The 144,179-nt window shown below is 40.7% G+C and overlaps 2 protein-coding genes and 1 long non-coding RNA gene across 6 annotated transcripts in view; 2 read left to right on the top strand and 1 right to left on the bottom strand.

The window, feature by feature from the left end:
- Positions 1-29,971: 29,971 nt before the first annotated feature.
- On the bottom strand, positions 29,972-117,342 carry LOC113913482. The gene is made up of 6 exons (XR_003517231.2): positions 116,545-117,342; positions 101,058-101,143; positions 54,286-54,572; positions 51,327-51,574; positions 48,376-48,464; positions 29,972-30,200 (listed from the first exon to the last, which is right to left on the bottom strand). It is a non-coding gene; the product is annotated as an uncharacterized LOC113913482 (long non-coding RNA).
- LOC113913479 (caspase-1) lies at positions 105,741-123,493 on the top strand. Of its 4 annotated transcripts, XM_027577710.2 has the most exons (11): positions 105,741-105,878; positions 106,451-106,717; positions 109,104-109,163; positions 110,832-111,086; positions 114,907-115,013; positions 116,054-116,227; positions 117,364-117,598; positions 118,487-118,630; positions 120,046-120,155; positions 121,582-121,685; positions 123,390-123,493. In XM_027577710.2, exons 1-10 carry the CDS (start codon positions 105,872-105,874, stop codon positions 121,678-121,680), a joined length of 1,458 nt encoding a protein of 485 aa, XP_027433511.2. In that variant the 5' UTR covers positions 105,741-105,871; the 3' UTR covers positions 121,681-121,685; positions 123,390-123,493. The 4 variants fall into 4 exon arrangements, with proteins under 4 accessions (XP_027433511.2, XP_027433507.1, XP_027433509.1 ...); XM_027577706.2 differs by lacking the exon at positions 110,832-111,086; XM_027577708.2 differs by lacking the exons at positions 109,104-109,163; positions 110,832-111,086.
- Positions 123,494-140,782: 17,289 nt separating this feature from the next.
- LOC118355935 (caspase-12-like) overlaps positions 140,783-144,179 on the top strand; it is a 16,728-nt gene continuing 13,331 nt past the window's right edge. The window contains exons 1-3 of the mRNA XM_027577707.2: positions 140,783-140,947; positions 141,904-142,152; positions 143,473-143,535. Coding sequence (XP_027433508.2) covers positions 140,941-140,947; positions 141,904-142,152; positions 143,473-143,535 — 319 coding nt within the window. The 5' untranslated portion in view covers positions 140,783-140,940. The remainder of the gene's footprint in view (positions 140,948-141,903; positions 142,153-143,472; positions 143,536-144,179) is intronic.

The following is a 144,179-nucleotide window of genomic DNA, read 5'->3' as shown; positions in this document are numbered from 1 at the left end:
GACTGCTGACACTGCCCAACAACAAGTTCCTGGTAGCCTCAGATAGGCACCTTACCAGAATAGGGGCTAAACCACACCTAGTGCACCCACAACAGGCAAAGTGGGCCACTGCAGCCGACTAGACTGAAGACAAACACAGCTCAGCCACAATGGGACACATGCAACACTCACAGAAAACCACATTGTAGCACACGGTTCTAATGAACAGGGGACATTGCACTACAGGGCACTACAGAACCTCTTCTTCTATGGCCACTACTTTCAAGATCAGGAGACCTAGATGACTTTCCTAATAGATGGAAAGAAACACAGAGAGTTAGACAAAATGAGGTGACAGAGGTATATGCCCCAAATGAAAGAACAGAACAAAATCACAGCAAAAGAGCTAAATGAAATGAAAAGTAATATGCCTGATGAAGAATTCAAAGTAATGGTCAATGAGATACTCACTAGACTGGAGAAAAGAGAAGAGGACCTCCGTGAGACATGCAACAAAGAGATAGAAAATACAAAAACAAACTACTCAGAGATGAAAAATTCAATAACTGAAATAAGAAATACACTAGAGGGAATCAATAGCAGATTAGAAGAGGCAGAACAATGTATCAGTGATCTGAAAGACAGGGTAATGGAAAGCAACCAAGCTAAATGGCAAAAAGAAAAAAAAAAGAATAAAAGAAATGAGAATAAGTTAAGGGAACTTAGTGACATCATTAAGTGTAATAATACTGACAATATAGGGGTCCCAGAGGGAGGAGAGAGAGAAAGGGGAAGAAAATTTATTTGAAGAAATGACAGCTGAAAGCTTCCCTAATCTGAGGAAGGAAACAGACTTCCAGATCCAAGAGGCACAGAGAGCCCCAACACAATCAAACCAAGGAGGTTCACACCACATAATTAAAAGGGCATAAAAACTAGTAAGAAAGACAGAATTTTTAGAGTAGCAAGAGAAAAGCAAGCAGTTACATACAAGGGAAACTACATAAGGTTGTAGGCTGATTTGTCAGCAGATATTTGCAGGCAAAGGATTGGCATGATATATTCAAAATGCGAAGAGGAGAAAAACCTGCAACCAAGAATATTCAAGGTTATCATTAAGAATAGAAATGAGGTAAAGAGTGCCCCTGAGAAATAAAAGTTAAAGGATTTCATCACCACTAAATCAGTCTTACAAGGAATGTTAATGGGAATTCTTTGAGTGGAAAAAAAAGGGCTACAACTAGAAGTAAGAAAATTATGACAGAAAAAATTTTCATAGGTAAGTGAAAACATAGAAGAGGTAGTAGATTAATCACTTATAAAATCATATAAAGGTTTAAAGCAGAGAAGCAGTAAAATCAATTATATCTACAAAACTCAATCAAGGGATTAAAAAAATGAAAAAGTGTAAATTATGACATTAGATCCATAAAAAATGGAGGGAGTAAAAATGTAAAGCTTTTAGAATGTGTTCAAACTTAAACAGCCATCAACTTAAATATAAACTTCTATATGCATAAGAAGTTATATATAAACTTAATGGTAACCACAAATCAAAAATGTATAATAGATACATACACAAAAACAGATACAGGAATCCAAGCTTAATAATTAAAAAAAAAAAAATCAATCCACAAAGGAAGAGGGCAAGAGAAGAAGTACCAATACAACCACGAACAAGTAACAAAATGGCAATAAGTACACACTTATCAATAACTGATTTAAAAATACATGGACTAAATGCTCCAGTTGAAAGACATAGGGTGCCTAAAGCAAGACCCATCTATATGCTGCCTACAAAAGACTCTCTTCAGACCTAAAGACTCCTGCAGATTGAAAGTGAAGGGATGGAAAATATTTACCCTGCAAATAAAAGCAAAAAGAAAAAAGAAAAAAAAAAAAAAAGCAAAAGAAAGCTAAGATAGCTGTATTATATCAGACAGAATAGACTTTAAAACAGAGTGTTACAAGAGACACAAAAGGGCACTACATAATGATAAAGGGCACAATCCAATAAAAGAATATAATAATTGTAAATATCTATGTATCCAATATGAGGGCATGTAATACATAAAGCAACTATTAACAGTAATAAAGGGAGAAATGGACAGTGATACAATAATAGTAGGAGGGGCGCCTGGGTGGCACAGATGGTTAAGCGTCCAATGCTTGGTTTCAGCTCATGTTGTGATCTTGGGGTCATGAGACTGAGCCCACATTGGGCTCTGTGCTCAGCATAGAGTCTGTTTGAGATTCTCTCTCCTTCTCCCTCTGCCCCTCCCACTCATGCTCTCTCTCTCTAAAATAAATAAACAAATCTTTAAAAAAAATAATAGTAGGAGACTTTAATACCCCACTTAAATCACTGGATAAATAATCCAGACAGAAAATCTATAAGAAAACATAGGCTTTGGATGACATATTAGACCAGATGGACCTAACAGATATGTTCTAAACATTCTATACAAAAACAGCAGAATACACATTATTTTCAAGTGCACACTGAATATTCTCCAGGATAGATCATATGTTAGGCCTTAAGACAAGTTTCAATAAATTAAAAAATACTGAAACCATACCATGCATCTTCTCTGACCATAACAGTCTGAAACTAGAAATCAATCACAAGAAAAAAATTGGAAAAGAACACAAACACATGCAGACTAAATACCACACTACTAAACATTAAGTAGGTCAACCAAGAAATCAAAGAGGAAATTAAAAAAGGACATGGAAAAAAATGGAAATGAAAACACAATGTTCCAAAATCTTTGGGATGCAATAAAAAGGTGCAATAAAAACTTCTAAGAGAGAAGTTTAAAGTAATAAGTCCTACCTTAAGACACAAACAGACAAAAATCTCAAACAATCTAAGAACAAACAAATCCCAAACCCAGTAGATGGAAGGAAATGATAAAGATTAGAGCAGAAATAAATTAAATAGAATAGATCAATGAAAGCAGAGGCTGATTCTTTGAAAAGATAAACAAAATTGATAAAGCTTTACCCAGACTCACCAATAAAAAAAGAGTGAGAACTCAAAAAACTAAAACAAAAAAAGGAGGAGAAATAATAGCTGAACCCATAGAAATACAAAGGATTATAAAAGAATATTATGAAAAATTATGGCAAACAAATTGCACAATCTAGAAGAAATGGATAAATACCTAAAAACACATACCCTTCCAAAACTGAATCAGGAAGAAATGGAAAATTTGAACAGACCAATTATTCACAATAAAATTGAATCAGTAATCAAAAACTCCCAGCATACAAAAGCACAGGACCAGATGGCTTCACATGTGAATTGTACCAAACATTTCAAGAAGAGTTAATACCTATTCTTCTCAAACTATTCCAAAAAATAGAAGAGGAAAAAAGCTTGCAAATTCATTCTATGAATTTGAGGGCCAGTATTACCCTGATGCCAAAACCAAAAAAAGATACTACAAAAAATATAACTACCAATATCTCTGATGAGCATGGATGCAAAAATCCTCAACAAAATATTAGCAATCCAAAATCAACAATACATTAAAAAGTAATTCACATGATCAAGTGAGATTTATTCCACAGATGCAAGGATGATTAAATATTCAAAAATCAATCAACACGATATATCACATTAACAAGAGTAAAAATAAAATCATATTATCATCTCAATAGGTGTAGAAAAAGCATTTTACAAAGTACAACATCATTTCATCATAAAAACTCTCAACTAACTATGTTTAGAGGGCACATACCTCAACATAATAAAGGTCATATATGAAAAACACACAGCTAACATCATACTCAATGGGGAAAAATCGAGAGCTTTTCCTCTAATATCAGGAACAAGACAAGGGTGTCTGCTCTCACCACTTTTATTCAATATAACACTAGAAGTCCTAGCTGCATCAATCAGATAAGAAAAAGAAATGAAAGGCATCTAAATTGGTAGGAAAGAAGTAAAACTGTCACTATTTGTAGATGATATGACACTATATAGAGAAAACCCTAAAGTCTCCACCAAAAAACTACTAGAAATGATAAGTGAATTCAGTAAGGCCACGGGATATGAAATTAATATAGAGCAATCTTTTGCATTCCTATACACTGATAATGAAGGAGCAGAAAGAGAAATTAAGAAAATATTCCTGTTTACAACCGTACCAAAAATAACAAAATATCTAGTAATAAACTTAACCAAGGAGGTGAAAAACATGTACTCTGAAAACTATAAAACACTGATGAAAGAAATTGAAGATGACAAAAACAAATGGAAAGATAGTCCATGCTCATGAACTGGAAAAACCAATACTGTTAAAATGTTCACACTACCCAAAGCAATATATGGATTTAACACAATCCCCTCAAAACACTAACAGCATCTTTCACAGAACTCGAATGAACAATACTAAAATTTGTATGGAACCACAAAAGACCTTGAATATCCAAAGCAATCTTGAGAAAGAACAAGGCTGGAGGTATCAGAATCCCAGATTTTAAAATACACTACAAAGCTATAGTAGTAAAAACAGCATGGTACGGGCACAAAAGTAGATGCATTAGTCAATGGAATAGAATAGAGAATTCAAAAATAAAAAGGTCAGTTAATTTCTGACAAAGGAGGCAAGAAAATACAATGGGGAAAAAGAGTATCTCTTCAACAAATGGTGCTGAGAAAATGGGACAGATACATGCAGAAGAATGAAACTGGGCCACTTTCTTACACCACACACAAAAATAAAATGGATTAAAGACACAAACATGAGACCTGAAAGCATAAAGATCCTAGAAGAGAACACAGACAGTAATTTCTCTGACATTACTTATAAGAACAATCTTCTAGGTATGTCTCCTCAGGCAAGAGAAACCAAAGAAAAATAAACTATTGGAACTACACCAAAATAATAAGCTTCTGCACAGTGAAAGAAACAAAACAAGGCAACATATTGAATGGGAGAAATTATTTACAAATGATATATCCAATAAGGGGTTAATATTCAAAATATATAAAGAATTTATACAACTCAACACCAACCCCACCCCCCAAGTAATCTAATTAAAAATGAGCAGAGGACCTGAGTGGACATTTTTCCCAAGAAGACGCACAGATGGCCAACAGACACATGAAAGGATGCTCAACATCACTCATCATCAAGGAAATGCCAATCAAAACCACGTGAGGTATCACCTCATACGCGTCAGAATGGCCAGAATCGAAAAGACAACAAAGAACACGTGTTGGCAAAGATGTGTAGAGAAAGAAAGCTTCATGCACTGTGGCTGGGAATGCGAGTTGGTATAGTCACTAAGGAAAACGGTTTGGAGGTTGCTCAAAAACTTAAAAATAGAAACACCATATAATATAATAATTCCACTACTGCGTATTTACCCAAAGAAAACAAAAGCAATAACTTGAAAGGACATATTCACCCCTGTATTTATTGCAGCATTATTTATAATAGCCAAGATATAGAAGCAGCCCAAGTGTCCACTGATAGACGAGTGGATAAAGAAGATACGGTGTGTCTATATGTGTGTGTGTATGCACACACGTGTACTTACAATGTAATGTTATTCAGACATGAAAGAAATGAGATCTTACATTTGCAACAACATGGATGTACCTAGAGAGTATAATGCCGAGTGAAATAAGTCGGACAGAGAAAGACAAATACCATATTATATCACTCATATTTGGAATTTAAGAAACAAAAGAAATGAAGAAACCAAGAAAAACGAGGCAAACATAAAAACAGACTCTTAGACACAAAGAACAAACTAGATACGAGAGTGGAGGTGGTGAGAGGGTAGGTAAAGTAAAGGGGATAGAGACACAAACTTCCAGTTATGAAATAAATAAGTCACGGAGATAAAAAGTACAGCAAAAGGCAAATAGTCAATAAGATGGAAATAGTGTTGTTTGGGACCACACCTACTATGATGAGCACTTAGTTACCACATAGAGAATTGTTGAATCATTATATTATACACATAAAACGAACACAGCACTGCATGTTAATTATACTTAAAAAATAAAAGAAAAAAGAATAGAAAAAAGAACGTCCACCCTTACTAGAAATGAATGATAGATATATGAAAGTTACATATAAATCATTTTTGCTTTTGAAATCCAAAGTGATAATACTAATAATTAGTGTCTAAGAGAGGGTGGTAAGACAAATTTTTATAATACTGGTGGGAGTGTCATTTCACAGCCTTACTAGAAAATTCTTTGCCAATACTTTTAAAATATTAAACAAGAACAGACATCTTCTCCCAAAAATTTATCCTAAGGAAATAGTCATACAAGAAAGCAAAGATTTATATATTAATGTATTCGGTGAAGAGTTGTTTATAACCGTAAAAACCCAGTAAATACTGTTAGCATTGTGCTATAGAACATTCTCAATTCCATTGTGGTTCATCCACATAATGCACTATACTCAGTCACTAAAATTTATGTGATAGGTGGCGATGGAAGCCTGACATTAAGCTTCTGATTGTTGAGACATCCATCTCAGAGACCTCCATCCGGAACAAACCCGTGACGGGCTCTGGGACATGGCGACCAGCAAAACAACTAGATAAGAAACCAGGCCACAACCACCTAGTATTTCCCCCTCTGCAACATGGAAGGGAACTGAGACCACTGACCACTTGAGTGATCTCAGTTTTCCCCTCCTGCACCCTAATTCCCATTCTCATGTTTTTAATGAGCCAGTCAACACCCCTAGACACCCCACTCTGGACCCTAATAAAGGCGGAGCCCCAGGAGTGCCCTGTCCGCCTCTCTCCCTCCACCTGCAGCAGGCTTGCGGTGTGGCCGCTGAGCATGCTGTGCACCCGCCAAGACAGGTGAGGAATGAATCCGGATTTTTCAAAGCTACCTGTGATGGTTGTGTGCAGTCAGAGGAAGCACAGGGCCAGCCAGCAACAAGGCGGTCGGGCTGGGGAAGTCCCTGTGGGGCTCGCCACAAGTAGTATGAGTGTGGGTGAGTCATCAATAGTGCTCCCATGAGGGGAAGACCGATACAACACACGTCTCTTAACTTCTGTGGACAATGTCATAAAGGAAGAAGCAGTTTACAGATAAACACGCATAATACAAGTACATTCTCTTAAAACCAGAGCGAGAGAGAAAGTATATGAATATGTACGTGTATGTGTGTGTGTGTGTGTGTGTGTGTGTGTACGCTTTATTATCAAAACAGCAGCAGTGATTACCTACAGGTGAAAGAACTAAAAGTGACTTCTTTGCTGAACAGTATTCCTTTTTTTCCAACATGGGCATGAATACGTTATATATTTCAAATTGTTAAAAAAAACATAAATGAATTAGACATACCTCTTCAGACAATTTGCTCTAATTCCATTCTATATAAACACTGTCTGACTTTGAGTTTCCATAGCATTTACACTTAAAATATCTCGCGGTTGGTTCATGTTGTGTATTTTGCTTTCTTGTTTAAATTGTAAATACCAAGGAAAGCCCTAATTCTTGAGTATCACTCATGTTACCAGGAAGGAATACTAGAAATATCTACTAGATCATCCCAATTTAACTGTAAAATAAACAAATATTCTGATTTATGCATCAGCCTCTTGTAAAGTTGGTGTGAGTGACCTTCCAAGGTCCGGTGGCCCTGTGGATGAAGTCATGTTTGTAGACTGGCAAACATGAGGACAAGGTCCCAGGTACTACCTAGACAATACCATCCTGTTAGGCTCAGGCTAATTATTAACATTCTTTGTTTTTGTAATGCTTTTTTTTTAATTTTATGTTTAAATAATTATAAATTTGGGATGCCTGAGTGGCTCAGTCAGTTAAGCATCTGCCTTCAGCTCAGGTCATGATCTCAGGGTCCTGGGATTGAGTCCCATGGGTGGGCTCTCTGCTCAGCAGGGAGTCTGCTTCTCCCTCTCCCTCTGGCTGCTTCCCCAGCTCGTGCTCTCTCTCTCTCTCAAATAAATATATAAAATCTTTAAAAGTAATAATAATAAACAAATAATTATAATTTTAAAGGGTATATTTCTTTCTTATTCCTGAACTCCGGCTGTGTAGGTAGAACATTTGAACAGTGGTCATGACATGCACATTCCATGAATAGAAGTAGAAAAACATCCTGTGAACATTAAATGGAAAAATGATTTACCTATACATTTTTTAGTATTATAGAATTGGAAGGAGGGGGTGGAGCAAGATGGCGGAGGAGTAGGAGACCTAGATTTCGTCTGGTCTCAGGAATTCAGCTGAATAGGGATCAAACCATTCTGAACACCTACGAACTCAACAGGAGATCGAAGAGGAGAGTAGCAACAACTCTCTTAACAGAGAAGCGACCACTTACTGGAAGGTAGGATGTGCGGAGAAGTGAATCCGAGGCGATATTCGGGAGGATAGACGGCGGGGGAGGGGCCTCCGTTGGCCGCTTCTGGCAAGTGCTAGAGCCGCGGAGCACAAAATCGGACCTTTTAGAAGTCGGCTCCGCGGAGGGACGTCACTCCAGTGGCTAAGCGGGGGGTGGAACCCTCGCGGGACAGTGTGGTCTCAGGACCCTCGGGGTCACAGAGAGACCGGGGGTGCCTGAGTGCGGCAGAGCTCCCGGGTATCGGAGCGGGGAAGCCGGCTGCAGAGATGGAGCCGAGGCGCGGGCTCTCAGCTCGGGGTGGCCATAAACTGTGATCCGCGGCCCAGTCGGGCCACTGCTCCTCCAGCAGGGACCCCACAAGCAGCAGATCCGGGGAGACTCCCCTTCCTTCCCGGGGAGGAGCGGCGTGGGAGCGCACCGCAGGGATCTGCTGGGTTTGGAGACTCCACACGGGGTCGGGGGCCAGACATAGAAACGCTCGGTCACAGGCCGGGTGAGCGCGGAGTGTGGCCGGAGACCGGGGACACGGGAGTGACTGCTTTTCTCTGGGGGCACACTGAGGAGCAGGGCCCCGAGTTCTCAGCTCCTCCGGGTGGAGATTGGGAGGCCACCATTTCTGCCCTGGTCCTCCAAGGCTATACCGAGAGCTTGCAGGGAACAAAAGCTCCTGAGAGCAAACTGGAACAACTTGCTTAGCCCGGACCGACAAGGGCGGGGCAGTTCCGCCTCCGGCAAAGACATTTGGAAACCACAGCAACAGGCCCCTCCCCAGAAGATCAGCACAAACAGCCAGCAAGCCAAGACCAAGTTGATCCATCAAGGAGAATGGGAGAACTCCAGCGCTAGGGGAATACTGCACATAGATTCATGGCTTTTTTTTTTTTTTTTTACCATGATTCATTATTTCATCAAAGTTAATTTTTGTTGACTGTTATTTTTTATTTTTCTTTTTCCCTTTTTCAACCAACATCTTATCAATCCCTTTAAAAAAAAAAAAAACATTTTTTATTTTTCATTTTTAGAGTCATATTTTATCCCTTCATAGTAGTTACCCTTATTTTTGGCATATATATATAAGTTGTTCTCTAAAATTTTGAGGTACAGTTTCTTCTAACAGATCAAAATATACCTTAAATCACTAGTGTATGGCTTTGTTCTAGTCTCCTGCCTGATCACATTCTTTCCCTTTTTCCTTTTTTTTTCTTTTTTTTCTTAAATCTTCTTTCTTTTTTCAAACAACTTATCTTCCCAAGTCCTTTTATAAAATCTTTTATAATTTTCATCTTTACAGTCATCTTCCATCACTTCATTGTATCAACCCTTATTTTGTACATATATGTCTTTCTTCCTTTAAAATTTTAGGAGGCACTTTTTTCTAACAGACCAAAATACGCCCAAAATCTAGTGTGTGGCACTGATCTATGCACTAGCCTGATCATATTTGATCATATTCTGCTTTTTTTGTATTGTTTGGTTTTTGTTTTTCTTTTTTTTTCTTTTTTTTTCTTTTTCTCTTTCTTTTTTCTTTCTTTCCCTTTCTTTTCCCCTGGTTTCAGGTCTTTTCTGATTTGTATACAGTATATTTGCTGGGGACGTTGTAAACCTGTTAGCATTTTGTTCTCTCATTCATCTATTCTCCTCTGGACAAAATGACAAGACGAAAGAAATCACCTCAGCAAAAAGAACAAGAGGTAGTACCGTCAGCCAGGGACCTACTCAATACGGACATTAGTATGATGTCGGACCTAGAGTTCAGAATCATGACTTTAAAGATACTAGCTGGGCTTGAAAAAAGCGTGGAAGTTATTAGAGAAACCCTTTCTGGAGAAATAAAAGAACTAAAATCTAACCAAATCGAAATCAAAAAGGCTATTGATGAGGTGCAATCAAAAATGGGGGCACTAAATGCTAGGATAAATGAGGCAGAAGAGAGAATCAGCGATATAGAAGACCAAATGATGGAAAATAAAGAGGCTGAGAAAAAGAGAGAGAAACAACTACAGGATCACGAGGGCAGAATTCGAGAGATAAGCGATATGATAAGATGAAACAACATTAGAATAATTGGGATCCCAGAAGAAGAAGAGAGAGAGAGAGGGGCAGAAGGTATATTGGAGCAAATTATAGCAGAGAACTTCCCTAATGTGAGGAAGGAAACAGGCATTAAAATCCAGGAGGCACAGAGAACCCCTCTCAAAATCAATAATAATAGGTCAACACCCCGACATCTAATAGTAAAACTTACGAGTCTCAGAGACAAAGAGAAAATCCTGAAAGCAGCTCGGGAGAAGAGATATGTAACCTACAATGGTAGAAACATTAGATTGGCAACAGACCTATCCACAGAGACCTGGCAGGCCAGAAAGGACTGGCAAGATATCTTCAGAGCACTAAACGAGAAAAATATGCAGCCAAGAATTCTATATCCAGCTAGGCTATCATTGAAAATAGAAGGAGAGATAAAAAGCTTCCAGAACAAACAAAAACTAAAGGAATTTGCAAACACGAAACCAGCCCTCCAAGAAATATTGAGAGGGGTCCTCTAAGCAAAGAGAGAACCTAAAAGCAGCAAAGAGCAGAAACGAACACAGACAACAGACAGTTAACAGTCACCTTACAGGTAATACAATGGCACTAAATTCATACCTTTCAATAGTTACCCTGAATGTAAATGGGCTCAATGCCCCAATCAAAAGACACAGGCTATCAGATTGGATTAAAAAACAAGACCCATCAATAAGCTGTCTGCAAGAGACTCATTTTAGACCCAAAGACACCTCCAGATTGAAAGTGAGGGGGTGGAAAACAATTTACCATGCTAATGGACACCAAAAGAAAGCTGGGGTGGCAATCCTTATATCAGACAAACTAGATTTTAAAACAAAGACTGTAATAAGAGATGAGGAAGGACACTATATCCTACGTAAAGGGTCTATCCAACAAGAATATCTAACAATTGTAAATATCTCTGCCCCGAACATGGGAGCAGCCAATTATATAAGGCAATTAATAACAAAAGCAAAGAAACACATTGACAACAATACAATAATAGTGGGGGACTTTAACACCCCCCTGACTGAAATGGACAGATCATCTAAGCAAAAGATCAACAAGGAAATAAAGACTTTAAATGACACACTGGACCAAATGGACTTCACAGACATATTCAGAACATTCCATCCCAAAGCAACGGAATACACATTCTTCTCTAGTGCCCATGGAACATTCTCCAGAATTGATCACATCCTAGGTCACAAATCAGGTCTCAACCGGTACCAAAAGATTGGGATCATTCCCTGCATATTTTCAGACCACAATGCTTTGAAACTAGAACTCAACCACAAGAGGAAAGTCGGAAAGAACTCAAATACATGGAGGCTAAAGAGCATCCTACTAAAGAATGAATGGGTCAACCAAGAAATTAAAGAAGAATTAAAAAAATTCATGGAAACCAATGAAAATGAAAACACAACTGTTCAAAATCTTTGGGATACAGCAAAGGCAGTCCTGAGAGGAAAGTATATAGCAATACAAGCCTTTCTCAAGAAACAAGAAAGGTCTCAAATACACAACCTAACCCTACACCTAAAGGAGCTGGAGAAAGAACAGCAAATAAAGCCTAAACCCAGCAGGAGAAGAGAAGTAAAGATCAGAGCAGAAATCAATGAACTAGAAACCAAAAGAACAGTAGAACAGATCAACGAAACTAGGAGCTGGTTCTTTGAAAGAATTAACAAGATTGATAAACCCCTGGCCAGACTGATCAAAAAGAAAAGAGAAATGACCCAAATCAACAAAATCATGAATGAAAGAGGAGAGATCACAACCAACACCAAAGAAATAAAAACAATTATAAGAACATATTATGAGCAACTCTATGCCAGCAAATTAGATAACCTGGAAGAAATGGGTGCATTCCTAGAGATGTATCAACTACCAAAACTGAACCAGAAAGAAATAGAAAACCTGAACAGACCTATAACCACTAAGGAAATTGAAACAGTCATCAAAAATCTCCCAAGAAACAAAAGCCCAGGGCCAGATGGCTTCCCAGGGGAATTCTATCAGACATTTCAAGAAGAATTAATACCTATTCTCCTGAAACTGTTCCAAAAAATAGAAATGGAAGGGAAACTTCCAAACTCATTTTATGAGGCCAGCATTACCTTGATCCCAAAACCAGACAAAGACCCCATCAAAAAAGAGAATTACAGACCAATATCCTTGATGAACATGGATGCAAAAATTCTCACCAAAATACTAGCCAATAGGATCCAACAGTACATTAAAAGGATTATTCACCATGACCAAGTGGGATTTATTCCTGGGCTGCAAGGCTGGTTCAACATCCGCAAATCAATCAACGTGATACAATACATTAACAAAAGAAAGAGCAAGAATCATATGATCCTCTCAATAGATGCAGAAACAGCATTTGACAAAGTACAACATCCTTTCTTGATCAAAACTCTTCAGAGTATAGGGATAGAGGGTACATACCTCAATATCATAAAAGCCATCTATGAAAAACCTACAGCGAATATCATTCTCAATGGGAAAGGCTGAGAGCTTTTCCCCTAAGGTCAGGAACGCGGCAGGGATGTCCACTCTCACCACTGCTATTCAACATAGTATTAGAAGTCCTAGCCACAGCAATCAGACAACAAAAAGAAATCAAAGGCATCCAAATCGGCAAAGAGGAAGTCAAACTCTCACTCTTTGCAGATGATATGATACTGTATGTGGAAAACCCAAAAGACTCCACCCCAAAACTGCTAGAACTCATACAGGGATTCAGTAAAGTAGCAGGATATAGAATCAATGCACAGAAATCAGTGGCATTCCTATACACCAACAACAAGACAGAAGAGAGACAAATCAAGGAGTCGATCCCATTTACAATTGCACCCAAAACCATTAGATACCTAGGGATAAATCTAACCAAAGAGGCAAAGGATCTGTACTCAGAAAACTATAAAATACTCATGAAAGAAATTGAAGAAGACACAAAGAAATGGAAAAACGTTCCATGCTCATGGATTGGGAGAATCAACATTGTGAAGATGTCAATGCTACCTAGAGCAATCTACACATTCAATGCAATCCCCATCAAAATACCATCCACTTTTTTCAAAGAAATGGAACAAATAATCCTAAAATTTGTATGGAACCAGAAGAGACCCCGAATAGCCAGAGGAATACTGAAAAAGAAAAGCAAAGCTGGCGGCATCACAATTCCGGACTTCCAGCTCTATTACAAAGCTGTCATCATCAAGACAGTATGGTACTGGCACAAAAACAGACACATAGATCAATGGAACAGAATCGAGAGCCCAGAAATGGACCCTCAACTCTATGGTCAACTTATCTTTGACAAAGCAGGAAAGAATGTCCAATGGAAAAAAGACAGTCTCTTCAACAAATGGTGTTGGGAAAATTGGACAGCCACATGCAGAAGAATGAAACTGGACCATTTCCTTACACCACACACAAAAATAGACTCCAAATGGTTGAAAGACCTAAACGTGAGACAGGAGTCCATCCAAATCCTAAAGGAGAACACAGGTAGCAACCTCTTCGACTTCAGCCGCAGCAACTTCTTCCTAGAAACATCGCCAAAGGCACAGGAAGCCAGGGCAAAAATGAACTATTGGGATTTCATCAAGATAAAAATCTTCTGCACATCAAAAGAAATAGTCCACAAAACCAAAAGACAACCGACAGAATGGGAGAAAATATTTGCAAACGACATATCAGATAAAGGGCTAGTATCCAAAATCTATAAAGAACTTATCAAACTCAACACCCAAAGAACAAATAATCCCATCAAGAAATGGGCAGAAGACATGAACAGACATTTCTCCAAAGAAGACATCCAAATGGCCAACAGGCACATGAAAAAGTGCTCAACATCGCTTGGCATCAGGGAAATCCAAATCAAAACCTCAATGAGATACCATCTCACACCCGTCAGAATTGCTAAAATTAACAAGTCAGGGAACGACAGATGTTGGCGGGGATGTGCGGAAAGGGGAACCCTCCTACACTGTTGGTGGGAATGCAAGCTGGTGCAACCACTCTGGAAAACAGTATGGAGGTTCCTCAAACAGTTGAAATTAGAGCTACCGTTCGATCCAGCAATTGCACTACTGGGTATTTACCACAAAGATACAAATGTAGGGACCCGAAGGGGTACGTGTACCCCAATGTTTATAGCAGCAATGTCCACAATAGCCAAACTGTGGAAAGAGCCAAGATGCCCATCGACAGATGAATGGCTAAAGAAGAGGTGGTATATATACACAATGGAATATTATGCAGCCATCAAAAGGAATGAGATCTTGCCATTTGCAACGACGTGGATGGAACTGGAGGGTGTTATGCTGAGTGAAATAAGTCAATCAGAGTAAGACATGTATCACATGACCTCACTGATATGAGGAATTCTTAATATCAGGAAACAAACTGAGTGTTACTGGAGTGGTTGGGGGTGGGAGGGATGGGGTGGCTGGGTGATAGACATTGGGGAGGGTATGTGCTACGGTGAGCGCTGTGAATTGTGCAAGACTGTTGAATCACAGATCTGTACTTCTGAAACAAGTAACGCAACATATTTTTAGAAAAAAGAAAAAGAAGAAGATAACAGGAGAGGAAGAAAAGGGGAGTATGTCAGAGGAGGAGACGAATCATGAGAGATGATGGACTCTGAAAAACAAACTGAGGGTTCTAGAGGGGAGGGGGGTAGGGGGATGGGTTAGCCTGGTGATGGGTATTGAGGAGGGCACGTTCTGCATGGAGCACTGGGTGTTATGAACAAACAATGAATCATGGAATACTGCACCAAAATCTAATGATGTAATATATGGTGATTAACATAACAATAAAAAAATAAAAAAATATATAGAATTGGAAGCAGAAATGGCCTCAAAGCAAAATTCACCTTTGTGACTACTGCAAGAGAGGCTTGTGTTTAGAGAAAAACTTATCTCACATAAACGGTATACGAGAAAAAATATGAATGGTTTAGGGGATAAGAATTTCTTTAAAAAAAAAGACATATTTTAGGATATACCTATACTTTTTACTGAAAAAAATATTCTAGTCAATTAGAGTAAATCCAGAAGGATTTTTCTTCCCAGTTACAAGGCAAGAAACCCCAATAAAGTGACATTAAACCCATATAAGCGCTATTAAGATTTTGTTTTTACCATTTAATTCATTTTTATTTTATAAAAGCACCATTGGTATTGGCTTATTGTGTTAATTTAATGGCATTCCCAAATTTATAATAGAGTAATCGACTACTACACTAATGAAAAAAATAGACTTGTTTGAGATTTGTTTATACCTAAAATGCTTATTTAATAATGAACAGCCACAAAACCTAGGTTTTTATAAAATTGTCTGAAAGTTACTTTAAATCTCTAGCTTTATAGTTTTCAATCTCTCAACTAAACAGATCTAAATAGGCACTCTGAAAAGGAAGTCAGGGACATTTTTGACATATGGTCCTATTTTCCCAAGGTATTGCTAATGCAATCATCATAAGCACAATACACCCGACGCTGTCCAATAGTTAAGTCTCAGATAAGGGCTATATTAAAAACATATGTTTTTCTCTCTCACCAATTCTGCACAAAATGGTTCTCTGTGGTGGTAAAATTTTACCAGCTTTGCTTCTCAGCTTGAAAAATAATATTAAACAATGGACCTAACATTGAATTTTAAACTAGTAAATGTCTTTTTCAGATTTAATAAAGGTATACTGTCAAAGCTCATCCAAGAGACTGACAAACTTTATTTTAAATTCCTAAGACTTAGAATATAAGACGAACAGCATATCAAATATTCTTAAAACTATGATGTAAAAGAGGTTATTTGCCACCGAATTCGGGAAGACCAATTATAACTCACAATTCTCAGCATTTGCATTTGTATCCTTATCCAGTGGTCATTGTATTACCCAATCCCAACCATTCTCTTAGAAATGTATAAGGACACTCTCCCATATAAAGGAGAAAGTTACAGGCAACCTGAAGACATGCCAGAAATGGCTGGCAATGTTATGTTTTGTTTTAGAACACAGTGTAAGGCTAGGAAAAAAAAAAAACGCCACCCTCTATGGATTTGTGATTTCCAATAAGACATTTTCAATCACTACTTTTTATGTAATTGGGATCTATCATGCGCATCTATATTCTGTTCCTCTCACCCTCTGGCTCTGAAAGAATTACAATTCCTAGTCCCCTTGCTGGTAGACAAAGACATGTGATGAACTGGACCAGTGGGTTGTGAGTTGAAGCGGCATGGTCATTGTGGCCTGAAGCATTCAAGGGCTGGTATACACCCTCCAACCATCTCTTCTCCTAACGTGGTGATGACGAAAGGGTGTGTTGCTATGTAGATAGCAGGTGGTCAAAGCCTCATGGATTGCTGAGCCACTGCATGGAGGACAGATCCCTTAGACAGTCCCTTGCCCCTATGGTGACCATAGCCTGAGCAATAAGAAACTTCCATTGTGCCAAACTACTGAAATTCTTGTGTTTGCTACTTCAAGATAGCCTCAAAACTCCAATTTATGCAAAAATTTCCCTTCTTTAAAACACCAAGGATAAGCTGAGAACCTAGAGAATTATTCAGTAAGGAAAGGGAGACCCCGAATATTCTAAAGCTCACTTAGGAACTAAACACAGAGTTTGTACAGTTGAAAAGATTAGTCTGTACTGTCCTTGGGGGGTGGAAAAAAGGAGCCTTGTTTTTCCACATTTGTTCTATATTGACACTTAAAATTGCCCTCAGCATTCTGGGATCATTCATAAAGGGTATGAAAGTGGTTTGTGCTATTTATGATAACTCGGAACTGAGGGGGGTTTGTGCCATAAAGTGTGATAATCCTGCTGTGAACGATGTATGTAGTGGGAGCAAATGCAGAGTAGGTTTTCCTCTTCATATAGGAGATCTGGCTTTTATGAAATACTGGAATCATTTCAGAATGTGCATACATATGGAGAACAGGTTGGTTTGATACAGAACATAGGTTAGAAGAGTTCCTTTTATCATGGTTGGGGCTTTTATTGTATTGATTTTACTTGGACTAAAGTAGATTGGAAGAGTGGGCAAAGTTCAGAATGATCGAGAGTAAAAGAAATAGAGCTTCTCTTTGTGTCAAGCTCAGGCAAGGCAAGCAGGGTAGATCAAAGAACCACTTTCATGGTTCACTGCAGCCAAAGTTCAAATAAAATCACAGCAGCAGCCAAAATACCGGAGCAGGCTACAGTTGCTCGTGAGGACATGGCCTTCTGAGATAAGGTGCAGGAAGAACATGATTGAATCTAAGGGAGGGGTATGATCCAATAGCGCACGTCAGCAAGTAGCAGCTCTGAAGGAGACCAAGCGAGGTCAGGGTTTAAACAAAGGCATTGCTCGTTCAACAACCACAGCAGATGTTTTCGCCAAGTTGTAGCTCTGCTGCGCTCTTGGGCTGAATCATGATTTTGAGGGGCATTGGAAAGAAGAATTGCCTTTACAATCTCTTCCAGCACAAATGCTCCACTCTTTTGTCTACCTGTAGCTGTGTCCTTCATGCAGGCTTCACTTCTATTAAACGTAATGCAGGTAATCCAAGATGTGCTGAGAGGAAGCATGGGTCTGACTCAAAGCTGAGAGAGAGAGTCCCTGCCTTCGAGCAGCTCACGTGTCTAGAGCTCAGCACCCACTGTCATGGGGAGGAATTTAAATGTGATATTGCATTTGTGGACTGAAATACTCATTGATGGGAAAAGTGTAGGAAGCACCCTTTTCGAGGGTGAAAGTCTTCTTCTAGTAGCTCAAGATCTAAAGAGCAGATGGGCTCTTAACGGACTTAATGCTCACATAACCATTAAATTACAGATAAATTGCAACCAAGTAAGCCCCTGACCCTCACAAAACTCTTGTACTGTTGTGCTTGTTCAGGGAGAGGAACAGAACCTAAATCCTGCAATAACCTCACTGGAGGCAGAACTCTTTATTTCTAGACTCTAGTTACTAATCATTACTCAATCTAAAGACTAGCTGTGTGTCCTTGGGCACTCCAGTCCCTGAGAACTTGATGGTTCTCATCAAGGGTAAAACCAAATGATGTGGTCATGGGGCAAGACGACCATTAAGACCCTACTAAGTTTAAAGATTTCATGGTCTCTAAAGCGGCTTTATGCACTAAGCAAGAAATAACATGGCAACCTCCGGAACGGGAAAGTGAGGGAAAGAACCTTTCTGTGTTAAAAGAACTGCCTACCAGAATGCATCAGGCAAAATCTTTCAAGAGAAATGCAAAATAGGGGTAAGATCCAAGCTTTTCTTAAGTGATGTGTAGAGAGCAAAGAAATGAGGAAAACAGTGATATATACTCATGAGAATGTAAACGTATCATCATGATAAAATTTTATTTAACACTAGGAATGATGAAGTCCAATTTAGCCTTGATATGTACATGACCTCTCAGTTGATATGTATGTAGCACTGTACATGACTCAGACAAATCACAGGAAATTATATGCTTCTCAAAATGTTTTTACTCCATCACAAAATAAATATAAGAAGACATTTTCTTCTTCAGGGGCAAGCGTTCATAAAGAGAAAGAACTTTTCCACTGTTGTGAAAGAGAAACAACTGAACAAGAAGTGCAGATCTTTTCTGTGAGGTGTATGGCAAATGGTAGGGGTGTGCAGAGACGCCTTCCTCACAGGTGAATTCCTCACTGCCTGGTTCATTCACAGACATCAAACAACTTAACGTTCTTCTTAGAAATTCAACCCCAAATCTCTGGGCTCATTTTCAGATGACGCAAAAGTGAATAAATATAATAACTCTAGCAAATTAAGTCAACAAAGATACCAAAACATAGTACGGACACACTTGAGGAAAAGAAAATACCTCTCAAATATATAAAATGACATAGAAGATGCAAGTCACCTTTTCCTTCCTATACTGTTTTCCCTGAAGGTAACTACCATAACTTTGGTGCTATAACAATAAATCTGAAAATAAAAGTTACTTCCTTTTCAATAAAATACTTAATTCATCTACAGATGACATAAAATGGTTTATATTTAAGCTTGGGGAGATGCCCTTGTTTCTGTTGCTCCAACAAAGAACTGATATTATTGATAAGCATCTTGTATATTGCTTATACTATTATAGCTCTATAACCAGGAAGAACTGGCTTGCAAATGGCTACACAGACTGATAGGATCCTGACCAGTTTCTGGATTCTCTCTTACTCTTTTGTTTTCTGGATTGAGTCCCGTTTCCCGAATTGCTCCACCACCCTCTGCTCCCTTTATGGTTATAATGGGAGTCATCTGCAAGTGTGGCTGATTTTCCAGAGAACAAAGATTAGCCTATTTTGCAGATTTTACTGTATAGATATCACTTTGGGGTTTGGGATTATGAGAATCACTGTGGCCATATTTACAGGGAATTTTAAGACCCTTTAAAACAAAATGTAGTAAAATAAAATAGAAGTCTTCTCTATCCTCTAAGAGAAGTCAGTAATGCACACCACTCACCCTTTTCCCTGGAGAGAAAACTGTCATCCCCTTGGGCACTCTGAGCAGCTGGGCGTATTGGTTCATACAGCTTTCACTCCACTAACTACTGTCAGCATGCCATACCTGGGTTTTCAACGAGGCTTTCCCTAAAGACTCAGGAAAGAGGAAATGGCATTGCCTTTTAAAGATAAACTGAGAGGGGCACCTGCGTGGCTCAGTTGGTTAAGCAGCCGACTCTTGATTTCAACTCAGGTCATGATCTCAGGGTGGTGAGATTGAGCCCCACGTTGAGCTTTGTGCTCAGCGCAGAGTCTGCTTAAGATTCTCTCTCTGCCCTTCCCCCCCAACTTGTGTGTGCTCTCTCTCTAAAAAAAAAAAAAAGAGAGAGAGAGAGAGAGAGAAAGAAAAGAAAAACTGAGAAAGCAGGACTTAGTGGATCAAAGATAGATGCAAAGTAACTTGAAGAGGGTCAGAATTGGTTCAAGAACTGCAGTGAATTATTTGTAATTGAACTTATTATTATAATCATACAATAGATACTTTTTTAAAATTATAGTCGACTACATAGTAAACATGAACACATATAACGTGTGTACGTGTGTATGTGTGTGTATATACACACACACACACACACACACACATTATATATATATATATATATATATATATATATATATATACATTTCTCTCTCTTTTTGCTACACAGTTCAAAGAGCAGTTCCTGAGTGACAGAACCAGGTCTCAAACTCAAGTCAAAGTCAGCCAGCTGTGTTATTTATCCAGATAAACAAGATGCCAATGAGAAGGAACACGTGTTGCTCCCTGGAGCACGTATGTACACAGCTCTTGAAAACACACTGGATCTTAGCCACATAGTGCCTGCAGTATTGTACAGGGGGGAGGCAGGGTACCAAATACTTGGCGCATTGCCATTTCTGAGTACGAATGGAGAATAAAATAGTCAAGCCCCTCCAAATACTCACAAGGGGAAAACAAACAAACAAAAAGCATTAGCTTATGAAATATGATCATCCCCCCAAACTGACAAAACTACCAGATTGTAAAAGTAATGTCATATTGTCTCAATACCCCCAATATGTGAATCCATTCTAAATCTCCTGACTCCCCAAACAAGCTCCTAAATTTGATTGGCCACCTTTATAAGTCTACCAGTAGGAAAAAATTATGGCGTTCACACTTGTAGAAGTCTACAGGCCCATGTGACAGTTTCCATCATAAACTAGTCAGTTAAACCGGCATTTACATGTCGCTTATGTGGTTTGGTTAATTGGGAGGAGGGGGTGTCTCCGAGGAGCTGAGCTCTCCTTAGTGTGTTGTCCAGAGTGAGATTCTCAGCTTTACCATGGCAAGGGGTCCATCCAGGTCCATTTAAGAAGGAGCTTACCAGGGCGCCTGGATGACTCAGTTGGTTAAGTGTCTGGCTCTTGGTTTTGGCTCAGGTCATTATCTCTGGGTTGGGAGATGAGCCCAGCAGCAGGCTCCCTGCTCAGCGGGGAGTTTGCATCCCCTCTCTCTTCCTCTGCTCCTCCCCCGCTCACACACTTTCTCTTTCTCTGAAATAAATACATAAATCTTAAAAAAACAAAGAAGGATCCCACCAACCTTCTTTTGCACAGACATCCCCTCTGCAGCCTCACCCTCAGCACCCTACACCAGCCGATCCAGGGCGCTGTGGTGTGGCACAGGGCCGTCCCCCACCCCGGCCCTGGCGCCCACATGGGCCACGCCTACTCACAGTGGTCTTCCATCGACCTTCCAATTCTGTATGTCTTATTTAGCTTTTGAACACATCCCAGGCATTTCCTCCTCCATGACAATGTCTTTGACCTCCTATTTACATTAAAACTTCCCCATGTGTTTTCAGTCACTCTGTACGATGGTGTTATCAGACACAACTCTATGTTGTCATTTAGTGGGTAACCAAAACATTTTTGTTGAATACACTATTAATTGGGAACCTTTGGATCCTGGCATAAGATTATAAACAGTATCTTGCTCACGGCAGAATCCCCAGAGCCTAACGATTTATTGAATTCTTAATAAATATTTATTAAATAAATAATCAGAGATGCCTTATTCATGTTGAATCAAAAGCAAATAATAAAGGATTTTTGTTATCTATAAGCCTTGGGTCAGCATGGTCAGCATTCTTGGTCTCCAGTTATTATTAGAACAAAACACTATTTGAATTGTTGCTTCTTACTGTCTGTCCCTAGAGAAAAATGACATATTATTTTCTAAAACAATGAAACATACGCAGGTTTGTTCCAGAGTTATAACAAAATCAACATCATTGCATGATTGAAATGGAAAACCAGAACTGAATATAGAGACAGAAGATTGAATAAAAATATGGCAAGATGCCCAGACAAATCTCAATTTACAGCAGCAGAGATGGACTGACAATTAGATTCCTGAATCACATCTTTGAGTTGATCTGTTTTTCTTTCTCATGTGTGTCTCGATGGCATGTGGGAGCATGTGTAAATAGGTTGCTTTGCACTCTCTGGAGTGAGATCGTTCAATTATTTAGGTGGTCTGATGCGAAGTAATTGTTTATAAATGCCAACAACACAAATGAGTGCCTTGTAAGCATATGTCGATGCAGATGTAGATAAAAGGCATTGCTAATATCTAAAGAAAGGAAAATAATTAGCAAATTCTTAAGGGTTACTCTTATAATTCTAATGTTAAGACTAATCCTTTGTTCACTTTAAGATTTCCCCTAATGGGTTTACCATGTGTTTTCAATGGTACAGGATGATATGCTTCGATTTATCAAGCAGGAAAGGAAAGAAGTGGGAGCCTATGCACAGCAAGGGAGGGTGTCTGGTGGTGCCCTTACTGTTCGCGTGCTGTTGAACGGTGCCCTGGTACCCACGTCCCGCACCACTGCTGTTCAGGTCTTCCCCGAACCTTCATTCAAATCTTGTAGAGGCCGGTTCTGTGAAGGTTTTACTCTTATGCTGACTCATATTGAGCTCTTCAGCCTAATTCTGAAACTCCTATTAAACCCTTCTCGAGCTCTTCTGGGTGATGCTCATGTGACCAGATTACTGCTCCATGTTCCGCGGCCACATCCTTGATAGGAAAGTGATCCGGTTCCAAAAGGTAATCTTCAAATTGCATTTTTACTGCCTCTCCCCTGCCTCTGTTGGCCCCTAAGAGGCTTTTTCTTCTTACAATTGACCCTTGAGAAGATGACAGAATTTGGTAGGAACATGTCATGCAGGTTTCTGGGATTTTGTGAGGCTCAGAATCTCAGATACTAACATTTATGGGCTTTAGCTACATATTTCTAAAAGTATTAGCCCTCACTGCGGATCTTTCTAGTCCAGAGCACTAAGCGTCTGCATAAATGTCTGCTGCGTACAGCACCATCACTACTAACTACTGTTAACAGTGATTAGCTGCTCATCATATTCCAGGCACTGTGCTAACCTACTGACATGAGTTACCTCTTCTAATCCAGACAACCAAGCTTGTAGTAAGTACCATTATTACCCCCATTTTACACACTTGAAAACAGGCTTACAGAGGTTAAGAGAGTAGTAGGTCAGAGCTAACCAGCATCGCTGTGATTTGAATCCAGAATACTTGACATAAGATCCCAACGTCTGAACCCCTAGGATACAGGGTTCCTTTTTTTTTGGTTCAGTCACCACTGTGAATCCTTTTCCTATGATGTTTGTTACATAAATTGCACAACGGGGACCAGGTTCAATCATTAATGTAATTGACCCATATATAATATTGGTGATTTCTTAAAAACAAACAAAAAATATACAATTAGTCTTATATAGAAAAATAGAAATGTGACTTTTTTCCTCTTCCTTTCATGCTGTGATGATGGGCCACTTCACATAAATATATGTGTGTACACACACACACACACACACACACACACAGAATATGAGTTCTTTTATGGGGAAAAACTACTTTTAAATCATCATTGATTTATGCCTACATCTTTATGCTTACATATTGTTTGTAAGCATAAAAAATAGTTCATTAGCATGAAGGAAGAGTCTATGTTCTCAAAGAATGCTACAGCTTCGTAACCGTTTCTCCTATATAGGAAAACAGCTCTGCCTCCAGGAGACTTCCTGAAAAGAACCTATTAGGGAAGGTACAGCACTGGAGAATCTGACTATAGTTAATCCTATTTGAACTAAGTATTAAAGACACTAGTTTTATGAGATTAGTTTTGGGGAATATATATCAGAATGAGGCTTATTTATGAGTAGCAAAAAATAAAAATAAAAAATAACATTGGCGTAAATAACATAAATAAGATAAAAGTTTTTCTTTCACGTAAAAGAAGTCCAAAGGTAGGAGTCCAGCTGAAATGCCACAATGTGCCAAATTCCTATAATTTGTATTGGCATTTGGCTTTCCCAAAATTGATCGAGATGGCTACTTGAGCTCTATCCATCATGCCCATCTTAGTACACAGAAAGCCAATCAAATTAAAGTCCAAATTAAGAAGTAGGCCTTAAAATTGTGATGGGAAGACTGCTGTCTGTCTGTCTGACTGTCTATCTATCTAAATGGCTTCTAGAATCATGAGCCTCACGTTAGTTTATTTGGGGTGGTATACAAGTTCTTTTAAATGACGTGAGTGGTTTTCTATTCTTCTTCAGGGCAGTTTCCCCAGAGAGTAATCCCCCAAACATCTGCCCAAAGAGTAAGAGCAGAGGGGACCAGAGCTGCGGGAGGCAGGCAGCATGAAGGCAGGACCCTCAGCGTGCAGTGTGCCAGCAGTCACCTTATCCCAGCGTTCAGGAGCATGCCTCATCCTTGACCTCAGCTGCTCAGTGTCTCTGTGATTCAACATCTCCTGAGAATCAACCTCTTTTCTACTGCAGAGCTCAAGGAAGGGCAACTGCCTATACGCGTGGGCTGACGGAAAACATCTGGGAAGCTACCTACCAGTAAAGACAAACTTTTAACAAATCTTTTGCTTCTTTTAGTGCCACTTTTAGTACCACTTCACACTCAGAGTTACTTGCACTCTCAGAGGTTGCTTGAACCGCGAATTCTTGAAACTTTTCATGGTTCTTCAGCACAAATGAGTGTGCTTTTTATTAGCATCCTCTATTGGCTGTCGTGTTCGGGGTTTTTCACATAGAGTCACTTACTGTCCATGTATGTGCTTTCCATGTTCCAAAATTAACCATGTAGTGTACTGTCATCTCACTGTTCCTTTGTCTTTTTGGTCTTCTATTTTAAAAGTTACTTAATGTCTTTTTTTACTTGGATTTTCTGCAGGACCAGAAATGCGTGGTGTCAGCTCACCATTTATAAATAAAAGTCCTCACTTATTTTCCAACAATGTTTTCTATCTGTTTTATTATAGTGAAAGTTCTCTTCAGAAGTCAACAATAATGGTTCTTTTGTCAGAGCCAATGAATTCTACGCAGTGACACTACCTTGATGACACACCCCACTTTCCAAAAATTTTGCCTTGATTGATTTTTCTGAGCCTTCTCTCTCTTTAAAAACCTCTCATTGTCCAGCTCTTTCTTACCTTCAGTTTTTTGTCTCCTGTCTGTGTCCTAGGTTCTTCATCTTCCCACCTCTTTAATGTGCACTGAAATTCTGACTTCAATCAGTCCTAATCTCACTACATCTTAAGTCATCCCATCTCTCTATTTTCACTGCCACTGCATACTGGGGACTACCAAGTCTGAATCTTCATCCCTGACTGAATTCCCAAGCTTTGGATGCATATCCACCCCCCACCCCAGGTGACAGACACTTCAGTCCTGCTACCCACTCAATATGGATATCCTCTGAGCAAGTCGAATTCCGCGTCTACTAATGAGCTCACCGTCTCCTCTATCATGCATGTTCCCTCGCACGGGGATTGCGGTTCAGTTGATGGCCCCACTCATTGTTCCAGTTAAAAAATAAAAGGAGGATAATAGCATTTCTCACAGAACTAGAACAAATAATACTAAAATTTGTATGGAACCACAAAAAACCCCAAATAGCCAAAGCAATCTTGAGAAAGAAGAAGGCTGGAGGTGTCGTAATCCCAAACTTCAGGACATACTATCTAAAGCTGCAATAATCAGAACAGTATGGTACTAGCCAAAAAATAGATACATAGATCAATGAAACAGAATAGAGAGCCCAGAAAGAAACACACGCTTTTATGGTCAATTAGTCTATGGCAAAGGACACAGGGATAGTCAATGGGGAAAAGATGATGTCTTCAACACAGTGCTGGGACAGCTGGACAGCTACAGGCAAAAGAATGAAACTGGACCATTTTCTTACACCATACACAAAAATAAACTCAAAATGGATTAAGGATCTAAATCTGACAGTGGAAATCATAAAACTTCTAGAAGAAAACATTAGGCACTAATCTCTTGAAGGTCTCCCTTAGCAAGATTTTTTCTGGATACATCTCCTGAGACAAGAGAAACAAAGGAAAAATAAACTATTGGGACTACCCCAAAATAAAAACTTTACAGAGTGAATGAAACCATTAACAAAATGAAAAGGCAACTCAGTGAAGGGGAGAAGATATTTGTAAATGATATATATGATAAGGAATTAATATCCAAAATATATAAAGAGGTCATACAACTGAACACCACCCCCCCCAACAAATAATCCGATTAAAATGGCAGAGGACCTGAACAGACATTTTTTCCAAGGAAGACATCCAAATGGCCAACAGACACATGAAAAGATGCTCAACATCACTCATCATCAGGGAAATACTAAATAAAACTACAGTGAGATATCCCCTTATACTCGTCAGAATGGCCAGAATCAAAAAGACAAGAAATAATAAGCGTTGGTGAGGATGTGGAGAAAAAGGAAACCTCATGCGCTGCTGTGGGAACGCAGGCTGGTGCAGCCACTGTGGAGAACAGTATGGAGGGTCCTCAAAAAGTTAAAAATAGAGCTACCATATGATCCAGTAATTCCACTACTAGGTATTTACTCAAAGAAAATGAAAACACTAATTCCAAGTGATACATGCATCCCTATGTTTACTGCAGCTTTATCTACAAAAGCCAAAATATGGAAGCAACTGAGTGTCCATCGATAGGTGGATAAAGAAGATGTGATACACACACACACACCTATGTATGCACACAAAATGGAATATTATTCATCCACAAATGGATGAGATCTTGCCATCTGTGACAACATGTATGGACCTAGAGGGCATTATGCTAAGTGAGAGAAGTCAGACAAAAAAAGACAAATATCACAGAATTTCACTTATATGTGAAATCTAAAAAAAAAAAAATGAATAAATAAATAAGCAAACAAAAAGCAGAAACAGACCCTAAAACACAGAGATCAAACTGATGATTGCCAGAGAAGAGGGGCACAGGAGGATGGGTAAAGTGGGTGAAGGGGAGTGGGAGATACAGGTTTCCAGTTACGGAATGAATAGTTCACTGGAATAAAATGCATAGCATGAGTAATATGGCCAATGAAACGGTAATAGTGTTGGATGGTGACAGATGGCAGCTACACTTGGGGTGAGCACAGCATGATGTACAGACTTGTGGAATCACTGTGTTGTGCGCCTGAAACTAGTGTAACAGTGTCTGTCAAGTATACTTCAATAAAACAAAACAAAACAAAACAAAAAGCATGCTATGGAATAATATTTTTTCTGAATAAAAATATTTGGATTTGCATCACAAAAAGGCAATTAATCCAGATTTTCCCCTTTCCCTCTTACTATCTTGTCCATTAAATTATTTGCAACTTAGTATTTGACTTATTTCTGGTTTTCCTCCTTGCTTTAAGCCCATTCCTTCTGATCTAGAGTTTTAGGTTTATCTGACACTGTCTCTTTCCCTTTGAGGTCATCTTGATTACTATTGTTAGAACGAACTATCTAAAATTTAAACTGTCAATTTTACTACCTTATTCTAAATATCAGTGCTACCCATCACTTGCACTCCAAAGACCACATTTCCTAGAATAGTATCAAAGAACCATGATTACTAGCCACCACCTCTGCAGGGTCATCTTCCGTAATTCTTCCCTGATTTAACTCCAGTAGATACAAATTTACTTGTGTTTTTCTGTAAATTTGATACTGTTTCATAATTCAGTGGATTTTTAAAATATATTTGCCAAGAATGTCCTCCTGCTTTTCTTTGGCTAACTCCTATTCATCTGGATTCAAAACAGCTTTCACCTCTAGACTGACTTCCCGACTCTCCCCGGGATGGAATGACTGGGTCTTTCATTCTGCACTCAGAGCACCTTCTATCTCTGTCTGCTTACAGAATAGCTTGCTCATCACTGTACACTGTATCATATGATGTTTTATGTTTTTTAAAGACAGAACAGTCTTATTATTGGGAGAGCCTCAGAATCTAATATGGTACCAGGAAAATAGTTGGCAAAAAATAAAGCTACGTTGCATTACCAAGAAATTTTTCGACAACTTTGCATTAGTTTGCTTATGTGTTCTTTCTCTTCTTTCAAATATTTTGCTCTCATGTATATTTCAAGTAGAGAATTTCTTTTTTGCAAATACACGTTTTCACAGTCATGGAAAATGCTACGATACTCTAACTCATGATGAAGTTATAACTTAATGCTAATTTAAATAAGGTAGATTCTATTTTAGAACTTGAATTTGGAGATATTAACTCAGCCCTCCAGCTCTCCAGTTTATTTATTTGTTAAATGAAGAAATTGTACTAGATGAGAATTAAAGTTCTTCTAAGAAGTTCCAAGGATTTGTTAGCTGCTATTTGAAAAAAAAAAAAAAAGTCTTCTAGAAGCTTATAAGCAAATAGGCAGACCTGGGTATCAGTAGCAAAAGAGGATTCCTCTTTTTCCTGAAGAGCTAAGAGACAGGCATCTGGTCCCCAGAGACAGAAGAGAGCTAGGCTGAACTTTTGACTGATTTCCCATTTTCTATGAATGTGCTTTTAATTATGACCCAATAATAAGAAGGCATACATGAGATAATTTGCTTTCCTTTTATCTTCTGTTTTGAGTTATGACCAAAATAATATAAAATAAGAATAATGTCATATTTTTATTGAAAGAAATGGTATCAAGGGCTTCCCTTTAGTATAAGCAATACTATTTGGTTACTTGGGAAAATCACAAGGTAAAATCTAGAACTAATGAGGCTTATTTCCCAAACTAAAGCAGTTTCAGTAATTTATGAGTCACCATGACACGTTTTCTCTTGTGACCAATTCACAATTTAGCTCTGCTGCAATCTATCAGAGATAAAAACAATTTCCTAGGGTTTTAATTCTTCCTGCATATTCTAATTGCTTCCAGCTGTAGCCAGGCTGATTCTGGATGAACCTGCACACAGCATTAAATGGAAAAATAAGAGCTACAATTGTATCCCATTTAAAAATATAATCTGGATGCTACAATGTTTTATCAGGCTCACATAAAACTTAGCAGCAACCCTCTCAACTATCTTGAAAGTAGCTGGTGAACCAAAGAAAATACAAGAACCTATTCTTATTCCCACCTTTACAGTTTCAAGTATCATTTATCATCACGGAGTTTTGTATAGCATTAGAGATGTTCTTACTCCTTTCCAAGCAGAAATGTACAAAGCGACTTACGTTACAGCAGAGAATGCATGCATCATTCATAGATGAGCTTTCGGACTTAACAGAGCACAGAGGTCTTCAATAAGTTGCCATTTTAAGGGGATAACTATCAAATGGTTCAAAGATGATGCAATGATGTCCACATTTAGATTACAGATGGCTTCTCAATCTCTCTTCCATTGTCTTGGGATTTTATTTACTTCTGGTGTGTGTTCACAGGTGTGTGTGTGTGTGTGTGTGTGTGTGTGTGTGTGTGTGTGTGTATTAGGAATGGGACCTCCAGAAATAGGGAATCCTTTTGATGGGAATGTGGACAGGAATAAAAAAGGTATTAACATCAGCATACAGCAGTTTCCATATAATCTTGCTTTTTTGCCTTTTGCTTTATAACTCATCACTACAGAGGTGGTGTAATGTATCGGTTTTTCCCAGGACTGCTGTAACAAATAATCACAAACTTGATGACTGAAGACAAAATAAATTTATTCTATCACGGTTCTGAAAATCAGAAGTAGAAAATCCAGGTGTTGGTGGAGTCATGCTCCCTCTGAAGGCTCTAGGGTAGACTCCTTTCTTGCCTCCTCCAGTTTCTGGGGGCTCCCAGTGTCCCTTAGCTTGTGACTGAAAATTTCCAGTCTCTGCTTCCAGCTTCTCATGACCTTCTCCTCCTCTATTCTGTATCTTCTCCTCTTCTCTTAGAAGGATATTTGCCATTGGATTTAAAGACCTACCAGAGGAAACCAGGATAATTTCATCTCAAAATCATTAACTTATTTATAAAGACCCCCCTTTTTTGTTTTACAAATAAGGTCACATTTACAGTTTCCAGGGATTAGGATGTGGACATGTGTTTTTTGAGTATGGCAGCCATTCAGTCCATTACTAAATTGTCCGAGTCACCAAGGTTATAGCTACAGGGAAATATGATCTACTTCTTTGGATCTGGCAACCAAGTTCCTTCTGAGTGTCCTTATATGGAGAGGACTTGGAGAATTTCCTGATTGCTCAGGAAAATCTTAATTAAAAAAATGTGATTGGCTGCTGCGTATCTCCAAACTATAGAATGAGGAGAAAAGATGTGCAAAGGAAAGCAAAAGGCAGAATCATCCTGCAAACCTCTTCCACGTGATCTGAAGAATTCCATGAGGGACGGGCAAGGTCATAAATTAATGCATTTCGATCTTTAGTGTCAAGTTTATATAGAGATTTTTTTCCCATTCCTACAAAAATTTACTGAGTACCTACTATATACTAACTACTCTTTAGTATGCTAAATCTGTTACAGACACAGAGAAGCCACCGTGTTGTAAGCCAGACAAGAATGCGCTAACACTCAGGTCTGCAAACTCCCGGTTCCCCATTTACACACAGAGAGGATATGGCACATGCTGGAAAAAACAAAATAAAAAGTAAAAAAAAAAAAATCCAAAAAACTAGGCAAATGTAAAATTCTAGACAGATTTGTAAATGTCAAGTTGTACTAAATGGAAAATCCTTTATACTTGAATGGTTCTGGATGTTTGAAAATCACTTCAATGTCCAACTGTGCCTATATTCTCTTTAGAACAGTTCTTTGTTCAGTGTGCTTTTAATAAAGATGGGGTAACAGCAATAATGCTGTTGGGGATCAGTAAACAGAACTTAGGATCAGAATATAATATTGTTGCGTTCTCATGACTGCAATATGGGAAAAGAAAGAATGATATGATTAATACATATGCTTTCTTTTGCCATGGCTGTGAGGTAAAGATGATTGTCAGCATTTATGGAAGCTGTAACAAGATAAAATGCTTCTCAACAGTACTCACTCCCATTCCAAATATGCGCTAGCATGACAGGTAGCTTGAGCGTAACTCTTCATGTTTTTGTTTTTATATTTTAGCTCAAATGATATGCACGTAAATGTTGACATTTTTCTAGAGAGGAGCAAATTTTCAGAACAAGGGTGGGTGTACACATTTTTTCATTGTTGCCTTTTCTCTGTTCCTTGGACCCTTGTTCTGGTTTAAAGTCATGGCAATCTCCCACCTTGCTGACATGTCAAACAAAAGAACACAGGAATTTTCCAGTAAATGCTTTTGTGCTGTCTCTTAAATTCTTCTTTCAACACCAGGCTCTTCCCTTCTGCACATTTAATTAAGTTTGTAAGGCAATTAACTCCCCTAATCTCTACAGCCATAACTGTAAGTGTTCTGATTTTAAATCATAGTTCTTTGGAAACTTACTAGCTATTTCTTCATAATCCTGTACACGAGCGTCAGATGGGTCGTCATCAAAAGCCAGTTTTATTTCAAAAGTAATTTCAAAGTCAACCAGCATCACAACAACACAATTTGGTTCCCCTTCCTTTTCTGCTCAAAAGAGTCAGAAAACCACAACTGGTAACATTGGTACGCTTAAATCAAGTGATCTCCAGGAAGCGTAATGAATGAGTTCCTATAATGCCAGGATCCTGACAAGAGTTTCTTGCTCATCAGCCTCTGTTTCTCTTGCTTAGAAGCTGCAGAAGTATGTTTCTATAATGCGTACTTCCCTAATGACCTTGTCGGGTTGCCTTCAAATCATTCCCCTGCACTAGGGAGACATCTTTTCTGCTGGAAAGGCCTTCTTTTTTACATGAAAAATAAGTCCGAGTGTTTTGACTCTGTGAAGAGCTTTAGGCAGATTACCGAATCATGATAAGCGAATAAAGAGAAACATAATTTGTATTTTTGGAAACATGTTTATTTCTTAAAATAAGCTAAAAATATTGCATCATTTTCTATTTCCATATGGCTCACTGGAATCTCAATATTTTCCATTGTCTGCTGGAGAATGAACTTCTTTAGCTCTTTTTAAGTTTCCAAGCTATTTCTGGATCTCAGTTAAAATGCACAGGCTGAATCATTCACATTCTTTCTGAGACTCAAGTTGGCTCAAGGCCAAGGAATTCAGAGGAATTTCCATGAATCTTATTTTAGTCCTATCTTTGTAAAAGGCCATGAATTATCTTAATAGAATATCTGTTAAGCAATAGTTAAGTAAGATCATAGCTCTTACTTCAATAACTCATCTGAAGGAAAATACAAAAATGTCAAAAAAAAAAATCTTTGTGAGTAGTTAAGATGACAGGCTCTGGACTCATTCAGTCCTGAGTTTGAATTCTGTCCATTGGCAGTTGTGTGACTTTAATAAACCTTTCTTACTTTGCCCACAGCTTAATCTTTTCATCTCTAACATTAAGATCTGGGAGCTCAAAATCTCCCATGATTATTTCAGTAATTAAAAAAGATAACATCTATGGAGCCCTTAAGTAAAATGCCTAATACAGTATATACATAAATATTATTTTTAAAATCTACATACAATAAGTCATACAAGCATAATATTTTGAGAACATAAATCTTTAGTCCTTCACAAAAAAAGCTATCTGTATACCTACAGGCAACTAATAATAATAGACTAAGAAATGAAAGTACAGTTGTCAGACAAGGATAAACACAGAACTTCTGTTCAATCAGAAGGATTCTGCCAGTAACTTCTTTAGAAGAACACTTTGGCTCAGCTATTATCTTATATTTTTATTATAAATATTGCTTATTTGACTTTTAAAACAAGCACACTTTCAAGACATTTTAGAAGAGAACAAAACTAGCAGATCCAGGTGAAGTGAAAGTGACTTTAATAACTAATTGTTTTAAAACCTATAAGGAAATGAGTATCATTTTGCTAATATCTCTCTGAACGTGTTCTTGACCTACCTTTTCTGCCCATTTTCTTCTAACAAGGTTACTCCGGGCAGACAGCATATGATAAATGTGTACTGTGAGTAATTTACTGTTTGTAGGACTCACTGAACAAAGACAAAGGACTTAAAAAAAAAAAAGTAATCAGCTGCTTCTGGGGTGTTTCATTGCCCTAAACTTGAAATATTAATTAATGCTTTAAAGAGCTACAGTTTAGTTTTACTTTTACGTAAGTACAGAAGCAATACAACTCTGGGACTACAGAAACTGCTTTTCAGCAATGGTTTCATTTTGTTCATGTACTCGTGTCTGTCACACTTTATGGAATTTGCTAGTGAATGCATTATCATCTGTTTTATTAGGTCCCTTGCAGGGCATCATTCTAGAGGTGCACAGGTGAGCTGCGGTTTCCCAAAGAATAAAAGGAAGGCATGTGCCCACTGGCCGAAAATTAGTTATGTGAATGTCAGTAAGCAGGTTTAACTATGTAACGTTTATAAAATGGACTAGGAGATTCATTACCTAGACCATTAGAATAATTTTGAAAGTCACAAAGTGTCATAGTCCTCCCTTTAAACATGTCATGCCATCCCATGTGGTATATATTTACATAATTGCCTTGCAGGTTTTTTGGCTTGATCTGAGCAGAAAGATCCTGAGATGTACTTGGGTCCACACATGGTTGAAATGAGAGAACCATGTCCGAGGCAAAGTTTAAAAGTAGGTTCTCATAAGTTCTCGTAAACCTATGCATCCAGGTAGAAGGTTTTGTGGCCAAGAACTTAAAAGCATGTTTTATATAGATGAATAGATTGATAGAGAAAATACTGACCAGATAATCAGATTATACTAGAAAATTTTACTCACATTCAGACGTAATTCCCTGGGGTAAATTAATGTTTCAGATGTATATGGAAATACATAAACATTATTTAATCAATCAACCAGTCAGTTAATTAATTAATGTATTTTATGCTTGACTAGAGAGATCAATAAATAAATCACTTCCATTAAAATACATATCTCCAGTTTAGAAGGACTAAGAGAGGGCTAAGACAACATTTAAGGCATTGAAAGGAATTCACCCTTTCTCCTATTTTAACGTTTGGGCTGTGTATTGAATCCAAAATATATCTATGGAATCATCAGGCTGATTTCAAAACTTAACCAGTCCCTAAGAAGTTGATTCATTATCTCCTTTAATCCTTGAATCTGAAAGTAATTGCTACAGTTTATTGGGTTATATGTTATTTAATAATAAGATAGAATGAAGCAAATTCCCCATTCATCTCAGCCCTGCCATCAGCCCAGAGCATTCTCCTAAAGGCAGAATGGCTGTGGTGTCCAGACCTCAGCACAGAGACTCTTCCTTTGTTCTTTAGTCTAGCTTCACTCAGTGGTTTGCCAGTCTTCCAATGCACAGGAATCACCAGGGAGGTGCACACTGTGCCACGCACACCTAACTTAATAGTCAATTTACAGGAGATTCAAAGAGAATTAGGACTACTAGCATGCTTTTTTTTTTTTTTTCTTTTGCACCTTTGCAAGGAAAATCTAAGACCAAATCCCTGCAGAATGGTAACTCTTCTAATTGTAGCATGACATGGACACTAGTTATACCATTTCCATAGTGATTTCCAATTGCTACATTCAGTCCAATTTATTCAAGTCATTGAGAACAATTAATAAGAGCTTCATGAGACACCTGTAAAAAAAATAGGAGTCGCCAAGTCTTAAGAAAGATAAAAATTAGAACTTATATCTCTATTTAGGTTTCCAGTTCTAAGATTTAGTTTAGCAAAATATTTTTTGCTCAAATGCTAACTACAATTCAGTCATTTAAAAGACAATATAGATGTGCCTCTCTGCCAGGAAAATATTCCTCAGAAGACAGCAAGGGGCGAAAAAGTTATACACTTGATTTCTATAAAGTTTCCTCAAAAGCTACTTAATATAATAGTAAAGACTATTCCAGATGGCTCTGTTTGGCTGACATGGTAATTCTTCCAATAACTATAAACGTGAGATGATAATTCATTACTACAGCAATTGGGAGACTTATTTTTCTTAAAATGGAATCCCATTCAAAAACAAATTAAACCAACTGAATGTTGAAATTCTCTCAAATCCAGGACCACTCTAGGGACTTATAGGAAGGAAAATCAAGGTTTTATAGTTACCTTTTGATGGAATGTCAGCTTATATAATAAGTATAACCTCTGCCCCCTCAGTACTAAGACTTTATTTTTTCAGCAGTTTTAGGTTCACAGGAAAACCAAGTAGATGATACAAAGCTTCCCCTTATACCCCTGCCCCAACGTGTGCATAGCCTCCCCAATTGTATAAATATATTATATATATATATGTATACACACACACACACACACACACACACACACACACGTTTAGGCCGTATGTATTCCAGACTGAGAATGGGAGAAGCTAGCAACCAAAAAACATCCGTAGACACAGACCAAAAATGTCCCAAGAAAAGCTTGCTCTCTCTAGCCAAAGAATCAAGAAAAGGGGCGACCTGACAAAAAGAATACATTTGGACAACTCTCTACTTCAGACATGCACTGCAGAACCCCACCCCTCCAGCCCCCACAGTCCTCCAGCAAAGGTCAAGTGGAAAGCCTAGATTTTCACCCTGGCAGGGTTGTGACAGGCATCTCCATCCCCAGAACACTAAGGAAGGCAGGAGGAAGAGCCAGACCTTTTATACCTGCTGAGCTTCATGCCACAATGGAGTTCGTGGCGCGCATGTGGGAAGTCTGGACTTGAACCTCTGCCTGATTCATCACTTTCCACTTGCTGGTGTCTTAGCAAACTTAGTGTAAAATTGGGCCTCTCACCACCAATAAACCATCAAGACTGCCACGTTATGGCCATGGAAGTGAAAGCCATGTTGGGTGCAGGACCAAGGTGTCCCTCTCTCTCCTGGCCAGTTGGCATCAGCCAGAGACCTACACTCCCACCTGCAGTAAGGAGAAGCACCCCTTACCCCCGTGTCAGCAGAGACTGATCCGGGAACCTGGACTTGAACTCCCACCCGGCAAAAACCGGACAACACACCTCCCCCACTGAGGCTTCAGAGGAAGCCTGCAAAAACACAAGATTTAAATAAGATCCAGAGTCTCATAACATAATACTCAAAATCTCCATGTGTCTTTTTTTGTTTAAGATTTTATTTAATTTGAGAGAGAGAGAGAGAGAAAAGATAAAAAACTAGAATAGCTTAAATGATTTTGAAGAAAGAGACAAAAGTGGAAGGAATAACTCGGAGACATTTCAAGTCTCGGTATGGACCTATAGTAACCTGTCTGTGAAGTACCAGCAAAGGGATCGACACACAGATGGAGGACATCGAGGAGAGAGCTCACAGAGCCCTCATATGAGTACGACCAGCTGACTGTTTTCTTCACAGAGGTGGAAAAGCAATTTGATGCAGAAAGGATAAGCTTTGAACTAAATGGTGCTGGAGCACTGGATATCCATAGGCAAATAATAATAGTAATAATAACATATAAATAAATATACAAACAGACAAATAATAAACCTTTACCAAAATTCACAACTTATACAAAATTTCACTCAAAATTAATTGTAGGCTTAACTGTAATATATAGAACAGTATAATATTCAGATAACAACATAGGAAAAATCTTTGAGATGTAGAGCAGGGTGAAGATTTCTTGGACAAAAACCCAGAAACATGATCCATAGGGGGGAAAAATGGTAAACTGAACTACATCAAAATTAAAACAAAAATTTACTCTGAAAAAGATGGTTCAAGAGGATAAAAATACAAGTTACAAACTCTGAGGAAATATTTGTGAACCATGCATCTGTCAAAGGACTCATATCTAGAATAAATGAAGAGTTCTAAAAATTCTATAGCAAAAAAAAATTAAACAATCCAGTTAGAAAAATGGCAAAAAGTAATAAAGAGACATTTCTATAAAGAGCATATTCAGATGGAAAATAAGCACATAAAACAGATATTCAACATCACTGGCCATTAGGGAAATGCAGTTAAAGGTCACCCTGAGATATCATTCCATACCTATAAGTCTTGCTAAAATTCAAAATACGGACAACACAAAAACTACCAAGGATGTGGAAAAACTGAATCTGTCATACATAGCTGGTATATAAATGGAATATAAATGGAAAAAAACATCCTGGAAAATATTTGACATTTTCTTTAAAAAGTAAGCATACACTTATCACAGAACCCAGTAGCTGCACCCTTGGGAATTTATCCCAGAAAAATGAAAATTTATGTCTACACAAAAACCTGTACATGGATGTTCATAGGAGTTTTATTTGTAATAGCCAAAAAATGAAAACACATAAATATTCCTCAAAAGGTAAAGTGTTGAACACAGTTGTATTTCCATGCCAGGGAATAATACTATAGTAACCTCCAATAATGATAAAAAGGAACAGACTACTGATAACATGCACCACCTTGAATGAATCTCAAAAGCATTATGAGGAGTAAAAAGGGACAGTCTCAAAAATATCAAATACTGTGTGTTTCCACTTATATAACATTCTTGAAATGACAAATTTATAAAGATGAACAGGTTAGGGTTTGTCAGGGTTCAGGAGCCGTGGGGGTAAGGTGGTAAAGGTATAACTTGAAAAGGGTATCTTGGGGGAGCTCTTTGGGGTAACAACAGACTCATTCTATACCTTGGATTCTGGGAGGGTGGGAAGCCACGTATGTAATGAACTGACACGGAACTATGAATAAACACTGTACTAATGTCAATTTCCCGGCTTTCATATTGTACTGTAATTACATAAGATGAAACCAGTGAGAGAAACTAGGTAAAGAGAACAGGGGAACTCTCCATGCTGTCTTTGCAACTTCATGTGAATCTATAATTATTTCAAAATGAAAAGTTTAAAAAAAATTTAAAACTTGTTCTGTAAAATAAAAGTGGTGAGGAAGCATTGCATATAGCAGTTTAGCTGTAAGAATCACAAAATATATTAACACACGAAAGCTCCCAATGTGCTTAATGAAGAAAACATATTTGATTAACTTCACCATTCCCAAATTTTAAATCAAAGAACACAACTTGGGCATCTCTTCTGTAAGGAGAAAATGGTGGCTAGCATATAAAAATATGAAGGGGAACAAAATCTGGCTAGCCAAAACTTTCTTTATCTGGTTCTGGAATTATCTACACAGAAATTGTACAAACATAAGAAATGCTACTATTTGCTCATTTAGTTAACAGACTTGAATGGAGAAGGATGAAAAAGAAAGTTTTTAAACTACTTTCCTTAAATTTAGAACAGACACTGGGTACAAAAAAAGGCACTTAAAAGGATTTTTGAACCCAGACTTAAAAAGAAAATGGCAGAATCTTTTGAAGGACATGAAAAGATAAATAAATGTGCTGAAGTTACCCATGGAACAGTCAATTATGTTATCCTGTTTTCAGGAAGTGAGGGTTAGCAGTATTTTTGATAATACACAGTGCTTCCTAAACAAATTGGTTTTCTACCTTGCCATTTTTGTGATGAAATAATTTCAGTTCTTATGAGCCCTCGTTTTTATTTTCTATACAAAAAGCATAGAAGATTTTCTTTATGGTTTTCAAAGCCATTTTGCTCACAGTGGCTTCCATTTAGGCAAAAAGCCTATATTTGAAATTTTACATTTTCTTACATATAAAGGAGTTTTCCAGCTGTATAACTACATATAATTTCACAAAATTTACCTTAGAAGTTTGGAGTCAAAATATTCCTGAAATTTGGAGACAATTAAAATTTTCAGGATAGCTACTGCTTGAAATTAAAATACCTCATATCTTAACCAATAATTGGGACATGCTTTTAAAACATATTTTAAAGAATTAGTATGAAGACAAAATCAATTCATCACTTGAAAGAAAATATATAGCCATTAGATATGATACTCTGGAAAATATGCAATTATTGTATTTTTAAACCTTTTTTAAAAAAATAAACTATATTTTTAGATCATGCCCTAAGCCGAAATCAAGAATCGGGTGCTCAACCAACTGAGCCACTCACGTGTCCTTGTAGTCTTTTAATTTTTATAGGAGTACAATAATCTTGATTACTGCAGTTATCTAATACTTTTTGATAGTTTAATTTAATTCTCCATCACTTTCTTTTTTCAATTTTCATTTTTTTTTCTTCTGGGTGAACTCCAGATTCACCTTATTTGATTACTCTAAAATTCAAGTGGGATATCACTGTAATTGTAGCAATTCTATACATTAATTTAGCAGTACATCTTTACTGCATTTACTTTTCTTGAAACATTCTAGACAAGCCTATCCTTTATATATAAATGAATACTTATGTGTGCATACCAGCTTAAAAATCCATGGGAACCAAAGACAAAGGAAAACATACAGCCATACAAAAGCTTGTATATGCATGTTCACAGCAGTATTATTTAATATAGCTAAAAAGTGAAAACAATCCAAATGCCTATCAAGTGATGAATAAGTAAAATGGGGTATAGAATTTTATTTAGCTAAAACACACAAAAACAAACAAACAAAAAACAAAACAGGAATGCAGTACTAATACATCCTAATAAGGCATGTGTGAAACTTGAAAACATTACACCACATCAAAGAAGCGTGTCACAAACACCATATATGGAATATCCAGAAAGAGAAAAATCTTCTGAGACAGAAAGTAAATTACTGATTGCTTAGGTTCAGGAGTGTTGCAGGGGACATTTAAAGTAACTACTAAGAGGTTCAGTGTTTCTTTTTCTGGTATGGTGAAAATGTTCTACAATTGATATGGTGATGGTTGCTCAACTTTGTGAATATACTGAAAATAGGTGAACCATACACTTTAAATCAGTAAGTGGCATGGTATGTGAATTATATCCCAATAAAGCGGTTGAAAAAAAAATACACCGGAACTCAATGTACCTCTCCATGGTCATATTACCTTTGTTCTTCTGCAGACATAACCACTAGCCTTAATTTGGTATTTATTATGTCTTTGCATGTTTTTATATATAGTACAAAGTATCAGTACCTGTACTTGAAACTTGATAAAATATTATATTACATATGTTCTTTTAAAACTTTGTTTCCTGAATGTCAAGTTGGAGATTTTATCTCTATTGTCCTTAAGCTAGAATTCATTCATTTTAACAGTTATCCAAAGAAACTATAATTTACTTATCCATGCAACTACTATTCAACATATAGGTTTCTTTTTTTTTTTTTTGTATTACAGACAATGCTCTTGTAGATAGACAGTATTGATCAATTCCCATAAATAATGTGGCAAGTTCCCACCACTTTCATTAAGGTCTTTATTGTTTTTTAGCAGTGTTTTAGAATATTCTGTTATGGATGCTATTCCTATAGATATTCTTTCTAGATACTACATATGGACTGCTGCTTTTGTGAGCATGATCATCTCTCCTCTATATTTAACTGGTTATCAGTGGTCTATAACATGTTATTTTTTTCAATATTGTTTTTGTTAACTTATTCTACTAAAGTTCTAAGTGTTTCTCTTTGATCCTCTTGAGTTTTCTAAAATAGCAGAATGTAACCTCTTTCCAGGAGCTGTACTCCCTATTGCTGCTACATGACTCATTGTATTAACTAGATGTTTCAGAATTATGGGTTAGAAAGACTCTGTCTTTTTCAATATCTGTTTTTTCCCAACTAACCATGTAAGTGGGGACTAGTTTAAAATAGGTGTTTTAAATCAGTATAATAAATCGATAAATTTATTAAAAGTTGCTTCATTTTTTTGGAACCCGTAGAGATTGATACATTTTCATCATATTGCCTATACACAGGTTTTTAAATGTTTAAGCCAATATATTCTTTAAAAAAAAAGATTGATTTATTTATTAGAGAGAGAGAGAGAGAGAGAGAAAGCACAAGCAGGGGGAGGGGCAGAAGGAGAGAGAGAATCTCAAGCAGACTCCCCACTGAGCACAGAGCCTGACACGGGGCTCAATCTCACAACACTGAGATCATGAACTGAGCCTAAATCAAGAGTCAGATGCTCAACTGACCGAGCCACCCAGGTGCCCCTTAAACCAACATATTCTAAGAGTATTTAAAATACTTGCTCAACAAAATTATTCAGAGGTTTTGATCATTTCCTTCTAGTTAACTATTTATCTCGTAGCAAATGACCACTAAATGACTTCACTTACAACAGGCTTTGCCATTTCTTTGACAGTTTCCTCTGCTAGTTCTCAGTTAGGACTCCTTAAGGAGACACCACCTTACATCATTGTTCCTACTGTGGTTTTCTATACGGGAAATAACTTCATCATCTTCTCTTATCTACTTATGATTCCTTATGTACAATCTGGCGATTGCTCAACAACCCTGTGATAATATGACAGGATAACAGAAACCCTGAAAATTAAAACGATGATCATTTATTCTAATTAATCAGTTTCTGATTGACACCTGGTTTGCAATAAGACCGTGCGTATGTGTTGTTGGCGCCGAGGGTGCCCAGCCAAGGGGGTGTGGGGCAGCCACACTGAAGCCTCAGTTCTCCTTACCAAGCTGTGTCATGGTTTTGATAGAGCACCTTTCCTTATTGGCCAGACATAACACTATCTAAGAACAAAATTGGGTCACACATTGGTATCTGACCTTTATTTTCATCTTTATATTTCATTAGCATGGCTGAGGAAGCCAGGAATATGCTTCTAGAACAGAAGCATTGTAGCCTCTGTCATTTACTGTCCAAATAGGGACACTTTTGCAAGTTTTTTTTTTTTTTTAAGTTTATTTATTTACTTTGGAGAGAGAGAGAGAATGCAAGCACGGGCAGAGGAAGAGGGAGAGAGAAAAATCTCCAACAGACTCTCTGCTGACTGTAGAGCCCAACATGGGGCTTGATCTCAGGACCCTGAGATCATGACCTGAGCTGAAACCAAGAGTCAGATGCTCAACCAGCTGAGCCACCCAGATGCCCCTGAAGGAAAAAGTTTTTAATAAATTACACAGGCAACAGGACTGAACGACTGAGCAAATCAGGACATCTGGTCAAGCAAGCCATTATATATTTGAGTACTTTCCTATGGAAGAAGAATAAAAAATAAGACAAAGATGGGTCAGTGCCTGGCACTGCAGAGGTAATTAAAACAAACAAAATGATGAAATGATAGCTCAGGATACAGGATATATGTTTATAAAAAGGTCAAGAAGTAGTAAGATCTCCACCTCAGAAAATATTTTTTCAGTCTTTCCCTATACATCCCCCTCTCTATCTCTTTCCCCACCTCTCACCCCACCCCCCAATAGATGTTTCAAGAATCGAGAGGTCAGAAAGAAAACAGCCTTTCTTCTGTTTCATTATAAAAATAAATTCACTATGATGTTAATTATAGGTATGGCTCCCTGACTTACGGAATTCATCCTTGGAACACCTTTTATATTAAAAAGAAGAATGGAGGGGAAAGACATTTCAGCCCTGTGAGATATATATTACTCTCAACCATATCTATGTCAAATATTAATTTTAGCAAAATTGAAATATATTTTAAGTCAAATTTATCATTAAATATATTAAACAGGTTTCTGTGATTTTTTTAAAGAGAACAGTAAAACACTCTCCTCTAATTGCATTTAAATTACTGTAGAGTTCTTTAAATTTTACTTCCTCCGGGCACCTGGGTGGCTCAGTGTTAAGCGTCTGCCTTCGGCTCAGGTCATAATCCCAGGGTCCTGGGATCGAGCCCCGCATCAGGCTCCCTGCTCGGCAGGAAGCCTGCTTCTCCCTCTCCTGCTCCCCCTGCTCATGTTCCCTCTCTTTCAAATAAATAAATAATATCTTTATAAATAAATAAATAAATAAATAAATAAATAAATAAATAAATAAATAAATTTTACTTCCTCGCCACACTGCTGCGTCTGAGCTCCAGGGTTATAATGAAACCTCGTGGCCGATGATTTCAGGTGCATGATGAGTCCAAGCAAAGAAACTGCTGGTCATCTGGCCGCCTTTTTGGTCAATAACATGAAACATTTGTTTTCAATAATAATTTTTGGTCATCCATAGAGTTGCTGCTTGCTTGTCCCTGTGTTTTAATTCCTATGAAATAGACGATGATGGGAAAAGCTTTATGCACTGCTAGAAACAGCTGACAGTTCAGACTGTCTTTTTCTGGCCAAGAAATGCTAACTTAACTTCGTCTGTTTTGTACTCTGGGACACTGCTTCTGAGAGAGACCCATTGAGTAAAGACCAAGACAAAAATTAGAGTGTTACTTAGGCCTTTCAAAGTGGGAAATATGACTTGTGTTTTTAATATTTTTATGAGTATTGTATGTTTATTAAAATTAATATCTCTAAAGGAGTAGTTGCTACTATACAGATCCAGGCATGTTTCTTACTGAGACAAGGCAGAGTTGTAATCTTAACATTTAGCTGGTGGAACAAAGAAGGAATCTGTTTAGAGTGAGCTGGAAAAGCTATTGGGGAAGAATTTCTTCTCCCTTTTATTAAACAAGTCATCAAATAACTAATGTGACATGTTGGTTCATTTAGCAAACATACATGAGGGCTAATTACGTGCTAGCCTCAAACTTTCTCTCAAGATTATAATCCAGGGAGCACTAGATAGGACTGTGATATATATTCTAGACCCCAAAGAAGAATGCAGGACCGACAGAAAATGACGTAAAGAGAGGAGAATAGGTGTGCCTGGAAAATCTGGACGTATACTAACATTTCCCTTATCTGAAGATTAGAATTCCGATAACCTAAAATGTGGTCACTGGGAATCAACAGAGAACGGGGTTCTTATTGCCCGTGACTCCTCCCCACAAGAATCTCTGTTAGACTGCGATTTGGAGAAAAAGTGATATGAATATTGGAAATCTCTATTTGAATAAAGGGGAAGAAAATGGAATTGATTTTTGTATGTATTATAGTCCAGGCAGTATGTAAAGTTATGTTCAGTTGCATGATCTAATATACTCAATGCAGCAACCATGCAAAGGATACTCACTGTGTTTACATATGAAATAAAAGGCTCATAGAATGTAATGTCAAACCAAATCTGAGGCAGAGTGTGAACTCAAAGCTTATGAAAATGATGGTGCTATCAAGGTTGCCCTCAGATGACTCCTTGGATTATAATATTATCTGTGCATATTTATGCGATTGGTAGGAAAAAACAGGTTTTACAAAAAGCAAATATATATATATGTACATATATATTATATCTCATATTCTCCCCAGTGGAAGACTGGGGAGAATATGAGAGGTTGAGTATACACATCTTGTTTGAAAAAGTAAGCAATTTTAACCAATCCAGGTAGTGAAGGCTGTTTTTGAGATACCATGCTTTTCATTTCCATGCAGAGTAAATTTCTGAGAGAGATACTGTTGCTAGTTACTGAGCCAAGGCCTTGGTCCTACCTACTATTTTTCTTTTCTTATTTTTGTTGATTTTCTCAATGCTAGAGTCAGTGCTGACACCATAGTCCTCAAAAGGAGAGGAGAGATGTCAATTCTAAAGCTTATCTCACTGTCTTCTCCAAATGTTTCTTAACCTTCAGTCATGGGCACCCATTGCAGTTGGAGGACATCACAGCATTTCCCTTTACTAATTAATTTTGACTACATATTTTTCCAGATTACATAAAAATTATATCATGATGTGTTTGTAGAATTTTAGTCATACATACAACAGGAAAAGGATGGGAAAATCTAAGTACTTGTTTTTAGTGTTCTAAGATGCCATCACTCACCAACGTAACAACAGTAAGAATAGGAAAGAAGAGGTGATGTTTGAATGTTCTCCATCCTATCTGCTTAAAAAATGACTATTTCTAACAAATACATTTTCTGTTAATACTTGATATTTTTTCCTTATCTATCCAATGCTGAGCTTCTAACATCTTTTTTCCCCCTCCTAAGAATTCGTTTGACGATATGCCTATCAATTTCTGACTAGTAGCATATTTTCTATCATATTAATTCGAAATCTTGTCCTCTTCTGTAGAGTTAAGATTTCCCCTTTGATCTACAGCACATCTTGTAGCTCTTGCCCAAGGTCACGTTGCAAATCTAGAAGCCATACACATGCAAGTGCTATCATTATATCACAGTTATGTGATGTAAACCAATTCGTTCTTCTTCTGTGCTATGGAGATACAGTTGAAATGACAAACTGATAGACAGCTACATCCCACTGAGTCCTCATCATAGTGCCATCAGCTCTTTCCTTTCTTGTTAGTTCTGCCGAGTATTTATTAAACTTACTGCAGTTCCTTCTGTTTGTTTCATTTGCCGTTTTTTTTTTCTGTAACTAGAAAAATTTAGAAGCATCATAGGATTTTCATCAACTAATAAAATACAACAGTCTAAACAGATTACAAGGTAGATAAACGAGAGAAGAAAATCTAAGTCACTAATTTCAGTTCAAATAAAATTAACATGGCTTATAGACCTCATAATGCTTTTTAATACCTCTGTCTTTAGCAACTCAAAAAGCTTTACAATTTTCAGGTGATTCTTACACAAAATGTGTGGCAGACAGACGGCGAATTTAACCTACAAGGAAAGGAAACTGCAGGGAAATTAAAAGCTAACCTGACCCACTTAAAGAATTGCTGAAAAAAATAATAACAAATGTGATTCCATTCTGTTTTTTTTTTTTTCTTTTAAAAAAATTCTTTTGGGGCGCCTGGGTGGCTCAGTCGTTAAGTGTCTGCCTTCGGCTCAGGTCATGATCCCAGGGTCCTGGGATCGAGCCCCGCATCGGGCTCCCTGCCCGGCAGGAAGCCTGCTTCCCCCTCTCCCACTCCCCCTGCTCGTGTTCCCTCTCTCGCTGTGTCTCTCTCTGTCAAATAAATAAAATCTTTAAAATAAATAAATAAATAAAATAAAATAAAATAAAATTCTATGAAGTTATGTTTACAGCACATGTAATCATTGCTTCCTGACGGTTCTCTCCCCAGATACTTTTACTCACTCCACCATTGAGGAGAACGGTATGTGTAGAACGAAGCTGCAAGCATGTTTCTAATGTTTTGGTAAAGTTTCTAATTTTGGCACCTCTGACTAAAGGCACTTTGCGCTAATGCACAGGTGGTACAAGAGTCTTTATATAACAAAATAAGTCAATGCAATTTTATCATGATGTGCTTTTTGCAAATACGAATCCAGAAGATACAACATAAGCATATGGAGGCAATGTGGATGGTATTTCTCTTCTGTTTGAAAGTTTTCCATAGTTTCCAAATGTTCCATCATGAAATTGTTTTAAGATAATAAAAATCACTTCACCATATTATCTTTCCTTTTTTTTTTAGAGTTCTCAGTAGAGGTGATTTATTATAATCATTGTAGCTGGGAATGAAAACACATGCACACATGCGCGTGCACACACACAATAAAATTTAAAAGCACTTTATATCTATTTCTGAAATTTTAGTATATGCTTTTTCTACCCTGAATCTCTCTGTATTATTCTTAGGATGTCACTTTTTAAATTTCACAAATCACACAATAAAAGGTTAAAGCACATTCTATCAGGCAACAGAGACAGGAGTCCGTTGAGTACATCTAAGTAGAGAAAGTAAGGACAGGTACTTGTCGCCCAGAGGATTTAATTTCCTGACTTCCGAAAGTATTTCTGAGAAAGAGAAAGGGACAAAATCCTGTTGTCAGACGTGCTGCTAAGTTACCCTCAAACAGCCTGGAGACAGACGTGTCATCTCAATTGCTTTCTAAAGGAACATCCTGTTCAAATAATGATTATGTACTCCACATTCATCCTCATAGAGGAAAAGAGTTATCATGACTCATTTATTTCCTTAGAAAAATCCATCAACATCTCAATTTATGTTAAGCTGAGATGAATAAAGAATCACATTTGTAACACAAATGAACCACAGCACACACTAGGCAATCGGACAGGTTAACTAACTTTTCCTCAAGAAAGTATTAATAGCCTTTCAGACTTAAATCCGCTCCCACATCTACAGCATGAATCCTTACGCCCTCAACTGGTGAGAGATGCATTTAGGTGTCAGCAAGATAGCTGGGGCCACTGAAAATCACGGGTGATATACAAGTCTTCATTCTCTCGTTAATCTGAAGGTTTAGCACATCGATCAATCACCTCTCATCAAACCTCACTTTTCTGTCTGCATAAAAACCAAAGACATGATTATTTTCCATCTCTGCAACTTTCCAACTCCGTTTCCCCCCTGTATCTCAGTTTGGTTAATCAGCTTACAGGGTCAGTCTCTGGAAGTCTGTTTATTCCTCATGCCCCTCTTCCCTCTCATTGGAATTCAGAGAGTGATCTTCTTCTCTCACCTTACACAGGAATTGGGGAAAATGACTGAAAAGCTGTGCATGCAAGGAAGTTTCTGATATGCAAATGTGCAGAGCTGTTCTGTCCTTTCCAAAGGACAGTCCCGTCCTCCCTAAGACTGAGCCTGAGGAAAGAGAGGAGCGTGCTGAATGTAATTAGGACGTTGGTATGAATTTGTTTAATTGTCTATCCCACAGGAGGCCTAGAGTAAGAGGAGGGGTATATAAACAATCTGGCAAAAAAGAAAGGAACAATATGCTTTTCTTTAACTTCTTTACTTTTCCAAAAAAGTTCATAGACAGAGCTATGAATGATGAGGCTTTATCATCTAAAATGTTGCTGCTTAAGGCTATCCTTGAGAAAGACAGTATCTGTTTTCAAAAATCCCCATTATTCTTGTCTAGTTTCTGAGTGCTGGAAAGAGGTAGGGAAATGGGGACAGAGGGAGGGGAGAAGAAGAGCTCTCTCGCTGGCAGAAAAATGCCTGACCAGCTTTGCTTCTTGAGCTGAGGGCTCTGTTTCCTCTGGCAAAGGAGGATATAGGAGGATGAGACAAGTATCCCCCTGGGCATCTGGAAAAGAATGACAAAGTCTAGAAGGATCTGGGTCTTCACTGCTACACTACGCTTCCGTGATTCTTCTCCAACTTCTCCAATGGGCCAAATTTGACTGAGGTCACCTCATTTGCATGGGAAGAACTCCACGGACTGTTGGCCTCATCAGGACAGCCTTGGGGGATTTACTCAGCTCCCCTAGGAGGGCAGGGCTGGTTCTTATGAACAGAGAGGGTTCTCTGAAGTGGAAACTGGTGCTGCATTTTCAAGGACTAATCAAATGACTCACCAAGGGAGACCAAGGGAAGGACTGCACGCGTGTGCATCAGCACAGCTGCCCAGCTCTGTCTGCACTGCAGTACAAGGAAGAGGAGTCCTCTGGAAGAAAACAGATGGAAAAGGGGAAGAGACAACTAGTGAGAGGCTTGAACCACAACGTGAAGGGAACAGGTGGTGTCTCCCACCACACTAATGACTTTTGGTAATTTATTGCCTTTGGCAGATCAGTCTTTTTGATTGGGTCCATGAGCAAGGACACAAGCCGTGGCTTGCTAGAGGACAGAGTGAGGAATCAGGAGAAGGGGGAGATGAGAATGACACAGCAGTGGGCCTGGCTTGATCTCTGACTGACACTATCATTTGGGAAAAGGCACCAGGTCAGCCAAAGTTTTGCCTACTACCGTGTGCCACAGACTCATGTCTCGCCAGCAAACTAGAGTTCTCTCCAAGTGAGTTTCCATGAATTCTTCTGAAAGTGGGACGGTACAGCTGCCGCATCATGGAGCCTAATACCTGGTTTCCATATTCTTTTTGTCAACTCACTGCCCATTCAGTACCTCGGGGAAGCCTGGCATCGCTTACTCTCAGAGTCTAGATCCTGCATCCCAAACCCTGGGCTAGGCTATCCCACATCCTCCTGCTCTTGTGACACACCTTTTAGGTCCTTGTTTCCCATTTGTAGCTCAATGTCTACTCTCTGTCAAGTTTACCTGCCTGTTGCAAATCTTAGCGATACCTTGAAGGCCTCATCTTGGAGTCATCAATAACCCCAGCGGGGCAGGGGGGTAGATAAAAGAAACATGACAACTTTTTCATTGGTTACTCTGTAAACAGAGCTAGGGGGAGTACGAGTAATCAGCCTTTCGTGTCTCCAGTCATATGTCTTGCTTTCTTTTTTTTTCCAGTGTTGACTCCCAACATTGTATGAGAAAAGCCTTTCGTGATGATGCAGTTAACAGACTGCCTTTGGTGTCTGTGACTACCTTTGGTTGGGGCTGCAGTAATGGTACGACTATCAGATACAAGTACACGGCCAATGGGAAATGGTATTTAGAATCTTCTGGATCAGGCAAAGTTGAAAGAATATCCCATCAAAGGAGACACAATTCATAGGTTCAACAACCGAGTGTAGACATCAGGAAGAACCAACCACAGTAGCCATGTGGCTTGAAAGAAGAGACATGATATAAGTTAGCCTTACCTTCTTAAAACTTGCCAATTTTGACTCAAGAAAAAGATTAATTATGGGATCTAATGATGCCTACTACTGTGTGCAGTGACTTCTGCTCCCTCCTGCCCCTGTAAAGCAGGAAGGTCATGCTTCTCTGGTAGGACCTGGGAATCGTGTCCCAGGCTCCCTTCTAACAGATGGCGGACCAGTCTTTCCTCAGTCTCAGAGCTGGGGTGGGGGCACAGGCATGCAGGGAAAGGTGCTGCCTGAAGGCCACTGATAAGGTGACTATCTTACTTATGTGCCAAACCGGGGTACTTCTGACAGTGCAAATGCACGCTAATCAGGAGGACACCAGGACAATCAGTATGTCAGGATAGGGTATCAGTTACAGAAAATGGGGATCGAATCAGAACTGACATAATGAGAATAAGTAGGAAGATCTGCCTGAGTACCAAGGCTACCTCAGCCTACTGCCACTTCAAGTTGCCAGGGATAAATCTGTCGGATGCTTCTGGAGGCTGGCAAAGTGGTCACCCCAAGATCCATGTCTCATTCTTGTACAGTAATGGCACTTCCAAGTGGGCTCATATCAGCTAAAGTCGGTAATTTTTGTTTGTGATTTTTCCTACCAGCTCTCTTGCAGCTAGCTTTGGTCAAATGACTGCATTTTACCTAGAGGGAAGTTAGTGAAGCCTGTTTGGTGTGTACCTAAGAGGGATGGAATGTACTCTCCCCTTTCCCTTGCACTGTTCCTTCAGAGTGGAAGGAAGGCAAGTTGGCGTAAGCCGAGGTCTTAAACCATGACAAGATGGTGTAAGTCTGCGTCCCTAAGACCCCGACATCGGAGCCCTGGAGCTCTCATGCTCAGGCTGCTCAGACTGTTGAGAGAGAAATACAGTTCTATCCTGCTGAAGCCACTGATGAGTGGACTCCGTCCAGCAGCTGAATGGTTTACCCTGACTGACCCAGGGAGCCTTCACTTTGGTCTCCTCACTGGAGGCAGACTCCTGACCTAGCTCTGTTGCTTCCACAGTGATTGGGCTATGCGAGAGGGGTCGGCCAATTCCAGCTCATTAGCCAACACGAAGCACGCTTCTTTAGAGACTGCTACATTCTGATCATTTCCTAAGCTGTACTCCAGATTTTTAAAACCTAAAAAAATAATAATGAAGGGTCATTTGTGGCCAACAAAGAGTATTTCTCTCACAATTAGCCCTTGTTTAGCCATTGATTGTTCTGCTTCTGAAGCTTTACGGTTCCCGACATAGGGAGTGTCCAAAACAGAGGGCTACATCAGGATCACCCTGGTCTTCCTCTCAGAGTGTACTTATCTGTAATAAAAGATTAATAATACAAATATTTGGCTAATTTATTTAAATGGACTTCCTGTGAATAGCTAGCTTTCGGTGTGCATCGTGATGGTCCTTGCACTTTTAAGACCACGGTGCGTTAACAGACAAGAAAGAAGAATGCCTGAATGCAGCCAAAGGTACTGACACACCTCCTTCCTGTGAGGCTGTCTGAGAAGACAATGGCCAGGGCCAGACTGGCCCTTGCGAGCTCCCGAATCGGACTTGCATCTGGAGGAGATAGCAGAGCCAAGGCCAGGTAGCCTGAATAATAGCTCTGCTTCTAGCTTCCCAGTAAAGCCTGTCTCCCCACGCAGGCCCACATCATCCCCTCAGTGGAAGAGTCCAGTTTATCAGGGTCAAGTCCACCCACGTAAGCATGACATAAGCATGAAGACAAAAAGGCAGTAGTGGAAGAAGAATTCCATCACCTCTCACCTCCTGATGGAGCACCGTGTTTGACAGGGAGTTCCCTGAGACGCCAGGGGCCAGGATGTGTTCACGTGGGTATGCGGCATCACACCTGCTCTGTGGACCCCCTCACGTCCCGTGAGCTCTGACCCAGTTCCTGGGCCTCATAGCCAGGGCCTGTCTTTTTTCTCTCTGCATCAGTGTGTCCCCTTGGTCCATGAAGCTGCAGACAGGAAGGAAGACACTCCCACAGGTGGGGCTTCATTTTGGAAGGGCTGTTGGAATCAGTGAAAGGAAGAGTAAGCTGTTGGGAGGGAAGCCTGAAAACCTGAGGACTGTGTCTGGAGGAATTTTATCAGTCTATTGACGAGGGAGCCCATGTACAATTCCCTGGCTCCTGATTTGTATTAGTTCAGTGAGTGAGGAACCTGATCATCTCTAGAGGGAGTTGAAGAGAGAAGGCCTAATGTTTGGCCAAGGCCTAAATTTCTCAAATGACACAATGGATATTCACTTATAGGTAACACAACATCACATAATTTTTTCCAAAGTATCAAGATTATTTAATCCAGCACAAAAGCTTTGGACAAATGGGAAAGTGAAGAGAGCAGGTGGTAGAGTCAACATGTTCAAGCCTCAGTCAGGCCAAACTTGGCACAGACACAGCGGAGACCCAACCCGCTGAAAGAAGGCATGCAAGAAGCTGGATGACGCAGCAACTGCAACCCATAAAAACAGAAATCCTGCTGTTGAGCTCAGGAAAGAAAGGGAAACCTGGATCTCTGGAGAGGTGGCAGGATGCAGGACCAGGTGAGAAATATGTCCAACACGCCATGTTGGTAGTTGAGAAGGGACGCTGTTCACTGCGCCAGCATACACTCAGGCAGGGAGCAAGGCACCCTGGCTTCAGCAAAACGAGTCATAGCCTCTGTGTATGCCCGCTCTCATGAGTCGGACCTTGTGGAATACCGAGACCACAGAAATTGCTCTACTTAAATTATTTTAGTACAGTTTGAAAAGACGTGGATAATTCTTCTCCTTATTGATTCTTATTGGTTTTACATTGTGCCATTAATTAAATTGTAAAATGTGGGACTCTTACAATACGGCAATAATAAATATCTATATTTACCCAATTGGCTAGGGTGGAGTGAAATATTCAAGCTAACTATCTAGAGAGTCAAAGACTGACACTCACGCCCATGGAAATATTTAAATGACTATTTTCAACAAAATCTCAATGCTTGTATTTGATTGTCTTACCACATACGTTGTTTTGGTGTGGTATTTTAAGTGGTTTCTGTTTGGGAAATGATTTTTATTGTTGTTTGTTTTAAGCTTGCAGAAAGGTTGAGACCTATTTTTATTTTTAAGCAATTAGGATTTAAGCAACCATCAGGGAAAAAGATCACCTGCACCTGTACAATTTGGAACCTTTTCTGAGATGCTTGAGTCAGATATAAAACAGCAAATAAGGAAACAAGGAAATGAATAAATACTGCTAAGTCTGTGTGTGGGGGTGGTGCACCAGTGTATACATATAGCTTCATATGGCCCCGAGTAACTTGATACGTTAAAGAAGGAAAAAAGAGGAAATTAGCTCTCATATTAGAACAAGGTCAAAAGAAATAGAATTAAATTAGAAACATACATGTGAATGGGGTCTTGGAGGAAAAAGAGAATTTCATCTTGGGAAAGGCTAATACACCCCACTTCACTTTACCTTAAATACTCATACACCTCTATAGGCATCTCCACAACAAATCTGTAGCTCTCAGATTTTTGTCTCTAATACTATTCCCCACAAAAAGAAATCAGGGCTCCTTGCAAGATGGCCACTTCCATGACTGGGGCAGGGAAATCAATATAACTCAGGGACATCCTTATTAAAAAAAAATTCCCAAAAAAGAAGGATATTTTCGGAGGCATTTAGGGAAACCATTTAAAAAAAATGAAGATATTAGGTTGTTAATTGCCAGGCTATGTGATCATTAACACACACACACACATACGCAAATACTCAATAATTACCATCATTCAAATATAAATCCTCAAGGTATATAAATGGTATATAAATGTCTGGAAGTTCATAGAGGTTCAAAGCAGATGAAGTGTGCAGAAAAACATTTTTGCCAGCTAATGTAAGTAAGGTGATTGCTGTCTCTAATTGCATGAGCCATTAGCAGTTGGGAAATGAGGGGAAAAACACTTGAACTGTGGTTCTCAGGCCAAACACCTCCGGAGTCTGTCCCCCTGTCACTGAAAGTTTCTTGTTCTCTACCAAGAAAGAATTCAAGGACAGAACAGTGCAGTGAGGGTACACAGCCCAGCTTTGCTCAGAGCACACTCACGGAGGGACACAGGCAGGCTGGGGAAGGCACCTGTGTGTGTGTGTGTGTGTGTGTGTGTGTGTGTGTGTCGGGGAGCAGGTCCGGGTTGTCTTCTTTTTTATGCCCCCATGGGTCTTGGGATGTAGCTAGGGCAGATCCTAACTGAGGCTGCTTCAGATACCCTAAAGCTCTCCTCCTACAGGTCAGGACGGGGAGTTTTGGCCTGGTATGGTCCTTGGTTGGGGGGCTCAAAACCTCAAGGCAAATGAGCTGGAGCTGACCAGGTCATCTTCTACCCCATAGTAGCTACTGTTGCAGCCGTCCCGTAAGCCCAGGGCAGGAAGCACCTGCACCTTCCTGAAGTGCTACCTGCCTAACTTCTTCCCTGCCTCTCTCTCTAACGCCCCCACAAAAAATGTAGTTAGCAATGCCACTCACTTGTAAGGGGTGGCAAAAATGAAGAAAGAAAAGAAAGAACAAACATACATGTGTGTGAGAGGGACAGAGACTGACAGAGACAGGGAAAGGCAGAGAGACAGAAAGAAAGGGATCTAGGGAAGATTAATTAGCTGGACGATGAACAGAACCTCCCCACGCCCCCCACGCACACATGCACACACACGCACACACACACCCCTCCACATTTTCCCACTTACTGTTGTTGCTGTCTCTCTTGACTCTTGGGCGGAGTAACTCGGGAGGAAGATTATCTTCGAAAAAAAGGAGATGAGCAGGATTTTCCGGTCTATTCTGTTTTTACATATCCATCCACAATCTCTATTGAGATATTGCTTTGGAAGTTCCCAGGATTGCTCCGGGCTGATATGTCATTAAGTCAATGTGAAGTTCCCCTGGGTGAGCTCACAGTCTCTTCTGTTGCCCATGTGGGTTCACGTGTGTTTCCCACTGTCTGCCCTAGATGGTCACAGCAAGGGTGCAGTACCTACCACAGCAAAATGCTTGACATTTAGGAGCCATCGACCACCAGTTATCAAGTACCCATGGATAAAGTTAGCATGCTAATATCTCCTCACCATCGGGACATTAAAACACATAACATAAATATTCCCATTTCCAGACTCTGTTTAGAGGGAGCCAAGGCCCTTGACACTAGGCTGACGTCCTTTTTTTTTTTTTTTTTAAGATTTATTTATTTATTTTAGAGATAGAAGGTGAGCGCAGTGGGGAAGGGGCAGAGGGAGAGAGAATCTCAGGCCGACTCCCCGCTGAACATGGAGCCCAACACGGGGCTTCATCCCAGACCCTGAGATCATGACCTGAGATGAAACCAAGAGTCAAATGCCCAACCGACTGCGCTCCCCAGGCACCCCGAGGCTTCTCTCTCTCTAAAGTGACTGACTGCACCAGGGTTGTTCAGCAGCAGCCTCATTCTGGGCCATTCTCCACTACAATTTTATAGCTTTTTCATCATCTCCAAAGTTAGGATCAATGCATCCTAAATTTCTCATGATAGCCATGAATCTAAAACTAAATAGAAATTATTATAGTACCTCGCCCATACCATTTAATTTGAGGGGAAGAAAAGATACCCAGCCACCAAAGTAGATGATGATGAAGAACTGAAGTCCTTTATGTGAGTAGGAATAACTCTAAACCCTGTTACACATTTTAGTGTAAATCTAGTGGAAAGGCTGAGATTTGCAGAAAATTAAATTGATCTTTACAGCTTTGATACTTCAAAAGAAGTATTTTGTAGAAGGTCCCTCTTTGAGGTTTGTCTGATATTTTTGCATGAATAGACTGGAGTCACAGGTTTTTGGGAGAAAGACCGCAAAGGTTAAGTGACTTTCTCAGTGCTTCATACCAGGGGTCTCTTGTTATCAACGCAATTTACCATGGGTAATGCTGATCCTGATCACCTGGTTAAAGTGACATATTGTGTGTGTGCGTCACACACACGTATGTATATATCCATGTCTACATATACACACATTCAGGTACACACCATTATGAATGTTAGGGGTGTATGCTGGGTTTCTCCACTGAAAATTTCCTAGTTTTCCATACTGTCCATCTCCTTGAGGAAAGACTATCTACATACATTATTTGAGTTTTCTGTAAGGAAGATTTGTCTTTTTCCTCTTATTTATTTATGCATTCATTCATTTACATCATTACAGACTCATGGATACTTATTTAATTCTTTGGGTTGTAATCTAGCTCATTATTCATTTTGAAAAAAATGGATTTTTATACTTGATATGTCTAAATTGGAATCCGAACAAAGTATTCTTTGCATCTGGTTATATCTAAATCTCTTACAAATATATATAGAAGAACGCCTCTTCTCTTAAAGTTCAGTGAACATTTTGAAGAAATCGGGTAAACTGACCTATAGAATATCTCTTATTCTAGATTTGGCTGACTGCTTTTTTGTGTTTAACAAGTTCGTCTGTGCCCTAGATTTCCTGTATACTGGAAATTAATTTTAAAGTCTTGATTAGATTCCAGTTAATTTATTTTGCAAGAAGGTTTCTTGGGTTGTGCAGAGTACTTCATACTGTATCATACAGGAAGCTACATCATGTCCGGGACGCCTCAGCTTTAACAGTGCTAACAATGATTGGTAGGTCCGGTGATGGCAGTCTGCTCTTTTCTTTTTAAAGATCCCTGTCAAGCTGATTTTAACTCCTGATTTTTGCCCTTCCCGCCATCGCCATGATATATCTTTCATTACCAATCATGAAATGGTGTTTTTTCTATTAATCCGCTAAATTCTTCTTAATATAAGAATTACCCTTCATATACTAGGTCTAATTTGGTTACCCTGGAATATAATTCATACAGGAAAAAGAAGACAAAGGGTTAATTCATTTCCCTTTATTTATCAAACATCAGAATAAATAATGAGTGCCTTAGTAACTTTAACTGGTGATTGAGAATTTTTTGTTTCGCCTACTCCTTAAAAAAGTTTGGTGCACAATGGTTGTCTAAAATGTATCCCATGTTTTAATTTTTTTATTTTATTTTTTTTTAAAGATTTTATTTATTTATATGAGAGAGAGAGAGAGCACATGAGAGGGGATGGGGTCAGAGGGAGAAGCAGACTCCCTGCCGAGCAGGGAGCCGATGCGGGACTCGATCCCGGGACTCCAGGATCATGACCTGAGCCGAAGGCAGTCGCTTACCAACTGAGCCACCCAGGCACCCTAGCCCATGTTTTTAAATCATTTGAAGACATCATTTTTTTGGAGCGAATATTTCCCCACCTTTGACCTGTGGAAGTGTCTCAAGATGGCTCAAGAGTTTCTCAAATTGGCTTCAGCATGACCCCATGCCAGCTTCCTTGCTTTCAGGCTCAAGAAGACATCCCACGTTCATTTACATTCCCTGTCCCTGACCTGGAATCAGCCATTTCTAGAAGGAGCCCTTATTCCTGTTAGTGGCAAATGGTATTTAAAAATGATATCTGGATACTAGAGGCGACCATTGCCACTAGACTGGCATGGCTTCTAGACCTGTGCACAGAGCTGGAAAACATGCGTTTTATTAAAAGTGAAGACAGCATGAACTCACAGTGATAGTCACAAATCATATTTAAGATTCCAAAGTTTTTATTTAATATATTTGGTTTTCTATTCGCAACCCTTTTCTTTTATCCTGAAAATACTGATAGCGATAACCATGACATAATTATATATCCTTTATCCTACACTATACTGTAAATTGGGCTCAAAATAACCAAATTGTATCACTCTTACCAGTTACCTTATGCCCTCATCTCCCAGATTTGATATACTACACATTCTTTATTTTGCCAAAAATTTTTTTAAAATTGATGTTCATAGATGAAGGAAATATTCTGGATGTGATTTAGATTGTGAATTAAGGTTAATGTGGCCAAAGATTGCATTGAGTTGTCCTAGCTCCCATTAAAAGTATAAGAAAAAAAAAATAGCCAGCGACTTTAATTCTACACAAAAGCTATTTCCAAACTTGTTCATCCAGAAGTGGAACCACTGATTACATGCATTACCTGCCCAACCTGTGCAGCTTTTAATTCTGTATCACTGATAAATAACTCACATGTCCGAATTCCCTAGTAGTCAGTAAAAATCTTTAAGAACAAGGACAATATTTTATTCTTGTTTTGAATCCCTCGATCCTAATTCACTGCCGGACTTTTATCAGACACTCTATAAATATGTACTTAATGAATGAAAATAAATCAGGGTATGTATTATGATTAAATTCAATAATTCATATTTATCTTCCCTACATTTATCTTCATGGCTTAATTTTGAATTTTAAATTAATTGCCCTACATTCTCAGATATTTTTCTAAATTATTTTTCATTCACTAACTTGCTATGTTTATTCTAAAACATTCTTATTTTACAATATATACTTATTACCCTTTAGACAGCAACCATTGTTTTAGGGACTGAAGGTCACCCTCTCCTGGGGGCTCACTTGGTAGTAGATAGAGAGACAGTCAATAAGTAAACAACAGAAAATATAGGTTAGTGGTAAGTCCTTAGAAAGAAACCAGTTTACCTCAACAAGTTTGTTTCCATGTTGCTCTATAACAAGCATTCTCTGTTTAAAAGGAAATGTCTATTTTCGCCCATGTCACTGTGGTTTACGTACCTTACATCTTTATGCTGCCCTATAAACCTATCATGCCCTTCCCTCTTTTGTACTTCCACATGAAATAGCTTAGGTTTTGGAACTGGAAGAGGGAGTTTAAATTTGATTTCTACCAGAGATGAACAATGAGACTTCCTGCAAGAGCATGTGCCCATCTGTAAAGCAGAGAGTCGGCATCCCCGCTTCTTCACTGGGACGCTGAGTCAACAGGACCCTGTTGTACGGAGAGCGTCCCCCGCAATCCCGGGCGCTCAGTAAGTGCTCCTTAAATGCAGCCCCCTTTCTGTCTTCACCTGTGCATTCAAACCCCTGCCATGCTGCAAAGCCCAGAGCAGTTTGAAGTCCTGCCTCTTCGGAAACCCTGCCCCAGCACACACGCCTCGTCCCTCCTACAGTTAGTGGATTCTCCGCTCTCTTCCATCACCATACATTTTTTCCTGTGCTTATGCTTTTGTCCCCCCCAGCCCATTGTAAGCCTTTGGAAAGCAGGTCTTTCCATCATATGATCCTCCTTGTGTTCTCAGAAGACTTGGCACAGTGCTCCAGAAGTGGCTTGTGCTGCTACAGGGAGCTCGCCCGGGGGTGAGAGAGACGAGATTTTCATTCAGCTTCGCCTCACCTCTCTGGCTAGCATGCAGGCGCATTATTCATCCGATGAAGATGCTGTTATTGCCTGCCATCTAGCTCACCAGGTGGCCGTAAGGACAGGGTGAACAGTGCAGAAGGAAACATCTGGCATAGCACTTGCTTCCGGGGCCATACAAAATAATAACGCTAATCCAAATCTAACCATCGATACGGTGTGTTCAGCTCTTGCTAGGGGCCGGACATCTGCCGAGTAATCTAAACCCACTTTCTGAGAGGAAGCCTGGCATAAGGAAGAACCAGGTTCAGTTGCCAGACTACCTGGGTTGAAACTCTGGCCCTGCCACTTACTTGCTGTATGACCTTGGGAGACTCATTTAACTTTCCTCTGTCTTGGTTTTCTCATCTGTAAAATGGACTTAATGACACCACCTACTGCACAGAAACATCATGTCTATTAAATGAATAAATAATTGAAATGTGCCTGCACATAGCACTATATAAGTGGTTATTAAATACTGTGTCATTAACCCACCATAATGCTTATGTTATTATTATCCCCATTATATTGTTAAAGCAACTGACACTAAGTCCAAGGTGATGCACTTCTGTTACCTACCTATGTCTAACTTACAATGTAGGGAGGCTCATTGTGGAGTGAGGATCGGGTGCAACATGGGGCAATGTCTGGACACAGTTTTGGTTGTCACAGTTGGGAAGTACTACTGGCCTCCAGTGGGAAAAAGCGAGCAATGCTGCCCAACCTACTGTAAGGCAAGGGGCAACCCCAACAACAAAGAATTAGCTGGCCCCAAACGTTACTAGTGTTTCCAGATTAAAAAAAAAAAAAAAAAGTCACATAAGCCTGTTTCCTTCTAAGGTGAACTGGAGCCTCTGGTAGATCAGAGGTCTTACTTTTGCTGAGACCGGGAACAGAAAGGTTCTGGACAGGTGTTTCATGCAGCCTGCCTTCTGTCTGTGGCGGTCAGCTCACTGACCCAGAAAGCTGGGATGAGCTGCCCATGGGTTTGGGAGTTCGTAATAAATCCAACTGACTTAATTTTCAGTTTAGCCATCTCCCCATGTCAGTGTTTAATTCTCCTACCTCATTCTTTTTTTGCTCCAGGTTTACTAAGATACTGACATGACATATAACATAGTATAAATTTTCAATGTTCAATGTGATTTTATATATATATATATATATATATATGCATATATATATATATAAATGATTGCCACAATATGGTTAGTTAATACATCTGTCACCTCATATAGTTATCATTGTGTGTGTGTGTGTGTGTGTGTGACAATATTTAAAATCTATTCTCTTAGCAACTTGCGAGTATATAATACAGGATTGTTACCTATAGTCACCAAGCTGCTTATTAGATCCCCAGAACTTAGTCACCTTATAACTAAAAGTTTGTACCCTTTGATCAACATCTTGTTTCCCCCACCCCCTAGCCCCTGGCAACCAAGAGCATACTCTGTTTCTAGGAGTATGAGGTATGGGGGTCCATAAGCCAAATGTTCAGCTGGGTTTTCCTGAGGCTGAAAAGGTAAAGTAAATGCCAGGAAGGTGTGTGACCTCATTTTCTGAGGCTCTTTTGGAATCTTCCCTGAATGCTCAAATGTCCAAACATGACTGAAATTCAGAATCTGCTTGACAAGAGAACCATGAATGGGCTGCTGTCCTTAAATAAGAGAAATGAAAATGACATGAATACGACCATCATTGATCCTGATTTCCATGGACATAGTCATGAAGGCAAGGGCTCAGGTCGAGCTCCCTGGGCCCTGCCTGGGAACTCAGCGAAGCAGAGCAAGGAGAACACCTTGGGTACGTGTAGCCTTGTCTTGACGTAGCTGGGTTAGAGTTCTGGGTGTGAGTATCGATGGGCTTAGAAAGAAGGGGAGGCATCTTGGCTATAGTGAGTCAGTCATTCTTTGGATTCCCAGCCAATAAAGAGAAATACAGAAAAAGGAGTATCCTGGGACTGAGGAGGTAGAGTGAGATTTCTTAAGGTGTTTGTAAGTCTCAACATGACTGTGCTTCTAAGAGGTAAGAAACTAACGGAAAAAAGGAAAATATTTGTTAACTCAGTATCGGAGGACACACTTAATAACTTGCTGGATGTGCTAAGCGGAAAGGTGCCAAACCAAGGGGAGGGAAATAGAAATAAAGGGAAACATCACGACTGCAGCCAGGGCCCGTGACTTGTCCGACACCATGGTTTGCCAAGGGCCCCGTGCCAGCCACACGTTTATTGACTGTATCTGCAAGAGACATTCCATCCCTGCTTGCAAAGTGGGATGTTCTTCAGGTAAAATTCCTCAGTTCTGCTTAGGGGAGGTCTCAACTTGCCCTTGTTTCTGGCACCAGGCACGTGCTTTCTCATTCACTCACCAGGTAGCACAGGACTCAGCAGCTCTTAACCGCCTGTCCACTCACCCTCAGGCTCCCATCCACAGGCCACGAAGCATTCTGACCTGCTCGCTTCGTTCCCCTTTGCTTCGTCCCTGCAAAATCCTTCCAGTCCTCTGCTTCAGGACTGCCGTAACTTACTGTGTGTTACGAGTATCAGTGAGAGGACAGCAATTCAGTCCTACAGAAACAATTTTGAAAGGCTTCATTCGGAACTCCCCGAGTAAATACAAGACAAAGACCTTTCCTTTGGTCATGAACAGTACACCCTTGGGGTTCATGAAGGTCCTTGGAGACCTTCATGAAAAGTTTCCCCCTCGCTTCCTCTCTATTCACTGGATGTAGGTATGTTTTTAAGCCATTTCTCTGGCAATACGTACCTGCCCCCCTAAAATAAACAATCTAAGTTTTTGGATAATGATGGAACCAACAAATCATCTCTTCTGCAGAAACCAAGTGCCATTCATTTCCCAACCTTCTGGTTTTCTGTTAGTTTGTTGTTGTTGTTTTAATTTTACAATTAGAAGTCTTAGAAATGTTCCTCTTGGGCTTCATTGCGCCAGATCCAACACTTTTGCTTCAGGAAGCATACTAAATACTCATGGCAACAGGGCAACGGGGCGCAAAATGGAGTGCTCAAGAAAATGTCTTTCCATGACTTGAAACATGCTGCCCTCTCATTTTCCAGAAGCCACAGCCCACAGTTCCTAAGCAGGCGTGCGTTCTGCCTCTCCAGTCGCAGCTCTGGTCCCCTTACACGAGGCTCTCTATGCTCCCGTCATGCTGGGCTTCTTCTAACAGAGCCCACTCACTCTCATTTCAAGGGCCGTGTACTCAGTTGATAATAAGGCCCAGACATCCTGCCCCCACCCCAACCTTGCCAGGGGGAAGCAGTGTGTGAACCATGTAGGTGAAAATTTAATCTGATATTCTTAAAACTTACAGTTCCTATCTTCCCTTCTTCTTCCCTTCCCTTATTCATTCATCTCTCTTTTTTTTTTTTCCAACAGAAACGTTGAGTAACTACTGCCAATCACTCTTCCTCTCCTTGGGCATATAGAACTTTAAAATAAAATCTCACATGGATTTGAGACTCTGGTGAGAAAGGGATGGCAATCAGAGGTAAAAAACTTTGCAGATATTAAGAGCTATAAAGAAAAAGAAAAGATGATAATGGGATAGAGTAGGTAGCAAATGACAAGAAGGCTCCCTGGACTAAGTGATGAGTTATAGTCATGCTAATGACATGAATGACAAAAGCCAGTCTTACCTGGAAGAAGGGAGAGAAAACCACACATAGAGAAGGTAAGGGCAAAGTTCTCAAGGCGGAAAGAGGCATGGGATGTTTGAGAAACACACAGGAAAAATGTTTCTGTCGTTGAGGGAGAATGAAAGGAAGTCAAGGGGCACCTGGGTGGCTCAGTCGTTAAGTGTCTGCCTTCGGCTCGGGTCATGATCCCAGGGTCCTGGGATCGAGCCCCACATCCGGCTCCCTGCTCCACGGGAGGCCTGCTTCTCTCTCTCCCAGTCCCCCTGCTTGTGTTCCTTCTCTCGCTGTGTCTCTCTCTGTCAAGTAAATAAATAAAATCTTAAAAAAAAAAAGAAAGGAAGTCAAAGTTTAGGCAGGGATTTCGTCATATAGGTCCTCGAATGGTGTGTAAAAGCCACATGGATTAATTATTCTGAGTGTGATAAGAATCCAGTGGAGCTTTTCATTCAGTGACAATGGCCCAGAAGGAAAAGTTAATCCAAAGTGTCTCCTCAGAGAAGGGATTGTAAAATTATCTGATTTTAGGCATAATCCTGGGTGTCTATGATTATGATGTAAGTTTCATTCTCAAGGATATTTACATGTATTTTTATAGAATCTTTGCTCTCAAAGACATTGCACTAAGGGCAGAAAGTACAGTGAATGAGCCTCAGAAGTGAAGAAAGAAAAAGTCTTATGTACCTTTTAAAAATGCCATTCTGGTCACTGTTAGGGCAATGGAATGTAGCAGGAGAGGAGCAGACAAACACATGTTCAGGTTATTTCAGTGATCCGTACGGGAGCTGATGGGTACTGGGAACAGGGGAGTAGCAATGGGCAGCTAAGAACTGATACGCAGGATATAATTTGGTGGTAGAGTCAACAGGATACGCTGCTGGAGTGGATCTGGCCTTGGGGTGGGTGTAGGGGAGGGAAATAGTAGGATCTGGGAGGACCTCTAGGTTTTCAGCTTTGGCAGTTGAGTGGCTAATAGGGTCATTTATGAAAGAAGCAGAAACACAAGAGAAAATCAATTACGGTGGTTGAGCACATCAAAGGTTTGGATGCATTAAATAGAAGATGCCTATCCTATATCCAAGAGTAGATGTTAAGAGGGTTGATTACATAACTCTGGACCTTGGAAGCACCAGAGACATAAAATTGGGAGCAATCAGTTTAATGCCACGGGACTGGATGAGATCACAGTGAAATAGGAAAAATAAAGGGGTTCTGGAGCAAAGCACCAGATGACTTCAGTATCCTGACAACTGAAGACAGCACTGAACTCTAGACTAAAATAACTCACCTCAATCCCTAGGAGCAAGGGCGGCGAGGCAACATTGTTACTTTGTGATTCCATGTGAAACACGCATGTGTATATAAAACCTGATTCGGATCCCATTGTCTCCTGAGTCCAAGTGATGTTTGTAGCAGCCAAATAACAATAATGATGCTAACGTTTAAACAAAACTTAATATATGCAGGCGCTGCTGGAACCACTTTTTGTATATGAACTCACCGAATCCTCGCAAAAATCTAACAGGACAGTGCTAGTTTCGTCCTTGCTTTCCATGGAGAAGACTGAAGAACAGGACAGTATGAAATCTCAGTGCACATGGCCACTGGGTGGTAGAAGGAACACCGAAGCCGCTCCCAGAGCCGTCCTTGTGGTTATTCAGACGTAGTGATTCTTAAACAAGCAGTCCTCTCTACCCGATGATGCTACACTGGAAGCATAGAGGTCTATGAGAATCCTGTCACTTGTGACTCTGGATCGCACACACTGGTAATTCTGCTCATGTCCCTACCACTCTAGGGTCATAGTAAGCAAAGCCAAAAGAGCCCTTCTGCCTGGTTCTCTTCCTTTCTCTGGGGACTCAGGTAGGGCTTTGGGGGAATCATCTCCCAAAAGTCAAGTGAATACTACGTCAGAAGAGAAGCGGTTATCGACATCCTCCAGCCTACAGCTGCCCTTCTGATGATCCCCAACATCTCGGGAGACCGCCCTCTGTCCTGAGCCCTGGGTCTCCTCCCGCCCCCAACACCACCACAGCAGACCTCACCTCCTGCTGCCCTGTCCCCTAGCCACCGCACCATCAGCAGGGAAGGAAAGCAACAAAAACACCACTGGCAACAAAGAAAGCCTCTCCTTCATCACTGACTAGAGGCAAGAACCCAGATTTTTAATAACATCATATGGGGGAAAAAAAAGTCAAAGCAGTGTCTCTCTCCATGCGTGTTGTGGGGAGATGGGAGGGAGGTACCGATGCAAAACATAAGTCACTTCCCTTGATCTCAGGGAGTATCCAGACAATTCCTAGGAACCACAGACTACATTTAAGGGCCATCCTTACAATTGCAAGAATTGAGGCAGATCGATAGAACCTCATTAGGCCTCTTTCCTTCTAGTCTTCACCATAGACTCACATGAATGCATCTCTGCTTCTTGGCTAGATCTTATAATCGGGTGACTTTCCCCACAAAGGAGTGCAAGCTCGCCTGAGCACAATCCATCTCTGAGAACAAGATGTTGGACAAATTTAAAACTCTTGCAAAGCTAAGAGGACTTCTTACAATGTGTTCTTCTCTTTCAAGAGAATGAGTGCCCTCCTCTGTGATGTATTCTATGGAGGAACAGAGTATGGGACCCAACAGGACCGTATACCAGATGTTACAACTTCATGCCATGACTTCTAACACTCTTGCAGAAACCCTTGCTGAAGCAGAGTCTGCATCCACAGAATCCACAGGCAAACCCAAACTTTGTTCTCATGAAAGATTGCTGCAACTATGCAAAATGGAGGCTGGAAGGGTGAGGTGATCAATGAGTGGAATGGGGGAGGGGAGGTTAAACTGAGGTTGGTAGTGCCCTAGATTAAAAAAATGTGCAGAGGTCCAAAGGGTGAAGATATCTTTTTCAGTGATGTCCTGAGACACTAAAAGTGTTAAAAAATAATTACAGGTAGGGATTTTCATTCTACTAGGAAAAATAGATATGCAATAATGATATAATAGATATGTAATAAGTAGTAATTCTGGAATGCATGAAATATAGATGCTACAAATATTTAGTTTTATACAAAGAGACCATAAGAATAATGCCCCAAGAAGGCACAAAAAAAGTTATGATCAGTGTAGACTGAAGTAGGTAGAGAATGTCTTTAATGTTCAAAAAACTTGAGATGGATTTTGAATATTAGATAGAGTTTAGCTAAATGGAAGAGAAGGGAGAAGGAAGGAGGGAAATACTCTAGTCTATCCATCCATTCCAACCATCACTCAATGAAAAGCTTATATGTGCTCTTCCTCACTCCTCTGGGGTTTTGTTCTTTTAATCATACCTTGGGCTAGAGTCCATTGCCCATCCCCTCTGCTTCTTTTCAGAAATTCCTCCCACTATCTGTTAGTAGGAGAGCATAAAGAAATAGTTCTGGCAAAAATTAGCCAACAAACAACTAGCTGTCTCATCTTCGACAGTGGGACTCTGATCATGCTCTGGATGTGTGAAAAGCAGCATGATACACCGAACCTGCCTATGCTCTGTAGATTTATCCAACATAAGAAAAGAGGAGCTGTGCTTGTGTGGCTCTCGTCACCTGTCATAGAGACTGACCACCTCCCAGGCCGGAGGGGCCCAGCATGACATCACTGGGACGAAGGGAGAACCCGAAGAACTACGTTACACTGGGCACGTGGAAGAGAGTCTCCCAGGCAGGGGGAGAACCCCTTCCCCGTGTAGTCCACGATCCCTATGATGAGCCTAACGATGAACCAGCTTTGTAACTGGAGGCTGTTCATTAAAATTCTCTGGAACGACTTTCTTAAACTTTAAAATGAAGAAAGTTAGAGCTGGTGTCTATAACCCATAACTCCTTGAGTGGTGTATGTACACACACATCCATATACATACGTGTGTCCATGTGTGTATATATTTCAGCCTCAATGCTGCCATTATTACTGTAGCTATTTTACTATTATTAAACCAAAACTTGCTCCCTTTATTTAGACATCACACACACACACACACACACACACACACACACACACACACACACACTTTGCTCCAGAGTGAGAGGATATGGTGGGAGCGGGGGAAGCAGTGCTCCCAGGAAGCCCTGATGTCAGACAGAACACAACCTCTGGCAGAACGGTGGTAACACTCCGGTGCGCGGGTACGTGGGGCTTGGAACACCTCACCCTCTCTTCTACGGCTCGCAAATCTCCTCCAAATACAATTCAGAGTTTGCTGATAAGAAAGCCCAATGAGTAGGATCCATGGAGCAACCAAACAGGGACCATAAGAGCAGGGGACGGATCCAGGCACTGCAAGGGAAAAATAGCCAGCACGGAGGACAGCGAGAAGGAAGCGCCGAGAATCTGAGGTGACGGTTTTGGAACTCTGGAGTTGATGCAGACATTTGCAGCTTCCAGGGAATGGCCTGACGGGTGAACTGCAGTTAATTTCCAGCCATTTCAGCTGTGAGTGCACTGCCAGCTAACTCATCCCTCATCCCTCCTCCGGTCCCAGGGCCAGGAGCTATGTGGACAGCAGCCTGCATTTCTGGTGCCATCTGATGGACCCAGAGTGGGCAAAGAGGCCCCTGTGCTCCAAACATCAGGGCTCTGGTTCTCACCTTGTAGTGCTGTGTTGGATCACTGACTGGTAGGCAGAAAAGCTGGATGCCATTGCTTCAGTCCCCATGGACTGACGTGACTTCCAGAGAATTTAAAGGAGCTGCACCTGTTTTAGCTGTTGTTTCATTGGGACATTCAAAATCAACCACAAATATGGAAACATTTAGTAAGGCACTACCTGTGCCCAGGCTCAGGAAATACCCGAGAACATTTTAAGCTTTCACCTTCGGCAGATCTCTGGTGCAGAGATAAGCTAAGCAATAATAACAGCACCAACAGCAAAAACTGCCACAAGCCCTGGGGTTCAGCGGAAGAACCGATTTCCAGAGTTCTAGCATTATAAAATTCAAATATCCAGTTTTTAACAAAAAAATCACAAGGTATATGAAGGAATAGGGAAGCATGAGCCATTCAAAGGAACAAAACAAATGAAAAGGAACAATCCCTAAGGATCCCAGGTAGCACACTGATTAGACAATGACTTTCAACAACTTAAAGATGCTCAAAAAGCCAAGGGACATGGGCAAAGACAGGAACAAGATATATGAGCAAAATGAGAATATCGATAAGAGAAATTATGAAATGGAGCCAAAAAGAAATTCTGAAGCTGAAAAGTATGATAACTGAATAGGATAAGAAAATCAGAGAGAATATGAATGAAACCAAAATTGGGTTCTTTGAACAGATCAACAAAATAGAGAAACAGTTAGTCAAATGGACAAAGAAGGAAAAAAAGAAGTTTCAAATAACTAAAATCATAAGTTAAAGTGGGGGCATTTCTCTTATCCTTACAGAGGTAAAAACGATTATGAGGGTACCATGAACAATTGTACACCAACAAATTGAATAACAGATAAAATAGACAAATTCTCAGAAAAACAACCTAGTAAGACTGAAGAGTGAGGACAGAGAGATTCAGAATGAACCTATACTATAAAGGAGAATGAATTAGCAATAAAAAACTGTACAACAATGAAAGTTCTGGACCAGAGGTTTTCGCTGGTGAATTCCACCAAACATTTAAAGAAGTAGTAACACCAATCCTTTTCAAACTCTTTAAAAAATGTTGAAGAGTAGGAGCACCTTCTAACTTATTCTGAGGCTAGAATTAAAAAGCTAGATAAAGAAATTGTAAGAGAAGAAAATTACAGACCAATATCCCTTGCGAATATAGATGCAAAAATTTCCAACAAAATACTACTAAATTATGTCTAACAGCATATTAAAACGATTATTCACCTCAGTAAGTGCAATTTGAGAGAATGAGATGCCATGTCACACCTTCGGGGGGGGCTATTAAAACACACACACACACACACACACACACAAACACACACACAAAATAACAGATAGGTGAAGATGTGGAGAAACTGGAAATCTGAGCATTGCTGGTGGGAATGTAAAATTGTGCAGCCACTGTGGAGAATGGTTTTGTGGTTTCTCAGAATATGCTACTACCATATGACTCACCCCTTCCACCCCTAAGTTTATATCCAAAAGAACTGAAAGCAGTGATTTGAACAGATATCTGTACACCAGTGTTCATAGCAGCACTGTTCCCAGTAGCTAAAAGGTGAAAACAACCTAAAGGTCCAAAAGCAAGTGAATATAAGGGTGTTTCAACATAAAAAAAATCAACCAATGTAATATATCACTTTAATAGACTGGAGGAAAAAAACATATAATCTCAATTGATACAGAAAAGGAAATATGACAACATCCAACACCCTTTCATAATAAAAACTCTCAGGAGAGTAAGAACAGAGGGAAAATTTCTCAACATGATAAGGGGTATTCATGAAAAACCCACAGCTAACATCTCAATGGTGAAAGACAGAAAACCTTTCCACTGAGATTAGGGACAATACAAGGGTACTTTCATGAATGCTATTCAACATTATACTGGAAATTGTAGCCAGGGCTATTAGATAATAAATTAAATAGAAGACATCCAAACTGTAAATAAAGAAGTAAAATTATCTCCACTCACAGACAAAACCCCAAAGAATTCACAAGAAACCTACTAGAACTAATAAATGTATTCAGCAAAATTGCAGGGTACAAGACTAATGCACACACACACACGCACACACACACACACAGTTTTGTTTCTGCACACCAGCAATGAACATTTGAAAAGAAAATTAGGAAAGCAAGTTCATTTAGCACCCAAAATAATTAAATATTTAGGAATAAATCTATCCAAGGATGTGAAAGACTTACATGCTGAAAACTATAAAACATTGTCGAGGAAATTAAGGAAGATCTAAATAAATGGAAACATAGTTCACTTTCATGGAAAGAAGACAATATTTTGAAGATGTTGATACTACACAAGTCATCCACAGCTGTAACAGAACCCCTATCAGAATTCCAAGAGTCTTTTTATTGTATTTATTTATTTTGCAGAAGTGGAGAAGCAGATTCTCAAAATTAGATGAAATTACAAGAGGCCCTGAATAACCAAAGCAATCTTGAAAAAAAAAGAGTCAAAAGAATAGTCAGAAGACTCATCCTTCCCAATGTTCAAGTGTACTGCCAAGTTACAGTAATTAAAACAATATGCTTGCTTGGCCTAAGGACAAACATATAGATCAATGGACTAGAATAAAGCACCAAGAAATAAACCCCTGTATGTATGATTAATTGATTTTCAATATGGGTACCAGATTCTTTAAAAGATGAAGGACACTTTTTTTGACAAGTGGGGCTGGGAAAACTGGATATCCACATGCAAAAGGATAAAGTTGCATCCTTACCTTATACCATATACAAACTAACTCAAAATGAATCAAAGATAAAAATTTGAGAGCTGAAACTATAAAACTCTTGGAAAAAAAGGAAACATTAGAGAAATCTCCACGACATTGGGTTTGAAAACAACTTTCTGGATATGTCACCAAGACAACAGGCAATAAAAAGAAAAAATAGATAAACTGGACTTTGTGAAAATTATGAATGCTTATGTCTCACAGAATATCATTAAGAAATGAAAGGTAATCTACATATTGGGAGAAGATATTTGCAAACCTTATATCTCATGAGGGAATAATATCCAGAATACATAAAGAACATCTAAAACACAGTAACAACAACCAAATAAACAATCCAATCTAAACGTGGGTAAAGAACTTGGATAGTCATTTCTCCAAAGAAGATATACAAATGGTGAATAAGCCCATGCAAAGATGCTCAGCATCATTAGTCCATAAGGAAGTGCAGATTGGAAGAATGAGATGCCATGTCACACCTTCTGGGGGGGGTGGCTATTAAAACACACACACGTGCACAAACACACACACAAAATAACAGATATTGGTGAAGATGTGGAGAAACTGGAAATCTAAGCATTGTTGGTAGGAATGTAAAATTGTGCAGCCACTGTGGAGAAGAGTTTTGTGGTTTCTCAGAATATGCTACTACCATATGACTCACCCCTTCCACCCCTAAGTATATATCCAAAAGAACTGAAAGCAGTGATTTGAACAGGTATCTGTACACCAGTGTTCATAGCAGCACTGTTCCCAGTAGCTAAAAAGTGAAAACAATCTAAAAGTCCAAAACCAAGTGAATGCATAAGGAAAATCTAGTATGTATATTAAAATGGAATATTCTTCAGCCACAGAAGGGAATGGAATTTTAATATATGCTACAGCATGAATGGATCTTGAAAACACAGTTAATGAAATAAGCCAGGCACAAAAGGACGAGTACTATGTGATTCTAGTCACAGGATGTACCTAGAATAGGCAGATTCCTAAAGAGAGAAAGTAGAACAGAGATTCCCAGGGGCCAGGAGAACGCGATAAGGAATTCTTGTTTAACGGGTACCGAGTTTTTGTTGGGAATGATGCAAGCTTTGGGTATAGATAGTGACGGTGGCTATACAACACTGTGAATGTATGTAATGCTGCTGAATTGTACACTTATGAGCAGTTAATGTGACAAATACTGTGTGAGGCACTTCCCATTTATTCTATTGCTCAAAGCATGGCGGGGAGAAAGGGTAGGTATTATGATCTGATGTTTAAAGATACTCTCTTTCAGGCTGTGGATTTGGTGCTAAGGACATCTGCAACCCACCCAGAGCATGAGTCCTCAGACAGCACATTCTTCGTGTTCGTGTCTCATGGAGCCCTAGATGGAGTCTACGGGACCTGGCACAGAAATGAAAAACCACATGTGCTACCTTATGACACCGTCTTCCATAGTTTCAACAGGCACAACTGCTCCCACTGAAGGATAAACCCAAGGTCGCCATCGTCCAGGCCTGCAGAGGTGGTGAGTTCAGATGGGGTCTAGAGCTCGGGGAGGTGTGTTCCTGCAGGCTGAGGGCAGTACCGGGGTCCACATGCAGCGGAAACGGCCCTCCAGCTCACTCGAGTGCAACTGTACCAAATGGACGTCTTTGGGAAGCGTATTCAGAGGATGGCAAAAGAGAGACTGGTATCCAGCTTCAACACAGACGCCAGCCACCTTCAGTAAACCATAAGTGATGATGATGGTGTTAACTCTAAATTATCCTATCATAGGATTAAAACTGTGGCATGAAAAGGCTTTAATTCCAAAGATTTCTAATCAAAATTTGGTGACCCCTGACCTGAAAAGTATTTCACGTGATAGTCAGAGATCAACATTTAATATGAAGCTGAATAAGTGAAAAAATCCAGACCCAAAAGTCTACATATCATATGGTTCCGTTTATATGGCAGCAGTAAAGGGACAAAGGTCTGAGGTGGAGGGTAGAAGGGTCGTCCTGTACCTTGATTGCAGTGGTGGATACATGACTAGTTATTTCTAAAAACTATTTAAACTGGACCCTTACAGAGGGTGACTGTGCTGTATGTACATTATGCCTCAATAAGCCAAATTGTTATGACCTTACTTTCTCCCATAAATATTTTACTTCAAACTTTGATTGTGCCACTGCGGGAAGGGCTCACAAAGAAGAAACGACCATGGGAGAAAGGGGGTGAAAAGATTGTTTCAGAATCTTGCGTCTACTGTTGAATGAAGCAGATACTCCCTTCCCTGACTCTGGATGGTTGTTACTTTACTATCAGTAAACTGGAAATGGCTCACTTTACTTAGGAATAGTCAATCGTAGTTTTTAGCATCATTACTGGCCCTGATGAATGGGCACCTTCCAAGTCCAGTGGTTGCCGTTCACTGACAGCCTGTTAGGTGTGAGGAAAGTTGTGTGTGTGTGTGCGTGTGCGTGCGCGTGTGTGCAGTCAATTGGAACACCTTCATGAAGGGCGTCTGATTTCTTCAGTTGTCCAACATGGCTAAGGTGGCTTGACCAGTGAGGAGCAGGATGGTGCCCCCTCAGCCCACGGTGGAGAGAGCAGTGGGTCAGTGCCTGCCCAGCAGCCTCAGCAGACAGCTCTGCACAGTCTCCAGAGGACCTGAAGGATTGAAGGAGTCCACAGATCCACATGGAAAAAGATTTCACTGCTTTCTGCTCCTCAGCCCTGCATCTGTGTCCTCCATCTGTAGGCAAGGATTTGTGTAACTGAGGCCTGCCTGCCTACATGATTTGGCCCGTTATCCCAGGAAAGCACACAGGCTGAGCATCTTGGAAGGGCACTTTTAAAGGAAGGGGCGGCTGTCCAGGTTCCTGCAGCCTTCTTTTCTAGCTTTGCTATGGATGCCTCATGAGCCCTGCCGCCCTGCCTCCCGCCACCCACATGCCACAGCCTGCCATGTCCTCTGCATACCCCATCACTCAACAGAGCAGTATGGGCTTACTGAGTCCACTGTGCACAATGGCATTGCTTCTGCTGCTCAGAAGAGACTGCATCTTCTGGTTTGGAAAGTAAGAAATCTAGGTATGAAATATTGGTAAAAAAAATCATCAAATAATTAGTAGCATCTGGTAAAGTGAGATTACAACCTAGGGGGAGGAAAGGGTTTTAGAGGATCAATTCTAAAAACAATCATATTTAAGGTGATGCAAATTTTTTTTTAAAGATAGTATAATAGAACTCTGAGGCCCGGAAAAAGGCAGACAGAATTTCTAAAATGATCATTTTTACCTAATATATGTCATTTTATTTTATGCCCATACATATATATATATGCACGAATTTATATATATGCAAATATAAGTAAATGTTACACACATAAATAAACATATTATATACATAAGTATATACAAGTCAATCTCTAGCACATCTCTATTAGGTAAACACTGTTATCTTACTCACGCAGAAAAAAGGGAACCAAAGCTCATAGAAGTCATAAATGGCCTGAATAAACACTGGTGGTATTTGGCTAGATATAAATCCAAGTCAGTTTGACTCTGAAGTGTGGACTATTTTAACTAAACCAACAAAAGCAGTAGATAGGCTATATTATTTAGAACCTTGGCCCTTTCCGACATCAGAAACATGTAGGCTTTGTTCCCAGGAATGGGGCTACTTAAAAAACCAGAACATAGCAGCCTTAGCGAAAGCAATCTCTGTCTGTGGCTGATGTAGGAACTGGACCAACCCGTGTCGGCTCAAAAAGCACGCTCTGAGGGTTACAGGATGGTAGGCCTGGCATCTGAAGAGGGTGTCTGTGGTGCTCACTACAGCATCCTCTGAGATAGACAGATGTGGCTTCCAAAACCGCTCCGTCAGTCTGTAACTGTTCCACAGCCGCAGGAAATTTTCAAGACTGAGAAAATATTTGCCAGAAGATATTATCCATGGTATCAATTTTATTTATTTATTTATTTATTTATTTATTTATTTATTTATTTATTATTTTTTAAAAAGATTTTATTTATTTATTTGACAGAGAGAGACACAGCGAGAGAGGGAACACAAGCAGGGGGAGCGGGAGAGGGAGAAGCAGGCTTCCCGCCGAGCAGGGAGCCCGATGCGGGGCTCGATCCCAGGACCCTGGGACCATGACCTGAGCTGAAGGCAGACGCTGAACGACTGAGCCACCCAGGCGCCCCAATATGGTATCAATTTAAACATATTAGTTTTAGGGGTGCCTGGGTGGCTCAGTCAGTTGAGTGTCTGATTCTTGATTTCGGTTTGGATCGTGATCTCAGAGTCTTGGGATCAAGCCCCGCATCAGGCTCTGTGCTCAGCATGGAGCCTGCTTGGGAATCTCTCTCTCCCTCTGCCCATCCCCCACTGTTCTCTCCCCCTCTCTAAAAAATATACATATATATTTTACTATATTATATATATATATATATAAAATCAGTTTTATAGTTTGAACCTCAGAACTGTGATTCTAGAACCTATTCCATAAGGCTTACGTGATATCTTTTATGGTTCAATCTAAGTTCATCATGTTACTTTGTATAGAAACCCAGGCAGAGAAATCTGAGTCTTTATTTCTCCTACCTGTTTAAGTCTGTCTAGAGAGAAATACAATGTATGACTTTTTGAAAGGAAGAGGCTAGAACTCAGATGTATCATTTCCTTTACACACAGATAATGTGTCCTGGAGAAGTGCGAGGAGCCCCATCATCATCGCACAACTCATAAGTTATGTTCAAAAATATTCTTGGTGTCACCTGACACAAATATTTGTGATGGTAAGTACTGTATTACCTGTGACACTGTTTATGCATACAAGCCAAAGTCAATGTATATGATAACCCGCCTGCATGTTTTACACAAATGATAGGGTATTATTCACACTGTGTCACAACTTGCTTTTTAACTATTTGCCAAGTACTAAGTTCTGGTAGGCAAAGACAGTTAATACATGCTAAACTTCTGTATTCAAAATATTTAAAAACTTTGGATATAAGAAAGAAAAAGAAATACAGAGTACAGAATATTATCAAGAAATACTATGAAGTATTCCATGAAGATCACATATGGTATAGAATAATATTTACTTAACTATTCAGATTACGGAAAAATTTTGGTATAAAAATTTATTTTTGATAAATATTGATTTCCTTTCCAAGCAAGAACTAGGACTATCTGAAAGAGACCAAAGAGTAAAAGAGAACAGACACAGACCTTCCTTGCTTAGTTAATATTCTAGTAGGAGATACAGATAGTAAAAAAACCCACTTTATTAAAAAAACTGCCATTTCCAATTTCTATGGGAAACAATAAGAGGGTTCTGTGAGGGGGAATACAGGAAAAGCTCCATGTGAAGTATGGTCATCTATAAAGTAGAAGTTGGGTGAAAGAATCAATCCATCAAAACTAATCCCTAACTGTTGCGGACATTAGTAGCCGAAGCGGACAACAAACAGTTCCTAGAGCAGCATGCCCTATGTTCAAACAGGTAAGTAGAGTCATGGAAGATACTACAAGATCTAAATTGTATTTTGAGATGTGAAAGCTAGAATGTGTGAGGTGGAAAATACACTGGATGGCATGAAGAGCTGATCTGATGTTTTACAAGAAAAATTATTGAACATGAGGGAACGACCCAAGGTGAAGCACAGGAAACAGAAAATAATACAATAAAAAATTGAAGCATCAGTGAGCTCTGGGACACACTCGAAAAGCCTCAGATACGTGTAAGTGGTGTCCTGAAGAAGAAGGAGCAAAATAATATTCGAGGAAATACTGGCCAAAATTTTTCCAAATGTAACAAAAACTATAGACTCATAGATTTAAAAAGGGTGATGAGCCTGAAGTATTAAAAAAAATGGAAAAAAAATACAGCAAGGCCCATCATCAAATTTCTATAAAATGCTGGTGAAAAGATAGTCCTAAAAGACAGGGAAAAAGAAACATAAAGAAAAAAAGAAACATGCTACATAGAGAGAGAGAGGGTAAGGAAGGGCAACAGATTAATTATCGGAACAATCTACGCTAGAAAACAGTAGTGAAAGACAAAAAAAAAAAAAGGTCATCCAAAAATTGTAAGTTCAGAAAAACATAAAAATGTTTTTCAAAATCAAAGGTGAAGTAAAGACTTTTTCATCGATAGAAAAGCTGAAATATTCCGTCATGGGTGAACTTCAACTATAAGATATGTTAATGTCAGTCATTCAGACAGAAGGGAATGATACCGTATAGAAATACAGGTTTGTAAAAATGAATGAAAGTACTAGTAATGGTAACCACATGGGAAAATATATGTAAGATACAATATATAAAAAAATATAAAATTATATAAAATATACCATATATTAAATTATACTATTAATATAATAAATATATGTAAGATACAATATATAAAAAATATAAAATTATATAAAATATACCATATATTAAATTATACTATTAATATAATAAATATGATATTTAAAACTCTATGTTATTTTAAAACATTCTTTAAAGGGAAATTGATGGCTAAACTAAAATAATAACACTTGTGAAAATATAAGTTAAAGTTGTACATTATAACCACTGAGTTAACTCCCAACAGAACAAAATAAAAAATTATAGCTAATAAGCAACAAAAGAAATAAAATAATCATAACAATGTTCAATCCAAGGGAAAGCAGAAAAGCTGTAAAGAAGGAAAAAAAAAACAACAGGTAATAAAAATTTTTTTTTTAAGATTTTATTTATTTATTTGACAGAGAGAGACACAGCGAGAGAGGGAACACAAGCAGGGGGAGTGGGAGAGGGAGAAGCAGGCTTCCCGCGGAGCAGGGAGCCCGATGCGGGGCTCGATCCCAGGACCCTGGGACCATGCCCTGAGCCGAAGGCAGATGCTTAACAACCGAGCCACCCAGGCGCCCCAGGTAACACAAATTTTAAGAAGTAGCAAAATAGGGGGCCTTAGCTGGCTCAGTTGGTAGAGCATGTGACTCTTGATCTCAGGTCATGAGTTCGAGCCCCAGGTTGGGTGTGGAGCCTACTTAAAAAATAAATAAATAAATAAAAATAAAAAGTAGCAAGATAGATTTAACCTTAACATAAATAATTTCATTACATGTAAATAGTCTAAGCACACCAATTAAATGTTAGACATTATGAGATTGCATTAAAATATATATAATGAGACAAATAGGTTAAAAATAAAATGATTGAAAAAGTATTATCATGCTAACACTAGTCAACAATAAAACAGATTAGATTCAGATAAAATAAATTTCTTATCAGAGAATATTAACAGGAATAAAAATGTGTAATACCATAAGATGATGGGATAAATCCATAGGGAGAACATAAAAATTCTAAACCTTTAGACACTTAGTAGCAGTTTTAATATAAAAGAACCCAAAATGGATAGAACTGCAAAGAGAAATAGACAAATCCACAGCTAAAGTCAGCGATTTCATTAACCTTCTCTCAATAATCGATAGAAAAAGGGCACAAACAAATCAAAGAAGACAGATAAGATATAAACAACATAATCAAACTACTTGACCCCTTTGGCATATAAAGCAGTCTGGTCAAAACAAGTCTAAATAAATTTAAAGTAATTCCAGTCATACAGAATATGTTCTTTAGCCAAAATGGAATAAAATTAGAAGTCAATAATAGGAAGGTCTGTAGAAAATCTGCAAATATTTGATATTAAATAATTCACTCTAAAGAGCACATGGATCAAAGGAGAAATTCAAATGGAAATTAGAAATCAATTTTAACTGAATGTAAATTAAAACACAACATATCAAAAACCGTGGGATGCTAGTAAAGATGTATTTAGGAGTGAATTTAAGCACAGTACGATGAAATGAGTAAACAAGCAATGTCTCCAAACAATGACTTCATCTTCCACCTTAAGAAACTAGAAAAAGAAGAGCAAGTGAAAAGAAAACTTAGAACGAAAGGAAGTACCAGAGATGAGAACAGAGATTCATCAGCTGGAAAATATAAAAGCAATTGAGAAAGTACATGGAATCAAAAGATGGTTCTCTTGGAAGATTAACAAACCAGATAAAACTCCAAACAGACTGAATAGGAAAGCAGAGAGAAACAAAAATTATTACTATCAAGAAGGAAAAGCTGACATCTCCATGATCCTACAGATGGTAAAAGGATAACAAGGGACTATAATTAATAACACTATGCAAATGATTACCACAACTTCTATGCACTGGATAAATTCCTCAAAATACTCAGACCATTAAAGCTCAATGAAGAAGAAATAAATAACCAGAAGAGCCCTATATAAATTACACAAATTAACTTTATGCTTAAAAACATTCCCACAAAGAAAACGCCAGGCTCAAATGGCTTCGGTTTTGAATTATACCAAACATTTCAGGAAGATATAATAGAAATTCTATATACACTCATCCAGATAATTAAAAAGTAAGAAATACTTCCGAAGTCATTTTATGGGACCAGCATTTCGCTGCTAACAATAGCAGATAATGACATCATAAGAGAGGCAAAATACAGACAAATATTTCTCATGAATGTAGATGCAAAATTCCCAACAGAAGTTTAGCGAGCAGCTCCAACAATATTTTAAAAGAGGAACTATCTCATGACCAAGGATGTTTTATTCCAGGAATGCAAGGAAGGAAGGAAGGATGGAAACCAATATGGCCATTTCAAGACACAGAACAACCATTTGACAAAATCCAACACCCCTTTCTTATAAAAGACCCTCAGTACCCTAAGAGGAGAACTTTCTTACAGTGCTGGAGAATACCTATGAAAACTCTAGTGCTCGGGCGCCTGGGTGGCTCAGTTGGTTGGGCGACGGCCTTCGGCTCAGGTCGTGATCCTGGAGTCCCGGGATCGAGTCCCGCATCGGGCTCCCTGCTCAGCGGGGAGTCGGCTTCTCCCTCTGACCCTCCCCTCCATGCTCTCTCTATCTCATTCTCTTTCTCAAATAAATAAAATAAAATATTAAAAAAAAGAGAAAACTCTAGTGCTTATCCTCTGAGATCAGAAATGAGACATCTGTACACCCAAGTCTCTTCTATAAAAATGGAAATAAGAATAGCACCTGCGTGGTGGGTTGAGGCATGAATTTGATGAGATGTTCCATACAAATCCCCAAGCACAGGTCTTGGCACAAAGCAAGTGTTCAGGGAATGAAGGCTGGTGGCAGCCTGCACAATGATGGGGAAAAAGGGTTACACACACGCACACACACATGCACATGCACACACACACACACACAAATTGGGAGAAAGAAACACAAATAAGGAACTACAGAAAGACATTAACAATTGGAGGTGAACATCATAACGTTCATTGTACTGGCTTTTTTTTTTGTCTTTTCAATTTTCTGTATGGTTGAAAAAAAACCTCATAATAAAAATTTTTTGGGAAAAAATACTGGAGTGCAGACGGAAACACATAAGGGCAACTGATTTTTGGCAACATTATATAAATGCAGTTCGGCGGAGAAGTGGTACAAGGACAATGGGACCTGCTTCTGCAAATGACAACCTCCCGCTCACCCTAAGACCGTCTGTAAAACCTAAGGCCAAGTGTACCCATGACAACCTCCTGCTCACCCTAAGACCGTCTGTAAAACCTAAGGCCAAGTGTACCCGGGCCTAAATAGAAAAACCTATAATTATCAAGATTCTAGAGGAAAAGTTAGGAGGGAGTTTTTTGAGAACTTTGTTTATGCAGTTATTAGCCATAACATCAAAAGCAGAATCTCTTAAAAATGATATATTTGACTATCGAAAATCAGGTTGTCTCCTCATCCGAAGACATATTGAGAAGACGAAGAGACAATTCTAGATTGGGAGAAAATTTTTAATTTTTTCATGATATAAAAAGAACTTTTATTTATAATATATAAAACTTTTATTCACAATATATGAAAAGCAAAGAACTCTCAATACTCAAAAAAAAAAAAAAAAACTAAACTAAAACAACCACTTCATACACACAGAACTCAAAACAAAAAATCTTACGGCAAATCAGTATGTGTAAAGGTTTTCACAAGTCATGAGGAAAAAGCATATTAAACCTGAAATGATTAATAATGAACGCCTTTTAGAATGGATAAGACATTGATACCTCACAACACTCAGTCAACCAAACAACTGGTTTCACCATGGTTAATGGCTAATGGTTAATCATTATTAATCATGTTAATGGTTAATCATTATTAATCATAGTTAATCCTCTTTTCTAAATGAAGGTCATCTCTAGTGATGGATGCCCTATGCATGTGTTTGCCTGGCTTACTATCTGTGAATTAATTCCTATTTGAAAGTTGGTATATTACTTATATTTAAACCCTTGCCTCCGGGTTATAAGTGTCCTTTGACTTGTTTGCTTCAGTTTATTTTGAATTAACTTTGGTATAATTTGCACACGATAAAATGCATCCCATTTTAGGTACGAAGTTCAGTGGGCTTTGCTACCAAAGTCTACTTGTGGAGTATTTCCCTTACCTTAACAAGTCAGATTATACTCAGTTGCACCAACCTGAGGTCAAGGAAACTCCTGATCTCATTTTTGTAACCATACATCAGTTTTGCCAGTTCCTTCTTTTCATGTAAATGGTATGTACTGTTTGTGTAAGTGTTGTTTTGATCAACAAAATATTTTTAAGAGTTTTCTACTTTGATGCATATAGAAGTAGGTAGTTCATGTTGTTAGGATATGAACATGATTCAACGTTATGCTGTATCAATATAGATCACTTTATCCATTCACATGGTGATGGATATTTGGGCAACTTGCCGATTTTGACTACCGTAGTAATATCCTATTGTGGCTTCAGTTTATATCTTCCCGATAATTAAAGTTGTGAAAACATAATGTTCTTCGTTGTTTGTGCATCTTCGTTCTTACAGTGTCCACATCATCCATCCATTTTTTACTGAGTAGTTTTCCTTCTTGAGTTGTAAGTATTCTTTAAATATTCTTGCTCCAAGATCTTTGCCAGATACATGTATTATAAATATTTTCTTTCAAGCTATTGATTGCTTTTTAATTTTCTGAATGGTATCTTGGGGAGCAAAGGTTTTTAAAGTTACAATGACTAAATCTTTTTTTTTTTCTTTCTTTCTTATGTGGTCTGTGATTTTTGGGTCCTGTGCTATGGGGCTGAATTGTGTCTCGTTTTCTATTCTTTGACTTTATCATTTTATATCCTTACATCTACAGTGTGTTTATTTTAAGCAGCAATGAACTGTGTTTTACTTTTTTTTTTTTAAATCCAGTCTAACAGTCTGTGACTTTTATTCAGAATGTGCAGGTGAATGATAATTAATTCCTTAAGTTACAAATTTAAATTATACTTACTATGGTTCTGTTTAAGTCTGACATCTTGCTGGCTGTTTTCTGTGTGTCTTACTGTTCTTATTCCTGCTTCCTTTTGGATTAATTGTTTCTATTTAGTATTTATTTTACTTCTTACTAGCTATACCATTATTTTTTAGAAATTGCTATAGATTTTACAATATGCACCTCTAGTTTATTACATTTTACTTTCAGATATTACTCTTATGTACATATAATGTCAGTAGTTTACAGTGATCTATCTGTATAAGTGCAAGCTTGGGACTGCAAACCAGTGTGAACTTTCCTTGTATTCCTTAACTTTCCCGGACTAATACGGACATATTTGGGACATGACAATGCTGAAGGTATTCATTATTACAGGGATTACGTCTGAGAACTAGTGCCACACCTAGCTACCTCTATTCTGCAGAAAAGCACAGCAGTGTAGTCCTTGTGTTTCTACAACCTGGAGAGAATTTACCTGTCTAGCATGATTTTTTAAAATCATTTTGTATTCCAGTAATTTTTTTTTTTTTTTTGTTAAATTAACTGGATATCTACTGTGTTACTTATTGTGAAAAACAGTGTCCCATAGGAATAGGGTTAGGGTGCTCTGGAGAGCACAGGAGAGGAGGAAGAGCTGAAGGAATTTAACTGAATAAACTGTATTTGGGCTTATGCCAGTAGAGGTTCATATGCTCCAAAGTTAGTGGCCCTGGAGTTCTGTGAAGACGTGCTCGCATAGTTGTCATTCATTTCCTCCCCTAAACTCGAGACTTCCGTTAGTTGCTTTCTTACTGTTTCAATCTCCTAATATCCCAGAGAGTAGTCATGGCATGAATTATCTATGCGATATTCTCAATCTAGCCACCACACCATATTCCCAACATTGAACACCTAGCCCCAGTTTTTAAGAATAAGCTGACAATCATCATTACCCAGCCCAGATCATGGAATGAAAAGTTTGTGTTGTCTTAGGATAGAAAGTATAAAATACTTTGCAAGTTAATCTTTGTGTAGGGTTTTGTAATGACCTGGTCCCTATGCCCTGGAGGAGATACCTCTTTGGACTTGCCCTTTGTGCTACACTCTTTGGTTCCAGTGAATATTCAACATGGAGAATTTACTCCCATATTTTATTGCTATACATACATATATATAATTCCTTTTCTCAAAACCTATTATACTAAAACCTATTATGCTAAATCAGCATTCTGTTTAGAATTAGAGAAAACATCTTTAGATATTGTAGAAGAAAAAGAAGTAAAGGTGTTGCTAATGGGGTGTGTGTGTGTGTGTGTGTGTGTGTGTGTGTATAAGAGAGAAAGAGCAAAAAGATACAAAAATAAGATAAAATTAAGGGTCGAAGGGGGTAAAGAAAGGAGGAATGACAAAATTAATAAGAAAGGATATAAAGATGATCTCATTCATGCTTATTTCCTATGGTGATCCTGGTCTGCGAGAGAACGGGGACGGACGAAGAGCTCACCGTCACTGACTTCCTGACTCAGCAGTCTCTGGGTGTACCTTTCCTAATCAGTCTAGATCCTGCTCTTAAGCTCTCACACCGATTTTTGTCTGCCACCCACTACACCATTATGGAACAAATTGCCCCCAAAATGCAGTGGCTTGACACCTTACAAGGACTTATCTTACTCTTTACCTTTGATAGGAATCCAGGCAATATGCAGCAAACAAAGTGTCACGCAAGGCTTTTGTCTCATCTGGAGGTTCAATAAAACGGTCAGATCTGCTCCCAGACTCAAGCCCATGGTGCGCTGAGTCCTGCTCTCCAACTAGCAGGGTTCAGTTCAGCATGGGTTGCTGGCCAGCAGCTCTGCTTGAGTTCCTTACCATGTCAGTTTCTCCACAGGGCAGTTCACAACATGGCAGGCACTTTCCATCAGAGCAAACAAGTGAGAATGAAGAGAAATGGGCTAGATGGGAATCAGTCTTTTGGTCGCCTAATTTTGCAAAACATGCCTCATCACATTTACCTTATTCTATTTATTAGAATCAAAATACCATGTTCAGCCTACTTTCAAGGAGAAGGTATTACGCGAGGGCACAACACTGGGATGTGGGCCACATTAGTGGTGGCCAGCTACACATAGCAATAAATCATTTCCTAGTTAAACGAGCTCAAGTGGTTTCTGTTGTATACAAATGAGCCATAACCAAAGCACTCCCAAAGCATCATGGGGCTATATTCTGCATGCTCTGTGATACAGAAAAGCCAGCTCCAGAATTCTCTTCGTTCACAATTTCATGAGAAGAGAGGCATGAGGGGACCTCTACCACCCTATCCATGACCTGAATTAGACCAGCCAGAATGGCCTTTGACAAACAGCTCTCTGCCCCTTCTTTTCCTCCTCCTCAAAGTGGGAACAAGAATGTACATCTCACAGGGCTGTTGTAATGCATTCGCCTTCTTTGTGTTTGTCATGCTTAATGAAGTGTGGGTCTGTGTATTTCAGACCCCTGATATTCTGCTCTCTGACATGATTCTGAAAACTTCTCTTTAGAAACAGATTCTTACTCATTCTTTCCCTTGTGTCCATCTGGGATGAGAGGTGCTGAATTCTGGCCTTTATGGTCTTCACATCTTTGTGTCACAGTTGTAGATATGTAATGCTACATAGCTCCGAGTCTCGGTGGATGTAATAAAGGTGACTGATCAGTTGACCATGAAATGGGGAGACCATCTTGGGTGATCTGGTGGGTTCAATGTCATCACATGAGTCCTCGAAAGCAGAGAACTCTCTCCAGCGTGGAAGCATAAGAGATATAGCAGAAGAAGTCAGAAAGATTCCAAGTTTCAGAAGGTTTTGAAATACTCTTGCCAATTCCAGATGGAGGGCCACACCTGAGGACCAGAGAGAGGTCATGGGGAGCTAGGAATACTTCCCAACCAACAGCCAGGAAGGACACACAACCTCAGTCCTACAACAAAAGGAACTGCATTCAGCCAACAACCTGAATGACCTTGGCGGTAGATTACTTCCCAGATCTTGCAGGAAAAAAACACAGCTCTCCTGAGAGCCTGGTTTTAGGCCAGTAAAACTTGTGTTAGAAACTTAACCTATAGAACTGTGAGATAAATTTGTGTTGTTTAAAGCCACTGTGTTTGTGGTGATTTGTCATGGCAGCAGTAGGCTGCTAATATTGCTAATATGCGAGACTTCGTTATTCTAACCTATACCTGTGTCTCCTACTCTCTCTGGGAGTTCCCACCTCCTCACTTCTCTGCTGCATTCTAGAGAGCTTGCTTGCATGTATCTCACAGTTCCCCAATCCATGATCCACTGTGTAGGTGTTTAGCCTGTCCTTTGAGTTTTTATTGCAATGACTAGAGTTTCTATTTCCGGAAAACCCTTTTTAATAAAATGTATCTTTTTAAAAGTGATTGCTTCACCATGTTTATGGATCTCGCTCTTCATAGACTGATTTCAGCGATACCTACGTTGGTCATGTGTAGTTTTTATCTGATTATCCCAACACCTGGGAATCCTTTGACTCTAAATTCCTGGTTTCTTGTTTCGGCTAACTTCCATTAGGGGTTGTTTCCTTGTGTTGTTTCCCACCCCACCCCCTTGTTCTCTGACTCAATATTCTCGGGCAAGAAGTTTATTTTTCTGGGGGCGCCTGGGTGGCTCAGTCGTTAAGCGTCTGCCTTCGGCTCAGGTCATGATCCCAGGGTCCTGGGATCGAGCCCGGCATCGGGCTCCCTGCTCGGCAAGAAGCCTGCTTCTTGCCTCTCTTCTTGCCCTCTCCCACTCCCCCTGCTTGTGTTCCCTCTCTGGTGGTCATTCTCTCTCTCCATGTGTGAAATAAATAAATAAAATCTTAAAAAAAAGGAAGAAGTTTATTTTTCTGGAAGCCTCAGCTTCCCCATCAGCAAAGCTGCGTGCAAATGACATTTTCCCAGTGTTACCTGGCAAGTAAGAACAGAACCAATCATCAGCCCTATATCTTCCCCCAGTACTATTTAGATATCCATACCCTACAGGTTCTAGGAGTCCTACTACCTGTGTGAGAGCTTCCTGTCTGCTCCAGACCACATTTAATGCCCCCATTCTCTGAGATCTTACTCTCGTCCTGTGTTCTCCCGTACTGCCCCACTACAGTTTCTTGCGCTTATGCCTGTCACCCCCCACAAGTTATTTTGAGCTCCTTAAGGGTGGGGACTGAGCCCTATGCTACCTGCTGATGTTTTCCATGTTTCCTACCGTAGTGCTAGGCTGGGAGCAAGCCACATATCACACAAGGGGCCCCTTGTGCTGGGCAAGTCTCTGAACCACTGATACTTAGTACTCTTCTTCATAAAACAGAGGTAGATTTGTCTAACAGAGAGAGGCACTTTAAAAAGAAAATGAAATAAGAGATATGAAGAATTGGTAAGTACTTGATGAATAAATAGCTTCCTTCAAGACTATTGCCAGTCTCCTAGCAATCTCTTTCATTCGTGGCCAGGCAATGATTTTATACATATTATACTGAAAGAAACATAGATAACAGAAATGATACAGATGAGGTAATCATACAGATAAGGCAACTAAGCCTTCGACGGGTTAACTAACTCATTCAGCATTACACAACTATAAAGGGTACTTGAATCAAGGATGCTGTGACTCCAAATCTGGGAAGAGGGGAAGGATTCTAGAAAAGGAAAAGTCTTATTTTTGATTAGTGTTCCCACTAAGACATATTCACTAGACCTGCTCTAGAAGGTCAACACCAAAGAATAGAGAGAGGAATGACTGATGAAACGCTGGGTCTCTCCAAGGGTATGGACAGTACAAGTAGGTCTAGGGACCGTCTGCCTGCCATATCACATCCGTTCCCTGCACCCACGCAAATCTGATCACAAATTGGAGCTCAGCAGCAAATCAAATCTCAGAAATCGGACATGGACCTAGATCTAAATTTTCAGGTCATTACCTGTCGTTTAAAACACTGCTTATTGTTTACGCCATCATTCATTTATTGTACGATCATGATATCTGAATCCAAATTATACTCCGAATCCACATCTCTATCTAAACAGTGGTGGGTAATTCCAGTATCAGCCATTTACAGGAGCCCCATCCTTTCCTTCAGTCTTAGCAGATTTACACGTGCTTGCGTGGTCCCCAGAAAAATGAGGAAACAAAAATTCTTTCCATTCAAACATTCTCATCATGGACATTTTTACTTTTAAAGCCAGGCATGGACTTTCATAGCTAGTAGCGCTCTACTAGGCTTCCCAAAACCTGAGAACCACGCCTGACTTTGGCCATCCTGGTGCCTCCGGTTTTGCTTCCTATAAGTATGGTTTGACCACTGTCTGTGCTAAGGACACCAGGTATGCTGCCAAGCAGTGGTGTGCTGTCCCGGCTGGATGGGGCAAGCTCACACAACTCTGACTCTTCTCCCAGTTCCATGAGAGAGAAACTCTGTTATTATGAAGATGTTATTCTTCTAAGTTTTCCACAGTGACATTCCGTGTGGGTGTGTGTGTGTGCGCGCACACGCGCGCGCTCACACGTGCACCTTGTCTTTCTCTTTCTCTGGATCCCAGTGTCTTCCTGGACATTTCTAAATTCTGCTTTGTCACAGATATTCCCTATGACAAGAGGACACAGAACCTCCTACACACAGAGCCTCCGACAAGTTTAGTTAAGGAAGTGGGAAGGGAAAGAAAAAAATACTTTAAGAAAACCATAGATTAGGGGTGCCTGGGTGGCTCAGTCGGTTAAGCGGCTGCCTTCGGCTCAGGTCATGATCCCAGGGTCCTGGGATCAAGCCCCACGTCGGGCTCCCTGCTCGGCAGAGAGCCTGCTTCTCCCTCTCCCTCTGCCTGCCACTCTGCCTGTTTGTGCTGTCTCTCTATCTGTCGAATAAATAAATAAATAAAATCTTTAAAAAAAAAAAAAAGAAAGAAAACCATAGATTAAACGTCCCCAATTTTCTACTACACATTTGCTGAGACGGAGGATCCTATTCCCAAAGCAAATGCCATTCTTTGCCAAGAGCACAAAAAACAAATAGGTGACCCATGGGTCAGATATGAAACACAAATAAGCTTTGTTTCATCTGCATAGTGTTTTAAAACAAGAGCAAGCCAGTTGGATTTTTTTAATAACAGATGAAATGCCCACAAATTAAGATAAACAGGATCGTCATTCTCCCGGGCAAAATCAGTTGGGTCTAAGGAGTCTGGGCTCTTCAGACAGGACAAGCCTCCTCCTTAGGTGGGCACAGACCTCCGCTCGCCAACCCGCCTCACTCAGGTGATCATACACCTTAGCTCACAGGCACTTGAACTGTGGCCCCTGGCTCAGAAACGGGGAGTTGGCGGCTGCTCATTTCACTTTTCCAGGAGAAGAAGAGCTGGAGAGGTATGGTGGGGACAGCTGCATGAGGGTGTGGGTGCGTGTACTTAATGCCACCGAGCTGAGCTGAACACCTAGAGATGGCGAAGATGGTAAATTTTATGATCACTGTATTTTACAATTAAAAAAAAAAGAGAAGTCTTAGTACTCGATTTGGGTGACAAAAATTCCAGACCCTTTGGTTGACTGTCTAGTTAAACCTCAGTGACGTGAAGATCCTTTAGCGCATATATGTAACTCTGTGTGTGCCTTCTCATTTGTTCTATGTTCTCACCTCCCCAGGCAATGGTGAAGCAAATGTTTTAGGGGAACAATGTCTGCTACAATGTAAAGTTCAGTGACCTGAAGACATCTTGGGAAGTGAGAATAATTTAAAACTTCCTAGGACATCATAATTATTAACACAGATATGGAGGTGTCATCATTATTTCTCAATCTGTGCTCATGGCCCTCCTAAAAAAGTAGGCCCACCTTGCTTGCCATTTCAACCTTACACCCACGGCGAGTGTGAGGTGTCATGGCTGGTGAGTGTTTTCCAGCTTGGGAATGGGTCGCCGTCCTCATCAGGCTCGGTGAAGATTTATATAGGTGACACTGGGGAGGAGGGGGAGGGGGAGGAAGGGAAGGAGCTCAGAGAACCTTTTGCTACATTTTTGAGGTAAACAGTAAAGGGCAAGAAGAAGCTCCAGGGGAATCCTGCTATTATTTTCTTAGTCCTACTTGCATTTGCAGCAGTGAATCACCTGCCGATGAGAATGGGCACAGGAGTATCGGCAGCTTGTGTTCACAAAGGAAACAGCCTGTCAGACCCTCCAGAATCCAATAGCCTGGGGTGTGTGGGAGCTGAGTGACCTCTGACTTTCAAGAGGCTAACAGAAAAATCAGGACATGCAGTCTCCCCGCTCACTCAGTGAGCATATGCGGGAGATGCAAAGATCAGAAGGAATTATGGGCAGAGGATGCCTCCACATCTTGCCTGCAAGATTCAAAGATAGCAGATCATTCTTCAAGACTACTGGCCCCCATGGAGATGAAAGTTGGGTTAAAAAAGGGTTAGAAGGACCGCTTCCCTGTTGGTGAAATGGGAGGGAAACTGAGCTGTGTTCAGTATTTGAAGTCTCTTTGTGCCTCTGACAGACAAGATCCTGGGGTGGGGCGCAGAGCACCATAAATGCTCTGCTGGCCTGGATGACCTCGTAGCGGATGGACTGACTCGCCAGGAAGAGGTGGACAGAGTGAGAGATGAAGATGCCAGAGTCATGGATAGGGTCTAAGACCTGAGTGACCCTGTGATGGGAGCAGCATGCCGTCCCTGCCAGAAACTCCCTGCACACGTGTGAAGACCTGACCTCACGGAGACAACAGGGCTGCACTCAGGTAAGGTCCAGTGGCCCAAGCTGAGGCCCAAGAAGTCGCTGGCTCTTAGGCCTGGGATCTATCATCTTCATTCGCCGTGTCAGCTGAGAACAGGGTTCCTGTCATCTCAGCCTCGGACCCCATTCTTGTATGTGTGGCCCTAGTGTGTGTTCTCTTGTCTCTATACTTCTGTGTCCCTTGGGCCTCTTCTCTCCGCTCCCAGTGCCGATGACAGTTCAGCGAGGTAGCAGCTCATTGACTGTGGTTCATTCCAACAGTCCAGACGTATTCATCCTGAATCCTCTGATGCAATGTGGGACACCACTCTTCCTGCAGCTCTAGGGACTCTTGCATTTACTGGAAGAGAAGACATGTACTATTTTCTACGCACCTGCCCCGAATGTAACACATCTCCCCATCCGTGTACTCTTCAGAATATGCAGTGATGCTGGCGTTGTCAAAGAACAAATCGAGTATGTACACAAAATTAAGTGTGCATAAACTGATTACATGTGCGTCACATCACACATGGATTCTGTTCTCTAATCAACTCCTGCTTTTTATTTTGTGTAATACTGCCCGCTGGCTAAGTCCCAGCCTGTGGGTGGTTCTTGGAGGCCTGGCACCTTCACCCCCAGGCCTCCTAAGGGCCCAGGTCCAGGTTCTGGTGTCTGAGCTGGCCCTCCAAGAGCGAAGGTGGGTGAGCTGGTGGGCTTTCTGCACTTTCCGAAGCCACTTTGGAGAAAGAAGATGTAGGTGTAGGAGGAAAACAATCTGCTTCTGCAAAGCTGATGGATATCTCCATGGTCATCTATTTTTAATAAATCTCTCACTCTGTTAAGATGCTTGCTTCTCATCCTCTCCTCCCCAACCCAACTCTATCAGTAACAGCGAAGGCCCTGGATGATTGCCTTCTCATTGAGAAAACTGAGCCCCCTTCTCTTGGCTTCCTCTTTGGTTCCCTTGTAATCCAGTACACATGCAAACAGTCCACTTGGTTGCTTTTAGCTCATGGGTTCTGCTTTAATGGGCAAGCAAGTCCTCAGTCAGCCTTTAAGAGCATCACCTCTTGGAAATGCACTCACCCATTTGCTAGTTTGTCAGAGCCAGGTCTACGATAATTACCCAAGGTAATGAACAGACTTTCCTCGCTGGGAGAGGACGAGACAAAACCCACGGACAGATACTCCACTGCCAGGAAAAAAGGTTCCTCAAAAAATGTTCATGAAAGTACTGATAATAAATATAGTCTCTCAGGACAAAATGTGCAGGTTGGGACAGGCTGTAGCTGTTGCTGCCTGAGGGATCAGCACAGGGTGGTGGCATCTGCAGAGCAGGGAAATGGCCACTAATTCCAAGGATGCTCTATTTTCCTTGTGCATCTAGTAATAAATAATGAAGTACTGTCTTCCAGAAACCTTGGGAGGGTTTCTATGTTGTCATCTCATGCCAAGAACTAAAATTTCCAGCAAAGATTGTAGCAAAGGGTGGAAGACCAGGAACCAAGACCAAACATTTATTGGATTTTCCAGGTTTGTGCACTTTCGATGAGTTTCTTATGAAGCTAAACTAAAACATAATGTGGTTCTTTTCCTTCTTGAGTTTGTTGGTCATAAGGGCTAGGAAACAATTATTCTGGGTGGACACCACCTACAGCAGGTGAAAATTTTCAGTGCTTCCCTCCCCCGAGGAGGTATGTCCGCTGACTGACGGAAAGTGTGTATTTGTGAGACACCAGAGGGAGGGGTCGGGGCTTCATTTTCCTGTGTAATCAGATAGCTTCTTGGAAGAAAGACGCTTTGGTAAAGGAATCACACTTTGAGGATGCTTTGGCAGTGTGCTCACGGATCAAGAACACAGGTGTGAGGGCAAGACAGGTTTGCCCTAAGCAATAAGATCTAAGAAAAACAATTCAAAACAATTCCTTTTGCTCTCAAGTGGACGGCCACCCACAAGCCCCTCTTGCACAGTATTTTAGAGCCACCACTGTTGAAGCCGGAACATTCTGTGGGAAATACACATTAGACGCCTACTGAAAACATAACAACAGCTTCCATCTGGTGGCCTTTAACACAACTAACAGGTCCCTCTGCATAGCCTTGTGACCAGCCAGGCCCCCGTGGGCGGCATTAACCCTTATGCTGAATCCTCCGTTGGCTTTTCTCTCATTTCCTATCTCCATGCTTCGCCCTGCTTGGTCTCCTCTTATCACAACGGCCTTCTCCTCAGCCCACCCCCCTTCTGAGCTGCGCAGGTGCACTGGGGACCCTATCTTCTTGCTGCATTTATCTTGCTAGAAAGCGATAGGCAACTTGAAGGTGAATATTTAATCCGGTATTTTACTGCTGGACAATGGGGAGTTTGTTATATGTTTTCAAAACCTATTGTGCTAAATTAGCATTCTTTTCAGAGAAAGCAGAATATAGCCTTGACTATTTGTGGGAAAGTGAGGCAGTGGGTTTTGAATGAGAGTACAGGTGTGCGTGCACGTGTGCGCGCACGCGTTTGCGGGGGCGGCAGGGGAGAGACAGCAGAGAGACAATGATGGGGAAGAAAGGAGACTACTGCAGAGAAAGAAAATAGGATGATTACACCAACATTTTCTTCATCCTTTTCAGCGAGTAACAAGCACTGAAAACAATCTGCTCTGTGAAAAAACATGTATGGGTGAAGAAGTCACTAGAATACTGGGGATTACTTCTTCAGGGGACCCAGAGGGCACCATTAACAATTCCCATGGGAGGAAAACTTTTTTGCTTTCTTCCCTTCGAGCTCAAGGGTGGAAGACCTCTAAAAATAGTTTTCTAGACAGTTTTTACCAGCTTAAGTCACCAGTACCCAGACTTCAACAAATCCCCAAATGGAAAGGGCAGGAGGCCGTACAATATGCAGACCTTAGTGAGGACATTTCAGTAGCTGAAATGAGTGTCTTAGGTTTTACAGCGATTTTTGCATGTGTTTTATGTGATCCTCTCTGTACTATCTCGCCTTCCACGGAACTTGTCCGCAGAAACAAAGCCTGTGTCTCCCTGCCACGGGCAGTTTATCTATCATTTAATGACCTCTGCAAGGGGTGGTAGAAGAATCAAAGGAAAATGTAGAGATCCCCCAGACAAACACAAAATAAAACTCAAGCAACAAAAAGCTTGCAGTCTGACTAGGTGGACAAGACAAAGACCTCAGGGATTATTCAGCAGCGTGGTTTGCCAAAAGTTAGTGAACAGGAGTGGGGAGTATGTCTGATAAGATGTTATCAGTAACACAGTTTCAGGCTTTAAAAGCCAAGGCAAGAACATTGTGCAGAGATGCACCGGCTGTTACAGATGAATTCGTCTCGTGCTCTGTTTAGAGCAGACTTTGGATGCTAACCTAATCTGGATATGTACTCAAACTGACCTTTGTTATTAGATGTGTGACTACATATGCCATTAATCTTGGTGACAAATTTTCACCTGTACGGAGTATTAATACTACCAAAGAGGATATATGCAGGAAATGAAGCTCAGCCGTTCCACACAGTAAGTGCTCAGCAAAGATGAGGATGAGGGGAGCATGACAACTGGGGCGGGGACCCCAACTGTCTCAACCGAGACGCTCCTGAAAGCATAGACGGAGTCTGGGCTTTGCATGCACACAGCCTATTTGGAAGGGGTTCCCAGGAAGCAGTACTGGGAAAGGGAGATGCAAGGGAAAAAAATCACCCAAACAAGTCTTATTAATGAATTCATTCCTCTTCTGAGCAACCAGTTTTCAGTCTCCCTGGGAGAGCCTCTTGAATCGTGTAGAATCCACCTTAGCAGAAGGTGGGGAATTGGGAGGCAGTTACCAAGTGACCACTGGCCTCCATGGGGTTAAGTCTGCCTTCAGCAGGGAGCCCAGACCTGCACCCAAATTTCTGGGTGGGTGTGCTCACAGCTGAGCAGCCCTCAGCTCTCTGGGGACCATCTCCAGACAGTGAAGTGGAAAGAACTGGAGGCATGGTGGCTTGATGTGGGACACTGGCCACGTGCCGGGCTCTGCACCTCAGGGGCACTCAGGCCACGTGGGCTCTGGGGCCGTGCATTTGATGGTGATTTTCTCAGATTCACAGTCCAAATCAGCTCCACATACCACACTGCTTGTGAGGAGTATGTTGTATTATGGATGCCTTAAATTTCTTTTCTTTCTTACTCAACAAAACATCCATGTCACCCTCCCTCTACCCTTGAAATGGATGTAATTATTCAATCTTTTGAACTCCTTGTGGAAATACACTGTTTCTCTCTCAGGAGAACTTTTCTCAGGATACTTCTATATTCTACTAGTATTATAGATACTTGAAGAGTTATATTAAGGTTATAATTAACATTACTGGACACCTGCTGTTCAATAGATGATATTGATTTTCATGCATTAAATTTAATCCAACAACTTCTCCAAGGGTGGTAGTTTCCATGAAGGGAAATTGAGACTTGAGTTGGATAATTACCCTGCAATCATGGCACCGTGTAAAGTGTTGAGATTGTTAAGAATGGCTTGGTCCAAAGTCTGGCCTGTAATCTCCCCAGCAGAGGCCATAAATGTAAACAACCCACAGGCTTTGCAAGAGACATTAACTGCATTAATCGGGTTATGTGGGTACAGGCAAACCAGGAGAGCATATGAATCTGGGAATGTACAATATGGACTCAGTTCCAGGTAATTACTGTGCTGTGGAAATTCAGGCAACAGAAGCCCGTGATCCAAAATTGTATTTAAAATCTCACAATTTTTAACTTCTGATAAATAATCAACACCAAAAGAAATCAAATCTGTGAAGGTCAAAAAAACACATCAATGCTCACGATGGGAGTCTGAGGGTCACTCATGTTTGCCTTCTGTTCTAACCCGCATGCGGCTCTGTAAAGGTTTTGTTTACACTATACGGTAGTCTACTAAGTATGCAATAGCAAACAAAGAAACAAAAAACAAAACACAACAATAACAAAAAAGCAATGTACATTGCCTTAATTACAAAATACTTTATTGCTCAAAATGCTCATCATTATCTGAGCTTTAGCCAGTCACGGTCTTATTGCTGGTGGAGGGTCTTGTGTCTCTCTTGATGGCTGCTGACTGATCGGGGTGTTTGGTGTGGTTGTGGCAATTTCTTAAAGTAAGAGTGAAGTCGGCCTCATCAAGGGACTCTTCCTGTCAGGAACGAGTTCTCTGTAGCATAGGAAGTCCTTTGTTGTCACTTCAGCAATCTTCACAGCACCTTCACCAGTAGATTCCATTCAATGAAACCACTGTCTTTGCACATCCACGAGAAGCAACTCCCCATCCGTTCAAGTTTGATCACAAGATCAGAGCAGATCAGCAGATCTTCAGGCTCCACTTCCGATTCTAGTTCTCTTGCTGTTTCCACCCCATCTGCAGGGACTTCCTCCACTGAAGTCTTGAACCCCTCAAAGTCATCTCTGAGGGCTGGAATCAAGTTCTTCCAAACTCTTGTTAATGTTGATGTTCTCACTTCAACCCATGAATCACATATGTTCTTAATGGCATATAGAAGAGTGATCCCTTCCCAGAGGTTTTCAAGGTACTCCGCCCAGATCCATCAGAGGAACCACACTATCTATGGCAGCTACAGCCTTACAAAATGTATTTCTTACATGCTAAGACCTGAAAGTTGAAATGACTCCTTGATCCATGGACTGCAGAAAGGATATTGTGCTAGCAGGCATGAAAACAACATTAATTTTGTTGTACATCTCCATCAGAGCTCTTGAGTGACCAGGGGCATTGTTAATGACCAGTAATACCTTGAAAGAAATCTTTTTATTCTGAGCAGAAGGTCTCAACGATGGGCTTAAAATGTTCAGTAAACCATGCTGTAAACAGACAAGCTGTCATCCAGGCTTTCTTGTTCCATTTCTAGAGCACAGGCAGAGTAGGTTTGGCATAGTTCTTTTTTTTTTTAAGATTTTGTTTCTTTGAGTGACAGAGAGACAGAGACAGAGAGAGAGAGAGAGAGAGAGAGAGAGAGCGCGCAAGCAGAGGGAGGGGCAGAGGGAGGGGCAGAGGGAGAAGCAGACTTCCCGCTGAGCAGGGAGCCCAGCCTGGGGCTCGATCCCAGGGATCACGACCTGAGTCAAAGTCAGCAGCGTAACTGACTGACTCACCCAGGAGCCCCACTGTTTCTCTTTCTTATCACTTGTATGTTCACTGGAGTAGCACTTTTAATTTTTATCAAGACTTTTCTTTTGTGTTCTGTCAAAGAACAAAAGTTCAGCTGAATGAATCTGAATATTGAACTGGCTTTATTAGGAGATCCACGAACGGTGCCGCATCCCAGCTAGCAAGTGGAGGGGAGTGGCAAGAAGTCGTGCAAAGTGGAAGGTGTTTGAAGGTGGGAGGACAGGCAAAAGAAGTTATTAGCAAAAGAAAAGAAAGGATTGTTCTAGGTTAGGTCTGCTTCCCTCAGGGAGAGGGGGAGAGAGTCTTATTAGGTGGATTACCTTCCTTTGGCACATGGAGAGGGACCATGAGACAGATTACCTCACTGATGCTGATCAGAATATTCCTGACTGACAGGTTAACAGTACATTTCTGGGGGCGGCTGGAAATGCAATCAAGTTAGGTATTAAACCCATTTGGTGACTTGTCCTAAGTGATTGATTCCATTGTAGGCTGGTGGTTTTCTTTGTAACAATTTCCCCTCTTTTGGTCAGACTCTCAGTTTACCTGAGAGAGGTGATAAAAATTTAAGGCATTAGACCCACTTTCAGCTCGAGCTTTGAAATTGCTGAAATGTTTGTTGTTCCTTCTGTGTGGCATCCATAGGTCATCCCATTTTTGCTTAATCTCTGTGATATTCACAGGGTCACAGAAGTCAGTCATTCTCATTGCTTCTCCTCCAATGTTCCAGTCTTAGGGAGATCATGTGCTTGGTAGTTAGTGGCCATGAACATGCATTAAGAGCTTTTGAGAGGGGCGCCTGGGTGGCTCAGTTGATTGAGCGACTGCCTTCGGCTCGGGTCATGATCCTGGAGTCCTGGGATCGAGTCCTGCATAGGGCTACCTGCTTGCTGGGGAGTCTGCTTCTCCCTCTGACCCTCCCCCCTCTCATGCTCTCTCTCTCTCAAATAAATAAATAAAATCTTAAAAAAAAAAAAGAGCTTTTGAGAGGATACAATGCACCAGGAAGAGCTTTATGATAACTGTAAGCAAGGTATTTCCCAATGTTTGCAGTATACTTCAGAGCCGTTGTCCCTAGGATCCAAACCAATTAAAGAAAGAACCCATTGAAAGAGTCATTCTTTTAAGCCAAGTGACTTGCTCAGTAATCTTACATAAGTGAATTTCAACTTCCCCATCAGGGTCAATCTGAGTATAGAACATAGTGTTGGTTAAGCACAGACACCTCCTTCCTTATTTAAAGGATATCCTATTTTCAAGAAGTTTGGCGAGAGAGACTAAGGATTTTTAATGGGCAACTACTGCTTTAGCAGTGGATTCTGAAATTGCAGGAATTTAGAAGTTCTTGATCATAGCCCATTTACATCTATCGCTAGGCAGGGAAGTAGGGACCTGCCGAAGGAGTGAATCCTGAATCATGAAAGCCTCTTTGGTAGGCCTTCTCTAACTCAGACAATGCAAAGTCAGGGGAGTTGACCAATAAGATGTCTTACTTTGCCTCTGAAAAACAGGCAGTACACTTAGATTGTCTCCCAGCCTCAAATCTAAATTCCAGGTGCCACCTCCTTAGCAGTGCCCTGAGAGATACAGATGAGGGTGTTATCTTTCTAGGCCAGGGCCAGAGGAACAGAGATGAAAAGGAAAAGGGTTTCATGATTAGTTAAAATATGAAGTCTTGGGCAGAAGCAGTCTACCTGGATGTCAGCTACTTGCCTTCCTCCTAGATTTGCTTCCGACATCTTCAGCATCCTGTGGTTTTTAACAGCGTTAGTCGTCAGGAGCACTTGGTAAGGTCCCTTCTTATGGGGTTCGAGAGCTGTCTCCCTCTCATGACATTTCCAGAATACCCAGTTCACCAGGCTCTAGACTGGGACGAATAGGGTCCTTTGAATTGGGACCTGGGAAAACTTCTTGAACCTGTTGATGATAGGCTTGAGTGTAAGGCGTTGGAGACTTACAGGAGCTGGTCATCCTAGCAGGAGACAACAGGGATCAGCAGAAATTTGTATACCATTAGACACCAGTCTGCAGGTGCCCATGTCATGTGGAGTATGTTTTTTCCCAACGGCAAACTGTGGACACACAGCAAGACCAGAAGCAATGCCTTAGACCAAGGAAGTCCAGCAGTTTTGGCAAGTTTAGAAATTTTAAGTTGGAGGATCCTATCAGTTCTCTCAACCTTGTCTGATGATTGACATGATCGTATCGTGGTAATTTTAAGAAGCTGGCAGGGTTTTCATTACATTCATACTATTTGCCCAGTGAAGTGGGTGTTCCGATCAATGGAGATCATGGAGAACAAACCCCAAGTGGGAAACACATTTTCTAACAGTTTCTCAGCCACGTAAGCACATCAGCCTCACAGCAGGGGAAAGCTTCAGTCCATCCAGAAAACACACACGCATTAAGAACATATTGATAACTCATACTGAGTGGTAGCCAGATGAAGCCTAGCTGCAGGTGTTCAAAGGGTCCAGAGGGAAACGGTCTGAAGCCTCCGGGAGCAAAAGTAGTTTTTCCAAAATGATAGACCTAACAGGTCAGGCATCGCTGGTTGTCAGTTTTTGCAATTTTATAGAAGTCTCCTCACCAATTCATAATTTCAGTCATTTTAAATGCACTAAGCATTTAAGGTGAAGGATTGCAACCCCCGCCCCACCCCCCCCAATTTGCCAGAACGCCAGGGAGAATCAACTGGCCATCCTGGGTTTCCCAGAGCCCTGTCTGTTTAATTTACAGGCATTGTCTGTCCATCTTAATTTCTCTGCTGCAGGAGCAGACTGTTGCCATGTCACACGAACATCAGGATGGCAAAAATCTGGCTCCAAGGGGTCGCTTTTTGCAGAAGCAGCATGGACTTCATGCCCCTGAGCCACAATCTTTATAAACTCTACATGGAAGTCAGCAGGGGCATCCCTTAATACTCTGGTTCAGTCCTTTCCCTGTGAGCCTCAGTTCTGATGACAGCAATTCAGAAGGTAAGGGGATAATTACAAATGATAACGTTATACCAGGACATATCAGATTTCTAGGTATTTCACAGATTTTCTAGAACACTTACAGACCTGTACAAATACAACATAAAGAGGACCTAGTATCATTTCTTACTTGTCAGTACTTCCCATGTATTTTAACATTATCTAATAAGCCTGGTTAATTGAACAAATCCTTTGAAATGTCCCAAGGATACTCTGGAAAAAAATCCCAAAGTATTTCCAGGCCCAAAAGACTTCATTTACAATTCGATTTTGATTAGTTTGTCAAAAATACCAACAAGCAAAAAAAACAAAAAACAAACAAAAAAACCCAACAACACTTGGTCAAATAGGACCACAGGTCACTGAAACAACAAACTGTCTACTTAGCCACTGACAGTTAAAGATTCTGCAAACACAGAAAGTTAAAAGCTGAAAAAGCAAACAAAAAAATAAAACCTTAGCTTTTCTTAACAGAGTTCAGCTTTCTTAAGGAATCAAAGACCTCATAAAGTCACGTAAAATTATCTTGACAATACCCAGAAATTTTGCTCTCCAGGCATATTACTTAAAAGGAAAACCAACAAAAAAACCTTTTACAATCTCTTATCAAACAAAAGCTGACCAATAGTCCAAGAAAACTTTGTCCTCTTAGAAAGAAAACTAAGTTCTAATTTTGCACCAACCTACTTCTGATATTAAAATTCATTTATAATTTCATTTTAATCTTAGCCTGCTTGACCACACATTAAAGTTCCTTTTCAAAGACTCCTGTCCCACCAACTGTCTACAGCTTTCACTTCTGCAATCAGATTTTGTCCTATGCTTTTCCTCTTTAGTGTAGTAACTGCTATTTCATTATTTTATCTTATTTGGAAATGATCTAAATACTCAATCAATTTCCGTCTTGGGATTTAACCTAGCTAGGCTCTAAAGTTTCAAGTTACCTCCAAAACCCATTCAGGTAATTATAATACATAATTTAATTTGTTTAACTGCACTGTGTTCATTGTCGATAACTCTAAAGACAGGACTATAAACCAACAAACTGAAACTAACTTTAATTTACTGAAGATTATCCCAGGATACGTGAACTTGGAAAACATTTGGGTTAGTTTCTGTGACATTTCTTAGAGTTTTCATGAATAGTGATTTACATAGTGCCTGTTTGTTTAAGACTATGAAAGAGAGACCTTTTACAAATTGTTGGCAATACCATCTGGAGGTAAACACACATCTGCAACACATTTATAGGAACACATGAACATACAGATAAAAACCGAGACCTCATAGCTTCGGTTTTTAAAACCACTGCCATGAACAAAACTCACTCATTATAAAAGTTGGATCCAAATTTGTTTTTCCGGTAGATGGGAAAAGGTACAATTACCTGCCTAGATGGTTAAAGCTTTTTCTACCAGTATTTGTGGAGAAGACACAGGATCTGCATTTGTCCTTGACAAGTCCAGTTCCAAAAGACCTTTCCCCTTTTGTTTTTTTGATAAGAATTACTGCCTTCAAATCTGCATTTTAAAGAGATAGCCTTGATAAGAGTCTCCGAGACCAGATAGATCATTTACATTTCATTTTTTTTTTTTTTTTTGGAAGGGCCAATTGCAGCAACCTTTAATTTCATTTTTTCCAATTAATTTACATTTCAAAGGCAGAGGAGAAAAACACAAGCCCCTCCTAGAAGGAGGTTTGTTCCAGTAAAGGCCAGAGTTTTTACAATGCTTGGGAGTCTTGTGAGATTAAACAGGGAGGTTTTGGAATTGGTAAAAAAAAAAATATATTGGTAGGCTTTGAATTGTTCCTGGAGCCACACCTCTGGTCCTGCAAGGACAGGAGATGCAAAATCGTCTTAAGGCCTTTTGTTACAGGTACCTTTGCCCTCTTGAGTTTTTCATTAGCCTTTAGCAATAAATCTTTCAACGAAACTATTTTGGAATTTTGAAACCTTTTGGAGCCTGCTACATGGCAATTAAAGTAAGTATCCCATTCTGTTTTTTTGTTTGCTTTCAAGGGCATTTCTTAAATGATCTTATTTAATGAGAATGTCCCTGACAACTGGCCATTGTAATTCCAGGTCATCTTTGGTAAAATTTTTCCATCTTGCTAGATATCGGCAACTTTCGGGACTATGGTTCTTACACATAAAATAAGCAGGTGTGCTGGAAGGATATAAAACTTCGTCCATCTTCTCACTAGGCCTTTGGGTTCCTCAGAGCCAAACTAATACCTAAATAGAGATGAAGGTGAAGCCCCAGGTTGTTGACTTGTCCTAAATGACCCCCACAGGGCTAGGGACCTGGGGGGTGCTTTACAGTGTACCTCACTGCACGGAAATGTTCTTGATTGGCAGGTAACCTAGTGCCTGTCCAAGCCGTCCCGTGACCAACTTATCCTATCACGGATCCTTGGAGATGGTGAGTGCTCTAATAGCCTCTAAATGCTGACCTGTGCCCATCAGTGTCTGTGGCTTTATTTTTGGCTCCCGAGATTCCCTTTAGCGGCAAGTGGCCTTTATTTAAAGCAATCCCAGAGGCCCTGCACTGGCCCCAGTTGAGCTGAAATCAAACCCAGTTTGGTCCCGGACCCAGGCGAGTTCTTGGCTGTGACCCTGTCCAGTCCTCCGGTGACCATGAGCAATTCTCAATGTGGACCAACTCAGCAGGCTTCAGGGAAATGGGGAGCGCAGACTAGGCCTGGAGACAGGACTAAGCCAGGACACCCCAGTTCAAGGAGACTGCCAAATACAACTGTAGAAGGGGCTCTAACATGGAGCTGTGGGCTGAACCAAGGGCGAAGGGCCGGCACTCTGCTAGAGCCTCCTGTTACTCTCGAGGGCTCTGTGAACCCTGGGCTGCAAGGCTAATTAGATCTAGAGCTCCAACGCAAAAAGACCAGAGCTCAGACCAACAGGAACTCACCAACGGGCCTTGGAAATGGCAAAAAAGACAGTGAACTCAAACCTGTTTGCAGGGCACCATGTCTGTGTTTCTCTTTGTCCCCAAGTGCTGACAGAGGTTTGCTTCGGGTCCCAACGCTGCCACCAAATCTGCTAAAGAACAAAAGTTCAACTGCATGACTCTGAAGGTTTAATTACTTTTGTTAATCAATTTAGGAGGCAGACAGTATCCCATCGGGCAAATGGAGGGGAGCTCTGAGGAAGTGTACAAAATGGAAGGTTTTTATAGGAAGGAGGATGGGCCAAGAAAGTCATGAGCAAAAGAAAAAGAAAGGATTGCTCAAGGCAAGGTCACCTTCCCTTAGTGGGTAAGGGCAGGAGGCCTTATTACGTGGATGAGACCTCAGCTTCCTTTGGTGGGGGATTAAGAGGGCTCATGTGACAGATCACATCACTGAAGCAGAAAATCCTCGGCTGACCATTTAAGACAACATTTCTGGGGAAGTCTGAAACTGCAATTAGGTTAGGGGTGAAGCCCCAGGTTGTTGACTTGTCCTAAATGACACCATGTTGGGCCTGTGTTTTTCTTTTTAACAGTTCACAACTGGGCTAACTGTGTGGTCAAGAGGCCTAGCTGTCGGCCTATCTTGGCGTTTGACATGCCTTCCTCTCTGAGCTTAATTATCTCTAGCTTTCGGTTGAAAAGTGAGAGAAGTGTCACTCTTCCTGTCACTTGAGCTGTCAGAGGTCACTGAGGTTAGGCATCGGACTGATTTCAATACTGCTGTGTCTCAGAGAGTAGGGTGGCTGGGGGAGAAGGAGAGAGTTGGGGCAGAGCTGGGTGCTGGAGCAGTCAAAACACACACAGCACTGACTGATTAAGTTTGTGGTCTTCCAGGAGCACACTTTGGGCATCCCAAAACAATTAGAATAGCAACATCAAAAATCCCTCACTACGGATCGCCCTAACAAATACAGTAATAATGAAAAATTTGAGATATTGTGAGAATTACCAAAATATTGTGAGACCCAAAGTGAGCAAATGCTGTGAGGAAAATGGCACCTGCAGACTTGCTTGATGCAGGATCGCCACAAACCCTCAGTTTGTAAAAAAAAAAACAAAAACAACAAAACACAGTATCTGCGAAGTGCAACCAGACAAGGTGTGTCTGAAGTATCCCAGGGCCTAGTTTTTGTTAAGCACTCGATGCAAAATAGCTACTTGGGAGGCATGTCATTATGACTCTTCTACTCCAGAATCCACATTGGCTCCCCATTGCCTGACACATCAGTTTCCATTTTAAATTCCTCACTAAGGCTGCCTGTTTGTAAATCATCACAATCTAGGCCTAATCTACCCCTCAAAATGCACTTCCCCCGATCCCAAACAAACACCCTTTGATTCAAGCAATTTTGTTTTTCCCTCCTTCCTAGGATTCTGGCCTCAGCATTTTGTTTATATTATTCTCCTCATTGGGTTGTTCTGGTTGCACATGTCTACTTTTTGTAGATGGTAGATGATGATAGAGAGATACATAAGATAGATGATAGATAGATTACTGATAGATAAGAGACTTTAGAGTAAAGCAATCCAATGACACCATGTACTCATGGACTCTACTATTGAGAGAGACTTGTCCACTCTGGGCCTTAGTGTTTTGATCTCTAAAACTGAGCTCCTACTACTAATTCTCCAGCGTTTCTGAGTGGGGGAAAGAACCTATTTCAGTACCTAGAACACAGAAATGTCTCCACTTAGTCATCTTCGCTCTCCTCCGTCACCGATCCCCAACCCTTACCCTCTGCAGCTGCGGGCTCTGTGGGCATCCCTAATTGCTCCAGGTCATTTATAATTGACTCTCTCCTGACAGCTCACAGCACTTTTATCTATGCTCTCATTTATTGTCATTCTGGTCCTTCTCAATGCTTACACTTTATCTCCTCAAATTATCTTCCATTTCCCAGCAGCAAGTGCGGAGACGGGTCCTCCCACTGCCCAGAGCAGGAGGCTGAGTGCCGCACACCTGAGCAGGGCCTGAAAGGAGGGGGGACCCGTCTTCTCACTCAAGCTCCACAGCTTGTGCTTGCAGAGTCTCCGAACCAGCTGCTCACCTGGGTCTTCTCATTCATTAAATGGAATCCATCCTTATGGAACCTGTCTACTGTACACAGTTGCTGAGGCCATGAGATACAAAAAAAAAAAGAAAGAAAGCATTTTACAAAGAAGTGTATTTTGACATGACCTTCCTTCCGGGATATAGATCAGGACTGCTGATAGATGGGAAGCACTGGGGCCTGATCTGTATTCATGCCATTCCATCCTGGAAAGTAAGAATGATTGCGAGCCCTCCCTCTCCATATAGGTAAGGAAACAGAAGCTTAGAGATGGTGAGTAACTTTCCAAGATCTACAGCTAAGGAATGCAAGTTAATCCCAGGGCTGTTGGGCCTCAAAGTCTGTGACGATAGGATGAGGAAAAGGGGAGGTTTTAGGTGAAGGAAAAAAAAAATTTGTATTTGGTGAGTGCTCTCACTAAGATGCATTAATCGTCATGTCTAAACGGCTCTAAAAATATAAAGAAGAACGCGTGACAGATAAACTAAGAGTGGAAGTGGCTTTCTAAATGTTCTAAATGCCCTCTGTGCATGAGCTTCCCACAAGTGCTAATATCAGAAACGGTAGTGTTGCTGAGACAGGCTACCCCAGAGACAGGCTACCCCAGGCCATTGTGACATGAGGATTGCTGAATCGTTATGTTCCTTTTAAACACTGCTTACAATCCGACTGCAACACTAATTTATTTTAACATGACTGTTTCCATGTAAGGCTATTAGCTAGGTACGTATCTTAGTTGATACACTAATCATCTCTATAAATTATCTCCACTCTGTCTACAACCCCCATCTACCTGTGGGCGTCCCTGTTTCAGTCACTAATGAAAACTCTCCCTCTTACCACTTTTGACCACTTTGTGGTTGGCTTGAGTGCATCCAGAAGAAAAGGGAAGAAACTCCATTCCAATGCAGGCAATCCTTATAACCGCTGATTTTAGTGGTTAAAATTCAGTGCTGTCATGGCATAATTTACAAGAAATAGAATGCATCCCTCTTAATGGTGCACTGTGATTATTGATGAATGTGTGTTCTACTATAATGTTATCCCATTCGGGGCGCAGAATGGGATTTCCATCCCCGCCCCGCCGAAGGTGACCTCCTGCCCATGACGCTCAGTTCCCCTTGCCTCGCCCTCAGGCAGTTAGTGATGGGATTTCCAACAGGGGACGTTAGGTTTTCCTGCTCTAGAACTTTATATAACTGGACTCATAAAGTATTCATTCTACTGTGAGCGGCCTTTGCTATGGAGTGGCTCTCGCTCGCGACCCACACCTGCATTTCCGCATCCCCAGGCCTGGATGCCACCCCAGCAGGCTTCTGCTCCATGACCGGCTCAGGCAGAGAACCTCATGCGAAATCCTCAAGGTGTTTCAAAAATATATACATATAAAAGCAGGAAGGAAGCAGGAACGACAGGTTCCTTGCAGCAGGGAACCCATCATTTCTGCTTCCTTCCCTGCAACGTCTCTCTGTGTCAAGGAGCGCAAGGCTGTGCCCCAAAGTGTGTGGGATAAGAAGCAAAGTAAAATCAAAGTATCCCGAGAAAAAGCTCAGATTAGAATCTACACGGTGAATTTTATTCTAATTAATATAAATCTAACACTTATCCTGGAACACAGGAAGCCAAGCTGGTGACTCACACGTCAAAAGGCAAGTCTGTTTTTAATTACACAGTTTTAGAACAACAGTACTACAGCTGTGAATATTTAATTCACGTATTGCACACACGTGCACACAGCCACACGCCCCCCCCACCCACACACAGAGGCTCTTTTAATGACTCTGGGTCCTTATTCTCGTAAGATTATATAAGGAATGAATGGTTAGACTGCTATGTCAGATATTCTGAGTCCAGAGCCTGACTTTTAGTCTCTATGGTGTCCCTCAAAACAGAGCCCTCTGCCATGGGAGAGCAATAGAAAAGAAAACTTTTGATTCTGGTGCCAACTGTTTCCATTCCTAAAAGCAAGACAGCTTCACAGGAACGCTGCCCAGAGCTGCGGGATGGGGCACAGGACGCAGGCGCTCAGCTTCTCCAAATGCTTCAGACTGAGTGTCTGTGTCTCCCCAAGAATCCATGTGCCTAAAACCTGATGCCCGAGGTGCTGTTAGTAGGAGCTGAGGTCTTTGGAAGCTGATCAGGTCATGAAGGCAGAGCCCTTAAAAGAGAGGCTCCAGACAACACTTTGCCTGTTTCCGCGAGGTGGGGACCGGCTGGGTGAGCAGTCAGCAGCCTGTGACCCCGAGTGCGAGTGCCACCGCATTGCACAGCCCAGCCTGCCGTGCTGGCCCCTGAGTGTGCACTCCCAACCTCCAGAGCCCTGAGAAATCAATCCCTCTCCTTCAGAAGCATCCGTCTATGGTATTTCGTGCTCACTGCCTGGATGGACTAAGATGCCAAAGTAGGAGCGACTTCTCCAGATCACACTTACTAATTCCTAACCAATGGGAGAGTCAGTGCTGTGTGAGTCAAACCCTGTGTGCACTTTCCCACTTTCCACTTTTTCTCCGAGCCCCCCTCCCTTCCTTCTCTGATCTCATCCAAGTGCCAGGGAAAGAAATTTCCCAGAGATATACTCGTCGATGCAGGCTAGGTTTCGGGGAACTGACTTATTTTTCGTGGGGGCGGGGAGGGTGGAAAACACAACAGGATGATTGTGCATGAGCAGTGGGTATTTCTCAATAAGCACACACACCCTGCTGGAAGGGAAGGTGGATATGCTTTCAGTTTCATACTGTCCTTCGAAGCCGAGAGAGAAAAGCCATGGCTGGTGAGTCTCCGACCATCTGAAAGGGCATGTCTGGGGGAAGCACAGGCCTGGCTGGTCTACAGTTCTGTGACTGTGCGGGTGGGCACAACGGGGGGTGGGGGCCGCCAGGCAGCAGCTGGGAAGGCCAAAGGAGGGCCCGGGAGACTCCTCAAAGCCTGAGGAAAGGCAAGGCCAGGGCCAGGAGGGAACTGGGGCTTCACTGGCATCCTGGGGATGCTCTGCGGTCCTAGCTGAATGTTAAAGGCCTGAGTGTGACAGCCGAAGTGGCTGGGGAAAGGACATGGGACATCGCTCTTCATTATTTTCTTATGCGGAGTTGAGTACATGTGGGGGATGTGGGGGAGATCCCAGGTTTCCAGATGCAAATGGCGGGAGAGCGCCTCTGTCCTCAGGCTGCTCAGTGAGTGCCCAGGGTCAATGCTGAAGGGACACTGAGAGACCGTGGGGGGTCTTCAGGGGTCCTGCGCTGCGTGGGGAGGAACGTCAGGTCTAAAGCAGGCTACTCCTTGGTGCTGACCTGAGAGGAAATGAGACTGTTTTCATGACTTGAGGAATCCTTGTGCTTCACTCAGACAAGACCCTGAAGGACAAGCGGAAGCTGTTTGTCAGCTCAGTGAACACAGGGACCCTCAACGGCTTGCTGGATGAGCTCTTAGAGAAAAGAGTGCTGAACCAGGAGGAGATGGAGAGAGTGCGGTATGAAAATGCTACGGTGATGGATAAGGCCCGAGCTCTGATTGACTCTGTCGTTCGGAAAGGGTCACAGGCGTGCAATATTTTTATTTGTTATATTCGTGAAGAGGACTCCTTCCTTGCAGAGAAGATGGGCCTTTCCTCAGGTAAGGGTCAATTCCTCACACTGAGGTGCATGGCGGGCCCGTGTCCTTGTGCCCAACGTTTGCTTTCTTCCTTGGTCAGGTTGGTTTGCAGACAACTTCCCAGTTCCTGGCCTCCGGAATCTGAGCTATTGGATCAGTAGCTCTACCGCAAGTCTCCTGCTTCTTCCCTTTTGTTCCTGGTCCTCCGACCTCAGGAGCCTTCCTCTGATTGACACTCCCTTCCCATCCAAAATATGCCATACCTCCTTTGTGGAACTTCATGAGGACAGTCTGAAAAGCTTCATACTATATTCTCTAGTCATCCTGGCAAAGCACTGACTCAGTGACTCAGTCTCTCTCTCTCTCTCTCCTTAAAGTCCAGGGCTCCCTGGGAACTTATGTAGGCATCTGACATAAAGACTCAGATACTTTTTACAACATCTCTCCAAAATCTGACTCTCCAGGAGGAACAAAATATATTTCAGGGATGGTGGAACACTCAGAATAAATTCACTGCTTATAGAAAAGTAAGGATTTTAAGTGGACTCTTCCTTCTAGGTACCTCCTCGCATTTTCTTTTGAGTAAGAGTGTCCACTAGTGTGGTTCTGGGCTGTGGACCACTCTATGAGGCCCAGCCCCCCTGTACCTCCGGTTCTTCTAAGAGCCCAAGACCAGGTGCAGACATCTGGACAGCTCCTTCTATGGTCACTTAGTCCTGCCCCACAGCGAAGATAGGAGCGCCAGTGGAGTCCAACCCTGGTCTCTTAGGCACTTGCCAAAGCCATTTAGAAAAAGAAGATGTTCTTTGAAAATGAGAAGCTTTTTTTTCCTGGGGATTGGCCTGGAGGCACTTGTCCAACCCACTGTGACATACTAGCCTGGAGTCTGCCGCTCCAGTTGTCACGTGTCCCTCCCTGGTCAGGGTCCTCGTGGCTTCATCTCTCTCTCATCCATCGGCCAATTTCTGTAGGTCCATAGACTATGACAATGAGATATAATATTTGGATGCACTTTAATGGGAGAGATCTTCCTAAAAGAAAGTTCTTGGTCATAAGAAGACCTACTTCCTATTGCCATAAAAAGGCCTCCTCCAGAGAATGTTCTTTTTTTTTTTTTAAGATTTTATTTATTTATTTGACAGAGAGAGAGACACAGCAAGAGAGAGAACACAAGCAGGGGGAGCGGGAGAGGGAGAAGCAGGCTTGCCGCGGAGCAGGGAGCCCGATGGAGGGCTCGATCCCAGGACCCTGGGATCATGACCTGAGCCGAAGGCAGACACTTAACAACTGAGCCATCCAGGCGCCCCCAGAGAATGTTCTTGAATTCACTGATGGTTAATGCATTCCAGCAGTCTAGATGGGAAGGATGGGACAAACTGTAGTGTGCCGCCTTGGGCTTGATGCTGTGACTCCCTTCCATTCAGGGAAATGGACCATATTTTGTCTATGGAAATCGTGTCTTCAATAAGTACTATAAAATGAAGATTGGGGAGCATTTCTCATTTGTTAGCTTATGCCAATTCTGAAAGTTTCTGGAATAAGCTTCTTAGGTGGGTGTTGTCATACTGAGATCCTCATAAAACCTTCAACAAATTTAAAGTCTTGTCCTTAAAATCAACAATAATAAAAGTGACCCAAGAGGATCTATTAACAGGTTTGAGTGATTTTATGCAACCAAACAGTGTAACTGCGGCTTCCCACTGTTTTCCTCCTGTGAGTATGGCTTCTGCCACCTAGTAGGACGGATGCAGATTATGGAGGTGATGGTCAGGGATCCTGGCACATGCATCCTCAGACGGTGGCCTTTGTGGGCTGGAGGAGTAGCATACTTAGGAGCCCACAGATGATAAGGATGACAGTTTGCATGTGTATCCTGGCTTGACCACCTTCCTGTTCAATGACACTTGGGAAACTGACTTAACACTGAGGGTTGGCCAGGGGGTCATCTCATCCTTATTTTCTGCTGTGGTAAATCTTATCACAGCTAAGTGTCCATGTGCACATGCCTGTTCTTTTTCGTTTTCTCTCCAAAGTCCAGGCCAGCTCTGAGTTAGACACGCAACATGGCACGCACCTGTCAGGCAGCAGTGGTCACCCCAGGAGCCACCTTGAAACAGGAGAATTAAGAGACCTCTTGATTCTACATCAGTTTCTGTCTCAATTCCCCTTCATCTTAGAAAGCAGAAATGGAGAGTAACTTGCAGACACTCCTTTATTCTGCCTCCAGGGGGAACGTTCAGTCAGCCAGGCTAGAGGCTTTGGCTTCTCAGTGACGGCTGTGGTTCTAAGTTAGCTGCACCTTGAACAGGCCCACAGAACGTGTGTTCACTAGGGAGTGTCCAACAGGTCCGGCGAGATTAGTTAGAGACGATAAGTGACTATTTTAATGTCCTGGATCTTTCCTCAGGTGCACCATCTGAAAGTCAACTTAACTCAGACTCTCAAGCAGCAATTCTTCCTTCAACAGGTAATGGTATTTTCCAAGCAAGAACATTTTTTGAACCTCATCTTTTTTGACATTAAGTCTGTGTTCACAGGATGACCCCAGAGTGAGAGGGCGACAGGTTACTCTCATGGATTGGTCCTATGCCTTTCTCTTTTCTTAATCTCTGCGCTTTAGCAGAGGCCATCCCTGTAGCTTTACCACCATGTTCACACTCACAAATCTAAATCTGTGTCCCCAACCTGACTACCCACTTGAACACCACACTTGACCATTCTAGTGCCTACTGAACATATGCGCTCACGTTTCCCTCAGGGAGCTGAGCTTGTCATCCTTCCCTTCCCTCGCTTCTCCTCGTTTCCCCTGTCCTAGTTAATGGCACCACTATCACCCAGTTATTCAAACCAGAAACCTGAATTATCTTGGGTTTTCTTTTCCCTCACTTCCAACATTCAAGCAGTGGCCAAGCTTACTGATCCCTCTCTCAAACCCAGACCCTGCTCTCCACGTCTATTTCTGCTAGTCTATTTCAGAGTCCTGATTCCTATAGTGGCCCATGGTTCTTCAGCTATAACTCCTACTATATCTTTCTTGTCATTAAAGAATTAAGTCTTCCTTTTCCCCTGTTGGACTTTAAACTTTATGAGGAAATTAGACACACCTGACTTATTTGTAGGTAAGATCCCATCGCAGTAGTTGATTCAGTGTGCATGCAATAAATGCTTAAAAGACTATTTCACTGAATAATTTTGTCAAAGTTGCTAGTATACTAGGCCATAAGAAAAATATTTGACACATGCCAACTGTGTTATAGATCTTGCTCTATGGACTGTTTAGAGAGGAATGAACAAGACAAACAAGATTCCTGCTTTTACTGATCTTATAAAAATACACGAAATATGAAGGAATAGGTATTTAAGAAGTTCCACCATTAAATTAAAGCTAGACAAAAATTTTGGGATGGAAATGACACTACACACAACCCTTTCAGCGAAGATGATCCCAGACAGTAGTAAATTACCCTGGTGTCAAGTTAATCTACTATACGGAAAGATTAGTCATCAGATGATTTTCAATTAAGAATTCTTATTGAGATAAGTTCTTAAAATATTAGGGCTCTAGAGTCATTCATTCATTCATTTCTTCATTAATTTATGCATTCAGCAAGCATACAAGTGTTTATAAGTATTTTAAGCACAAAGATGTGGGCATGAGATGTGGGTACAAAGATATGGATTTGAAGACAGCGTGCTTTTACCAAGGAAATTCAATACAGAAGAAAGAAAAGATCCCACAGCCTAGTGGAAAAAATTTACAGTTCTAGGCAACAGCATGGCCTTTCCTTGGAGCACATATTACAAATGGATTATCATCATCACTGTGAGAAAGAGAAATATGAAAGCAGTAGGTGGCCAGGAAGTTAGCATTAGGCCCAGTGTCACAGAAGAAAGATGAGAAGCTCCCTCCAAAGATCTTCAGTGGGGATGAATCACTAAACACAGCCCAGTGTGAATCTGATGGGCTCAGAGAACTCGGTGGATACAATGAGAGAGGACATACCTTACGGGACAAGTGGGGACATAATCAGAAGGCATTTTCAGGGGTATTGCCCATAACGGGGAACTTTCTAGAGACGGGGCAAAACTCTTTAAGTTGTGCCTATAGTTGAAGGAGTGTTTGTATTTCTGACAGAAGACACACACGACAAACACCCATTTAAGATTTTGGAAACTGTGGGCAAAGACCTCATTACTGGTGCTTTGCATGGCTTGTTGGAAAAAGATGTTCTGAAATTGGAGGAAGCAGAAAAGAAAAAAATTTATGATGCCAAACCTGAAGACAAACCCTGGGTCCTTCTGGACTCTGTGCGATGGAAATGGCAGAAGGCAGGTCAAGCCCTTGTCCAAACTTTCATTAATACGGACAAATATTCCACCAGTGTAAAAGGCAAACTGAAATCACTTAACAATGGGTGTCTCAAATTTTCCAGAATCTACTTAACACCAAAGGTCCTCCAGGGGCCTCCATAATCCCACCATCCTTCCATTACTAATGTATAATTTTTACTAAATCTGTCATCATCCTCTGAGAGGCCATCTTGCCTTTTGTGGGAGGGGATCCACTTTCCAATTAGCTAAGAAGCTGAGTCGCTGTGCTTCCATTGCTCACAGAAAGAGCTGAGTGTGGACATGGTGTAGTAAAGGACACCTGCACGTGGACCCAGGTTCCGTCACTGTAGATATGCCATGATTTCATTCCAGCTCCTTATCCTCCCTGGGCATCAGTCTTAGGATCTGGGAAATGGTGACAATTTTGGTAACTTCTTCACAGGCTAGGGACATCATGGCAGGCACAGGCTGACAACTCCGAAGAGAGTCGCTCTCATCCAGAATTCTCTGAATTCCAGATACACTTACCCCTAGCTGCACATTCAACATTTCCATCCAAAGACTCCACTGACCTCACAAAACTAACATCTATAGGGCGCCTGGGTGGCTCAGTTGGTTAAGCGACTGCCTTCGGCTCAGGTCATGATCCTGGAGTCCCGGGATCGAGTCCCGCATCGGGCTCCCTGCTCAGCAGAGAGTCTGCTTCTCCCTTTGACCCTCCCCCATCTCATGCTTTCGCTCTCTCTCTCATTCTCGCTCTCAAATAAATAAATAAATAAAATCTTTAAAAAAAAACAAAACAAAACTAACATCTATAGAGTTAAACACTCGATTCCCCTCATCAGATCTGTTCTGAATTAGATAGGACTATAATCCACCAAGTTTCTTCATCCAGAGCACAGGTGTTTTCTTCATGAGGGAATAGTAGCTCTCTGCAGAGTGCCAGCCACACGGCAGGCATGTAATAAACACGGGATGAATACAACAGATAAAGAACAGGCATGCGGTAGATACTAGTTCTCATACATATGACGTCGCTTCTAGTATTTAGACCTTTCTAGTGCTTACTCATTTCTGTACATTACAAAATATGATCAGGAGAACACCTGTAAAATGTTCAATCTATTAAAACACTTTAATTCTGACCTAGATTGAATTATAAGTATTACTAGAACCTAAATAGCCTCTTACCCAAGTTCACCAGTGACAGACTTGATTCACTACAGAGGTTAAGCTCAAATCCCAGTCCTGAAATCTCAGAGTTGATCAATAATAATAATAATAATAAAATAAGCAATAATAAACAAAAGGCAATGGAAACTGTAGAGACTTCACTATAGCAAATATGCTTTTCAACAAGTCCAGGTGAGGCTCCCTGGGTGCTCTCTGCACATGGGGGCCCCAGAGGAATCCCAGGGCACCCGCAGGCCAGGAAGCTGGGTGAGCTGGGCTACTGGCATATGGAAAGGCCTTGGCCAGGCCTTCTGGACACGGATACCATTCTGATATACTTCATTTAACAAACTCATATATGTGCATACTATGTAACGAGCACTGTTAGTATTGGGAATAACTACTCGGATGCCTACCTGCCAAGGAAGATGGCTCTGTCTTACCTTGGACCAGTCTCTTCCTTTTTGTATCAGTTTAAGGGGTTTCTTAAGCATTTCATTAAGTAACAGATAAGACAAACGTTAAAATTTTCATTTAAACTCCGAATTCTCTCATTTCTTTCTGTGTGCTGCCAGGCGAATGGAACCCCCTTTGGGCAGCAGGCAGCACTACCGTATTTATTATGTTATAATGAAAAGATTCATTTTCATGCTAACTTTACTATTAAATGTGAGATAGAAATCCTATCTAATTCTCAATTTTATCTGCAAACACGGTATCTGTACACAGATACAAGATGGTCATTAGGAGCTGATGTTTGTTAATTAGGATGTTCACCAAACCTGGACACAACCTGGAAACAGAGGAGAATTTTGCTGAGAAAATGTACCCTCTGACCAGAGACTAGCCCAGGAGCCTGGACGTCCTCATGTTGGTGGAATCTTCTGGAATACAAAGGGAGAGCAAGTGTCTCTGTTTAAGAAATGTTCAGAAAGCCTGGTTTCTTTAAAGACTTATAATTGGCTGCATTGCCAGAAGTCAGGTTTTTAGCATTCAGTTTAGAAAGACATTTATTACAAAAATGTTATTTAGAAACTAATGGAAACAAATGAGTAAAACAGGAAAAAAACTACAAAATATAAAAACTGGAAATTTTGTACAGGATAACATTGCTTTTGTCATTTAAATAAAAGAAAATCAGAGGAATTCTTGGTTGGCTTGTGTTACTGAACACAAAGGTTTATTCCTTTCATGGACAAAATCCTTGTTACATTAGGTCTTGACAAACTGCTAAATTCTGTTTATAGATTCCTCTTCCTCATTTCTCCAAGGGTGGGCTCAGGACTTTCCAAGCTTTTTGCACAATCTCAGTTAAGTGAGGCCAAACGGGGTCGGACAGTCCTACATTTCTCTAGAGATTGGGTCAGGATGAGTCAGAGACAAACTTTCCCAAGTGGGAGGAGGTATTTTCTCACATTTGAAAACATGGATTGAAAACTTCATGCTAGTTAGTTCGCCCTTTGGGGGCAAGGACATCCAGAGCGCATTAGGATCCCTAACAGACAACCATCTGGTCAACCCTGGACACAGGGCTGGTTACTAGATAGGTTTCTCCTTTAAGTCGCTGACTTTACATCTCAGTGAGGAGCCACCACAATCTGTCTCCTCCACAAAGGTCAAGCATCCGTGCACAGTTGAAGATTCCATTACCTGTGTGCGTGGGTGTCTCTACATGTTGCATGAGGTGGGAGTGGACTCAGGATTGTACACCCTCTGGCAGGATAGCTACCAGCCACACCCGGCTACTCAGGGCTGGAGTCCTGACCAGTAACACAAATTGAGAGGATGCGATTTTGCATATATCATGTTAAAATATACTACTCATATTAATTAATTTCATCTGTTTCTTTTTAGTTTCTGGTGGCTCAGATGGTTGAGCGTCTGCCTTCGGCTCGGGTCATGGTCCCGGGGTTCTGGGATTGAGCCCCGCATCGGGCTCCCTGCTCGGCGGGGAGCCTGCTTCTCCCTCTCCCTCTACTGTTCACCCTGCTTGTGCTCTCTCGTTCTGTCAAATAAATAAATAAAATCTTTAAAAAAAAGACATTACAAAATTTTGAATTACACATGTGGCTCAATTTCATTTTTCTTTTTTTTTAAATATTTTATTTATTTATTTGACACAGAGAGAGACACAGCGAGAGAGGGAACACAAGCAGGGGGAGTGGGAGAGGGAGAAGCAGGCTTCCCACTGAGCAGGTAGCCTGATATGGGGCTCGATCCCAGGACCCTGGGATCATGACCTGAGCCGAAGACAGATGCTTAACGACTGAGCCACCCAGGCGCCCCTCAATTTCATTTCTAAGGGACAGCACTCCAATAAATCTTAACTCAGGATGTTCTTGCTCAGAGACAACAGAAGGTCCACATGGACGAGTGAGGGCCCTAGAGTAAAATCATTGGAAAAGTCAAACTGTTTTTGCTGAATATGGCAAAGCTAAATTTGACCCCAAATCATCAAGGTGTTTTTGTCAGAATTATCAGAAACCTACACTTGCATTTTCGGGTGGATCTGCTTCCTCTACTAACAATCTTCCTGTTCTTTCCTACTCAAAATACATCTCCTCACACTAGAGGTTAGACACAATCAACCCCTACATGTTGAAAAATCTTTTTGCTATGATTTCCCTTCTCTGTCAGTATTCTTAAGGGAAAATTGGGTCACAAAGGGAGATATCCTAATTTATGATCCATGATGTATCCTGCAGGTCCCGAGGATGTGTCTGGGCAACCTGAGCCAGAAGAATCTACAGATACTCTCAAGCTTTGTCCTCATGAAGAATTCATGAAACTGTATAAAGAGAAGGCTGCAGAGGTGCTATGCTCGGTCCACGACATCGAGAATAAGAGATGGTGTCACTAATGACACCATTTCCTAAAATGCTGATTGCAGAGTTAGGGAGTGGGGACAGTGGTAATCTTATCCATAGATACTCTGAGCAAGGAGAAAATCATGTGGCCTCCCACAGACTCCAGTTGTCTTTCAACCCCATGGTAGAATACAGATCTCTCATCTTGTTCATTTATTTGTTCTCGAATCTATTTGTTATTTATGACAATTTTAGCTGTAGTTACAGAAGCAAAATATTTATAAGAGAACATGGCTGAGTAACAGTTGTTTGCATTCTAGTTGAAAAGCCTAGACAAAAAGCATATTTAAAAAATATAATTAAAGTCTGCATAGCATTTTATGTTGATGCGTTAAAAAAAAAGTACCAAAATAACAATATTACCAAAGAAAAAGGACCCCTGATGTATTCATTTTTAGCTGGAGCCGGTGCCAAATGTCTCCTGGCTTCTACAAAACTGGATCTGAATCTTTTTTTTTTAAGATTTTATTTATTTATTTGAGAAAGTGAGAATGAGAGAGAGCACATGAGAGGGGGGAGGGTCAGAGGGAGAAGCAGGCTCCCTGCTGAACAGGGAGCCCGATGCGGGACTCGATCCCGGGACTCCAGGATCATGACCTGAGCCAAAGGCAGTCACTTAACCAACTGAGCCACCCAGGCACCCAAAACTGGATCTGAATCTTGAATGCTAAGAAGGACGACTAGGTGGAGAAGAGAGAGGAAGAGAGGGTAGGGAGTAGTCTAGTCTCCTGAAGATTCTTGAGTCACCATCCCAGCTATATACTGGGTCCTTTTGTGGGTTCTTAAAAGACAACCTACTTCCAGTTTGCACTTCTTGCTACTGCCAACTCAATCCATTACAGAGAGATAGGAGGGCAGTGTCTTCTGGTACAGGACGGGGGACAGGGCAGCTAAAGGAGCCCTGAGCACAGTAACAGTGACTGGTGGTTGAGAGTGTCAAAGGAGATTAAGTAAGTCAAGCTCACTGTATATCCATTTCCTGCAGATCTACCCAATAAAGGAGAGAAAGGATCGTACTCGTCTCGCTCTCATCATATGCAATATAGAGTTCGATCATCTTCCTCCCAGGGATGGGGCCGAACTTGACATTGCAGGGATGAGGAGTCTACTGGAGGGTCTTGGCTACAGTGTGGATGTGAAAAAGAAACTCACTGCTAAGGTAGGGGCCCCTCACCCACCCCAAACATGTATATATTCAACATGCATCCTACTACGAAGATGTTAGCTTTAGCATATTAGGCAAATACTTTGACATCCTTAGGCCATATTTGTGTGTGTGTTTAAAACATGAAAGTAAGAAACAGGGAAAATCTATGTCTTTTTTGAGCTCTAAATATCCTCAGTTCCATAACTGGACAAAGTGATTGGCATGTGTATCCAGACAATCCTTAGTTCCAAAGTGGGGTGATTAGGACTCAGCCCCAACAGTCCCCAGAAAATCCTAGAGTGATGTATATTTCACAGGCGTGTACTCACCATGTACGTATCGAGTCCCAACTGTGTACCAGGGGCACTTCCTGGCATTGGGCACAGGTCTGTGAATGAGACAGGAAGCTCCCAGCTGCAGTGCTCTGGGCTCGCTTGGTGCGGGATAATCGTACCATAAGCAAAACAGAAAACTTCACAGCTTTGGTGCGTCTCTGTAAGAGTGAAAAGAAAGTTAAAAGTAAGTGAAAAGAAGAAAGCAAAAGGAAGCAGGAGAGCAAACGTGAGTGGGGATCCCAGGAAACATGATGTTAGGTGGGATCTTTGGGGAGTTACTACAGGAGCGGACACATGAGTATGGGGAACCACACAGCTCTGGACAGCTGTGGATGAACTGCATTCAGAACTGAAAGGAAGTCACACAGTAGCCGCACAGAAAGACCGGAGTGGCTGGAGCCCGGGGGAGATGAGGCAGGGTGAGAGAGGAGTATTTGTACATCAGAGGTTTGATTTTATTCTAAGCACAGTGGGAAGGGTTTTACGGGATCTGGTAGGATGCATTTATGACCCAAGGCTCTTATCAAGTAATGAGAGGAAAGAGAGGCAGAAAGGAAAAAGTACCTAAGTGACAAAAAGTGACTGTCAAATATATCAAGAGGAGTTTATACAATGTCATCAGGAGTGGAAAGTTCTACCCACTGCTCCATTATAGAAAGAAACATCAGACAGCCATCCTCGAGCAAGCAGTGCGTGAAGGCATAGTGAGTGGAACATTCTGGATGTTTCTTACTCTGCTGCTCAGGATAAGCAGGAGGTGAGAACAACTGAAATGCTTCTCCTATCAAAGTGAGCCCTGGAGGTCTTTTTCAGGATATGGAGTCAGCGCTGCGGGCATTCGCCGCCCGCCCAGAGCACAAGTGCTCAGACAGCACGTTCCTGGTGCTCATGTCTCACGGAATCCTGAGTGGAATCTGCGGAACTACGTTCAGCTCGGAAAACCCGGATGTGCTACCTTATGACACCATCTTCCAGATCTTCAACAACCGTAACTGCCTCAACCTCAGGGACAAACCCAAGGTCATCATCATCCAGGCCTGCAGAGGTGGTGAGTTCTGAGATGGAAACCCCAAAGGTCATGAAGGTGTCTGGGGAGAACTGTGATGTGTGCTTTGTTTCTAGAGGAGATGATCTTCGACACCATTCAGGGCAAATAAACTAGACTAAATTAGTAGGAAACTCCCCTGAGGGGGCTGGTATCATGAGCATTTGTCCCATCGGCTGACAAATTTCTGTTCAACCTAATCCAGGGGAAGCGGTGAAGAAGACCACCAGAATTACTAAATCAAAGTTAAACATAAATATCCAAATCCTGGGACAAAATGATTTTAATGAGGGCTTTCCTTGTTAATGTTTTACAGTCATTTTGACAATCTCTGGCTTGAGAAAAATTTCCTTTGAAAGTGAGCATATTATGTAATAGCAGCATCCTTTTTTTAAATTTTTTTATTGTTATGTTAGCATCCTTTTTTTTTTTAATCAGGCATATTGAAAAGGAAGTGAGTAGGAAGGTGAGGGAACTTGGGATGGCAGTCAAAAGAAACTTCCTTTTCCCTGACTTCCCACTGTCCTTTAGCTTTGTGGAGCAATGTTTGGGAGGAAAAGGAAACAAACATAATTTACCTAAAAAAATGTAACTATGCTCTCTGAAATTAGGCAACTAAGGCTTTAACTTCTATTCTCTTAGCAAATGGTTTCTTCTAGTTTTGTGATGCTGTCAGCATTAATTGGCACATTGCTGAAGGACCCTAGAGAAAGGCAGAGCCCTGTGTGTGTGTGTGTGTGTGTGTGTGTGTGTGTGTGTGTGTGTGTGTGTGTGCGTGCGCGCGTGCATGTGTCTAACTGGTTGGAATAACTACTTAAAAACAAAGAGGTGGGCAATTGCTCTAGTCATCCTGAGAGGCACACAGTGTGTAGAAAGTTGATATCTCCACAGAAAGTCTTGGGGAAGTGTGGATCAGTGACTCAGCAGTGACCTCGACCAACAGCTTCTCACATCGACCTCTGCTCCTGGAGAGTGATGCCGTCCACAAGGTCCACATTGAGAAGGACTTCGTTGCTTTCTGCTCCTCGACCCCACGTATGTGTCTTTCCAGTGCACACAGGGATTTGTGGGCCTGAGGCCACCTCTGAATGATTCTAGAAAATCAACATAGGGTCCGTGCAGCAATAAGCCAAAGCAAATTTTAAGTCTTGTCGATATATTTTAAATCTTGTCTCATCTGTTCTATGGGGATGAAGACTCTGTTTTTCCCCTTGCTTTCTAAGATTGTGCTTTTATTACAAGTGTTGTGTTTTATATCAAAGGTACATCAGACATTAAAACAACCTAATGCAAGGAACCGCCTTTATCATATACCATTTTAAAACAAATGATTGATTCGTTTTTCTACTAAATCCATTCAACATTTTGAGAAGAGTTTTTATGGATCCTGGGACTGGCTGCCCTTTCTCAGATGGTCAAGTATACACCTTTTTCTCCATACTCCCCATCTGGTGCTGTCTAGATGGTGCTATCACGTGCCCCAGCACAATGGGGATACCCCTTTAAAAGGAGTAGAAAATGATACCTTGGAGCTTACTTGACCTACTAACAGTAGAGCAGTGTTTAGTTCTTGACCTCTACATAATCATCTGAAGAAGCCTTATATTTGGGTGTTTCTAATTTGCAAATTTTTCTTTTCAGTCTTTTTATTTTTTTATTATTTAATTTTTTTTAAAGATTTTATTTATTTATTTGACACAGAGAGAGACACAGCGAGAGAGGGAACACAAGCAGGGGGAGTGGGAGAGGGAGAAGCAGGCTTCCCGCAGAGCAGGGAGCCCGATGCTGGGCTGGATCCCAGGACCCTGGGACCATGACCTGAGCCGAAGGCAGACTCTTAACGACGGAGCCACCCAGGCGCCCCTCTTTTCAGTCTTTTTAAACCACTTTATAGAAATATGATTGACATATGCTAGGACTTAATGAGTTTGGAGATAAGTATTATCTGTGAAACTATCACCAAAATCCATGCCATAAACATATCCATCCCCTCCAAAAGTTTCCTTTGGGTCTGTTCACCTATTTTGTTTATTATATTGTGAAAGACAGCACAGTATATAATCTATAAATGGCCACCTGTGTAAATGTGGCAACATTCTTGAATCCTTCTATTCTTTCCTCTGTAAAATGAGATAATTCCAGTTATCTCTCAAGCCTCTTTTGAGAGCCAAGTGCGTGACCATAGGGCACACAGTTAAAAGTCAGTCAATCCTAAGAATGCAATGCAGCCACTGTGCCATCCTGTGGTTCTGATGAGTTGCCCTGTTAGTTCAGTCTCTGCTAGTTTTTCGTTTGTTTGCTTCTTATCTGTGGAAAATGAGTTAATGTTGGGTTATAGCTGCTTCTTCTAAACACATCAAGATAACTACCAAGCTATGCTTTAGAAAAAACTGTAAACAAAATAAGAGTGAAGACCACAGACCAAGGCTTACCTCTTTCTGTCTTCATAGATAACGTATCCTGGAGACACGTCACAAAGGGATCTCTCTTCATTGTACAACTCATCACATGCTTCCAAAAATATTCTTGGTGCTATCACCTCATAGAAGTATTTCAGAAGGTAAGCTTGTCAATCCTCTTCTAGTCATTTGTTTGTGCAGGAAGGCTTTGCTAGGTGACAGTGGCAGAACTGGTCAGGCAAACACAATGTGGAATGGGACCTGGTTCCCGTCATCTAGGTGTTTAAAACCTGATTTAGGAAATAAAAAAAATGCACTATAGCAGGAGATCAAAATATAAAAAAATAATATAAAATATAAGCTTGTGTGTCATGGGGTGTAAGTTCTTAAATTTCAGAGTGGGAGGTATTTGCATTAACTTTCATTGTTTACTTTATTAAATAAATACGGAATGGGTGCCTTTCCTGGCGACAAAGGGGCAAATGAGACACATGCATGTGAGACACATGGTCACTGAACAAGTAGGTCAACAAACAAATGTGTGGTTACAGATTGTGATGGGATCTGTAAAGAAAAAGACTGAGGACATGTGAAAGAGAAGACAGGAGAAGACTGTGAATGGAGTGGTCAAGAAGGGAAGACCTGATGCTGCTTCCCCAGCTCTGCACACTCCTTAGTCGCCCCTCCTTCCCCCCTTCATGCATTCAGTATATGTATTTATAGGTTCATTTTTTTACCTGTATTTACTCACTCAAATATGAATTTACGAAGGCAGGGATTTGCTAAACACCTCAACATTCAGGCACATAGAAATTAATATTCGTTAATGAATAAATGTATGAATAAATAAATAGATGCTCCCTCCTTTTTTAGGGAGCAAGGGATTGGTATTAAGAACATGGAAAGTGTGGTTGTGTTTTCATTCAAAAACACAGAGAACAGTTGTACTCTTCCAGAAGAAGGCTGTACCAATAGTAAATTGGAGAAGACAGCAACATGACATGAGTTGGGGTCTCTGAATAGGAACTTAGCAAGTTAAGTCCTTTGGATGAGTAGGATTTAGACCTTGCACTTGGGAGGGCATTTCCAGGAAAAGACCAGAAATAATCGATCTAGATTAAGTAGGATCTCATTGATCAGCCTGTGGCAAAAGACTTCAGGTCAGCTTGGTGACGGGGATGTGAAAGTTGCTCAGTGTTCTGGACTTAAGAACAAAATCCTGGGATTCGAGTCTCATTGAATTGAGGAGTTAACCCTGGTGGACGTAGAAAGTAGAGAATTCTCAAGATCCAGTTCCCATGAACAGACCCCAAGGGAAAACTGATTATCAGATCAGAAACAGAAAACAGGAAATGGAGTTTGAAAGGGCTTAGGTACCAAGTGTTTGAGATAGAGTGTATTCTGACATAGGGTGTCATTTTTAACAGGTGGGGCAGCAGTGGCAAAGAGTTTGAGTGTCCATGGGGTTGGCCCCATCAATCCTAGGAGCACCCTGCATTCCCAGAATTTTCTGGCTCATTCTTTGAAAGATCTTTTCTGAGAATTCACAAGAGACATGGCTCATCTTACCCCTCTTTTTGTTTTTAGGTTCAACAATCATTTGAAAAACCAAATGTTAAAGCCCAGATGCCTACCATTGAACGAATGTCCATGACAAGACCTTTCTATCTCTTCCCTGGCAATTGAAGATGGTAAGTGTCAAGAGTTGTTTGCAAGTGAAGTAAATGGGAGAGTAATACTGGTGGTGAGGTCCAATGACCAAGTGGCAGCTGACAGTGTAGATGGTCACATTAGTGTTTCTTGTTGATGTAGTTTGGTGGTTAGTTGCTGTTTTTTTACTCCACTTATGTGCATCTGGATCTTACCTCCACCTCCACAATCAATCCATCTGTGAGTTGAGCAAAACCAAGTTAGGAAGCAATGAACTATGCAGGGCACAGGGTAGTAATTATTAAAATAGAAATTTCCTCATGTTTCCATTATGACTTTCATTCATCTCTCTCATTCCCTCCCTTGCCCACCCCTCCCACATGCCGAGTTACCACACACTGCCTCAGATCCTGAGAACACAGGAAACAGAGGAGCAAGGAGAAATTAGGACTTTGGTCCTCTGAGTGCATATGCATTGCATCGCTACTCCGAGCTACCATCGCCAGACAGTATAAAAGCTGCCCTGTGTAGAGGCGGAGGTTCTGCACCACGCTCACCGAGTGGATCTCACACTCAGAGAGTGCTCTCACACCTGCACATGCTGCTCACAAGCCCCTTTGAGCACTCACCTTCACATGTAATAGTATTACTGTTATTATTATTTTTGGTCAAAATATTTTAGGATGGGTACATCAAGGTTAGACCCAAAACTATTTTACTCACTCACAGCAGCTTTATATCACTCTGTATTATAGGCAATTATGAGTCTACCTCTCAGAAACATAATTTAAATTCTATTTATCGTGAGGTTTATCTCAGTAGTTTCAATATGTGCTCATGCCATCTCCTACCCCTGGTTTCTGACACAGTCACTGCACGGTTGCCCAGATATTTCAGTATAACAGCTTTTGAGGCCTAATTAATCCAATAGAACCACATTTGGGGACTGAATTATTTATGGGACTAGTATTTATCAAGCACGTACTATGTTCCAGGTTCTGATCCAGATGCTTGCAATACACCAGGCAAGAAAATAAGTGGAGTCCTTGCTCTGAGAAAGCCATGCTCGAGTGAAGGGAGACAGACTCTAACTACACGGAAATAGAGCCTGTGTCAGAGAGGGAGAAGAGCTAAGGGAAATAAAGGAGGCTAAAGAGACACAGAGGGTGGATGCTGTCTCGCTACAGATAGATTATTCAGGCGAAGTTTCCTTCTAGTGATAAAATGGTAAAGTCAGAACAAGGAATGGACAGACTGGGGGATGGTGGTGAACCTTGTGGTCCCTGTTGGGGGAAAAGTGTCACAGCTTCAGGGAACAGCAGGTACAAATACCCTGAGGCAGAAATGTGCTTCCTGTGTCTACAGAAGTGCTAAGAGGCCATAGCCTGGAGGAGAATGGGATTGGAGACAATGGCATATAGACAAATTCAGAAAAGCAGTGGGAAGCCTGGTCACATGGACCTTGGTGGTCATGTGGTAAAGGTTTTAAATGTTTTATCCCAAGTGAGACAGACAGAACCCTTCAAGTGCTTTTGCACAGAGAAATGACATAATCTAGTAACTGAAATTTTGCAAACATCACCTGGAGTACTTTTGGGCAAGAAGACTACAAGGGTCACCAATATAAGCCAAAGGAAGTGGCAAAAGGTACCTGGAAGAGGATGGAAACAGAACCATGAGAAGGGACGGACTGAGGTCTTCCCGGGACTGCTACCTTGACATTCTGCTCTTTTTCTCTCCTTCAGGCGGTAGTGGGCAGTCCAGCCCTTCTTGACCAACTTCGAAAAGCACCTTTGCTAGCACAGCACATTCATGTGACCGTTTGTATTTCAATAAAAATGAAAACAAATGAACTGTGTCTTTTACATCCTCTAGCGGAGAATAGGATTTCAGTTAAAATGGTGGCTGAATGGAAATGAAGTGGAAGATATGAGCTGGATTTTCCAGCTTTATGACTCAGAGAGTGTGTGCACTTCGCTGGGGGAACATAACTGGCTGTGGCTTGCCCTCAGCAATAAGGTGATGGGAGGCAGTACCTATCCGGAGACAAGAGCTGCAAAGTGGTCAGCTCATTTGTATACTTACCAAACCCTGGATCTATAGAATGATCTAGAAGAAGTTTTCTAATTTATTACTTAACCAACATTGTAGGTGGAGCTCATTTTTTTTTCCTTCAGTAAACTGATTTCAGCAAATTAATCCCATGTATCTTTCTTCCTGCTATACGTTTTTCCTGTTAAGTACTTTTCCCCCAGACTTTTGCACTTTCCACATTTCAGGAAAGTTTTATCTGTTAGTAAGCCCTTGGCTATTGTCGAAAATAAGTTGGGGTTTCGTCCAAGATGGTGTAAACTCAGCATATTTGTACAGATATGCAAATATAATTAGATAAATCACAGCAAAGTGGAAGGGAGTGTCAGCAGTAGGAGTAATGTCCACTCTTCTGGAAGGATGAATGTTGGTAGAGGAATTTTGGCTGCATGGCCATTGGAACTACTATGTAAGGAGCTATACCACTTCTGCTATGTCCACAGAGAATGCTGGATAGACATTTTAGTACATAGCTGAATGAAATTAAAAAAAAATAAAAGGATGCTCTAGATGTCAAATATAAACATAATAGTTAAAATTTATCTACATTAATTGTATGTCAGGATTATTGTAAAGATTTTGATTATTATTTTTTTTAAGATTTTATTTATTTATTCATGAGAGACACACAGAGAGAGAGAGAGGCAGAGGGAGAAGCAGGCTCCCAAGGAGCAGGGAGCCTGATGCGGGACTCGATCCCAGAACCCTGGGATCATGACCTGAGCCGAAGGCAGATGCTTAACCATCTGAGCCACCCAGGCGCCCAAGATTTTGATTATTGAAAGGGATTTTTGTGTAACTAATTTAAGCCTCATAACAGTCCTATAATTACTATCAGCATCCCTGTTTTACAGATAATGTAGAACTTAAATGATCTGTCCAAAGTCACGCAGTTAGCAGGTGAAAGCTCTAGACTTGCTCTGGAATCTGAGTTATTAACCACTGTGTGGTGTTGCCTTTCCAAAGCAAGGAGAGACTAAAATTGTAGGAATTCCTAACTGTAGGGGTTAACTGAATTTTGAATTGCAAGGGTTAACTAACACTACAAAGATTCGTGATGGCTTTATTTCTGGACTTGGCCTGCCCATGTAGACACATAAGTCACATCACAAAGATCCAAAAATACTTATCACAGATGCCTCATTCTCTGACTACTGAGTGGTAATATTAGAAACCCAATAACAGAAAGACTGCCTCACATCTGCATATAGCGCAAAATTGAAATACACACACACACACACACACACACACACATCTTCCAAACATAGAACTATGTGTACATATATGCACATATAAAAAACAGGAAGAAAAACATATGAACTAAGCATTCAACTTAAGAAGTCAGAAAAATACTAAACCAATACATAAATAGAAGTAAGCAAATAATATAGAGTAAAAACAAATGAATGAAATCATAATGAAACAGGACGGGGTGGGTCAGTGAAGCAAACACTGACCCTTTAAAAGAACTAATGAAATCTTAGACATCTAGGGTGCCTGGGTGGCTCAGTTGGTTAAGCAACTGCCTCCGGATCATGGGTCCTGGGATCGAGTCCCACATTGGGCTCCCTGCTGAGTGGGGAGTCTGCTTTTCCCTCTGACCCTCCCCCGTCTCGTGCTCACTGTCTCTCTCTCTCTCTCTCTCTCTCTCTCTCTCTCAAATAAATAAATAAATAAATAAATCTTTAGCAATCTAAGACATCCAGCCAAGACAGATTGTGAAAAAACAGAATTAGCACAAAGACAATATTCGAGATAAAAAAGTATGATGAATACAGATAAACATAAATACAGAAAAAAAATAAGGGAATATCATATATAACACAGAGGAAATATGTGGAAAATTTTCTAGAAAAGGTAAATTAATAAACTTAATACATGATAAAATAAAAAACTGAATGGATTCATAAACATTAAACAAATTAATTTTTCTTTGTCATACCTATCTGCAAAAAAGGCTAGTAGACCCAAATGGTTGTAAAGACATGTCTTATGAAACTTCTAGAAAACTGACAAGCTCTACTTTCAATAAACACTCACATAAAAAAGAGAAGTACACTTCTTAAATTCTTTTACAGGGCTTATACAAAGCTGAAACAAAATTAGAGAAGAGGAAAAGTTGGAAAAATACTGGCTGATTTTTCACAAACACTCATGTAAAGATTCTAAAAAAACATGTTAGCAAAGCAAATCTAGCCATATCTGAAATAATATTAATATTTATTAATTAGTATTTAGTGATACTAGCATTTACTCTAAGAATGTGGTTACAGTTTCATAACACTTATTTAGGATAGCTTTCCTCAAAATAACAGATTAAAAAGTAGATGCAATAATTTTAAGAAGTTTGTAAAGGGATTCAATAGTACTGAGAATTCATTTATGATAAAAATAATTAAAACCTTAGAAAAACAGGAAGAAAAGCCATTCCTTAATCTAATGCATATATTTAATAAGAAATATTAACAAAAGAGAAATAGAGGAAAAACACTTAATGTGTGAAAATCTATAGCCCTTTTATGCAGAAATATTTGAGTATTACCTTTAAATAACATAAAAGTAAAAAACATTTGTATTCAATTTTGCACTAAAGTTCCAAGCCAATAAAGCCAAAAGTAAAATGTATGAAACACAAGAAAAAAAGTCATCATTGTTCTTGAAAAATAATGATTTTATTCACTAAAAATCTCTTCAAATTAATACTATATACCGGTTTTTTTTAATTTGTTTTATTCTTATGTTAATCACCATATATTACATCATTAGTTTTTGATGTAGTGTTCCATGATTCATTGTTCATAACACCCAGTGCTCCATGCAGAACGTGCCCTCTTTAATACCCATCACCAGGCTAACCCATCCCCCCACCCCCCTCCCCTCTAGAAACCTCAGTTTGTTTTTCAGAGTCCATCATCTCTCATGGTTCGTCTCCCCCTCTGACTTACACCCCTTCATTCTTCCTCTCCTGCTATCTTCTTCTTTTTCTTTTTTCTTAAAATCTGTTGCATTATTTGTTTCAGAAGTACAGATCTGTGATTCAACAGTCTTGCACAATTCACAGTGCTCACCGTAGCAGATACCCTCCCCAATGTCTATCACCCAGCCACGCCATCCCTCCCACCCCCAACCACTCCAGTAACACTCAGTTTGTTTCCTGAGATTAAGAATTCCTCATATCATTGAGGTCATATGATACATGTCTTTCTCTGATTGACTTATTTCACTAAGCATAACACCCTCCAGTTCCAACCACGTCGTTGCAAATGGCAAGATCTCATTCCTTTTGATGGCTGCATAATATTCCATTGTGTATATATACCACCTCTTCTTTATCCATTCATCCGTCGATGGACATCTTGGCTCTTTCCACAGTTTGGCTATGGTGGACATTGCTGCTATAAACATTGGGGTGCACGTACCTCTTCAGGTCCCTACATTTGTATCTTTGTGGTAAATACCCAGTAGTGCAATTGCTGGATCGAATGGTAGCTCTAATTTCAACTGTTTGAGGAACCTCCATACTGTTTTCCAGTGTGGTTGCACCAGCTTGCATTCCCACCAACAGTGTGGGAGGGTTCCCCTTTCTCCACATCCCCGCCAACATCTGTCGTTCCGTGACTTGTTAATTTTAGCCATTCTGACGGGTGTGAGGTGGTATCTCATTGAGGTTTTGATTTGGATTTCCCTGATGCCGAGCGATGTTGAGCATTTTTTATGTGCCTGTTGGCGATTTGGATGTCTTCTTTGGAAAAATGTCTGTTCATGTCTTCTGCCCATTTCTTGATTGGATTATTTGTTCTTTGGGTGTTGAGTTTGATAAGTTCTTTATAGATTTTGGATACTAGCCCTTTATCTGATAGGTCATTTGCAAATATTTTCTCCCATTCTGTCGGTTGTCTTTTGGTTTTGTGGACTGTTTCTTTTGCTGTGCAAAAGCTTTTTATCTTGATGAAATACCAATAGTTCACTTTTGCCCTGGCTTACCGTGCCTTTGGCGATGTTTCTAGGAAGAAGTAGCTGGGCTGAGGTCGAAGAGGTTGCTACCTGTGTTCTCCTTTAGGATTTTGATGGACTCCTGTCTCATGTTTAGGTCTTTCAACCATTTGGAGTCTATTTTTGTGTGTGGTGTAAGGAAATGGTCCAGTTTCATTCTTCTGCATGTGGCTGTCCAAATTTCCCAACACCATTTGTTGAAGAGACTGTCTTTTTGCCATTGGACATTCTTTCCTGCTTTGTCAAAGATGAGTTGACCAGAGAGTTGAGGGTCCATTTCTGGGCTCTCGATTCTGTTCCATTGATCGATGTGTCTGTTTTTGTGCCAGTACCATACTGTCTTGATGATGACAGCTTTGTAATAGAGCTGGAAGTCCGGAATTGTGATGCCGCCAGCTTTGCTTTTCTTTTTCAATATTCCTCTGGCTATTAGGGGTCTCTTCTGGTTCCATACAAATTTTAGGATTATTTGTTCCATTTCTTTGAAAAAAGTGGATGGTATTTTGATGGGGATTGCATTGAATGTGTAGATTGCTCTAGGTAGCATTGACATCTTGACAATGTTGATTCTCCCAATCCATGGGCATGGAACGTTTTTCCATTTCTTTGTGTCTTCTTCAATTTCTTTCATGAGTATTTTATAGTTTTCTGAGTACAGATCCTTTGCCTCTTTGGTTAAATTTATTCCTAGGTATCTAATGGTTTTGGGTGCAATTGTAAATGGGATCGACTCCTTGATTTGTCTCTCTTCTGTCTTGTTGTTGGTGTATAGGAATGCCACTGATTTCTGTGCATTGATTTTATATCCTGCTACTTTACTGAATTCCTGGATGAGATCTAGCAGTTTTGGGGTGGAGTCTTTTGGGTTTTCCACATACAGTATCATATCATCTGCAAAGAGTGAGAGTTTGACTTCCTCTTTGCCGATTTGGATGCCTTTGATTTCTTTTTGTTATCTGATTGCTGTGGCTAGGACTTCTAATACTATGTTGAATAGCAGTGGTGAGAGTGGACATCCCTGCCGCATTCCTGACCTTAGGGGAAAAGCTCTCAGCCTTTCCCCATTGAGAATGATATTCGCTGTAGGTTTTTCATAGATGGCTTTTATGATATTGAGGTATGTACCCTCTATCCCTATACTCTGAAGAGTTTTGATCAAGAAAGGATGCTGTCCTTTGTCAAATGCTTTTTCTGCATCTATTGAGAGGATCATATGATTCTTGTTCTTTCTTTTGTTAATGTATTGTATCACGTTGATTGATTTGCGGATGTTGAACCAGCCTTGCAGCCCAGGGATAAATCCCACTTGGTCGTGGTGAATAATCCTTTTAGTGTACTGTTGGATCCTATTGGCTAGTATTTTGGTGAGAATTTTTGCATCCATGTTCATCAAGGATATTGGTCTGTAACTCTCCTTTTTGATGGGGTCTTTGTCTGGTTTTGGGATCAAGGTAATGCTGGCCTCATAATATGAGTTCGGAAGTTTTCCTTCCATTTCTATGTTTTGGAACAGTTTCAGGAGAATAGGTATTAATTCTTCTTGAAATGTCTGATAGAATTCCCCTGGGAAGCCATCTGGCCCTGGGCTTTTGTTTCTTGGGAGATTTTTGATGACTGCTTCAATTTCCTTAGTTGTTATAGGTCTATTCAGGTTTTCTATTTCTTCCTGGTTCAATTTTGGTAGTTGATACATCTCTAGGAATGCACCCATTTCTTCCAGGTTATCGAATTTGCTGGCATAGAGTTGCTCATAATATGTTCTTATAATTGTTTGTATTTCTTTGGTGTTGGTTGTGATCTCTCCTCTTTCACTCATGATTTTGTTGATTTGGGTGTTTTCTCTTTTCTTTTTGATCAGTCTGGCCAGGGGTTTATCAATCTTGTTAATTCTTTCAAAGAACGAGCTCCTAGTTTCGTTGATCTGTTCTACTGCTCTTTTGGTTTCTAGTTCATTGATTTCTGCTCTGATCTTTATTATTTCTCTTCTCCTGCTGGGTTTTGGCTATTTTTGCTGTTCTTTCTCCAGCTCCTTTAGGTGTAGGGTTTGGTTGTGTATTTGAGACCTTTCTTGTTTCTTGAGAAAGGCTTGTATTGCTATATACTTTCCTCTCAGGACTGCCTTTGCTGTATCCCAAAGATTTTGAACAGTTGTGTTTTCATTTTCATTGGTTTCCATGAATTTTTTTAATTCTTTAATTTCCTGGTTGACCCACTCATTCTTTAGTAGGATGCTCTTTAGCCTCCATGTATTTGAGTTCTTTCCGACTTTCCTCTTGTGATTGAGTTCTAGTTTCAAAGCATTGTGGTCTGAAAATATGCAGGGAATGATCCCAATCTTTTGGTACAGGTTGAGACCTGATTTGTGACCTAGGATGTGATCAATTCTGGAGAATGTTCCATGGGCACTAGAGAAGAATGTGTATTCCGTTGCTTTGGGATGGAATGTTCTGAATATGTCTGTGAAGTCCATTTGGTCCAGTGTTTCATTTAAAGTATTTATTTCGTTGTTGATCTTTTGCTTAGATGACCTGTCCATTTCAGTCAGGGGGGTGTTAAAGTCCCCCACTATTACTGTATTGTTGTCAATGTGTTTCTTTGCTTTTGTTATTAATTGCCTTATATAATTGGCTGCTCCCATGTTCGGGGCAGAGATATTTACAATTGTTAGATATTCTTGTTGGATAGACCCTTTACGTAGGATATAGTGTCCTTCCTCATCTCTTATTACAGTCTTTGTTTTAAAATCTAGTTTGTCTGATATAAGGATTGCCACCCCAGCTTTCTTTTGGTGTCCATTAGGATGGTAAATGGTTTTCCACCCCCTCACTTTCAATCTGGGGGTTTCTTTGGGTCTAAAATGAGTCTGTTGCAGACAGCATATGGATGGGTCTTGTTTTTTAATCCAATCTGATAGACTGTGTCTTTTGATTGGGGCATTTAGCCCATTTACATTCAGGCTAACTATTGAAAGGTATGAATTTAGTGCCATTGTATTGCCTGTAAGGTATCTGTTAACTGTATGTTGTCTGTGTTCGTTTCTGCTCTTTGCTGCTTTTAGGTTCTCTCTTTGCTTAGAGGACCCCTCTCAATATTTCTTGGAGCGCTGGTTTCGTGTTTGCAAATTCCTTTAGTTTTTGTTTGTCCTGGAAGCTTTTTATCTCTCCTTCTATTTTCAATGACAGCCTAGCTGGATATAGTATTCTTGGCTGCATATTTTTCTCGTTTAGTGCTCTGAAGATATCTTGCCAGTACTTTCTGGCCTGCCAGGTCTCTGTGGATAGGTCTGTTGCCAATCTAATGTTTCTACCATTGTAGGTTACATATCTCTTCTCCCGAGCTGCTTTCAGGATTTTCTCTTTGTCTCTGAGACTCGTAAGTTTTACTATTAGATGTCGGGTTGTTGACCTGTTATTATTGATTTTGAGAGGGGTTCTCTGTGCCTCCTGGATTTTGATGCCTGTTTCCTTCCTCACATTAGGGAAGTTCTCTGCTATTATTTGCTCCAATATACCTTCTGCCCCCCCCCCCTTCTTCTGGGATCCCAATTATTCTAATGTTGTTTCGTCTTATCGTATCACTTATCTCTCGAATTCTGCCCTCGTGATCCTGTAGTTGTTTCTCTCTTTTTCTCAGCCTCTTTATTTTCCATCATTTCATCTTCTATATCACTGATTCTCTCTTCTGCCTCATTTATTCTAGCATTTAGTGCCCCCATTTTTGATTGCACTTCAGCAATAGCCTTTTTGATTTCGATTTGGTTAGATTTTAGTTCTTTTATTTTTCCAGAAAGGGTTTCTCTAATAACTTCCACACTTTTTTCAAGCCCAGCTAGTATCTTTAAAGTCATGATTCTGAACTCTAGGTCCGACATCGTACTAATGTCTGTATTGAGTAGGTCCCTGGCTGATGGTACTACCTCTTGTTCTTTTTGCTGAGGTGATTTTTTTCATCTTGTCATTTTGTCCAGAGGAGAAGAGATGAATGAGAGAACACAATGCTAACAGGTTTACAAAGTCCCCAGCAAATATACTGTATACAAATCAGAAAAGACCTGAAACCAGGGGAAAAGAAAGGGAAAGAAAGAAAAAAGAAAGAGAAAAAAAAAAAGAAAAAAAGATAACAACAAAAACAGAACAATACAAAAAAAGCAGAATATGATCAAATATGATCAGGCTAGTGCATAGATCAGTGCCCCACACTAGATTTTGGGCGTATTTTGGTCTGTTAGAAAAAAGTGCCTCCTAAAATTTTAAAGGAAGAAAGACATACATGTACAAAATAAGGGTTGATACAACGAAGGGATGGAAGATGACTGTAAAGATGAAAATTATAAAAGATTTTATAAAAGGACTTGATAAGAAGTTGTTTGAAAAAAGAAAGAAGATTTAAGAAAAAAAAAGGAAAAAGGGAGAGAATGTGATCAGGGAGGAGACTAAAACAGAGCCATACACTAGTGATTTAGGGTATATTTTGATCTGTTAGAAGAAACTGTATCTCAAAATTTTAAAGAGAGAACAACTTATATATATATGCCAAGGATAAGGGGAACTACTATGAAGGGATAAAATATGACTCTAAAAATGAAAAATAAAAAATGTTTTTTTTTAAAAAATTGATAAGATGTTGGTTGAAAAAGGGAAAAAGAAAAATAAAAAAAAACAGTTAACAAAAATTAACTTTGATGAACTAATGAATCATGGTAAAAAAAAAGCCATGAATTCTATGTGCAGCATTCCCCTAGCGCTGGAGTTCTCCCGTTCTCCTTGATCGGTAAACTTGGTCTTGGCTTCCTGGCTGTTCGTGCTGATCTTCTGGGGGAGGGGCCTGTTGCTGTGGTTTCCAAACGTCTTTGTCGGAGGCGGAATTGCCCCGCCCTTGTCGGTCCGGGCTAAGCAAGCTGCTCGGGTTTGATCTCAGGAGCTTTTGTTCCCTGCAAGCTCTCGGTATAGCCTTGGAGGACCAGGGCAGAAATGGTGGCCTCCCAATCTCCACCCGAAGGAGCTGAGAACTCGGGGCCCCGCTCCTCAGTGCACCCCCAGAGAAAAGCAGTCACTCCCGTGTCCCCGGTCTCCGGCCGCACTCCGTGCTCACCCGGCCTGTGACCGAGCGTTGCTATCTCTGGCACCCGACCCCATGTGGTGTCTCCAAACCCAGCAGATCCCTGCGGTGCGCTCCCACACCGCTCCTCCCCGGGAAGGAAGGGGAGTCTCCCCGGATCTGCCGCTTGTTGGGTCCCTGCTGGAGGAGCAGCGGCCCGACTGGGCCGCGGATCACAGTTTATGGCAACCCCTGAGCTGAAAGCCCGCGCCTCGGCTCCGTCTCTGCAGCCGGCTTCCCCGCTCCGATCCCTGGGAGCTCTGGCGCACTCAGGCACCCCCGGTCTTTCTGTGACCCCAAGGGTCCTGAGACCACACTGTCCCGGGAGGATTCCACCCCCCCACTTAGCCACTCGCGCGACGTCCCTCAGCGGAGCCGACTTCTAAAAGTTCCAATTTTGTGCTCCGCGGCTCTAGCACTTGCCAGAAGCAGTGGAGGCCCCTCCCCCGCCATCTATCCTCCTGAATATGGCCTTGGATTCACTTCTCCGCATGTCCTACCTTCCAGTAAGTGGTCGCTTCTCTGTTCAGAGAGTTGTTGCTACTCTCCTCTTCGATCTCCTGTTGAGTTCGTAGGTGTTCAGAATGGTTTGATCCCTATTCAGCTGAATTCCTGAGACCAGACGAAATCTAGGTCTCCTACTCCTCCGCCATCTTGCTCCGCCCCCTATTCCCTGTTTTTTTTAAGAATTCAGATCAATATACAAAATTTAACAGCATTCTTGTATTTAAAAGATGATAGGAAGTGTTTGCTTTTTAAAGCCTCTTCTTGCAATAGCAATGAACATCATAAGATATTTGAAGGTAATTGTAAACAAATATTTGCAAGGTATGTATGGAAAAATATTTTTAAAAAAATCACTGAGTGACATGAAAAAACGATTTAACTACTGTGAGGGATATCACCATTATTTATTAGAAGACAAAAGTAAAGGTTTCAATATCCTACCCAGATTACTCTATAAACCCAACAGAATAACAAAGAAAACCTAATGGAATTTTCTTGAACTTGATAGTTTGTTTATACACCTTGTTTAGAAAGTAAAATAGTAAGAAGAGCTAAGAGAACAATTTTGTGTTAAAGGGATGGAGATTGCCTAAAAACAAATCAAGACATGATATAAAGCTCTGTCAAGGGAAAGAAAAGCAAAATGAACTATTGGGACTCCATCAAGATAAAAAGCTTCTGCACAGTGAAGGAAATCAACAAAACTAAAAGGCAGCCTATGGAATGGGAGATGATATTTGCAAATGACATATCTGATAAAGGGACAGTATCCAAAATCTATAAAGAATTTACCAAACTCAACACCCAAAAAACAAATAATCCAATCAAGAAATGGGCAGAAGACTTGAATAGACACTTCTCCAAAGAAGACATACAGATGCCCAACAGACACATAAAAATATGCTCAACATCACTAAGCATCAGGGAAATACAAATCAAAATCATGACGAGATACCCCCTCACACCAGTCAGAATGGCTAAAATTGACAACACAGGAAACAACAGATGTTGGTGAGGATGCAGAGAAAGGGGAACTCTCTTACACTGTTGGTGGGAATGCAAACTGGTGCAGCCACTCTGGAAAACACTACAGAGGTTCCTCAAAAAGTTAAAAATTGACCTACTAGGTATTTACCCAAAAGATACAAAAATACTTATTTGAAGGGGCATATGTACCCTGGTGTTTATAGCAGCATTATCAACAATAGCTAACTTATGGAAAGAGCCCAAATGTCCATTGACTGATGAATGGATAAAGAAGATGTGGTATATATACATACAATGGAATATCACTCAGCCATCAGAAAGAATGAAATCTTGCCATTTGCAATGATATGGATGGAGCTAGGGAGTATAATGCTAAGTGAAATAAGTCAGAGAAAGACAAATACCATATGATCTCACTCATATGCGGAATTTAAGAAACAAAACAGAGGAACACAGGGAGGGAAAAACAAAGAGAGCGGGAAGCAGACCATAAGAGAATCTTAACTATAGAGAACAAATTGAGGGTTGATGGAGGGAGGTGGGTGAGGAATGGGCTAAATGCGTGATGGGTATTAAATAGGGCACTTGTTGTGATGAACATTGGGTGTTATTTGTAAGCGATGAATCACTAAATTCTACTCCTGAAACCAGTATTATACTATATGTTAACTAAGTAGAATTTAAATAAAAATTTGACGCAAAAAGCTCTATCAGTTGGCGTATGGATAGACAGAGACACAGAAAAGAATACAAAGGATAAAAATGAACAATATAGACTATGTCATGTTGCAGAGGTAAAATAAAAAATGATTCAAGAAATTAGTTTGCTGAAAAATACACAATCTCACACATATACTTGTTCTATCTCAAGTCTACACAAGAGTATATGCCAAATGGAATAAGACCTCAATGTGAAAACTGAAACTTTTAAGTTATGAAGAGGAGAAAAATAGAGGACAATGTCTTTATGAGATTTGAGTATTAGGAAATTTCCAAGATTCAGAAAGTACACTGCATAAAGAAAAAGACAAAGTTAATACAATAAGATTTAAGAACACTATATACAATGCTAAACCTTCACAGAAGTGATGGTATCACAGGTGGATGCATGTGTCCAAACTCATCAATATGTATACATTAAACAAGTGTAATGTTTGCATATAAATTATATGTCAACAAAGCTTAAAAAATGAAAATAAAAGTGAATTCAAAGATGATAAAAGAAAAAGAAGGCTCAGAAACCAGGGGGAGGACTTTTTATTTATTTATTTTTTAAGATTTTATGTATTTATGTTAGAGAGGGAGAGACCATGAGCAGAAGGGCAGAGGCAGTGGGAGAGAGAATCTCAAGCAGACTCTGCCCTGAGTGTGGGGTCTGATGCGGGGCTTGATCTCATGAACCTGAGATCATGACCTGAACTGAAACCAAGAGTCAGACACTTCACCAACTGCACCACCCAGGCGCCCCAGGGGAAGGACTTTTTCAAATGCACAAAATCAATAAAAGATTCATTTATTCTGTAAACCTGCAAATAGTGAATAATGACTGTACGTAAGGCATTGGGCATCAAGCAGAAAGCACAGTTCCTGTCCTCATGGAGCTTGTAATTTAGTGGGGAAGAGAGTGATACAGAAACTATATGTATATTTATATTATATAGAGAGATGACTTTACCGGTAGAAAAGACCCGACGAAAGAGAGGGAGCCGGCCATGAGACATGCGAAGGAAGAGCATTCCAGACAGAGGGAAAAGCAGGGAGAAATGGCCTGAGACAGGACTGTGCCTGGTGCGCTTGAGGAGGAGCAAGGCGGTGCATGTGGCTGGAATCCATGGGCAGAGAGCGCAGTGGCGGAAGGAAAGGACATGAGATCAAAGAATCGCCCAAGGCCCAGAGCACACAGGGTGCCATGACTATAAAAGAGCTTTCACTTTTTGCTGTAAGATAGAAAACTACCTGAACATTTTGAGCAGATGAATGAATTAAGTTATTAGAGTTACATTTTATCAAGGTCACTCTGGCTACGGGGTTGAGATGACAATAAGAAGGATGGGGCCCAGGAAGACCCAGAAAGAGGACTCAAAAGCTACTGCAGAAATTCAGAGTTGACGGTAGTCTGGGTCTGGAAGAAGGACGGAAGAGGAGAGAGCACTCTTCATGAATGGAAGGTAAAGCCAACAGAATGGTCTCTCAACAGTGAGAGAGAGGACGTAAGAATTAAGTGTTCTAGCGCGCCTGGGGGGCTCAGTTGGTTAAGCGACTGCCTTCGGCTCAGGTCATGATCCTGGAGTCCCGGGATCGAGTCCCGCATCGGGCTCCCGGCTCAGTGGGGAGCCTGCTTCTCCCTCTGACCTTCTCCCCTCTCATGCTGTTTCTCTCTCTCTCTCTGTCAAATAAATAAATAAAATCTTTAAGAAAAAAAAAGAATTAAGTGTTCTACTTTGAAAAACTGGAAGAAAAACATGGAAAACCCTCTCACAGGTGGTAGGTTTAGGGGGACCAAGATGTCGACCAGGTTCTCAAATCGATGCCCATATGATACTGGCTATATGATTGTGACATTCAGGGGATGGGTACTGGTGGGAGGGTGAACTCGTGTGCTGTATATCTGCATCAACAGGATTGAAAACCAAGATACTAGATTGGGCTGCTAAATAAGTGAGGATACATAGAACAGAGGCCTTGAGATATGAATTACTAGCAAAGTTCACTAAGAAAGCAGCCAGTGAAGTAACGGGAGAACCAAGACACAGTTGTGACTTGGAAGGCAAATGAATGAAGGGTTTCTGGAAGAGGTGCAAATATCACTATGAAATACTTCTCAAAACAGTGATTGAGGATTAAACATTTAATTTGGCACTGTGGAAGATACTGGTTACATTAACAAGCATTTTTCTTTGGTACAAGAATAGACAAAAGACTGATTGGAACTGATTTGAGAGAGAATAAAGGGAGTTTGGGGAGGTTTTGAGGAGTTGTGGGGAACAGGGTGTGTGTGTGTGTATTTAATGGGTTCATTATAATGTGTTTTATGGTTATAGCAGTGACATCATTCAGTGGGAAAATGATGTAGGACAGCATTGGGACTATAATTGAATGATGTCCTTAGGTCGGAGAGTGTGAAGGAGTCAAGTGGGAAGGGATACCTTAGCCTAGAATTATAGGAGAGGAGAGCAAGCATGTGTGACCAGATAATAGCAAGGTGGTAGATCTTGAGGCTAGAAATAGTCTTCTCTGAATGGACAATTCCTGGAGGGATCAGCCCCCAAAATATGGAAATATAGTCCCAACCCAGTGCTTGGCCAGAGATAATACACATAGCCAACAATAATATAAATGCTTTTCATTGTTTCTTAACATTTAGAGTTATTGTATGAACAAAGCACAGAACACTTGATGGGGATGCAGAAGTCAATGAAAATCTTAGGACGTTAGACAATGTAAAATAAAAAATACAGGTGAAAAATAATAGTGTAATTGTAGATAAAGGAAATTGTATGGGTGCAACTATTATCAACTTCTATACAGAGAATTACATAGGGATAATTAAGCTACTGAGCAACATTTACAAGAAGAAATGAGGGTTAAATTATTCATCCATTTATTTATTTATTTAATTTCAAGTTTTTATTTGAATTCTAGTTAGTTAACATATATGGTAAAATTGGTTTCAGGTGTAGAATTTAATGATTCATCCCTTACCCACAACACCCAGGGCTCATCACAACCAGTGCCTTTCTTAATACCCATCACCCATCTGGCCCATCCCCTCCCCCACCTCCCTCCATCAACCCTCAGTTTGCTCTCTATAGTTAAGCATCTCTTATGGTTTGCTTCCCTCTCTGTTTTTTTCCCCTTCCCCTGTGTTCATCTGTTTGTTTCTTAAATTCCACATATGACTGAAGTCATATAGTATTTGTCTTTCTCTGACTGACATTTCATTTAGCAAAATAAACTCTGGTTCCGTCGTGTTATTGCAAATGATAATATTTCATTACTTTTTGTGGCTGAATGACATTCCATTGTACATATACATACCACATCTTCTTTATCCATTCATCAGTCAATGGACATTTGGGCTCTTTCCACAGTTTGGCTATTGTTGATAATGCTGCTATAAACATCGGGGTGCATGTACCCCTTCAAATCTCTATTTTTGTATCCTTTGGGTAAATACTTAGTAGTGCAGCTGCTGGGTTGTAGGGTAGTTCTATTTTTTTTTGTGTGTGTGTGTGAGAGAGAGCATGCAGTGAGGGGTGGTGAGGGGCAGAGGGAGAGAGAAAGAATCCTAAGCAGGCTCCACACCCAGGGCAGAACCTGACTTGGGGCTTGATCTCACGACCCTGAGATCATGACCTGAGCCAGAATCAAGAGTCAGACTCTTAACTGACTGAACCACCTAGGTGCCCTCTATTTTTAACTTTTTGAGAACCCTCCATACTGCTCAGCAGAGTGGCTGCACCACTTTACATTCCCATCAAAAGTGTAAGTGTGTTCCCCTTTCTCAGTAACCTCATCACCATCTGTTGTTTCCTGTGTTGTTAATTTTAGCCATTCTGACAGGTGTGAGATAGTATCTCATCTGGTTTTGATTTGTATTTTCCTGATGATAAGTGATGTTGAGCATCTTTTCATGTCTGTTAGCCATCTGCAGCTTCTTTGGAAAAGTGTCTATTCATGTCTTCTGCCCATTTCTTCACTGGGTTATTTGTTTTTTGGGTGTTAAGTTTGAAATGTTCCTTACAGATTTTAGATACTAGCCCTTTATCAGGTGTGTCATTGCAAATATCTTCACCCATTCTACAGGCTGTTTTAGTTTTGTTGTTTCCTTCACAGTGCAGAAGCTTTTTATCTTGATGAAGTCCCAATAGTTCATTTTTGCCTTTGATTCCCTTGCCTTTGGAGATGTGTCTAGTAAGAAGTTGCTACAGCCAATGTCATAGAGGTTGCTGCCTGCCTTCTCCTCCAGGATTTTGATGGTTTCTTATCTCACAGGAAATAAATTTTAAATTTATTTTTGTGTATGGTGTAAGAAAGTGGTCCAGTTTCATTCTTTTGCTCGTTCCTGTCCAGTTTTCCCACCACCATTTGTTGAAGAGACTGTCTTCTATCCATGGATATTCTTTCCTGCTTTGTCAAAGATTAGTTGACCATACAGTTCCCTGTGTATACAGAAATACAAAGTCCATTTCTGGGCTTTGTATTCTATTCCATTGATCTATGTGTCTGTTTTTCTGCCAGTACCATACTGTCTTGATGACTACAGATTTGTAATATAGCTTGAGGCCTGGAATTGTGATGCCTCCAGCTTTGCCTTTCCTTTTCAAAACTGCTTTGGCTATTCAGGATTTTTTGTGATTCCATACAAATTATGGGACTGTTTGTTCTAGTTCTGTGAAAAATGCTGGTGTTATTTTGATAGGGATTGCATTAAATGTGTATATTGCTTTGGGGAGGATAGACAGTAAGTATGTGTTTCTCTATTGGTGAGAAACTGCCCTAAAACACAGTGACTTAAAACGATGAGCCTTTACTATTGTTCACAAGGTGATCAGTCAGCCCTGTGGTTCTTCTTGTCTCTGGGGTTATCCATGTGTCTGAGATCACCTGCACACAGGGTAGGCATCTCCATGTGATTTCTCTGATTCTCTAGCAATCTAGCCCAGGCTTGTTCACATGGACTGTCAGGTGTCCAAGATTGAGAAATGAACCACATGTCTCCTGACCTGGCAAAGAGCTGCACAGGGTCCATTTACTGTATCACAATGGCAAAACCAAGTCAGAGGTGAGTTTATAGTCAGACCAAAGGATACAAAGAGACTCCTGTCGGGGGCCATCAATAACATCAGTACTACACTGAGTGCTTTTTAAAAGCACAGGACAAAAATTCTCACTGATGTAAGCTAAGCATATAATTGTGGTTAGTTTGTGGTATGAGATTAAAGAAGGCAGATGATCTTACTCCATTACATAAAAATTAAATTATTTAATGTTGATAGCACATCTATTGTTTAAAAAACTCATCTTGAGTAAAAGAGTCAATAAACCAAAATACGCACATTTTCCCAGGACTGACAAGTACGCAGATCAGGAAAGAGAAGAAAAGAGATCACTTACCTAGGTTTTTAAAAACAGTGGCAGGAGTAGCACTGTTTGTTGGGCTCCAGTCAGTTTCCTGCTCCCCTTTAAGCCTTGCAAACTCACACCTCACTTTGGGGGCTGAGTGGGCATCCGTGGTGAGACCTCTCTGCCATTTAGTGGCTAAGGGGTGGCACAGAGACGAATGAGGGTCAGTTTGACTTCTTAACTGTGTCAAAATAGACTGCAAAACAGAGCATAGAAACTGTGTGTGAGAGTAAAGAGAAAAGACAGGTTTGCTTCCTGTTTTCCAAAGGAAGTAAGAGTGGGGCATTGGTGGTTCAGTGGTAGAATTCTCGCCTGCCAAAGGAAGTAAGATACATACCAGAAGAAGAGTCAAATTCTATCTCTGCATGGACAAGAGAATTTGAAAGGCTGTAGTTTCCCATTTTAGGCAACACCAGCACACCAGTCCACTGAGAGGAAAGGGAGAAGGCTGCTTTCATTTTCACTACATTTCCTGCCCAGAGAGCCAGAGCAGCAATGGCTGGTGAGTGCCTCCGGTTTTCTGTGGTTTAGGCCCATGTTCTGGGGGAGTTACAGCTCAGGAGGAAGGAGTGCGGGGCAGGAGGTAGAGCCCTGAAAGGGGCTCTCATGAGACAGAACTGTTTTACTCTGGGAATGTGAGGGATGGGAGCTTGGGGCACAGGAAGCAAGTGTGGAGCAGACAAAGTATTTTGGCTGAGAAGCTAAGGCTTTTTGGAGGAAAAAAAAAAAAAAAGAAGTGTAAACTATCTGGACCTACATTCTCAGAACTTTCCTGTGATTTTAGTCTTTTCTTTGAGCTCATACTGAGTGTTCTAACCATTTCTTAAGTGTTCTCTTCAGGGTGAGGGCTATCCAGTTGAAGAGAGTGTATTTCATTTCCTCCATATTTCTGCTCTCTGTGTGACCTTTCGTTTCCAGCAGTGAGCAAGCCAGCCACAATGTGTGCTCTCAATCTCAGAATACAGACCCACCCTGCCAGCCCTAGCCAGGGAAACAAACAAGCATTCTTCCATAGGTGGTAATACTTTCATGCTTTACTTCTATACATATTAACTACAGTGTGTTTTTAAAAGAGTTATTGATAAAAGTGACAGGAAGCAAAGGGATCACAGATGATACCAAGCTGAAATGAGGCAGCCATCACTAAGCTACTTAATGAAGTTGCTTCCTTCCCCAAGGCTCATTTTCTCCACCAGTAAAAAAGCATAGGATTGGGGAAGATTGGTGGTACTTTGCGTGTGGTCCTCAGAACAGTAGTTTTGATATCACCTGAGATTGGTAGAACTAAAGACTCATGCACTCCACTCTGACCTATTAAATCAGATTTCTGGGAATGGGGTTCAGGAAGCTCTGCTTACCAAGCTCTCAGATACTCTCCCTTGTTAAATTTGAGAACCATGGGCCTAGAATCAGAGATCTAAAGTCCTGTCAATTCCTAAAATCCTATTGTTCTCACAGAGAAGAGATCGCCACAAGATCCAGTCAATGAGATAAAGATGATTGCCAGCACCATGTTTGGTGGCTTCTTGGAGGACTTGAAAGAAAAGAAGGTGTTAGATAAGCAAGAGTTACAGACAATAGGGAAAAAAGTGAATGGCATCGTGAATAAGACCGAAAACCTGTTTGGCGATTTCACCGAGAAAACTCAAATGGTAGGAAAAGTATTTATGGACCATTTCATCAATTCCAGGAGCCTGCTGAGGTTAAGTGAGTATCTTGGGCCAAAGGACTACTAACTTATTCTTTACCTGCTCTCTTATGCAATCTCTGTCTTCTTATTTCTATTTGCAAGGGGAGAACAAACTATCCACATCTTTAGTACTTTCTTTGCCTGATGAACTTATATAAGATGGCAAAAGGACCCGGGCCCCCCTAGTCCATGTGGCAGCATCCAAAATCACTTTATACTCCTACATGTCTTGCTTTTCCCTCGGCAACTGTCACCTTCCATCATCCCTTAACATTTCTTATGTGCTGTATTATATCTCCCTCTGCTAAAATGTAAACTCCATGATGCATGGAGCTATGTCTGTTTTGTTTATGAGGAGAGCCCCAAGTATGGAAATGGCACCTGACACGTAATAGGTGCTCGGTAAATACTTGTGAATTGCATAAATGGTGCTGGAGCTCTAGTAAATTCAGGGACCATCTTTAGCTGATCTGTGCTACTCTGGCCATACGCTGTGGACTCCAGAGTTATTCCCACATGTAAAATGTTCAATAGAAAACAAAACAAAACAAAACAATCCACTGTCCCCTGCTTAGCTGTGGCTTGGCTCAAGGGATAAATCTCTGAGAACCCACGATGTCTTTGTTAAAGGAGTACCTAGGGAATCTGAGGGACATTAGTGGAACATAAGTGTGTCTTTCTCTCTGAAGCATGGGTTGGCACACTCTCTCTTTGAAGGGTCAAGAGAGTCAATGTTTTAAGTTTTTTGGACCAAACTTTCTGTCACAGTGACTCAAATGTGATGCTGTGGCATAAAAGTAGCAATAGATAATAAGTATAAAATGACTGTGGATGTGTCCCAATAAAGCTTTATGGACCAAAAACCTGGTGTTAACTGACCTTGGCCTATAGGCCAGAGTCTCCTGACCCCTACTCTAGAGTACAATATATACATGAGTGTATTCCCAATATTTGGAACATCCTTCTGGGATCATTTTGTGGCTGCTGAAAGACTACCAAACATTATAGAGCTGTGTACATTCTTTCCTCAGAATGGAAAATGCTATTGCAGAAAAGCCTTGATTAAAGAATTTGATTATTCCTTGAATTATATAAGCAGGAACATAAGGAGCTCTTCATTGTTTCATGGAAACTCTGCCTCCTCCTTCACACGGCACAAAGTCACAGTCCTGTAAGACAAATCTGAAGCTTAGAAAATGAGCCAAATGTCCATGCTTCATAGGGTAACCCCATGCCAAACATCATCACTTTCTTGTGAGTGCAAGGGAAAGAGTTTCAACTGTGTAGGTTCTAGAAACCTAGTCCTGCTAACAAATCTTCTTTTCCTATTCTTTCAGAATCTCATGCTGAAAATGAAGATGATGAATCTGAGAGCAGCGAGTCATCTTCTTCTCTGACAGGTAAGTGTGTTGAAATCTCACATCACAAATGAACACTCTCAAATGAACCACTAGGGCTGTCAGAAGGCACTGTAGTTAAGACCTAGGAAACTGTGGTTTTAGTCAGTTTCCATCTCTGGAAATAATTTCAGCGTAGAACATTGATCCTTAACTTTTTGTTCATTCCACCTCAGAATCTGAAATAATCCTGAAGGAAGTGGAGAAGAAAATGCTGAGTCATCCCAGGCACTGGCTCTCCCTCTAGCAGGTGCCACCAAACCCAGTGGCTCATGCAAACCCTCAGACCTCACTCAGGGTAAGGCCCTAAGTGATAGGGGCCCTCAGTTACAGTGGAGAGACCAGAGATGGGTTCAGAAATTCCAGGTTATTTCTTCCTTCTGTGCCTACCCATGTCAAAGGAAGGTCAGCATTTAACCCCCCACTCTTCCATCTTCTAAGAATCTGGAAGTGAAAGTGAAGGTCATGAAATTAGGGAGAGGGTTGGAGGCTGCACGCATGGCTTCTGCCTATGACAGGCAGTGTCATGGATGCTTGGTGACATTCTGTGAGCTAAGGCAGATGGAGAGTCCGTACACTGTAGTGGAAAGAGAACTGGAATGAAACGCAAGCAATCTCTACACTGAGCCCAATACTGCCACTGACTA

Source organism: Zalophus californianus, chromosome 11 (genome assembly GCF_009762305.2).
Source record: "Zalophus californianus isolate mZalCal1 chromosome 11, mZalCal1.pri.v2, whole genome shotgun sequence".
In the NCBI taxonomy this organism is placed as follows: domain Eukaryota; kingdom Metazoa; phylum Chordata; class Mammalia; order Carnivora; family Otariidae; genus Zalophus; species Zalophus californianus.
This window is presented reverse-complemented; position numbering and strand designations above follow the sequence as displayed.

What these genes read in the sequence shown, in the direction of transcription:
- LOC113913479 (XM_027577710.2), top strand. An exon ending in ATAAAGAGAAGGCTGCAGAG is followed by an intron (nt 115,014 to 116,053) that starts GTGCTATGCTCG and finishes CATTTCCTGCAG; the next exon opens with ATCTACCCAATAAAGGAGAG. An exon ending in AAAAGAAACTCACTGCTAAG is followed by an intron (nt 116,228 to 117,363) that starts GTAGGGGCCCCT and finishes GGTCTTTTTCAG; the next exon opens with GATATGGAGTCAGCGCTGCG.